Source organism: Arachis ipaensis, chromosome B10 (assembly GCF_059453495.1).
Source record: "Arachis ipaensis isolate K30076 ecotype BB chromosome B10, ASM5945349v1, whole genome shotgun sequence".
Classification (NCBI taxonomy): Eukaryota; Viridiplantae; Streptophyta; class Magnoliopsida; order Fabales; family Fabaceae; genus Arachis; species Arachis ipaensis.
In genome coordinates, this window is record NC_142435.1 from 8,006,104 (window position 1) to 8,150,282 (window position 144,179).

Below are 144,179 nucleotides of genomic sequence, written 5' to 3' on the forward strand. Positions count from 1 at the left end.
AACCTTACGTGAGTAAGGGTCGATCCCACGGAGATTGTCGGCTTGAAGCAAGCTATGGTCATCTTGTAAATCTCAGTCAGGCGGATTCAAATGGTTATGGAGTTTAAGGTGATGAAAATAAACATAAAATAAAGATAGAGATACTTATGTAATTCATTAGTGGATTTCAGATAAGCGTATGAAGATGCTTTGTTCCCCTTAAACCTCTGCTTTCCTATTTCCTTCTTCTAATCATTCATACTCCTTTCCATGGCGAGCTTTATGTTGGGCATCACCGTTGTCAATGGCTACATCCCATCCTCTCAGTGAAAATGGTCCTGATGCTCTGTCACAAATCGGCTAATCAGCTGTCGGTTCTCGATCATGTCGGAATAGGATCCATTGATCCTTTTGCGTCTGTCACACGCCCCACAATCCCGAGTTTGAAGCTCGTCACAGTCATCCCTTCTCAGATCCTACTCAGAATACCACAGACAAGGTTTAGACATTCCGGATCTCAGGAATGGCCGCCAATAATTCTAGCCTATACCACGAAGGTTCCAATCTTAGATTAGAAACCCAAGAGATACACACGCAATCGAAGGTAGAACGGAGGTGGTTGTCAGGCATACGTTCATAGGTGAGAATGATGATGAGTGTCACGAATCATCATATTCATCAAGTTGAAGAACAAGTGATATCTTAGAGAAGAAGTAGGCGTGAATTGAATAGAAAAATAGTAGTAATTGCATTAATTCATGAGGAACAGCAGAGCTCCACACCTTAATCTATGGTGTGTAGAAACTCCACCATTGAAAATACATAAGAACAAGGGTCAGGCATGGCCGTGAGGCCAGCCTCCAAATGTGCATAAGACTCTCAAAGATCAAAAGTATATGTAAAGTGTGTAAATACAATAGCAAAAGGTCCTTTTTATAGAGAACTAGTAGCCTAGGGTTACAGAAATCAGTAATTAATGCAGAAATCTTCTTCCGGGCCCACTTGGTGTGTGCTTGGGCTGAGCATTGAAACATTTTCGTGCAGAGACTTTTCTTGGAGTTAAACGCCAGCTTTTGTGCCAGTTTGGGCGTTTAACTCCAGCTTTTGTGCCAGTTTTGGAGTTAAACGCCAGAATTCTTGAGCTGACTTGGAACGCCTGTTTGGGCCATCAAATCTTGGACAAAGTATGGACTATTATATATTGCTGGAAAGCCCAGGATGTCTACTTTTCAACGCAATTAAAAGCGCGCCAGTTGGGCTTCTGTAGCTCCAGAAAATTCACTTTGAGTGCAGGGAGATCAGAATCCAACAACATCTGCAGTCCTTTTTCAGCCTCTGAATCAGATTTTTGCTCAGGTCCCTCAATTTCAGCCAGAAAATACCTGAAATCATAGAAAAACACACAAACTCATAGTAAAGTCTAGAAATATGATTTTTAAATAAAAAATAATAAAAATATAATAAAAACTAATTAGAATATACTAAAAACATACTAAAAATAATGCCAAAAAACGTATAAATTATCCGCTCATCACAACACCAAACTTAAATTGTTGCTTGTCCCCAAGCAACTGAAAATCAAATAGGATAAAAAAGAAGAGAATATACAATGAATTCCAAAAATATCTATGAAGATCAGTATTAATTAGATGAGCGGGGCCTTTAGCTTTTTGCCTCTGAACAGTTTTGGCATCTCACTTTATCCTTTGAAGTTCAGAATGATTGGCTTCTATAGGAACTCAGAATCCATATAGTGTTATTGATTCTCCTAGTTAAGTATGTTGATTCTTGAATACAGCTACTTTTATGAGTCTTGGCCGTGGCCCTAAGCACTTTGTTTTCCAGTATTACCACCGGATACATAAATGCCACAGACACATAACTGGGTGAACCTTTTCAGATTGTGACTCAGCTTTGCTAGAGTCCCCAATTAGAGGTGTCCAGGGTTCTTAAGCACACTCTTCTTTTTGCTTTGGACCTCGACTTTAACCGCTCAGTCTCAAGTTTTCACTTGACACCTTCACGCCACAAGCACATGGTTAGGGACAGCTTGGTTTAGCCGCTTAGGCCAGGATTTTATTCCTGTGGGCCCTCCTATCCACTGATGCTCAAAGCCTTGGATCCTTTTTATCACCCTTGCCTTTTGGTTTAAAGGGGTATTGGCTTTTTCTGCTTGCTTTTCTCTCTTTTTTTTTTTTCAAGCTTTTCACTGCTTTTTCTTGCTTCAAGAATCAATTTTATGATTTTTCATATCATCAGATAACATTTCTCCTTTTCCTTTCATTCTTTCAAGAGCCAACAATTTTAACATTCATGAATCAACAAATTCAAAAATATGCACTGTTCACGCATTCATTCAGAAAAATAATAGTATTGCCACCACATCAAAATAATTAAACTGTTTTAAAATTTGAAATTCATGCACTTCTTTTTCTTTTTCAATTAAAAACATTTTTCATTTAAGAAAGGTGATGGATTCATTTTCATAGCTTTAAGGCATAGACACTAATGATCATGTAATAAAGACACAAACATAGATAAACATAAAGCATAATTTTTGAAAAACAGGAAAATAAAGAACAAGGAAGTTAAAGAACGGGTCCACCTTAGTGATGGCGGCTTGTTCTTCCTCTTGAAGATCTTATGGAGTGCTTGAGCTCCTCAATGTCTCTTCCTTGCCTTTGTTGCTCCTCTCTCATGGTTCTTTGATCTTCTCTAATTTCATGGAGGAGGATGGAATGCTCTTGGTGCTCCACCCTTAGTTGTCCCATGTTGGAACTTAATTCTCCTAGGGAGGTGTTGATTTGCTCCCAATAATTTTGTGGAGGAAGATGCATCCTTTGAGGCATCTCAGGGATTTCATGATGAGGAATTTCCTCATGCTCTTGATGAGGTTCTCTTGTTTTCTCCATCCTTTTCTTAGTGATGGGTTTGTCCTCATCAATGAGAATGTCTCTCTCTATGTCAATTCCAACCGAATTGCAAAGGTGACAAATGAGATGAGGGAAGGCTAACCTTGCCAAAGGAGAGGACTTGTCCGCCACCTTGTAGAGTTCTTGGGATATAACCTCATGAACTTCCACTTCCTCTCCAATCATGATGCTATGTATCATGATAGTCCGATCTATAGTAGCTTCGGACCGGTTACTAGTGGGAATGATTGAGCGTTGGATGAACTCCAACCATCCCCTAGCCACGGGCTTGAGGTCATGCCTTCTTAGTTGAACCGGCTTCCCTCTTGAATCTCTCTTCCATTGAGCACCCTCTTCACATATGTCCATGAGGACTTGGTCCAACCTTTGATCAAAGTTGACCCTTCTTGTGTATGGGTGTGCATCTCCTTGCATCATAGGCAAGTTGAATGCCCACCTTACATTTTCCGGACTAAAATCCAAGTATTTCCCTCGGACCATTGTAAGCTAATTCTTAGGGTCCGAGTTCACACTTTGATCATGGTTCTTGGTGATCCATGCATTGGCATAGAACTCTTGAACCATTAAGATCCCGACTTGTTGAATGGGGTTGGTGAGAACTTCCCAACCTCTTCTTCGGATCTCATGTCGGATCTCCGGATATTCGCCCTTTTTGAGCTTAAAAGGGACCTCGGAGATCACCTTCTTTTTGGCCACAACTTCATAGAAGTGGTCTTGATGCACCCTTGAGAGGAATCTCTCCATCTCCCATGACTCGGAGGTGGAAGCTTTTGCCTTCCCTTTCCTCTTTCTAGAGCTTTCTCCGGCCTTTGGTGCCATTAATGGTTATGGAAAAATAAAAATCTTTAGCTTTTACCACACCAAACTTAGAAGGTTGCTCGTCCTTGAGCAAAAGAAGAAAGAAGAGAGTAGAAGAAGAAGAAATAGAGGAGATTGAGTGGGCTTTGTGTTTCGGCCAAGGGGTAGAAGTGGTGTTTAGGTTGTGTGAAAATGAAGGAGTGAAGATGGGTTTATATAGGAGTGAGAGGGGTGTGTATGGTTCGGCCATTATGGGTGGTTTGGGAGGGAAAGTGGTTTGAATTTGGATGGTGAGGTAGGTGGGGTTTTATGAAGGATGGATGTGAGTGGTGAAGAGAATGGTGGGATTTGATAGGTGAGGGGTTTTTGGGGAAGAGATATTGAGGTGATTGGTGAATGGGTGAAGAAGAAAGAGAGTGGTGGGGTAGGTGGGAATCCTGTGGGGTCCACAGATCCTGAGGTTTCAAGGATATCTCATCCCTGCACTAAGTGGCGTGCAAAACGCCCCTTTCTGCCAATCCTGGTGTTAAACGCCAGGCTGCTACCCATTTCTGGCATTTAACGCCATCTTCTTGCCCATTCCTGGCGTTAATCACCAGTCTGGTGCCCTTTTCTAGCGTTAAACGCCCAGAATGGTGCCAGACTGGGCGTTTAACGCCCATTCTGCTACCTTTACTGGCGTTTAAACGCCAGTAACTGTCTCCTCCAAGGTGTTCTATTTTTCATTCTGTTTTTCACTTTGTTTTTGCTTTTTCAATTATTTTTGTGACTTCACATGATCATCAACCTACAGAAAACATAAAATAACAATAGAAAATAGAAAATTATCATAGAATAGTAATGATTGGATTGCCTCCCAACAAGCGCTTCTTTAATGTCAATAGCTCGACAGTGGGCTCTCATGGAGCCTCACAGATGTTCAGATCAATGTTGGAACCTCCCAACACCAAACTTAGAGTTTGAATGTGGGGGTTCAACACCAAACTTAGAGTTTGGTTGTGGCCTCCCAACACCAAACTTAGAGTTTGACTGTGGGGGCTCTGTTTGACTCTGTATTGAGAGAAGCTTTTCATGCTTCCTCTCTATAGTGACAGAGGGATATCCTTGAGCTTTAAACACAAGGGAGTCTTCATTTACATGAATGATCAATTCTTCTCTGTCAACATCAATCACAGCTTTTGCTGTGGCTAGGAAGGGTCTGCCAAGGATGATAGATTCATCCATACACTTTCCAGTTTCTAGGATTATGAAATCAGTAGGGATGTAATGGTCTTCAACCTTTACCAAGACATCCTCTACAAGTCCATAAGCCTGTTTCTTTGAATTGTCTGCCATCTCCTGTGAGATTCTTACAGCTTGTACCTCAATGATCCCTAGCTTTTCCATTACAGAGAGGCATGAGGTTTATGCTTGATCCTAGGTCACACAGAGCCTTCTCAAAGATCATGGTGCCTATGGTACAAGGGATTGAGAACTTTCCAGGGTCCTGTCTCTTTTGAGGTAATCTCTGCCTAGTCAAGTCATCCAGTTCTTTGATGAGCAATGGAGGTTCATTCTCCCAAGTCTCATTACCAAATAACTTGTCATTTAGCTTCATGATTGCTCCAAGGTACTTAGTAACTTGCTCTTCAGTAACATCTTCATCCTCTTCAGAGGAAGAATATTCATCAGAGTTCATGAATGGCAGAAGTAGATTTAATGGAATCTCTATGGTCTCAGTATGAGCCTCAGATTCCCATGGTTCCTCATTAGGGAACTCCATGGAGGTCAGTGGACGTCCATTAAGGTCTTCCTCAGTGGAGATCACTGCCTCTTCCTCCTCCCCAGGTTCGGCCATGTGAGACATGTTTATGGCCTTGCACTCTCTCTTTGGATTCTCTTCTGTATTACTAGGGAGAGTGCTAGGAGGGAGTTCAGTAATTTTCTTACTCATCTGACCCAATTGTGCCTCCAAATTTCTAATGGAGGACCTTGTTTCATTCATGAAACTTTGAGTGGTTTTGATTAACTCAGAGACAATGGTTGCTAAGTCAGAGTGGCTCTGCTTAGAATTCTCTATTTGTTGCTGAGAAGATGATGGAAAAGGCTTGCCATTGCTGAACCTGTTTCTTCCACCATTATTGTTGTTGAAACCTTGTTGAGGTCTCTGTTGATCCTTCCATGAGAGATTTGGATGATTTCTCCATGAAAGATTATAGGTGTTTCCATAGGATTCTCCCATGTAATTCACCTCTTCCATTGCTGGGTTCTCAGGATCATAAGCTTCTTCTTCAGAGGAAGCTTCCTTAGTACTGCCCGTTGCTGCTTGCATTTCAGACAGACTCTGAGAAATCATATTGACTTGTTGGGTCAATATTTTATTCTGAGCCAATATGGCATTCAGAGTATCAATCTCAAGAACTCCTTTCTTCTGAGCTATCCCATTATTCACAGGATTCCTTTCAGAAGTGTACATGAATTGGTTATTTGCAACCATTTTAATGAGTTCTTGATCTTCTGCAAGCGTCTTCTTCAGATGAAGAGATCCTCCAGCAGAGCTATCCAATGACATCTTAGATAGTTCAGACATACCATCATAGAAGATTCCTATGATGATCCATTCTGAAAGCATGTCAGAAGGGCACCTTCTGATCAATTGCTTGTATCTCTCCCAAACTTCATAGAGGGACTCACCATCCTTCTGTCTAAAGGTTTGGACTTCCACTCTAAGCTTGCTCAATTTTTGAGGTGGAAAGAACTTTGCCAAGAAGGCATTGACTAGCTTTTCCCAAGAGTTCAGGCTTTCCTTAGGTTGTGAATCCAACCATGTTCTAGCTCTGTCTCTTATAGCAAAAGGAAAAAGCATAAGTCTGTAGACTTCAGGGTCAACCCCATTGGTCTTGACAGTGTCACAGATTTGCAAGAATTCAGCTAAGAACTGATGAGGATCTTCCAATGGAAGTCCATGAAACTTGCAATTCTGTTGCATTAGAGAAACTAATTGAGGCTTAAGCTCAAAGTTGTTTGCACCAATGGCAGGGATAGAGATGCTTCTCCCATAAAAATCAGGAATAGGTGCAGTAAAGTCACCAAGCACCTTCCTTGCATTGTTGGCATTGTTGTTGTTTTCGGCTGCCATGGTTTCTTCTTCTTTGAAGAGCTCTGTTAGGCCCTCTAAAGAGAATTGTTCTTTAGCTTCTCTTAGCTTTCTCTTCAAGGTCCTTTCAGGTTCAGGATCAGCTTGAACAAGTATGCCTTTATCTTTGTTCCTGCTCATATGAAAGAGAAGAGAACAAGAAAGTATGGAATCCTCTATGTCACAGTATAGAGATTCCTTGAAGTGTCAGAAGAAAAGAAGAATAGAAGGAGAAGGTGGAGAAGAATTCGAACATATAAAGAAGGAGGGAGTTCGAATTGTACCTTGAGGAGGAGTCTTAGTCCCTTAAATAGAAGGATGTGAAAAGAGGGGAAGAACTTTCGAAAATAAATTAAAAGATTTTGAAAATTTGGTAATTGGTTTTCAAAAACTAAGATTGAGAAAAAAATCAAGTGATTTTTGAAAAAGATTTTGAAATCAGAAATTAAAAAGATATGATTGAAAATTAATTTTGAAAAAGATGTGATTGAAAAGATATGATTGAAAAGATATGATTGAAAATCAATTTAGAAAAAGAAAGTTTTTAAAATTAAAGTTAATTACTTGACTAACAAGAAATTGAAAGATATGATTCTAAAAACTAAAGTTTGATCCTTTCTTAATAGGCAAGTAACAACTTAAAAATTTTGAAGTAAATCTCAAATTGAAGCAAGAATTTTTGAAAATAGTAAAAATATAAAATGGAAAGAAATTGATTTTGAAAGAGATATGATTGAAAAGATATGATTTGAAAAAGATTTGATTTTGAAAAATTATGAAAACTTGAAAAAAATGTGAATTAAAAACAAAATCTTCCCTCTAGTGTCATCCTGGCGTTAAATGCCCAGAATGGTGCCCATTCTGGCGTTTAACGCCCAAATCTCTACCTTTTTGGGCGTTAAACGCCCAGCCAGGTACCCTGGCTGGCGTTTAAACGCCAGTTTTCCTTCTTCACTGGGCGATTTGAACGCCCAGCTTTTTCTGTTTGATTCCTCTGCTGAATGTTCTGAATCTTCAATTCTCTGTATTATTGACTTCAAAAGACATAGTTTTAAAAATATTTTTTGAATTTTTGATGATGGGAATCAATAAAAATGCAACTAGGATCAAATAAACAATGCATGCAAGACACCAAACTTAAAAATTGATACTAGACTCAAACAAGAAACATAAAATATTTTTGGTTTTATGATTTTAAAAAAATTTTTTTGTATTTTTTCGAAAATTATATGGAAAAGAAAATAAAGAGAATCAAAACTTTCAATAAGAATTCCAGGAATCATGCAATGTTAGTCTAAAGCTTCAGTCTAAAAAGATTAGACATGTTTGGCCAAGCTTCAGCAGGACATTACATTCAATAGTTAAATTGATGAGAATCAATCAGCTTTTGTGATGGTGGGAACATCACCTTGAAACTCTAGAATTCATTCTTAAAAATTTTGAATAAAAAAATACCTAATCTAAGCAACAAGATGAACCGTCAGTTGTCCAAACTTGAACAATCCCCGGCAACGGCGCCAAAAACTTGGTGTTGTTGCCGGAAACAAATGCGAAATTATTGTTCGTTCATTCGTTCCTTCCCCGGCAACGGTGCCAAAAACTTGGTGCACGAAATTGTGATCATCAACAATGGCGCCAAAGGACTTGGAGCTCTCAAACGTGAATCACACTTTGTCACAATTCCGCACAACTAACCAGCAAGTGCACTGGGTCGTCCAAGTAATAAACCTTACGTGAGTAAGGGTCGATCCCACGGAGATTGTCGGCTTGAAGCAAGCTATGGTCATCTTGTAAATCTCAGTCAGGCGGATTCAAATGGTTACGGAGTTTAAGGTGATGAAAATAAACATAAAATAAAGATAGAGATACTTATGTAATTCATTAGTGGATTTCAGATAAGCGTATGAAGATGCTTTGTTCCCCTTGAACCTCTGCTTTCCTATTGCCTTCTTCCAATCATTCATACTCCTTTCCATAGCAAGCTTTATGTTGGGCATCACCGTTGTCAATGGCTACATCCCGTCCTCTCAGTGAAAATGGTCCTGATGCTCTGTCACAACATCGGCTAATCATCTGTCGGTTCTCAATCATGTCGGAATAGGATCCATTGATCCTTTTGCGTCTGTCACACGCCCCACAATCGCGAGTTTGAAGCTCGTCACAGTCATTCCATCTCAAATCCTACTCAGAATACCACAGACAAGGTTTAGACGTTCCGGATCTCAGGAATGGCTGCCAATAATTCTAGCCTATACCACGAAGGTTCCAATCTTAGATTAGAAACCCAAGAGATACACACTCAATCGAAGGTAGAACGGAGGTGGTTGTCAGGCACACGTTTATAGGTGAGAATGATGATGAGTGTCACGGATCATCACATTCATCAAGTTGAAGAACAAGTGATATCTTAGAGAAGAAGTAGGCGTGAGTTGAATAGAAAAACAGTAGTAATTGCATTAATTCATGAGGAACAGCAGAGCTCCACACCTTAATCTATGGTGTGTAGAAACTCCACCGTTGAAAATACATAAGAATAAGGGTCAGGCATGGCCGTGAGGCCAGCCTCCAAACGTGCATAAGACTCTCAAAGATCAAAAGTATATGTAAAGTATGTAAATACAATAGCAAAAGGTCCTATTTATAGAGAACTAATAGCCTAGGTTTACAGAAATCAGTAATTAATGCAGAAATCTTCTTCCGGGCCCACTTGGTGTGTGCTTGGGCTGAGCATTGAAGCATTTTCATGTAGAGACTTTTCTTGAAGTTAAACGCCAGATTTTGTGCCAGTTTGGGCGTTTAACTCCAGCTTTTGTGCCAGTTTTGGAGTTAAACGCCAGAATTCTTGAGCTGACTTAGAACGCCTGTTTGGGCCATCAAATCTTGGGCAAAGTATGGACTATTATATATTGCTGGAAAGCCCTGGATGTCTACTTTCCAACGCAATTGAGAGCGCTCCAATTGAGCTTTTGTAGCTCTAGAAAATCCACTTTGAGTGCAGGGAGGTCAGAATCCAACAGCATCTGCAGTCCTTTTTCAGCCTCTGAATCAGATTTTTGCTCAAGTCTCTCAATTTCAGCCAGAAAATACCTGAAATCACAGAAAAACACACAAACTCATAGTAAAGTCCAGAAATATGATTTTTAAATAAAAACTAATAAAAATATAATAAAAACTAATTAAAATATACTAAAAACATACTAAAAATAATGTCAAAAAGCGTATAAATTATCCACTCATCAAAGGGCAGAAGAAGGTTTAATGGAATCTCTATGGTCCCTAGGTGAGCCTCAGATTCCTTTGGTTCCTCAAAGGGGAACTCCTTATTGGTCAATGGACGTCCCAGGAGGTCTTCCTCACTAGGATTCACGTCCTCCTCCTCCTCTTTGGGTTCGGCCATTTTGGTTATATCAATGGCCTTGCACTCTCTCTTTGGATTCTCTTCTGTATTGCTTGGGAGAGTACTAGGAGGAGTTTCAGTGACTCTTTTACTCAGCTGGCCCACTTGTGCCTCCAAATTTCTAATGGAGGACCGTGTTTCATTCATGAAACTCAAAGTGGCCTTAGATAGATCAGAGACTATATTTGCTAAGCTAGATGGATTCTGCTCAGAATTCTGTCTGTTGCTGAGTGGATGATGGAAAAGGTTCGCTATTGTTAAACCTGTTTCTTCCACCATTATTAAAGCCTTGTTGAGGCTTTTGTTGATCCTTCCATGAGAAATTTGGATGATTTCTCCATGAGGGATTATAGGTGTTTCCATAGGGTTCCCCCATGTAATTCACCTATGCTATTGCAGGGTTCTCAGGATCATAAGCTTCTTCTTCAGAAGATGCCTCTTTAGTACTGTTGGATGATTCCTTCAATCCATTCAGACTCTGAGAGATCATATTGACTTGCTGAGTCAATATTTTGTTCTGAGCCAATATGGCATTCAGAGTATCAATTTCAAGAACTCCCTTCCTCTAAGGCGTCCCATTACTCACAGGATTCCTTTCAGAAGTGTACATGAACTGGTTATTTGCAACCATATCAATGAGTTCTTGAGCTTCTGCAGGCATTTTCTTTAGGTGAATGGATCCACCTGCAGAATGGTCCAATGACATCTTTGATAGCTCAGACAGACCATCATAGAATATATCCAAGATGATCCATTCTGAAAGCATGTCAGAAGGACACATTTTGGTCAGTTCCTTGATCTCTCCCAAGCTTCATAGAGGGATTCACCTTCCTTCTGTCTAAAGGTTTGGACATCCACTCTAAGCTTACTAAGCTTTTGAGGAGGAAAGAACTTGGCTAAGAAAGCCTTGACCAGCTTATCCCAAGAGTTCAGGCTATCTTTAGGTTGAGAGTCCAACCATACTCTAGCTCTGTCTCTTACAGCAAACGGGAAAAGCATAAGCCTGTAGACCTCGGGATCAACCCCATTGGTCTTTACAGTATCACAGATCTGCAAGAATTCAGTTAAGAACTGAAAAGGATCTTCTGATGGAAGTCCATGGAACTTGCAGTTCTATTACATCAGAGAAACTAATTGAGGTTTAAGCTTAAAATTGTTTGCTCCAATGGCAGGAATTGAGATGCTTCTTCCATGTAAATTGGAATTAGGTGCAGTAAAGTCACCAAGCATCTTCCTTGCATTGTTGTTGTTTTCGGCCATGTCTCCTTCTTTTTCGAAATTTTCAGTCATATTTTCTCCAGAGAGTTGTGCTTTAGCTTCCCTTAGCTTCCTCTTCAGAGTCCTTTCAGGTTCAGGATCAGCTTCAACAAGAATGTTCTTATCCTTGTTCCTGCTCATATGAAAAAGAAGAGAACAGAAAAGAAAATATAGAATCCTCTATGTCACAGTATAGAGATTCCTTTATGTGAGTAGAAGAAGAAAAGAATAGAAGAAGGAGAATCCAAACACAAGGGTGAGGGAGAAGAATAATTCGAAAATTAAACAGAATAAAATAAAAATATTTTAAAATTAAATTTAAAATTCTAAAATTAAAATTGAAATTAAATTAAATTGAAATTAAAACAATTAGTTAATTAAAGAGGAAATTTGAAAAAGAGGGAAGGGATTTTCGAAAATTAGAGAGAGAATTAGTTAGGTAGTTTTGAAAAAGATATGATTCAAACAAAAAGATGGGATTAGTTTGAAAAAGATTTGAAAATCAATGTTTGAAATTGAAAAGATAAGAGGTTAGAAAAGAAGTTAGAAAAGATTTTGAAATTGATTTTGAAAAGATGTGATTGAAACTTATTTTGAAAAAGATTTTGAAAAAGAAATTTAAAAAGATTTGATTTTGAAATTAAAGTTGATTACTTGACTACCAAGAAACTAAAAGATTTTATTTTAAAATTTAAAGATTGAACATTTCAAGTAACAAACTTAATATTTTTGAATCAATCACATTAATTGTTAATATTGAATTCGAAAATATGGACTAAAAATAAGAAAAAGATTTTGAAAATTAATTTGAAATTTTCGAAAATATGAAAGAAAAAATGAAAAAGATTTGATTTTTGAAAAAGATTTGAAAAAGATAGAATTTTTAAATTGAAAATTTGATTTGACTCATAAGAAACAATTAAATTTTAAAAAAATTTTGAAAAAGTCAACTCAAATATTCGAATTTTATGAGAAGAAAAAGGGGAAGATATTTTTTTGATTTTTGAATTTTTAATGAAGAAAAAGAAAAACAACAAAAAGACTCAATGCATGAAAATTTTGAATCAAAACACATGATGCATGCAAGAACACTTTGAATGTCAAGATGAACACCAAGAACACTTTGAATGTCAAGATGAACACCAAGAACTTATTTTTGAAAATTTTTAAGAAAAAAAAAACATGCAAGACACCAACACTACAACAATATAGATTATTTTTGAGGGTTATAATGTGTAAAAAAAATTAAAATTTGTCAAAAAAATAAATTTTGACACTATTTTAACTATGAAAATATGTTAATAAAAGTTTTGTCAAAAATAGTATTTTTAACATATAAGTGATTGTGAAAAAAAATTAAATCTTATTTTGATAAATGTTGACTGTCAAAAATAATTTGTTAGAAAATTTTGAGAACATATTTTCTGTGATACTTATTAATTGTCAAAAATACTATTTATTTTGACACTTATTGACTATAAAATATTCTCAACAAAAAATTTTAACAAAGAATGAGATGAGATCTTGAAACTAAAGAATAACTTGAGATTTTGAAGATAAAGAATGAGTAGTATAATCCTAAACTGAGAGCAGTGTGATGTCAAAATTAACAGAGCCAAAGAAGAAGAAAAATAGTGGAGTAAATTGAAAACAAACGAGTGTCAAAATTGATGAGTAATTTTCTACGGTCAAATTATTCATCAAGAAAACATAGAAAATTTGACATTTATGATATTTGTCAAAAATATATATTAATTTTGACATTTAATTATGGTGTTAAAAAATAAAGTGTTAAAATAACTCTATTTTCTTGTAGTGCAAACTTAGAAATTTTCAAAATTTAGACACTAATAATTCAAAAATGCATATGAAAAACAAGAAAAGACACAAAACAAGAAATTTTAAAGATCAAACAAGAAGACTTACCAAGAACAACTTGAAGATCATGAAGAACACCATGCATGAGTTTTTGAAAAAAAATTTTAGAGAAAAGTTAAAAATATGCAATTGACACCAAACTTAAAATTTGACACTAGACTCAAACAAGAAACACAAATTTTTTGTTTTATGATTTTATTAAAATTTTTTTTTTCGAAAATTATTTGGAAAAAGAAAAAGAAGAAAAAAAATTTTTGTATTTTTCGAAAATAAGAAAAACAAATTTAAAATTAAAATAAAATTACCTAATCTGAGCAACAAGATAAACCGTCAGTTGTCCAAACTCGAACAATCCCCGGCAACGGCGCCAAAAACTTGGTGCGCAGAAATTTTGATCATCAATGGCGCCAACAACTTGGTACGCACAATTGTAATCTCAACTCTTTATCACAACGTCGCACAACTAACCAGCAAGTGCACTGGGTCGTCCAAGTAATAAACCTTACGTGAGTAAGGGTCGATCCCACGGAGATTGTCGGCTTGAAGCAAGCTATGGTCACCTTGTAAATCTCAGTCAGGCGGGTTCAATTGATTATGGTGAATTGATAATAAGAACATAAATAAAGTATAAACTGGGATAGAGATACTTATGTAATTCATTGGTGAGAATTTCAGATAAGCGTATAGAGATGCTTTTGTTCCTCCTAACCCTCTGCTTTCCTGCTGTCATCATCCAATCATTCCTACTCCTTTCCATGGCAAGCTGTATGTTGGGCATCACCATTGTCAATGGCTACTTCCCGTCCTCTCAGTGAAAATGGTCTAAGATGCTCTATCACAGCACGGCTATTCATATGTCGGTTCTCGATCATACTGGAATAGGATCCATTGATCCTTTTGCGTCTGTCACTACGCCTAGCACTCGCGAGTTTGAAGCTCGTCACAGCCATCCCTTCCCAGATCCTACTCGGAATACCACATACAAGGTTTAGACTTTCCGGATCTCAGGAATGGCCATCCATGGGTTCTAACTTATACCACGAAGATTCTAATATCTCGGACTCGGTCCCCTGTATTAGATATCCAAGAGATACCCATTCAATCTAAGGTAGAACGGAAGTGGTTGTCAGGCACGCGTTCATAAGTTGGGAATGATGATGATTGTCACGATCATCAAATTCACATTGAAGTGCGAATGAATATCTTAGAAGCGGAATAAGTTTGTATTGAATAGAAAAACAGTAGTACTTTGCATTAATCTATGAGGAACAGCAGAGCTCCACACCTTAATCTATGGTGTGTAGAAACTCTACCGTTGAAAATACATAAGTGATGAAGGTTCAGGCATGGCCGAATGGCCAGCCCCCAACGTGATCTAAAGATGAAACTAAAGATGTTCCAAAGATGTAAATACAATAGTAAAAAGTCCTATTTATGCTAAACTAGTTACTAGGGTTTACAGGAATGAGTAAATGATGCAGAAATCCACTTATGGGGCCCACTTGGTGTGTGCTTGGGCTGAGCATTGAGCTTTACATGTGTAGAGGCTTCTCTTAGAGTTGAACGCCAGTTTGTAACCTGTTTCTGGTATTTAACTCCACTTTACAACCTGTTTCTGGCGTTTAACTCCAGAATGCAGCATGGAACTGGCGTTGAATGCCAATTTGCGTCATCTAAACTCTGGCAAAGTATAGACTATTATATATTGCTGAAAAGCCCTGGATGTCTACGTTCCAACGCATTTGAGAGAGCGCCATTTGGAGTTCTGTAGCTCCAGAAAATCTACTTTGAGTGCAGGGAGGTCAGAATCCAACAGCATCTGTAGTCCTTCTTCAACCTCTGAATCTGATTTTTGCTCAAGTCCCTCAATTTCAGCCAAAAAATACCTGAAATCATAGAAAAACACACAAACTCATAGTAAAGTCCAGAAATGTTACTTTTAATTAAAAACTAATAAAAATATACTAAAAACTAGCTAAATCATGCTGAAAACTATGTAAAAACAATGCCAAAAAGCGTATAAATTATCCGCTCATGAATAGCCAAGACAACAGAGGAAAAGTTACGTAAATTTGAGTTAGGATTCTCATGATGAAAGCCGACAAAAGAGATAGGTAGATCTAAGAAGAAGATTTCTCAAGTTGGAAGGAAAAAGATACCTATTTCTGAATATTACTTCAACTAGCTATAATCGGACGAGCAATCAAAAACTAAGAAGTTAAACCCTGCTAAGTTAGCCCATTTCAATTATTGGAGAGTATTGATGGTCAGTGGCGTGCCAAATAGTTTTTTTCCGTACCTTTCGAACCTATTCAACGTACACTCCACACTTCGTAACTACTAAAACACTCTTCTAAAACAAATGCATGTCTTACAACCTAAGTCAATTTAAATAAAAGGGGTTGGATACTTCGAGTGATGAGGTTAGCTTCAAGAAACTTGGAATATACCGAAAGACTACCCACACCTCTTTTTAGATAACTGAATCTGAATTTTGAGGGCAAAATTCCTAATTAGGTGGGTAGGATGTAAACCCCGCTAAAATCGGTAAATAATTAGTCAATAAATTGAATTTTAATTAGGAAAATTAAAAATGCAAAACTAATATCAAAATAGGATAGAGCTCTTCAAAATGAGAATTTCGATACCAATTTCAAAAAATTTGGTCCAAAATTGGCCGAACGGGCCGAATCGGTCAAACCGGACCCGACCCGAGCCCGTGGGACCAACTAGCTCATTAAATAAAATGAGCTGAATCACAATATTCATCATTTCAGCTGCTCCACGATGAAGAACACCAGGAAAGGTGAGGAAGGGTTTCAAAACCCTTGAATTTACTTCAATCTCATATAACTTCTCGCTCCGAGTTTCGATCGTCGCACTGTTTGCGGCCACACGTCTGCGGCGTCGAGCTCTACAAAGCCCGATACATTGTAAGATAAGGAATCCACATTTCCTTCTTCGAATTCCCCAGTTTAAGTTTTGAAAATCTATCAGCAATTATGTTAAAAATTGTTCAATTTGGTGTTCTAGGTTCGATTTAGCTTGTGGAGCTTATTGGGCTCGAGTTGTTACGCGTGTGGGCATGGTAAGGACAACCTAAACCTTAGCCCAATCTTGTATTTTTATGAGAAATCTGAAACTGGAACATATATATGAATTAGGTGTGAATTAAGTAGATACTTATGCATTAGAATTAAATTGGGAGCATTTAGAAGCTTGTTGGTGATTGGAGCCAAGACTTGGGTTGGTTTCTCAAGCTTGTGAGGGGCTGTGATTGTGTTTGTGTGGCTGCCTTGGTCCAAGTGCGGTGATCAGCCAAGGTATGGTTTAGGTTTCGCACGTTTAACATATAAGGTTTTGTGAAAATTTAGGCTAGCGCCATATAGGATAAGTTGAAATAGTTAAATATGTTAAATGATTAGTGTTTGTGATGTTGATTGATAAATTGATGTGGTGCTTGTGTGAGGTAGTTGTTAATGAGGGTTAAGTGTATGTATGTATATATGCTAATATGATAGTGATGAAGGAAGGGCTTATGATTATGGCAAAGTAATGGTATGGATAAGATAGTGGATGGTGTTTAATTGAGGGGTGTTGTTTGGAATTATTGGTTTTGTTATAATGAATAATGTTGTGCTAATGTTTGAAGAATTTTATGAAAATGATAATATGTGGAATTGGAATAAGATGTTGGTTCTAAGTAAAATATGTAAAGTTGGAGAAATGTGATATGCTTGAGCTAAGATTGCAAGAATGGTTATGTGATGGTGAAGAGTAAATTGTATTGATGATATGAGAATGTATAGTAATATGTTGGTTTGTGGTATATTAGGTTGGCTGGAAATGAGTTCTTGGAAGGAAAAATATGGTTTTGGCAAAAATAAGGTTTGGGGTGTTATTTGGTAAAAAAGTGAATTTTAATGAACTTTGAAAGTCCATAACTTGCTCCTCAAATTTTGAACGCAAATGAGGTTTGTTTAAAATTAAAGGGTGTTTGATAAGCTTGAAATCGGTATAAAGTTTGCGAAAAATCAAATTTTGTAGAGGAAGTTATGGACGCCGGAAATTTGGGGCAAAAAACTGAAGTTTTAAATGTTGCAGCAGAACCAACTTTCTGGTTTGTGCCCACGCACCGGTCTGTGCGCACACACCCAACAAAGGCAAAATTTAACTTGTGCGTACACACGCCTCTGTGCGCACGCACACCTAGCATTTTTCATAAAGTGTGCGTACGCACGCCCCTATACACACACACACGCTAGGATGAGCCTTCTGTTGGTGGCGCTAGCACATGTGAGGCGCATGCACACTAAGTGATGTGTGCGCACGCACGCATTCGTGCGCACACACACGTTCTGCTTTCTTGTGGAGTTGTGTGCACGCATAGGTGTGTGCGTACGCACACGCCCTGTTTTCCAGCACTTATGTTTTTCTGTTTTAAACATGATTATGAACCCTAAACCTCCTATTTTTGTCTTGTTAATCTTAGATCCTACTAGTAAGTTTGGTAGATAGCAGAAGTTAGGATTTTAAGGTAACTTAGGAATGAAGAAAAAGGTAAATGTGATGAGTTATGTGAAAGGGAAGTGGTTATTGAATGAAGTAATGATGCCATGGCTTGATAAATGACTAAACAAGGATTATGAATATTAAATGGTTTATGAATGACAATATCTAAGATACAAGTTTTCATGGGTAACAGAACCGTAGCTCGTCACCACGTGTTCCAGGTTGAATCTCAATACTCTGTTGACCCTACGTCGTAAGGGTGACCGGGCACGTATAAATTTTCGGGTATGGATAGCCCCCTTTGAGTAATTTATGAATGAATGTTTGAATGTTATATGAATGTGAAATCTATGCATAGACTCATGGGATGCACGACGGGGGATAGTCTAAGGCTTTCGGACTTGTCGGGTTGGCTGGATAACCGACAGATGAGCCTCATCGGCCATAGGACAGGCATGCATCATGTGCATTTGTTTGTGTGATTGCTATGCATTATCTGGGATTGCCTAATTGAACATATATGTCCCGTTACCTGCTATTCTTGCTATTTGCACTATCTACTTATTACTTGTGCGTGAATTTTTTTGGTTGCTTGTCTCTGCTGAATTTATGGAAGATAGAGGGACGGAGGAATGGTGAATGGGTTGAGTGTTAGGTGTTAGGTTTAAAACAAAGGATTATAGTGTACTTAGAACACCTACCCCTATTTATGGATTTTACTTAGAGGTTAAGTTCTGTAATTGTATGACGAAGTTCTAGGATTGCCTCTAGCGTTCCCAGGACCTTATTTATTATACGCGTGGCACCTTTACCATGCTGAGAACTCCCGGTTCTCATCCCATATTGTGTTGTTGTTTTTAGATGCAGGTCAAGAGGCTCCTCGCTAGACGTCTGGATCTTTGAAGCAGAGTAGTCCTTGGGATATTTTTTGTTCTCTGTTTGTATATATATGACTCATGTACTTAGCTTGCTCTCCAAGAAACTTGTTTATTTTGTTCCTCATAGAGGCTACAGGAGAGTTAGGGACTTGTTTCTGTATTTTGGATATTCGGGGTTCTTATGTATATATATGTAAATATTCTCCGGCCAGCCTTGGCTTCGCAGGCTGAGTCAGGAGCTAGTTCCTCTGTATTATTGGCACTCTTATAACTCTTTACTTATTCCTATCATTAGCTTTTAAGTTTCTTAGCACGCAAGTAATCCTTTCTCTTGAGCGTTGCGCATTTTATTTTGCGATTTTGTTTTACCCGTTTTTCAAGGCTCCTAGTTTATTATATTCTTTCTGCTATTATACGTACGTATTTTATTTTAGAGGTCGTAGCGCCTCGCCACCTTTGTTTTACATCCTAGGTGTAAAGCTCTGTGTGGTAGGGTGTTACAAATGGCCTACAATTTTATCAACAGTATTACCTATGGTAGATTATGTAATGAAAAAATTTGGAAATAAAATAAAGGCAAGAGTAACGAGTAAAGATGGTCTGTGAGTGCTATTGCAAGATCACAAATATTTGGAAGATAATTATACGATGAATGTGGTATATAGAAAAGTTTTTGAGAGCTTATAATGAAAAGGTAATAACAAAATCTCTTAATTAAATTTATTAATTTATTAAAATTTATTACTATCAATTTAAAAAATTGACAAATTCTAGGTGCTAATGAGTAATGCATTCTTATTGTATATTTATAGCTTGAGAATATTAGAATTATCATAAAATTTCGTATTATTTTATTCTCCTGATAAACAATTTTATAATTACGTTAATCGTATAATTTTGTATACTAACATTGATATAATATTGTTTCAGGTATATATTTTGCAGGCATAAGTGGATTTTTAAATTATTTATTGTTTATTGGAGAACTTTTTGCATTAAAATTCTCTAATAATTTGTTGTTCATTTTCAGCTAATTTTGATATGTTCTTACACATATAATAATTTGTTGGTAGATTTAGGTATTACTAGATTATTTATGGTCACATTCAGTATATATATGTCTGATTTATTAAAAAAAATAGATTACTAAAACCGGTTAATAACTATTTTAGAGTTAATACAATCAACACTAAATTAAAAAAAACAAACAATACATAACTCATTATATTTTTATTAGTCAAATTATTATAATTTAAATTAATTTTAATAAAATAACTTAAAATTATAATTATAATTTTAACACGGATAATTACACTTGTTTCTATATTAACACTAAATTAAAAAAAGTAAACAATGTATAACTCATTACTTTTTTATTAATCAAATTATTATAATTTAAATTAATTTTAATAAAATAACTTAAAATTATAATTACAATTATTACACTTGTTTATGATCAAATTTGGGTTTATCACTCACCCATTTAACGTTTTGGTGTTGTCATATAGCGCAGAACGCAGAAGTGGAATACTTAAAGATTAAATTTGGGTTTATCATTCACCCATTTAACGTTTTGGTGTTGTTATATAGCGCAGAACGGCAGAAGTGGAATACTTAAAAATAAATTCCGCAGCCAGGATTCGAACCTGGAAATTCAACTTCAGAATTTTCCAAAGTGCTACTGCGGACGTCGTGCTACTTGTTGCAAGCTAATAATTTCTAACAACTTATATTCCTTGAGTCAAAACTAATATGCTCCATACCTTTTGAAATTTTGACGAATGACTATGATATACGAAATAGTGTCCATTTGAATTGGTTTTGTTTAAGAAAGAAATGCTTTTTTTTTTATTTAAAAAGTACATTTTATTGATTAAAATTTTAAAAGGATATTTTTTTAAATAAGTAATATCTTGTTTTCTAAAGTATAAAATTTTAAGAAGATTTTATTAAATTTTCTTATAAAAACTATAACCCCTGCAATTAATAAATTTATTACATATTATTATTCAATGAAAATATAAAACACTAGTTAAATGTAATAAATATCTATAAAGGGTCACAATAATAATATTAATTATAGTAAATTTTAAATTGTAAATACTCAAATTCTATATTATTTAACCTATTTATATATCGTAGATAAGACTCTTACCACTATTTTACTTCATTTCACAAACTCTCACACCAATAGTTGAAGATTCCTATAAACAACTTCAAATTTAGCACAATAAAATATTTTTATTAGTTACATTCAAATATATTATGATTATATAGTTGATTTCTAATTTTATATTATATTATTCATATTTTTATTCTCAATCAATATTTTCTAACTCTAATTTTTTAATTATTTTTATACTATAAATTATAGAACATCTCAAAGTTACACAATGAAACATCAATTTTTAGATAATATCACCAAATTAAACAAATAAATAATTAGTTTATCAAAATTTATATGATTCATGTATGAAAAATATTTATATCAACAAATAAAAAAGAGCCTATTTACTTAAAAATGATCATATATATTAAACGATAAAATACGAAAGAAAAATACTTATTGCATTTTTAAAGAAAGAAACATTCTTATTACTTTTATTATTTATATTTTTTGTTATTTTATAATACTTACATATGTGAATGTGATTATATTTTAAGATCCTTATAGTTATACTTTTTATTTACTAATTTTTAATTATGATTACTAGTATAGGAAATACCTCTTTTTATGTAATTGTGAGGAAAAAATTTACACCATAAAAGATTTAAAAATAGAAGATGCAAATGATTTATATAGGCCAATTAATGGTACAATAAAAAATATTTTTTACTCACAACTGTTGTGAACAAAATTAAAGAATCGATTTTAAACATTTTCCAATACTATTTTGAGTTTGTATCACTTAAGAGATAGAGTGGGTCAAACAAAAATATTAATATGTATTTTGTTTTTGTATAATTTAAATTAATCTTATTAAAATAACTTATTCAATATTTATATATACACAAAATAAATATTCTAAAAATATTTATACTTACTATTGTAAAGGTCATTAAAAAATTGCATGCACTAAACAAAAAGAATAAATAAATGTCAAAAGAAAAACCACAATAAAATAGGAAGAATAAAGTTGATATTTAAAGAATAAAAAAAATAAATATACAATTTATTTTTAATTTATATATAGTAATGCAAATATCATATAACTAATGATAAGAAAAAATAAAATTTTAAATAAAAAAGATCTTTACAGTAATATATGATTACCACAAGATATTTGTCCTAACAATAAATACTAAAGTTCAACTCTTCTTACAACAAATAAAACAAATAATACTACAAAAATTTTAATTATTTAAAACAATTATTTATATTGCTCATTTATATATAAAGATGAAACAAAAAAGACAATAAAAATACATATAAGTCAACAATTTAAAAAAATATGTCTTCATAAAAACATATGACAAAAAAGAGATAAAAATAACTCAACATTAACAAAAAAAAAAATAGACAAATATCACAGAGAAAAAATTAAATTTATCAACTAAAATAAATACAAAAATAAAAATAAATAAAAATATAATTATATACAACTTTAATATCAAAATCTTTTATACTATTAAATATTTTAAATAAAAAATACAATCAAATTTATTTTAATTAATTTTTAAATAATATACTATTTATTAAAATATACTATATAATCATTATTTTGTTAGTTTATCATTCTGCGCATTATACGGATCTCACTCCAGTTTGAAATAATACTAGCTAATTCCTATTTTTTAACTTTCTCCCCTACACAAGGTGCTTGCAATCTTGGGCCTTAAGCTATGTTTGTTGAAAGCAACACTTATACTTTTAATTATATATATATATATACTGTAGGCCCCATAAATCCCCACTGCTCCATCTAATGACCTTTATTAGCATTATTTTTTAATTAATAATGAATTTTTTGGTGACTAATTAATAATGAATTTAATATCATTAGTAGATTATTTTTCAAGAAAAAATTATCATATTATTTATTTGTCATTAATTCTACCTATTAAAATATTATTCTATTCTTATATACTTTACATTATATATCAAATAATCTATATATTATATTTTTTAATAGATTTTTGAATTTTTAAAATTAAATTATAAGTTACAAAGTCAATTGATATTCAACGATATTTAAAAAAATTGTTACAAAAATACTTGAATTTATCAAAACTAAATAGGAAAAAGATTAATTCTTTTTTTTGTATACTTTATCAAAAAATTCTATTTAAACAAATACTTTAATATATATTCACTATAGATTGACATAATTATATTTTATTATATTATAGAATTTATTATGATATAATTTTTTGTCTTAAGACTAAAAAAGTATTTTTTTTTTTTTTTTACCAAAGATAGGAGACTCTTCTTAATTGAGTATGGAGAGGCTATGCCATTTGAACTATAACTCATTGGCTAAGACTAAAAAAGTATTACTTAAGTAAATACTTCAATGTATATAAGGTATAGATTGATCGAATTAGTTTTTATTATTATTATTATTATTATTATTATTATTATTATTATTATTATTATTATAAAATTTATTATATTTATTTTAAGATCTATATAGATTGTTTTATAACTAACTATAAAAATTTCTCTATTATCATTTTATTTATCTAAAAAATTTGCACAACGACTTTTATAGCATTAATGTTTTGCATATTGTGCAGGTCTAAATCTAGTTGATTGAAAGTGAATTACAAGTCTGTCTCTCTCATACACTAACACATATATATGCAAAGCAATACTACAGTACAAATACAACAAGCTAAGCTACCTACACTAACTAACAAAACAGCTCATAACAGAATTCTAACTACCCTGAATTCAATTTTGTTCCCCTAATTACATCCATATCCTTTCCTCTTTATTATTATACTTCACATGACTAACATTGTTTGTTCTAGAAAAAGTTTAGAGCCATGTCTGTTATTATGTATATATTTATTTTATTATGTTTCGATTTTAGCGTGTCTATTTTTTAATAATTTTCAGTTCTTTTTTTTTTTTCATTTTAATTTTTAAGCATTCAATTGATACTCACTTTTCAGAAAGATATATGTATAGACCTTACAACTTAAGGAGGCACAGCATAGAACTTACAAGCATGTCAGTGTTTATATTCATAGCTCACTTACTGATAAAATACAACTCAAGAAAACAAGGAAATTGCACACTGTGATTGATGAATGCAAATGAAACAAGGTAGAGGAAAAAAAATTTAAGGATTTCTTGGTTTTAGATAGTTCCAGCTTTGTTGAATGTAGACCACAGAAGCAAATAAGATCATAATGATGGGAATCATGATATCATAAATGTAAAACAAAATTGATCCCACTTGGTTGTAGATTAATGCATCACCACCATCATAATTGAATGGACATGGATCTCTGATGTAGTAATAGAAATGTATAACCAACCTCAGCAATGTGAGTCCAAAATAGTATGTTTTCCTCAAAGGCCTCACTTGACTACTACACGCCATGTTCTCAATGACTTGAGGCATCAAAAATAAATCTTGCATCTTCAGGGCCAGAGTCTTCATGATCACTGACATTGCAGGTACAAAGTAATAACCATTTGCCATGTTCTTAGCTTTCGACACCTTTTGATACTGTTTTATAGTAAGAAGCAAAGAAACCAACAGGAGAAGAATTCTTGGGGTTTGCAATTCATAAGGCAAATTTCTAATAGAATGTTGGTTTGATTCAAAGAGGATCTCAGTGGACATTATCAACTCTGCACCATAACCAAACATCAACAGAGCAAGCGTTCCATGAGAGATGTAAGGAATGCAGCTATCATTTGAATTCATGTAACGAAGTTGGTTCCAAATTATGGCTACTGCTGCTAGGGAAATCAGAAGCCTTAGAACACCTTCAAAGGTTTTCATCAAGGCATAGTCCTGTTCATGCTCATTGTATGAAATCCTTAGAGTTTTGAGCGTGATAGTCCTGAAATGCAGCGCATCTTCTTCGCTCCTTTGGCTAGTAATGGTCATTTCAACTGAGGGATACATCAGCCATCTTGTTGATTCAGATGGATACTGAACCTTAACTTCTACCATACAATCTAGCCCAGGCTGAAAACTGCTGTTATCATTTGGTGAAACCTTTCTGCAACCACTTAGATGCATATCACCCGCTAAGGGATCATAAACACCTTCCAAGAAGTAAGGGAAAAGAACTTCACTTTCAACCAAATATCCTTCAGAGAACGCCAGATGTAATGATATGTTAATGAGGTTCTTCTCTTCTGGTTCTGTTGTTTCATGTTGATATGAAGTATCAAGTGAAAGTACTTCCATCTGAATATCGACCCTTGACTTCTGATTGCTCATGGATTGATGATGAACTGCACACCCATGGAAATTGAGTTTATTGGAGAGGAAATTTAGCTGAGCATGCAAATCTAGTCCATCCACCAGAGTTGGATACTTCAAGAACTTCTTGATAAAGGTGAACAATTTGGAGGGTGGACTCTTCTTTTTGTTTGCTGCAGCTAGCTCAACCTTTGAGTAATTATAATATGGATTGTTATACAAACCAAGGCTCTTGAGATCTGAAGGGCCCCTTAGTGAATCAAACAACAAAGGCAAGAAGGATGTATTTGTTTCATTTTTGATGCTATATATGCTACCTAGCAATACACTCCTCTGCTTGATGGAGAACACATTTGGAAAGTGTAAAGATATCTGGTAGTTGCATTCCTCTGAGTCTAACACTGAATTAACACACCCAGTCATGCAAAGTTTTCTTGTTAAGGAATCCCATGTTCCTTCTGCAGATAGAGTCAGGCCTGAGAGACCCGTTCTACCTTGCCATGCAAATATAGGAAATGATGCAGGAAATGCTCTTAGAACTGCAGAAACTCTTGTAGTTTGGACAATATTGTTAGATGTTTCCTCCTCACAGATAAGATTCTGAAAGAGCAGCCTAAAGTTTTGGTGAGTCCAATTAGAACTAAATTCTTTTCCGAGTTGAAAAGGGCCTAGTTTGCCAGCAACATGTCTATCATTATAGTTTTGGAGAATATCAAAAGGTCGTTCTATAACTTGCCTGAGAAACCTGCAGAAACTAAAGCTGCTATCAAACGATTTTGCTCCATATGTTGTCAACTCTTGTTGATATGGATAAAGATCACAAGATCTGGACTTCAATTCAGAGCTGAATTGATAGCTGAAGTGGTGATTCAGCTGGGAAGAAATATGAACATTATCAAAGTATGCCAAGCTTCCTTCTTGGTTCAAGCTCCGCATTTCGCCTCTCATAACTCTACTTGTCAAATTGAACGTTGGAGGGTACCGAAGAACAAGTAAAATCTGATCATCTTGCAAAAGGGTGTAATCTAGAAGATGACCATTATAGTCATAGTTGAATGGTTCTGGTATTGGTACTGGTAAAGTTGTGTTTCCCAAGAGACACATCAAATGCTCATTCCCATTCTCATTGCTTTGTAAGTATACACCTTCAAATGCAATTTTGAGAACAGATAAGCCAGGCCTTTTTGTGAAAGAAAAATATTTGTGACTTGGGAAATATGAACCTTCATCAGATATGCCTATGGACATTATGCCTCCAAGACTAACTGTATTTTCAAAGTGAGGGACTGAACTAACATCCACCACTTTGAAAGAGACTAGTTTTAAGGTTAAACTGTCCTCAAAACTGTTGCGTCGGCTGAATGGCATCAAGGTTGCATTTCCATCCTCCTGCTCCCAATCTCCATAGGTGAAAGAAAGTTCTCTCTTGATTCTGCTACCTCTATTGGCATCAGGGCTTAACTTAGAAGCCAATGATAAGTATGAGCTGCAATGTTTTTCTATTTCAGCAATACGGCCATAGTAGGTGAAGATTTCTGAAGAAGCAGATAAACTTAGGATCACGAAGAGGTTTGCAACGGCAAGAAGATTTCCAACAGAAATTTCCATGTGCATTTCTTGAGAATGCAAGATTCCAAGACTATGCTCACCAAATTGGAAAGGTATAGATCTAAATCATACAAACAAAACAAGCCAATAATGCGAAATGAGAGATGAATTGAATCAGGGTAATGATTATACAAAGGTCATTTTTTTCCTAGTTACATGGAAATAAAAGCAAGAAACATTTGTACATAATAGTAGATTGACATATAAAATTGTTAAAGGAAGAGATTGAAAATAGCTTGATAATCAACTGATACTGACCTGAAAGAGCATGTTACCAGCGTGTGACTTTATCATAACATATATGAAGTGATTGGCTGATTGCTCTCTTCCTGTGAAATGGAGAACTAAGTGAAGAGTTTTCCTTCAACTTGAAAGGTTAGTGAACTTTGAAATTGAAAGTCAAAGGTTCTCTTATGGTTTGGCTGTCATATGTGTGTTGTGTGTCAATGATTGATTTAGTTAGCTTTGACTTTGACATTTGTATTTTATTTTCTACTCTATTAAGAATGAGATTATGAGAACTCCAAACAAAGATTCTTCGTCCTTATCATGCATTATTGTGACAAAAAAATTGAATCCGAAAAATAAGAGTAATACCCTAAATAGGTCTCCAAAAAATTCACGTTCAGACAAATTTATATGTGTGTTTGGATGCTTGTAAAAAGGGGTTTAGGGCTGGTTGTCGACTGTTGATCGGGTTAGACGGCTGCTTTCTGAAGGGTTATTACGCAGGACAACTGCTGTCGGCGGCAGCACAAGATGCCAACAATCACTTTTACGTGATTGCATACGTAGTGGTTGTTAGTGAGACTAAAGAAACCTGAAAATAGTTTCTAGACTTGTTGCAAAATGACTTAGGCCCTGCTGCAGTTGAAGGGTGGAACTTCATCAGTGATAAGCAAAAGGTAGATGCTAGCTTTGACTATTTTTTTGTTGACTGTTATATTAAATTTACTCTAAATTTTATTACACCCTTTAATTTAGTTATAACACACTTCAATGTTGTATAAGGTCTAATGCCGGCGATGAAGGAGGTTATGCCGAACGCCCATCACAAGAACTGTGTTAGGCATATATGGAAGAATTTCACCAATAAGTACAAGAGCAAGCAGTTGAAGAATGTCGTATGGACTTGTGCTAAAAGCAGTACGCATGCAGAGTTTAGAGAGCACATGAATAGACTAAAGAAGGTCAACCAGGATGCATGGGCTTACCTTGCAAAATTAGACCCAGCATGTTGGACGAAATCACATTTTAGCCACTGGCCGAAACTGGATAACATCACCAACAACATGACAGAGGTGTGGAATGCCAAGATAGTCCACTACAGAGGAAAACCCATTTTGACAATGCTGGAAGAGTTGAGATGCTACATCATGAGGAGGATGGCCCAGCATAAGAGAGTTTTGAGCACCTACACAGGCATTGTGGCACCAGTGCAACAGAAGAGGATGGATGACATCATGAAAGAATGTAAATGAAGGTTGTGGTAGGCTTAGAGAAGGGGGGTTGAATCTATGCCTTCCTTTTAGTTGCTGTTATTACCCTTTTTAAACAAACTTTCAATTCAGGTTCTGTTTGAACTAAGCAGCGAAAATTTATGAGACAATTTATTTTTGTCTCATGAATATCAGAAAACAGAACTCAGCAGAGAAGAGAAAAGCTAACACCAGCATGTATCCTGGTTCGGTTGCCTTGTGCTATGCAACCTACATCTAGTCTCCTCCACAACTATGGAAGAATTTCACTATAGTTAACAGTATTACATACACCAATTTCACAAGATTGACCCAATCCTTTCACACTCAAGTTATAACCTAACTTGACATTGGCTATGCTAATACCTAACTATTCACTCTTAGTGCGAACCCAACTAAGAAAGGGATACCTCACAGATACAAGACATAAACACACCTAAAGAAATCTGAAAATTACTCTAGGCTTTTCTCTCAAGTGTATCACTCAGCCTTTTTCCACTCATGGCTTTTACTTGAGCTTTCTCACAATATGCCTTTTCTCTCAAGAAATTACAGAAAGATACACATTGAAAAGTAAATTACAATCTGTAAAATATGAAGGAGATTGACTTCATCAACAGCCTCTGTGCTATGCGAAAAACCAGATTGGCAAGCCTCTGATTCAGTTCTTCATACTGGCGAAATGCACCTTTGATTAGGTTACACTGTCCAGTTAGTTGAACTTCTTCAAAGAGCTCTCTCAGAACAAAACCTCTATTCACTGGTTTTCTCTCCTTGCTTCTGAATGAGCAAAAAGTCTTCTTTTATCTCCTTGCATGTTGCTGGGTTCTCCTCCCTAGGTCAACTCCTTGAGCACTGTGCTTCACCAACTCACCACATCACCTTTTTCACAGTTAATCCCCAAATTGGAAGTTTGAGTCTGACCTTCTTTCTTGACCGAAAGTCTCAGGGAAGCAAAGAAAATTATTTTCAATAGTGAACCTAGATCTGAACCCTTGAGATACTTCTTGGTCCCTAAGAAACAATCTTGACCATTGATGTACAGCAGTGGTGAACAGAGATTGCTTTCTTCATTTGTCCCAAATTAGGGATTTCCAAGCTGTCTCCTTTTTGCTTGACCGAAGACATTTGAGCAGTATAAACAAACATTTTCAATGGTAATCCCAGATCTTGGCCATTGAAAAACAACTTGGTCCCCAAGACACATATATGACCGTAGATGCACAGCAGTGAAGATCAGAGAACACTTTTTCCATTTATCCAAAAATGGTAAACCAGAAGATTTGAGATGAAGTGAAGAAAGTAAGTTGCATGCAAATAGAAATAAATCACCTTTTAATTTCTAACTCAACTTGATGGGTGATTAGATCTTTGCTTTATGATTAAGCTTTCTCTTTCTTTCTTCTCTGATAAAAGTAGCAGAAGGAACACAGCTCTCTTTCTAATGTTTTGTTGTTGACCGAAGCAATAAGAGAGAGTGAAGACTTCAATCTTGTATGAGAAGCTTGGTGGGATCAACTTGGGTAAGCATCTCGGGCTTGGGTTTGCTTTCTTCATATTCAGTCCGTTAGTTTCTTTGGCTTTGTTTCTTTTGGGCTCCACTTGACTAACCAGCCCATTAGCCTTGATGTTTTATTTTTATTCCATTTTGGGCTGCTAGACAAAGTCTTGGCCTGCACTGTTTAATAAATAATTAGTAACATATCATTATTAACACTCAACACTAATTATTTATTTTACCCAAAAATAATGTTTGTCATCACTAATTAATTTAGTTAATTTCTTAACTCAACACTATATATTGGACTGCTCAATGGACTGGTGATGATGCTAGACACATTTTTTAGGTGCAATATGACATGAAGAAAACAGGGGTGCATCTACGGAACAACACATGTTCTTGTAACATGTGGCAACTTACAGGTAATGGTTAAGTTTTCCTTGGATTAATTTCTTAATTAGTGCTCGATGGAATTTTCTGAGTTGACTTAGAGGATAATTTCTATGGTGTGTTTAATAGGCTTGTTGGGTTTAACATTCTGACATAATTCATCATATATTAATCACAATTTCAATTTGATTGAGAGACCACAGACCCCTTATGTGCATGCAATGGCTGCAATAGACAGAAGAGAAGATAGACCAGAGGGGTATGTCCATCAATGGCAGAAGATGGATGCATTCAAGGCTACCTATGCTCACTCTATAAGCCCTGTCAACAGTAATGAATATTGGGATAAATCTGGACAAGTTCCATACCCCCCAAAATTAAGAGACCAATTGGACGTCCTGTGAAGCGAAGGAGACCTGATGCAGTGGAAGACGGCCCTGATGGGACAAAGGCCAAGAAGACATTTCAGAGTAACATGTGCCAAGTGTGGAGAAATTGGTCACAATTCCAAAACTTGCAAGGGTGCAGCAAAGCAAGGATCATCTTCAAAGGGCAAAGGAAAGAAGAATCAGTCCCAGACACAACATGAGATGGTTATTTCTCAATCGGCCCCCTTATCTTAGGTAACATGAATTGCATTAGTGGTATTCTGCAGAGTTTTAGTTTGCACAATATTGTGGTGCAGACCATTGCCCCTATACGCAGGGACCTATCTGCACCATAAATGTTATTCTACAGGGACTTAGTTGTCTTATAAATTATTTTTTAGGTATCTAATTGCCTGGTAATTGGTCACACAGAATGAAGGATCTGTACAAGGTAGCATGCAACATCCTAATCCTCTCTCTTATGAGACTCAAATTGAAAATCCTCCCTCACAAGCCACAATTAATGTCTCAAGCAAACCCAAGGTATGCTAGTTGTAATTAGGTTAATGTGTATGTTGAAATTTATAAGAAATATACTCATAACAATCTTGTAAATTCTAGGCTCAGCAACCTTTCAGATGTCCAAAGCAAACAATTAGGAGGCCCCAGGTACAGGGGAGTGTCGGTGCAGATATGACGGCAGCTGCCGCCTGTCAGACAGCATTTGGAATATTTAAATTCATCCCAACACCGGGATTGAACCAATCTAAGAAGAAATTACCCTTTTAAGAATCAGTGTGCAACTTATTATAAACACCATATTTTGTTATGTTTGAGAAAATAGAACCTCTTTGTTTGGCTTGTTTTGGTGTACTCTACGTTTAAGACAATAGACCTTTTGTTTAGTTTGGTTTCCTTTTGGTGTATGTTGAAGGAAACAGAACTTTGTTTTGTTTCATTTGATTTATGTTGCTACTGAATCAAATTACTTGTGTAGTTACAATGTTTTGAATATTAGTTAAGTCACCCTTTTGATATATGGCTACAATAACCCAAAAACAATATATTTCTTTTATCCTATTTGACCACAATTAATTTAATCAATATAATTCATGTCCATCTAATATCCATCTAACCATAAATATAGATTTCAATACAATAACTTGATTATTAACATAGAATCCAGTTTGCCTAAACAGCCACCACAAAGATACAAAATACAACCACACCTACCAATGCACCAATTATTACACCCCTAAGAAAATTAAAAACATTATGCTTCTTCACAAATTGGTTATCCTCATCTTTCTTCCACAACAAATCCTCCAACTGTTTCACTCTCTCATCTAGGCCATCGTTCAAGCTTACAACACCTTCATCAACCGCACCAGTGTCCACAAAAGCCAATCTCTGCCCTTCGACTACATCATCCATCCCATACCCAAAAATCTCATCAAACCATGCAAAAAAATCACAATAACCTTGCTTTTCCTGCAATCACAACAACAAAATGGCAAACAATTTTATAGACCCATTGCAATTATCACACATGTCACAACAAAAAACTCTCCAGTACCTTGAAATAGGGACAACCAAAGAACAACCTATTCGAGTTTTTTTGCGTGCGCGGCCTGCATATTACAACATATGTTCTGCACTTACACTTGGGATGTTCTCTTTTTCTCAGTCGACCCCTCCCGAATCCAGTCATCCCACTGTCAACACTCAACTCGCCACTAATACTTCTTCCACATCGTCTCCGACTTGCAATTGACGTCGTGCCTCCACTAGCCATCATCAACTCCAGTAGCCATCATCAACTACACAACCTAATTTTAAATTGGCCCCCCAAATAGAACGGCGTTGTTTGGTTGCACTGTCCTCCATTGCACTGCCCTCCATTGTGGGGATGTATTTGTCCTCTAAAAAATGATGTCGTTCTTTTGTACTCCAATACGACATCGTTTTGTCCAGCAACCACAGGGACCAAAGTGTCCTGGAAGTGACACGTCGCTCTTAACCGGACACGTCAGCCAGGTTACCTCCACGTAGGACGTCAACCTTAGACCTGACTGGGTCAACCTGGTGTGAGGATGTATTTGGTGTATAACTAAGAAAGTCAGGGACAAAATTTTAGTTAAATTTTTTTGGGGACAAATCTGTCCGAATGCGAATTCTTTGAGGACCTATTTGGGGTATTACTCCAAAAATAATAATTATGGATGTTGGCATGGGATCTTAGCATTGAAGGCATTGATGTGGGAAGATGATTGGGCAAAGCTTTCTTTGACGAACTTCACTGCAAAGAACCACCAGCCCTGTAAGGTCCCACATTGGTTGGGGAGGGGAATGAAGCATGCCTTATAAGGGTGTGGATACCTCTCCCTAGCATGACACGTTTTGACAAGTGAGTGTGGGGGCTTTGGCTATCATCCCTATCATTAAAGGCAAAATCGTGAGGCCTTGTGTGCCAAAACGGACAATATCGTGCTAGCGGATGGTTTGGGCTGTTACAGATGGTATCAGAGTTGGAGCTCGGATCGATGTGCCAGCGAGGGCGCTGGGCTCCCTTAGGGGGGTGGATTGTAAGGTCCCACATCGATTGGAGAGGGGGAACGAAGCATGCCTTATAAGGGTGTGGATACCTCTCCCTAACATGACACGTTTTGACGAGTGAGTGTGGGGGCTTTGGCTATCATCCCTATCATCAAAGGCAAAACCGTGAGACCTTGTGTACCAAAGCGGACAATATCGTGCTAGCGGGTAGTTTGGGCTGTTACAAATGTAACACCCTAACTTTTAGCACGTCATGATCATACCAAAAGTGAGGCGTTACTAGCCTGTTTTCCTTATTTACTATTTAATATTGAGCCTTTAGTTCGATTTCTTTCAATTTTTAAGAAAAGACAGAAAATTTTGTTTCTATTAACTAAAACCACATTTCAAAGATCTTCAAATAATAATAATCACATGATTATTAATAATAATACATATTATACAAAAGGATTCAAATGAAACTCATATACAATTCCTATCCCTCTGTATAAAATAAAAGCTTAATAATAAAGGTGAGAAAATTCTATGAAAGCAACTCAACGCATAAACTTAACTCAAATAAGACTAATAATCGCCCGCAGCTTCAAACTGAGTCTTCGAACCCGTGTCACTGAAAGCGGGGAGACTTTGGGGTGAGAACAAACCACACGTTCTCAGTAGGGAATGAAAATGCTGTAAAAGTAGTGAAATAAAATACAAATAATTAACTTTACCAAAAGAAAAATTGAAAATACTTTTGGTTTTACTTTAGCTAACTAATTACCTCTTTTGAAATCTCTAAACTCAAATCATATTTTAAATATAAAACTAGTCACATTACACATCTCTCAGTCACATAATTAATCCTCAATAATCACAACATCAATTCTTAAACACCTCAATACATTCGCAAACTAATAGCACAAGTAAGAAGTCTAAACCAACTTACAAACAAGTCAAACAGCACAATCACAGAGAAGTAATACAAGTAAACACAACCAAATGCAAATGTGCAAACAACATGATGCATGTCTATCCCTAGTGCAGGCCATGAGCTCATGTATCGGTTGCCTACCCGCTCCCGACATTACCTGGGCACAAGTCCCAGGTATAGCTTTCCAGATGCATACAGTGTGCTTATAAGTCGTACGGCTAGGCCGTATACAGTGTGACTTTCCAAATCAATAAGCGTACATCTGGAAAACAGTTCTCAGTGTGTGGGTGTCCCCACTTTACATTTGGCACTAAGGCCCAAACAATGTCACATCTGCTCTCCTGTGGCAGACAATCTCTTTAATTAATACATTCTTTTGATCTTTGTTCTCTGCTCTCCTGTAGCAAAGATTCCTTTTCTTAATAAACCGAACTCAAATCATTTTTCATTTAAAACAAATATCACTCTTTATAACCTTTTCCAAACCTCCAAAAATACTTTATTTACAAGAAGTTCTTCTTTCATACAAAAACCATTTCTTACTTAACCATGATTTTTCCAAACCAACTTCAAAACCATTTCAGATTTAAACCTCTTTCAAAAGACTAAAAAAATCATTTTTGATAAATCAATAAAACTCATTCCCACTATCTCAAATCGTTTCAAATTCAGATTTATTTTCAATATCAAAATAACCCTAAATCAAGAAAAGAAAATCATTTTACATAGTATTCAATCAAACCGACTTTCCAACTCAATAATCAGAATTTTCAGGCACAACCAACCAATTTAGCATAATCTCATAAATTAGAATTTTAAACAATTTCATCAAAATCAGAAAACCAACATCAGTCACAGCCTCAATTCAACCAGTCGTAATTCAATTTCATCAATTAACCACTCATAACAACAAAACTAGTCACGAGACATTTATAAATTATTTGTACTTATTCACGACTTTAATGGCATTCATAAATTAAAACGATTAATTTTGAAATAAAATCCCCTATTTCTGTACGAAATCAAAATAACAGAAGTTTTAAAGAAGTTTTTTGACCAAGCTGCTGAAGAAGAAAACGTCAGAAATTGTCTGTGTTTTCTAAAACTCCAATTGGCTGAATTTAAGAGAAAGATGAACTATGTCACTATCAACTTTTACCGAATAAAAGTAACACCAACGTGTAGAGAAAAAAAATACAAACACTTTTATTGAATTAGATTTTTTTTTGAGTTACGAAATCGAAGCCGAAAGTTTACGGTACCATTGTTCTCTCGTTCTCTCTCACTCACGACATTCTCTTTATTTTCCCAAAGAAAAATGGTTCAGTATTGCTTGGAGAAGGAATGGTTAATGAAAGAAGAATGGATAATTAGTGTTACGGTGACACATGGAGGACTTACGTGTCGTTGATTTTATATATATATACACATAAATATAAAGCTTAGCAAGTCACATTCCATTTTTTTTTCTTTTGTTCATTCCCTTAAAGGCTTTCGGCCGATAATAATAATAATAATAAGGGTAAAGTATATTTTTTATCTCTAAAATTTGATAAAAATTTTAAAAATATTTTTAAGTTTTATTTTATTTTAATTTTGTTTTAAAAGTTTTCGATTTGCATCAAATATATCCCTGACAGTTAATGTTTTAAAAAATTTAAGACCAATTCAACAATAATTTAATAAGAACAACTCTCAACACAAATAAATAAAGCATAATTTTCATGTATTATTGTTAAATTAGTCTTAAATTTTTTGAAAATTTAGCCATCAAAAATATATTTAATACAAATCGAAAACTTTTGAGACAAAATTGAAATAAAATAAAACTTAGGAATATTTTTAAAACTTTTGCCAAACTTCAAGAACAAAAAATATACTTTACCCTAATAATAATAATAATAATAATAATAATAATAATGATAATAGTTTAATATTAATAATAATAATAACGATAGTAATAATAATAATTATAACAATAATAATAATAATAGTAATAAGAAGAACAATAAAAATTAATTTTTATTTTTATTTTATCAAATTATTTTTTTGATAAATAATCAAATTTAATAGAATAAGTAATAATTAAAATAAACTTCAATACTCATAAAATTTTATTTAATTATTTTTATTAAAAATAATTTTTTTAAACACTACATTTCAATATAATATATTAGTTCATAAATAATTAATTATTTAATTTTTAAAAATCTGGGATATTACAAGCCAAGACAATTGCGCCGCGTATTTAAGCCGTGAAATTAAGGGTAATTACTAAAACAGTCCCTTGATTTTTAATGTATGACACTTTTACTCCTTTGAATTTTAAAATATATAAATAATTTATAATATTTATGACAGATTTATAGTTCTCTTTATTTGATCCGTTTAATTAAATTGACTATTGTAAAATTTTAAGTTTTTCAAAAACTTATTTAAGATTTTTAAAACTCTTCAATACTATTTTGTAAATTCTTCAAATCAAATTGAGTAAAATTTTATTGTTTAATATAAATAAATATAAGAGGCTGTTTTACATATTTTAAAATTTAAGAAAATAAAATATTCAATTTTAAAAACTCAGAAATTAATTTAAATAATTATTTTGGAGTAAATTTTCTTTGAAAGTGATTAAAAACTTGATAAATACTTAAGTATTGCATAATTTTAGAATATGTTTAAAAATATTATTTTTATTTAAATGTTAACTATAATTTATATTAATTAAATATATAATTGTTTCCTTTGTTAAAAGTGTGCAAAATAAATTTATTATATAATAATATATGAAAGAAGATAATTTATTTTCTAATTTCAGAAGAATACCAAAACAATGCCTAAAACATTGTACTCACTTGGTGGAAAAGAATTTGATTGCCTTATTATAATTCTAATTTTAAGAGGTTAATATTTCAAAACTAAGTCATATAAGAAATGTATTAGAATGGAACATACACAAATTTTTGTTTTTAAAATATTATCTATGTATAGATAAAAAAAACGTTATTTAAAATATTGTCTATTTATTATTTTAAGTTTTTAACTAATTTTAAATTTATTACCATTTTAGATATATAATAAATAAAAAATGTGAACTAAGAAGTTGTGGGTTCGAGTCTCCTATCTTTTCGTAAAAAAAAAAAAAAAAAAAAAAACTAACAGAGACGTCCGTATATATTCGTATCTAGTTACCCGTTATAGAGCGACTTGATGGAAAAAAAGTTAATATTATGTAACCAAGTTTTTTTATGAATCAAGTCTAACTAAATTAAATAATAAAATTTAGAATAATACTACTTATAATTAATTTTTACTAATATTAAATTAATTTAATTAAACTTAATTAACAAAAAAATTTAAATATATAATATTATTAAAAAACCATATTTTGTTAATTAACTAATTTCAGTTATTATAACTTCTCATATATTTCTTTTATTATTACTAGATTTCAGAGTGAGTTTATCCCAAAAAATACTTTACTTATTGTTTTCAATTCTTGTTCATATTGGGCATCAAATATTCAAATTGATACCTAATTCAATATTGAATTAACATCATTAAAAAAATAAAAAAATTAAACATAAAAATTTGATGTATTTCATTCATGGCTCACTTATTTATTTTTATTATATAATTAAAAGTTAACACTAACAAATTTTACATTAAATTTTAAGTCATATTTTTTAAAATTGTAGAAACTAGACTGGTCAATAAATTAATAAGGTGACTGATTTACTGGTTTAATGGTTCGATCGAAATTCAACCGATTTAATTAAATATTATATAAAATTATTAAAAATTCAACGTATAATTTCAAATATTTAAATTCAATAATTTTCGCTTAATAAAATTTAAAATTTCACAATTTCACCTAATAAATTATCAATAATTTATCAATAAAAATTTATAAACAACTTCAAATATCAAAGTTTATAACTAAATAATGACAAAATAATGTTCAACATACAGCCAAAAAAATTTATTCATCAGAAAAACAACAGCAAAAAAAATTTAACCATCAGAAAATTAGCAACAACATCATTCATTTTCCATAATCAGCGACAACATTTCAAGAAATTAGTAACTCAGAATAAGTAGACGTTAATAAAATCATTATTATTAACTTAGCAAATCAAACTTAAACCTTGCAACTTGTAAACTCCGGATAATTAGTAACTAATTAATTAATAAATTAATTATTATTTAAAAAATTAGAAAAATTAAATTTTATAGTTTAATGAGATAGAAATAATTAAAATATAAATTTTAACACTAATTTTAAAAATTTTGGCCCAAAAACAGGCTAACGGACCGAATCGATTGAACCAAATTCAAACCGAGACCAAATCGGGCCAAGACCCATTATATAAACGAGGCATTCAGCCTCCTTCCTTTCACAAAATGGGTTTTACGCTGAGGAAGAAGGAGAAAAGAAACGAAACCTTCCTCCACAAAATTCAATTCCATGTAACTTTCAATCCGGAGCTCCGATTGACGACCTGTTTATGGCCACGCGTTCGTCTCGGAATTCTCTTCAATTCTATCCGAACAAAGTGGTAAAAAATTTGCATTTTTTCCCTAGTTCTTTCTCTCCTCAATTTTGTGGGTTTTGAGTTTGGGTATTGAGGAATTGAATGATTTTGACAGTTTAGGTAAACTCTAGTAGCAGATAATCACTGAGTTTTGTCCAATTGATCTATGGTTAAGGTAAGGAACTGTTAAACCCTTGTGAATCATTGAATTAGTGAACCCTATGATGATTATAGTGATATTGTATGAATTAGATTGTGTTCTTGTTGATTTGGAGTTCAATTGGGCGGTTTGAAACGAAATCTGGGTGATTAAGCTTGTGGAATTGACGTTTGGAAGCTTGGAGCTTGTGAAAAGAGAGGTTTTTGAGGTGTTTCGAGTTTAGGGGGAATCGGCCAAGGTATGATTTTTATTTTTTGTAGTTAATGTTTAATGTCCCGTGAAAACTTAGGCTAAAAGGCCTTAAGATTACGATAAACTGAATGAATTATTGATGATTGTGTATATGGTATGTGATGTGTGATTCAATTTTGTAAACGATTTGCTATTGGAGTTGGTTAGTTTTTGGAAAAGATTTAATATTGGAATTGGTTTGATTCTGAAATAATTTGATACTGAAAATAATTTGAATGACCGAGAGGTGTTTAGTTTGGTGGTTGGGACCCTTAAGGAGTGGCAAAAGTCTAATTTTTAGAAGAGATGCAGCCGAAAATTTTATAAAAATAGGAGGCTTCATTTGAAGTAGTTATTTAGAAAGATATGGATTTTTAAGGATTTTATAATTTGATTTTTAGTTATTAAGAAAAGGATTATGTTTTGAGTTAGAATTGATTAGAAAAGAATGAATATAAAAATAAAATTGAATTTGATTAAGAGTTGAGACCTCGGGTAAGAGGCAGTGGCATTGTCCACTTGCTCCGGAAAGAGATGAGGAAGAAGAATGATGGAAACTGGGTTTGATTATGAAATTGAATGAATTGATGATTGATGACAAGTATGTCCGTGTTTTCTCTCTGATTGTAAGGGTGACAATGCATCTATTCCCTCTAATGGTGACAGGGCACATAATCCCTCTATTGGTGACAAGACACATAATCCCTCTAATGGTGACAGGACACATATTCCCTCTAATGGTATTAATGCACAACAGAAAAACAGTGTCCGGGTTAGCTACCGGACATCTCAGGTTTGGCTATATAACTGACAAATGAGCTCATTAGCCATATGGCAGGCATACATCATATGCATGTGTGTTTTGATGGATTGTGCATTAATTGGGCTTGCCTATGTGATTATTATACTTACCTGCTATATTTGCTACCTGCTGTATCTATATCATACTTGTGTTTTCTTTGTGTGTATTGCTTGTCTGTGCATCTGTGCTTCGGAGGGATGGAGGAAGCAGAAAGTGAAGGGTTAAATTAAAAATTGATTTAGGACTTGAGAACCTTAGACAGTTACCTACTTTCTGGTTTATTTTATTTTTCTTAAGTTTAATTTTGAGAGTCAGAGTTCTAGGAATGCCTCTGCCTTTTCCGAGACCTTATATATTATCTATGCGGTCACCTTTACCATACTGAGAACCCCCAGTTCTAATTCCATATTGTTGTTTTCAGATGCAGGATACGAGGCATCGCACTGAGCATTCTGGAGACTCTTGGAAGCGAAGAACTATCTTGAGACTTGGTGTTTGTATTTGGTTTATGTTTATATATGTGTATAAATTCTCCATCTTGTATATATTATGTTTTTCCCCTCTTAGAGATTGATTTGGAGAAACATGATTTATATTTATCTACTTGTTTATTTTTGGGGTTGTATATATATATATTTTCTAGCCGACCTTTGCTTCGCAAGTTGAGTTTAGAGCTTGCTTATATATCTATTTTTTGAAACTCCGTTTATATACTTGTCTCTTTGGTTCTCTGTATAAGCCTTCTATCCTATCGCCTTTCGAGTGTGACGCGTTCTCAGTCTTGTTTTGATCATCCTTTCTTCCAAGGCTCCTAGTTAAACTATTCTTCATATATATCTATTTACATATTTTTATTTTAGAAGTTGTAGTGTCTCACCACCTTTGATTTACGTTCTAGGCGTAAAGTTCTGTGTGGTAGGGTGTTACACAACTCATAATTAAATCTAACTCAGCAACTCAGAATTAAACAAGACCATTAGAAAATTAGCAACAACATCATTCATTTCCCATAATCAGCAACAACATTTCAGAAAATCAGCAACTCAGAGTAAACAAACATTAACAAAATCATTATTATTAACTTAGCAACTGAAACTTAAACCTAACAACTCACAATTAAACCTAACTCAACAACTCAGAATTAAATAAGACCATCAGAAAATCAGTAACAACATCATTCATTTTCCATAATCAACAACAACATTTTAAAAAATCAACAACTGACTAAGCAAACATTAACAAAATCATTATCAATTTATCATTAACTCAGCAACTCAAATTTAAACCCAGCAACTCACAATTAGATCTAACTCATCAACTCAAAATTAAACAAGACCATTAGAAAATTAGCAACGACATCATTCATTTCTCATAATCAGCAACAACATTTTAGAAAATTCAATAATCAACAATAATTAACCTAGAAGTCAGAACAAAATAACAACAATCCAGTCCTATTAACAACAATGGAAAATGAACAAAATTAACTCAAAAAACAACAATTAACCCAAAAAAATAACAATCAACAATCAACATAATTAAATCCAGAAAAACAGCAATTAACTCCCAAAAACAAAAATAAAAAAGCAGTGTAGGATGGAGGCTTACAAACTGAGAAATTAACAAACTCAGAACCAGAAAGTAGAAAATCAAACAAAAGTACAAAACAAGAAAAATTAAATTGAAGACCTGTGGTGAAGGAGGAAGCCAAGTGACAGCGACGAAAGAGGGGAAGTGAGCTCAGATAGAGAGCAACAGACAGCTCGAAGAGGGATGTTTGCCTCGGACACACACACACACAGAGCTCGAAGAGACGATGACCGGCAGAGCAACCTTTGCAATGGCGACGCCATTGAGTCAACGCATCCTTCGTGCAATGGCAACGAGAAAAGCGACGAGAACTGAGAAGAGTTTAGCGATGTGGTGAGAAGAGTGTGACGGAACCCACGCTTTGTCCCCGCCGGCAGCGACAGCACCCTTTACCGGAGGAGAAGAGTTCGGCAATGCGGGATGGTAATGGTGGCTAGCTGGGCTTAGGGTTAGTTTTCACCGTTTCAGAGAGTGAAAGAAAGGAGGGTGCTTGGGTCTTCTTCCTTCTGAATTTTTTCTTTTAAGCAATAGCAAAACGGCGTCATTTATAAGTGATGCACCGAACCAGAAATCATAAAAAAAATTTGCCGGTTTTGATGATTTATCGGTTAACCGTCGGTTTGGTCGATTTTTTGATTAGTTTTTTGTAGGACAGTTTTATACTTCAACTGAACCGATAAATAATCAGTTTTTGGTTAATCCGATTGAACTGATTAGTTCGGTTCAATTTTTAGAATTATGATATTTTTTTATCTAATGATGTCATGTAAGTAATTTTGATTACTTGACAAATTTAAAAATCAAATAATCAACTATTGTAAAATCATAACCCCTATAATTAATTAATTTATTACATATTATTATTCAATAAATGTTTAACTCAGAGAGCACGTCATATAAAGTCATCTTATATTGTTTGACTAAGAATTTAGACAAGTTGCATTCTCATCATAAACAAACATAAATCATCACCATAATCAATTGTATAAACTTGCCTACTACGTTGACGCTCCCAACTCCAAACATACATACAACAGTTCTATCTTTCTTTCTTTTCATGGCTCTGCATTCTCCCTTATCATATGATGTGTTTATTAGTTTCAGAGGCCAAGACACTCACTACAGTTTCACTGGCAATCTCTACAAAGCTCTTTATGACAAAAGAATCCACCATTTCTTTGATGATGACAAACTTCAAAGTGGAGAGGAAATCTGACCTTCACTTCTCAAGACAATTGAAGAGTCCAGGATTGCCATCGTTGTACTCTTTCCTAACTATGCTGCTGCTTCTTTTAGCTTAGATGAACTGGTCCATATACTTGACTGCATCAAGGGAAATAATCGCTTGGTTTTGCCTGTTTTCTATGAGGTAGATCCTTCAATATGCACCATCTAAAAAACAGTTTTGGAGAGGCAATGGCTAAGCATGAGAACGGATACAAGGATCATATGAACAACAAGGTGGACAAATGGAAGGAGGCTCTGCATCAACTGGCTAATTTGTCATGTTATCATTTGAAATTCAAGTACCTCACCTTCTTAAATTTGTTTCATTTGTCTAATATTTCAAATTGAAATGAGAGTCAAAACTTAGACATTTTTGTATGTATACAACCAAATGTATATTAAGTTATTAACTAGTCTAGATTGCGCAGGGATGGATATGAACACAAGTTTATTGGAAACATTGTGGAAAACATGTCAAAAAGGATTAGACGACATGCAGCTTTGCTGATCACCCAGCTGGACTAGAGTCTCTAGTGTTAGAGGTAGCTTTGCTTCTAGATATCAAATCTATTGATGGGGTTCACATGGTTGGTATTCATGGAATTGGTGGAATGGGAAAAACAACACTTGCTCTTGCCGTCTATAACTTGATTGCTGACACTTTTAAAGGCGTGTGCCTTCTTGAAAATGTAAGAGAAAATTCAAATAAAAAATGATTTAATACATATTAAAAAATCTTTTTTGTAAGATACTAGAGAAGAAAAGAGTCCACATAGTAGGTGTTAAAGAAAGAACCTCACAAATACAACATAGACTCTGCCAAAAAAAGTTCTCTTGTTCTAGATTGTTGAAAAAAATTGAGGTAAGAACCTGTCTAAAAACAAAATTACCAAAAATAATTTTTTCACAATTTATGTAATTAAATAGACAACATTAAAGATACTCCAAACAATAAATCTAATAGCAGAAATTAAAATATTAAACACCATAATTTTTATCGTGGAAAGACTCCTAAAAGAAGAATAAAAAACTCACGAGACTTAGTCCAGTAAAATATTCTACTATTAAAATAATGGGTACACAATCGTCTTCTTAGTAGCACTAAGTCATCTCAACAATCAACAAAATATATCATTAAAACTGATGAAATCAACATAAACTTTTTACAAAGTGGGTATTTCAAATCAGACAAAAGAGAAGGTAATACAACTAGCAAGTTATATCTTAATGTTCATCTCTACACCAAGAACAACATACTAACATTTCATAAAAAAATGAAGCAAGTTTACCAGTTCAATGAGATCAAAATGTAACTGTCCTTTTCTTTTTTTTTTCTTCTTCTTCTCTTTCCGTCGCCAATCCACTTTTCTCTTTGTTTCTTTTCTTTCTTTCTTTCTTTCAAGAAATGAGAGACTCAATTTCTCTCTCCCTTTTTCTTTTTCTTCACGTGGAGTATCACTTTTTTCTTTTATTATTTTTTTTGTTTTTGTTTAAACTGTTGGTCCCACTTGAGTTAGGGACCCAACAACAAATTTTTTATTCACCAACTCAAGTGAAGACAAGCTATTCTATTATTTTCGCTTTCTCTTTGCAAGAATCAAACTTCACTGTAGGTAAACTCTTAGTCATCATATTTGAGTCATTGTTGTCAGTATGAATCTTCTTAAGTGCATATGACTTCATCTTAAGCGTTTGACGTATCCAATGATACCTCACCTCTTTGTGCTTTGATCTAGAATGATACGTCGGATTTTTGCTGAGATGGATGACACTTTGGCTATCACAAAATAACACAAATTTCTCTTAATTGATGCCTAACTCTTGTAGAAATTTCTTCATCCACAAGAGTGCCTTAGAAGTTTCAACAACAATAAAGTATTCTGTCTCTGTACTAGTTAAAGCAATATATTTCTAAAGTTGGGATTGCCAGGACACAGCTCCCCCTGCAAAAGTCATCATATAACCAAAAGTAGACTTTTCTGAATCAAGATTTCCAGCCATATCTGCATCTGTGTAACCATCCAACATAGGTTGGCCACTTTCAAATCAAAAACAAACTCTGAAAGTACCCTTAAGGTATCTGAGAATCCACTTCACTGCTTGTCAATGTTCCTTGCCAGGATTAGAGAAAAGTAGACTAACAACTCCAACAGCATGAGCAATATCTGACCTCGTGCGAACCTTAGCATACATTAAACTATCAACTGCAGATGCATATGGAATCTTCTTCATTTCTTATTTTTCCTTTTCCCGTGTAGGACATTGCTGCAAACTCATCTTGAAATAACTAGCAAGTGGAATACTAACAGGTTTGGAGTTACTCATGCTAAACCTCTCTAAAATTTTTTCAATATACTTCTGCTGCGACAACCACAATTTTTCGTTCTTCCTGTCACAAGTAATTCTCATGCCAAGAATTTTCTTTGCAGGATCCAAATTTTTCATAGCAAAGAATTTGTTGAAGTCTTTCTTAAGACTTTCAATCTTCTTAGCATCATGAACAACAATCAACATGTAATCAACATAAAGCAAGAGCATTATAAAGTCACCATCAAAGAATTTCTTGACATACACACAATGATCAGAAGAAATCTTACTATACTCATGACCTTCCATAAGGAATTAAACTTTGTGTACCATTGTCTTGGCACTTGGTTTAGCCCATATAAGCTCTTCTTCAACTTGCATACAAGATGCTCCTTTTCTTTAATCTCAAAACCCTTTGGTTTTTCCATATAAATTTCTTTATCTGTCACCATGAAGAAATGTAGTCTTCACATCAAGCTGCTCAACATCTGAATTCAAGCTAGCTGCTAATCCAAGCACAACTCGAATAGAAGACATGTTCACAACTAGAGAGAAAATCTCTTCAAAATCAATATCTTTCTTCTACTTAAAGCCTTTTCACAACCATCCGAGCTTTGTACCTTGGTCATGAAGTATTTTCATCTGCTTTCAATTTGAACACCTATTTATTCTTGAATGCTCTCTCACCATTCGGTAACTTTACCAATTCGAACGTACGATTCTCATGCAAGAATTTTATTTCTTCTTGCATAGCCTTCAATTAATCTTCTTTATGCTCATCAGTCATCAGTATATAGCTTTCTAGTTGCTCTCTGGCTCCCCAGTCTCAGTGTTCATCACATAATCATGAGAAGAGTATCTTTGAAAAGGATGACGCTCTCTAGTAGATCTTCTCAATTCAATCTCAACTAGTGGCTCAGGTGAAATTCAACATCTGGTAAAATTTCTACATCTGGCAGCTTAGGTTGAGGTGTAGGTTCGTCATGCCAATCATCACAATTATTATCAATTTGTACATCTCCTCCATCAACAGGAGGTATAGTAGAAGGACTAGGTTCATTATCAGCAGAATGTCTAACAGTTGTTGTTGGCTTATCTGTCTTCTCAAGGTCTTTAATAGTTTGGTCTTCAAGAAAAATTACATCTCGACTTCTAATTATTTTTCTGTTTACCAGATTTCATAATCTATAACCAAAGTCTTCGTGACCATAACCCATGAAGATACACTACTTTGACTTCCCCTCAAGTTTGGACCTTTCATCTCTTGAAATGTGAACAAAAGCCATGCAACTGAACACTCGCAAGTGACTATAAAAGACATCTTTTCCTATTCAAACTTTCTCTAAAGCATCACCATTTAGTGAAATTGAAGGAGAAATGTTGATTGAATTTATTGCAGTCTTCATTGCTTCACTGATGAGCGGATAATTTATACCCTTTTTGACATTGTTTTTACATAGTTTTTAGTATGTTTTAGTTAATTTTTATTATATTTTTATTAGTTTTTATTCAAAAATCACATTTCTGGACTTTACTATGAGTTTATGTATTTTTCTGTGATTTCAGGTATTTTCTGGCTGAAATTGAGGGACCTAAGCAAAAATCTGATCCAGAGGCTGAAAAAGGACTGCAGATGATGTTGGATTCTGACTTCCTGCACTCGAAGTAGATTTTCTGGAGTTACAGAAGCCCAATTGGCGCGCTCTCAATTGCCTTGGAATGTAGACATCCTGGGCTTTCCAGCAATATATAATAGTCTATATTTTGCCCGAGATTTGATGGCCCAAATTGGCGTTCAAAGTCAGCCTAAAACATCTTAGCGTAAAACGCCCAAACTGGCACCAGAATTGGAGTTAAACGCCCAAACTGGCACCAAAGCTGGCATTTAACTCCAGGAACAGCCTAAGCATGAAAAAGCTTTAATGCTCAGCCCAAGCACACACCAAGTGGGCCCCGGAAGTAGATTTCTGCACTATCTGCACTTAGTTACTCATTTTCTGTAACCCTAGGTTACTAGTTTAGTATAAAAACTACTTTTAGAGATTTATTTTACGTCTCTTTTGTCTTTTAGACCATCTTTTCATCTTTGGATGTTTAGTCCTTAGACTTTATCATTGTACACGTTTGGAGGCTGGCCTCACGGCCATGCCTAGACCTCTTTTCACTTATGTATTTTCTACGGTGGAGTTTCTACACCCCATAGATTAAGGTGTGGAGCTCTGCTGTTCTTCATGAATTAATGTAATTACTACTATTTTTCTATTCAATTCACGCCTACTTCTTCTCTAAGATATACTCTCATACTTAATTCAGTTAAGTCAGAATGAAGGGGTGACCCGTGACAATCACCCAATCTTCGTTACTCGCTTAGCCAAGGTCGCATGCCTGACAACCACAAAGCGATTTACATGATGTTCAACATAGTCATTGGATGACAGATGGAGTATATTCTCTTGGATTTCTAATCTAAAATTAGAACCTTCATGGTATAGGCTAGAATTATTGGCAGCCATTCCTGGGATTCGGAAAGTCTAAACCTTGTCTGCGGTATTCCGAGTAGGATCCGGGAAGGGATGACTGTGACGAGCTTCAAACCTGCAATGTGGGGCACAAGTGACAGTGTGCAAAAGGACAATGGTCCTATTCCGATGCTAGCGAGAATCGACAGATGATTAGCCGTGCGGTGACAGCGCATATGGATTTATTTTCATCCGAGAGGATCATATAGCTTGCCATGGAAGGAGGTAACGCATGGTTGGAAGGAGGCAATAGGAAAGCAGAAGTTCAGAAGCAACAAAGCATCTCCAGACGATTTTCTAAAATTCTCACCAATGAATTACATAAGTATCTCTATCTTATTTTATATTTTATTTATATTTTAAATGATCAAAACCTCATAACCATTTGAATCTGCCTGACTGAGATTTACAAGGATGACCATAGCTTGCTTCAAGCCGACAATCTCCGTGGGATCGACCCTTACTCACGTAAGGTATTACTTGGACGACCCAGTGCACTTGCTGGTTAGTTGTGCGGAGTTGTAAAAAGAGTTGAGATTACGATCGTGCGTCCCAAGTTTTTGGCGCCGTTTCAGAGATCACAATTTCGTGCACCATTTACCTCAAAAGAATTTAGGTAATTTTGCATGAGAGAGCATACACCTAACTCTATCATTGATAGTGCGATTCATTCTCTCTGCAACTCCATTATGTTGAGGAGTCTTAGAAATTGTCTTCTCAAATTTGATCCCATGTCTTTTGTAATACTCTTCAAACGGACCCATGTATTCACCACCATTATCTGCTCGAACACATTTTAATTTTCTTCCTGTTTCTCTTTCAACACTTGCATGAAAGTGCTTGAAGATACCGAGCACCTGGTCTTTAGATTTCAAAACAAAAGCCTACACTTTTCGAGAATAATCATCAATAAAAGTAACAAAATATGATGCACCTCCTAGTATTTTAGCATCCAAGTGCAAACATCAATGTGAACTAACTCTAGAATATGTGATCTCCTATGAGGTCCATAATTATAAAATGATACTCTAGCATGCTTTCCAACAAAACAATGAGTACAAGTATTTAAAGTTGTACCTTTCACTGGAAATGAGTGCTTCTTGGCTAAGACGCTAATTCTTTTTTCGCTCAAGTGACCATGACAGATATGCCACAAATTAGCGAAGGAATCATTAGCTATATTCATGTCTTCTTTGCAGAACTTTGCTTGTAATCGGTAGAGAGTAGTAAGACTATTGTCTTCTTTAGCAACAATAAGAGCTCCTTTAGTAATCTTGTATTTTTCACTACCAAAAGAAGTAAAGCCCTCTTGATTTAATGTTTTTACTGAAATTAGACTGAACCACGCATATTTAGCGCTTGCCTAATATTCTTCAACTACAACTTGCGTCCCATGTTGGTTTCAAGTCACACATCACCCATACCAATGATGTCACATACCCTCACACACATCTTTATCTCCCAATTTGATCTTGTCAAAACTTTTAACAGTATAAGAAGTAAAAAATTCACGTCTCATAGTGATATGACATGAGACACTAGAGTTAATAATCCAAGTAGAATCATTACAGACAAGATTAACATAATTCTTATCATAGGTGATAAGAACATCTTCATAAATAATAGTAGCAGTTTCTTTATCACTATCTTTACCTTTGTCTTTGTTTCTTTTTCTTGATTGTTCTCTTTTCAAGAACCTACAATACCTCTTGATATGCCCTGACTTGCCACAATGGTGACAAATGAACTCCTTTTCTGGCTTGTACTTTCCTCTTGATTTGCTTCGACTCTCTGATTTGTTAGAATTGTGAGGTTTTTTACTTTGACTTCTCCCCCGTGACTCTGAAACAAGTGCTTCTGATTGGGAGGAGGTATTAATCAAACCTAGCTCTCTTCTGGTGACTTCTTCATTCAACATGCTCTCTTTAACCATTGCTAATGTCAACTTTCCTTTTGGAGTTGAGTTAGTCAATGTCACAACCAGAACTTTCCAAGTATCAAGCAAAGAACTCAGCAATAATAAGGCTTGTAACTCATCATTTAAAGTGATGTCATTATTTGTCAGTTGGTTCACAGTCTCCTAAAATATGCTCAAGTGCTCTAGCATTGATTTATTTTTAATATACTTCATATTGACTAGCTTCCGAATAAAAAATAAAATTTTTTGCATATTTTTCATCTCATATAACTCTTTCAATTTCTTCCACATCTTCTCGGCATTACTTTTAATGTCAACATGTGAATACACACTAAGATCGAGTCATTGCCTAATAAAAGCAATTGCCTTTTGATTCAACTTCTTCCATTCAATATCGGATTTGGTACCTTTGGAATTACTCTCCTCCACATGTTCATACAAGTCCTTACTATACGCACAACATATCTTCTATGAGGATCTTTTAAATCAAGTAATTTTTGAAATTTAATTTGACCGAATTTGGCCCATGAGTATTTTCTTCTATTTAATTAGCACAAAAATAAATAACCAAAATTCTGATACCACTTTGTTGAAAAAAAATTAAGGTTCAGATAAGAATCTATCTAACAGCAAAAGCACCAAAAATAATTTTTTCACAACCTTTGCAATTAAATAGGCAACACCAAAGATACTCTAAACAACAAATCCAATAGCAGAAATTAAAATATCAAACACCAGAATTTTTAACGTGAAAAACCTCCCAAAAAAGGGACAAAAACTCATGGGACCTAGTCCAGTAAAATCTTCTAGTATCAAAATAATGAATGCACAATCAGTCTTCCTATTAGCACTAGGACATCTCAACAATCAACAAAATACATTATTAAAACTGATGAAATCAACATAAACCCTCTACAAAGTGGATATCTCAAATCAGACAAAATAGGAGGCAATACAACTAGCAAGTTATATCCTAATGTTCAACTCTAAACCAAAAACAACATACTAAAATTTCATAAGAAATGGAGTAAATTTACCAATTCAATAAAATGAAAATAAAACTGCCATTTTCCCTTTTTTTTTTCTCTTTCCGTCGCCGATCCTCTTCTCTCTCTATTTCTTTTCTTTTAAAAAATGAGAGACTCAATCTCTTTCTTCCTTTTCTTTTTCTTCATGTGACTTAGCCACTTTATTTTATTTTATTTTATTTCTGTTTAAACTATGGACCCCACTTAAGTTGGAGATCTACCAACATCGAAGTGAATAGTATTTCTAACTCTCTCCTTTCTTCTCTTCCACGAATTCTCTCTTAAGTGTGGGTGAAAGTTGTAACACCCTACCACGCTGAGTCTTATGCTATAGTCATAAAACTGAGGTGGCAAGGTATTAAAACTCTAAAAGTAGAAATATATATAATAATAGTTGAAAGAAATTTATACCGACGAGCCTTTGAAAGAAGGTCTAAAACAAAAGTCGTAATGCTCACGTCAATGAAAAAATTGCGTACAAAGAAACGTAAGATATATGTATATGATTAATAAAAAGGAAGTGTCAAAGATACAAGTATTCAAGCTCCAGACTCAACCTGCGAAGCCAAGGTTGGCTGGAGAATATTTACATAAATATACATAACCCAAAATATCCCCAAACAGATAAAACAACAACCTGTTTCCTCCACATCGACCTCTAAAAGGGAAAAATAAAGTTAAATATACAGAGGAGAATCTAAATACAAAATAATAAACATATAAGCTCAAAATAAGGAGTCCCAAGATATAACACTTCGCTTGTAGAATGAACTCCAGACGCTTACCGAGGTGCCTCTCGACCTGTATCTGAGAAGTAACAATATCGTATGAGATGAGAACCGGGGGTTCTCAGTATAGTTAAGGTGCCCACATATATAATAAATAAGGTGCCAGGAAAGCCAAAGGCAATCCTAGAACTTCCGACAACAGATTCAAACTTAAAACTAACATTGAAAACCATAAACAAGATGAGGTATCTAAGAATTCTAGGTTCTAACTCAATTTCTAACTTAACCCCTAAGTGCATTGCCTTTCCTACAATCTTCTGAAACACCGATGCACAGACAAACAATACATACAAAGAAAACACATATAGTTTACAGTTACAGCACACAAAACATATAGCAGTTAAACATAGATTATCAATTACGCAATCCTAAGAAATGCAAACTCAAACAAAACAGACAAATGCATATGATGAATACATGTCCTATGGCTGATGAGTCTCATCTGTCGGTTATAAAGCCAATCCGACATGTCTGGTAGTTAATCTTAGACAAAACACCACAACATGGAATAGGTATTACTCGTCTTTCTATGCCGGTGTTTCACCCAATCCGGAATAGGTATTACTCCTCTACTCAGTTAGGTGCCTCAATCATAACCCGGGTAGGAATTACTCGTCTATCCTTGGATAGAAATTACTCGTCTATCCTCAAAATTACATCTCGGATAGAAATTACCCGTCTATCCTCAACATTGCATCATACATAGGAATTACTCATCTATTCTCAAAATTATATCTCGGATAGGAGTTACTCATCTATCCCTAAAGCCATTACTCAATATCTCATTTAATTAATCATGTACTCAGCGTTTTAGCACTTCTCAAGCTCATACTCCCCACTTTACACCCTTTCTTCACCTCCAATTATCACCATTTAACTTTAAATGTGTCCTAGGGATAACTTACTCACTTTTTCTTAGCTACGTTCATACATACTGCCAAATTTGGACATACCCTTTGGATCTAAATCAAAGTTTTATCGCATTTGGATTAGAATTGAATTTGATAACAAATTCAATAAAAATCTACTGCTGCAATTAAGAAGATTCAGAAAAATACAGCAGGCAGCTCTGTTTTTTAAAAAATCTATAATAAATTCAATTATAATCCCTTACTTCTAGATTTTGATGAGGATACACTCTACACTGCTAAGTTTTAGGACAAACAAGTTTCAGGTTCATAACAGTTCGTTTGGTTAATTAAATGTCAATTGGAAGTGCCGTCCTGTTTCTAGTCATTGTTGCTGAATTTCTCGTGGACGCGAGCGAGACGATACGGCTGATTTTAGGGTTGTTGCTATGCAAGCTATTGCTGAAAAGGACAGAGCGGGTAACCTAGGAATTGTGATGGAGGCGGTGATAGATTAGGTGGTGGAGAAAGCCAAGGATTAGAACTCATTAAGGTGGAGTAATGGACGATGACGTTTAGTTAGAAAGATAAAGAGATTCAAGGAGTGTTCTAGCAGAGTAGGAGCGTAATTAAGATCTTAGTGGCTTATAATCAGAGTAACGCTTCAGAAGCGCGGTGAATTTGGTGGCTTTAGAATTGTAATAACGTGAGAAAGGGGTATTGGGATGTGAAAATGAATTGAAGATTGACATAGGATCGAGTAATAGAGAGTACGTGTATATGGGTTTAGGTTAAAATGATTTGACTCAGACTAACAGATAGGGTAATTGTCTAGTTTTTGAAATAGTTGAGAAGAACTTGAGATTTAAATTGAATTAGATGGCATATATACAGGATAAGGAAATTTGTAGTCGTTGAAAAAGAACTAGACTAAGTTAAGAGTGAAACAAACGGGTATGACTTAGGCCTGGATTTGATTAAGTTTATGATCTTGTACATGAAAATAGAGAATATGAACTAGTTTTTGAATTGATATTGGTGAATAAAAGAATGAATGATATGAGGTCGATTGAATCTAAGAGAGCATATGTGAATATTTGAGAACGAATTTTCGAGGGCGAAAATTTTTGTTAGGGGGTAGGATGTAAAATCCGCAAAATTAGTAAATAATTAGCCAATAAATTAATTATTAATCTAAGAGATTAGAAAATAAAATTTTATAGTTTAATAAGATATAATTAATTAAAACATGAATTTTGACGCTAATTTTAAAGAATTTGGCCCATGATTAGACCGAACGAGCCGAACCGAGCAAACCAGGCCCATAATGGGCCCAAGGCCCAACTTAACAACATACGGACTTACCCGATGGGGTTGTTGTCAGTCAACCAATTTTTGAGAATATAAAAAACTACACTAGCTCTGATGAGGTATGGTAATAACCCGGTTTATTTTTTGTGTATTTTTTATGTGCATTTATACTTATACTGTACTATTTAGTAAATTGCCAATTTTAGCACTTTAGTTATATGCATAACATTCGTAAAGTTCATGCTTTATACAATTAATAAGTTCATATGAATAACATCCACAATTAGACGAAGTTAACATCCACGTTAACATCCATAATGGCACGAAATTAGCACCTAAAATTACAGTAGTGTGTTTTATTTGTTATACTCGATAGTGAAATTAGCACTTTTGTATAGTTAACTATTAGGTTGAGTTTCATTTGTTTTTTTCTTTTTTTTTTCAAGTCATAAACCAAGCTATTGGTGACGAGGAGCTAGAACCCAAGGATATGCGCGTGCATATTATTATCGATATGCGGTAAGGACTGGTTTTGTCATCAAAATAAGAACCACGGGCTGAGAGACTAAAAATGGTCAGAAAGTGGTTGTTAATCAGGCTTTGCATTGTAACAGAGATGGATACCGCACATCCCGTGTAAAGACACCCAAAAGAAGTAAAATAGTAGCCTCAACAAACTGCAAAGCTCGCTGCTATTTAGCATTAGATAAGATGACAGGGCAGTGGAGGATTTCTCGAGTAGAGGTATCCCACTCACACCCGCTTAATCCGAAGCTATCTGAAATGTTCTCAGAAAACCGTCAGCTAAGCATGCACGTGAAGGACCTGATACAGCAAAATGACCAAGCTGGCATTAGACCGAGTAAGACATACCAGGCACTAGCCAATGCCGCCGGTGTCCCTGCCAACCTCACCTTTACAGAGAAGGATGTTAGAAATTATATTAGTCGTTACTTACGCATTTTCGGGGATGAGACGGATCCAAAAGAGTTACTTAAGCACTTCTCACGGATGAATGAGCTCAATCCGAACTTTTTCTTTAAAATATATGTGGACAAAAACCATAGCCTTAGAAATGTGTTTTAGGCCGATGTTCAATGTAGAGCTGCATGGGAATATTTCGGTGGTGATGTGATGTTTGACACTACTTATAAGACTAATAGGTACCAAATTATTATTTTTTTCGACTTAATTAGATTTTTTTTTTCAGCTAAGACATTTGGATTTTACACCTACGTTACATGTTTTTATATTTCCATTATTTAGGTATGACATGCCGTTTAGGTCTTTCGTAGGTGTCAACCACCATGGGATGTCTACGCTTCTTGGGTGCACATTATTGTGGAATGAGGAGACTCGTACATTCCAATGGCTTTTTTGGACTTGGGTGAAGTGCATGGGAAAGGCCCCGTATGTGTTATAACAGATTAATGCCTGTAGATGCATTCTGCGTTAGAGACCACTTTACCAAACACACGCCATAGATGGTGCATATGGCATATCCTAAAGAAGATATAACATAAGCTGGTAGGTTACCATCGTTTCGATAAGCTCAACACATGTATGAAGAGGATTGTGTTTGAATCCAAATCTAAGGACTCATTTGAGAGAGATTGGCGCGATTTTATTGAAGAGTATGACCTCCACAATTCTAGGTGGCTAAACGGTAGTATAATCTCCCGATTTGTTGCTGCGCGTGTTTGGCTTCTTTATAGATGTTATTTTATAGTCAATATGGATGTTGCACTTGTGGGTTAACTTACGCTATTGTTTTTTGCATTTTTTGTTTTCTTTATTCATTGGCAGATATGTTTGCTGACTGACACATGTGGGTGCCAGTATTTTTCAAAGACGAATTCTGGAATAGCATGAGGAGTACACAGCGTAGTGAGAGCATGCATGCAGTTTTGATAAATATTTAAACAATAAGAGCTCTTTGTTGTAATTTGTTCGCCAATACTAAAACTTTCTTATAGACAAGGAGCAAAAGGAGCTTGAGTGTGACGCTACTAATTTAAGGGGAATTATCCCTTGTGTTTCCAGCTCACCAATAGAGAAGCAGTTCTAGAGAGAATATACAAACTCCATGTTTCGAGATGTTCAGGATCAATTTATAAAAAAGGCAGATTGCATCATCTCCTCAATTAACCATCATGGTTCAAGCATAGTTTGTGAAGTTGACCAACAAAGGATGGTGTTTGACATGTTAGTGTATAGCAGATACCAAGTCGTCTATTGCTTGCAGTCATCAGAAGTTCAATGTGATTACTTTATGTTCCAATCGGATGGTATTCTATGCTACCACATTCTTGCTATTCTTTTACATTTTTGTGTAATACCAGTGTCCTCACAATACATTCTATCCTGATGGAGTAAGAATGTTAGTCAGAGACACACATACATCAGGAGTATCTTGACATGGACCGTTCTGACGACAACATGACCATTTTTAGGGAATTGTGTTCTGAATTTTACAACGTCGCTTAGGATTTCATGGCTATTCCAGAAGTTGCTGCTATATTGCGTGATGTCATGGGCAGTGCTCGGCACAACCTCAAATAACACAAGGAATCCGAGCATCAAGCTGCACATGTACCAAGTGCAATTAACTCGCATACACGTGATGAGTGTCCCGTTAGCATGGATGAGATACATGGCCCACGTCGTGTTCCTACGCGAGGTTGTCCAACGTCCACCAGACTTAGGGCAGATCTAGACAAATCTATTAAAAAGAGGGCTCACAAACACAAGAACACTCACAATCACAATAAGGTAAATATGAGATCTACCCCTTTTTCACGTCATTTGTTTGTTTTTAGTATGTTGACTGGATGATAAGTTAAGATGTTATTTTTCAATATGATTTGTGTGTTCAGGGACCTAATAGTAATGCACAACTATCTCCTACCAATATGGCATCTTCCTACAAAGATACACAGTGAGCTTGTTCAGAAATGACAGACAATTTGGCTATGTACTTTGGTTCCTTCACATCACTATTGAATTTATTCCATAACGCCGAAGAATTGTGTATGTGTACCTTGTATTTTTTTTATAGCATTAATGTCATGTCCATTTATTTATTTTTTCTCTTTATTTTGTTTTTTAATTTTTTTTCACAGGAAGCATTTTTGGAGGATTCAAAGTTTAACAGCACTACATATCATAAGCTTTAGAGTTTAGCAACTATTTTGTACTTTGGTCATACTTCAACTTTATTTTACGCTATCATGATTTGGTGGTTTATTGGGTTGGTTTTATATATTTTTATGTACTCAACTTTATTTTACTTTGTTACAACTTCATATACCATTATTAAACAGAATATAATAATAGACTTAGGCCACTAATATACAACCTTTTAATTTTTTTAATCTTTTTTACCTTTATTATTTCTTACTAATATTTAAAATAATAAATGTTCAGCTGATAATTTGATCATTATGATAATTTGGTGCATTACATGAAGTTTAAACTTGAATTTTAAAAGTATCTCGTAAACAATACGGTCTTTATTTCATTATTTAAAAAATTAGCCACCAAAAAGGCATATCCAGGCATGTATTTTGTTTACATCCAATAACATCCTCTAGTTTTTCAGAATAACATCCACGATCGACAATTTATTATTTGGGCATAGATATTTTTAGCTGGCTATTAAGTATAGATAATTTTAAAGTTCAATTAAAAAATTTGTCATTACATATACAAAAGAAAATTCAAACTTCAATCAACGTATTTTCGATCTGAGCAAAAACAAGCCAAACACATATAAAAAAACTAAAAGAAAATAAAAACAATTTTTTTTCATATATAACTATTTTATTGTGATATTGAATTCTTGTGAATTTATTTTCCTATGCAAATCCAATAACATTCGCAAGTATTTTATGATAAAATCCAGAAAATCCTGCAACCATATCAATAGTAAATACACACAGCAACTCTAGTCCTAATTAATTGTTTGTTGATATATTTATCCTGTTATCCAATATAGGTAACTTTTTAAAAAGATGCACCCAATTTTTGTTTAAATCCAATAAATATCCATTTGTATTTCATGATAACATCCATAAAATTCTGAAATCAAATTAACGGAAAACACACACACACCAACTCTAATCCCAAGTTATGGCTTATAGTTCCGTTTAGCTTTCTTAGTCCTTTCTGCCCTTCGAACCAATGATCTTGTCCTTGGATTCGTCCAAAGGTTTTCAATCTTTTTCTTCTTTCCCCTATTCTCCATATAACGACATGGCACATTGAGTACACTCTCTACCATACTCCTCGAGATGTTGTCTTTGCAAATTAGTATGTCAGTTACAATTTTCTTCCGAATTTGTTGCAGCTGGACCTGTGATAACAAACAGATGTATATGTATTTGGTATAAAATACATGAAAGAAGTAAATATAAATCCAGCCATTATAAGTAGAATTTATTCAAAAAGAGTTATATATTAATTATTAAATAAGCAAATAAGCATCAGCATATGTTTTGGATTACACTAACCGTCGTCCAAATAGGTATGTTCAATTCATCCTCTGCCAAGCTCTTTGGATCCCACATTTCCATCCATTTTATGACATATATGCCACAGTCCCACCTATGCAACACAAACAACAAAAATTCGTGCTAATATATTAAAATTTTGCTTCGGTTGATTTTTTTAACCCTTTTTCGTTTTCATCTCTAGCCCACTTACCCATTTGGCTGTTTTGGGAGCACTGTTTCATAGCAACACTCGTAACCCTCAGCTGTGAATACTACACTCTGGTCTATAGTTGCAGCTAACTCTTGGAGAAGAAAGCCCTACGACAAGCCAGATAGAAAAATTAGGGAGGAAAATAAAAAAACATACAACAAAGGTAACAACTAACACCCGTAAAAATATGCATTATCAAATCTATTCTCACTTACTACATATTTATCTATTTTCTTTCGCCGCTCGGAATGTGGGTCATTGTGCAAGGAGTCTAACACCCATAGTTTATCAGTATGCCAGTGGAGCACATATAGCCACCGGTGATCTTCTTGACACACTGGAACAAACCACTTCATCGTTGAATAAAGCATGTTAGCATATATATATATATATATATATATTTTTTTTGCATTCTTGTAATGAAAAATAGATTTTGTGTATAGATGATAAGTAAGTACGTGAATTACTTACATATTTAACTTGTTTCGCCTTCCCCGCATAGAACCAGTGCTGCCCGCGGCCCATGAAGCCATTAAGAATAGGGACGAATCCAGTGTTCGTGCCCGCACATCGTTCAATATTATCATCAGTCAATATTAGGGCCTACAAACCCATTTTGGATTAGTTAAATACCTAAGGAAATAATTAAGAGTGATAACTCATAAGTATAAATTTCGTATATCTTCAAAAGTATCCTTCACCGAGGCAATTATGGGTATTAATTAATATTAAGTGGGTAAGGACAGATTGCACTAACCAATAGTCTCGGTGGAATACAGTAAAAATCTGTACAAAACCTTGCGTTGCTCGAAGCATTGAACATGGCACAACTGTAATCAACCACCTGAATAGAATAAACGCATTGCATTTCATAGAACTTTAATGCAGAATACATACTCACCAATTGATTACGATTTTTTGTTTAGTCTTACCGTATCGCTTACTCTTCTACGCCATCCCAGTGATTGCAGGTCCGCTCGCTGCAGCTGAACAACATCACCATTGCAAATCCATGCGAGCGTGACATTCTGTGCAGCCCTACGATTTGTCGCCCACTTGTATATCCTGTTCATGTCATCACCTATAGGCCTTGCAGTATCCCCATATGGCATTGGTGTGTTCACCACATCTTCTGATTTTCTTATATTTTCTGGTGCTTCAGGTTCCGGAGTCGCATTTCGTTTGTTTGTTACCGGAGATCCAGGCGATGAGTCTGGTATATGCATATGAGTAATGCCAAGCGAGAATGTTGGGATTGGAAAGTCAGCCTAAATTGGGTCCTCTGGCGCAACATACACTACCATTGCAAGTTTTCCAGAATCTCTGCACATTTAATAACAATTAAGTGCTCTTAAGTGAGTGCCTATTGCAAGTTCTCGTGCAATTCTTTAATACTTTAGTTTAGTAGGAAGCATGCATTTCCAAAAAGGGTGTTAGCGCGAACTAAAGTAAAGAAAGTCGTGTAACAGCATAAGATTAGATAGATAACATCTATTGTTGATTAAACATTCCACCTGAAAAGCAGGAAAGAATCAGAAATAAAAATTCATGCACCTACTATAATTATCAATACTTCGTATTATGGTTAAATTCAACTAACTTGCCTTTTCTCTGAAAGTCCTTCATCAACAGTATCATTTATTCCATTTTCAATAGGTGTGTCATGCATCTTCTCATCCCCCTGTGGGCGTTTCAGCACATGTCTTATTCATACACACGGTATTTCCCCCAATGCACCCGTTTTGGGACTCTTGACTGTAGTTTCTGTTTAAATAAATTGGAGGTTGAGCAACTATAAGTGATAATAACAAAAGACACCTTAGACAAATCTAATCCAATCAAGTAAATCTAGTGCACTTAAATGTATAAATGATTTTAATTCGAAAGTTTACCCAAAGCTTCTTCATGCAGAGTAAAGTAAAGAATGGATAGTAACATCTGTAATTCCAACCAATTAGCAACCATAAGGCCACACAGATAACATCAGGTGTTAGGCATACATAACATCCGAATTAAAATGACAAATATTAGCTATTCGAACTCCTATTCATGGTAAATCTACAAGTTACAACATTAATATCACACTTCTCAAATTAGACAAAAAATTAATTATAGTTTCTATCCTTCTCAACTAAGCTCAATATTATATGTAGGTAACGTATATTAAAATTACTTTATAGATGGTAAAACTTTATATACAAATGTAATAATTAATTATGTTAACGCAGATTCCTAAATTAAAAAAAATTATACTAGTATACTATTAAAAAGAGGCAGGTTAGAGCATTAAAATTTTATACTATAATTGAAAAATATTAACTTGCCTTTTCTCTGAAGGCCCTTCATTAACATTATCATCTGTTGCATTTCCAATAGGCGTTCGGCCATTGTCTTATCCCCTGTGGGAGTTTTCGTACATGTCTTGTTCATACACACTGTATCCCCTCCAATGCATCCATTTTGTGACTCTTGACTGCTTTTTGATTAAATAAATTGGAGGTTGAACAACTATAAGTGATAATAAAAAAGTCACCTAACAGAAATATAATCCGATCAAGTAAATCTAGTATGCTCAAATGTATAAATGAGTTTAATTCAAAAGTTTACCCAATTCTACTTCGTGCAGAGTAAAGTAAGAATGGACAATAACATTCGCAATTCTAATTAGTTAATGATGATTGGATATTTTATATGCTTTTTGACATCATTTTCATATAGCTTTTAGTAGTTTTTGTTTATTTTTTATTAAGTTTTTATAGGTTTTAGTGTTAAATTCACATTTTTAGATTCTACTATGAGTTTTTGTATTTTTGGACGATTTTAGGTATTTTCTGGCTGAAATTGAGGAGTTGGAGCAGAAGTCTGATTCAGAGACAGAGAAAGCACTGCAGATGTTGTCCAAATCTGACCTGCTTACATTCAGAAGAGCTTTTCTAGAGCTACAGAAGTTTAAATGGAGTGCTCTCAATGGCTATAGAAAGATGACTTCCAGAGCTTTCCATCAATATATAATAGTTTATGCTTTACTTTGGATTAGAAAGCCCAAAACTGGCGTCCAACGCCAGCTACCTGCCCCCTTCCAGGCGTCCAGCGCCCAAAGAGCAGAGCCCAATGTCCAAAGGCCCAGAGAGGACCCCCTAGCTAGTGTTCCACACCCCAGAGACCTCATAGCACATGGATCTCATCAAAACTCAGCCCAAACACTCACCAAGTGGGCTCCAGAAGTGGATTTTAGCACTAAATAGAGTGTTTTACCCTTACTAGGCATCTGTTTAGTATTTAGGGGATTTTATTTGTTATTCAAAACTTTCAGAGCTTCTTTGAACCATCTTTGCATCATACACATTTTACATTGTTTAGTATGAGTTTCTAAACCTCCTAGGTTGAGGGGAGGAGCCCTGCTGAGTCCTATGAATTAATACAAGTATTATTGTTTCTTCTTCGATCTGTGTTTGATCTATTTCTAAGATGTATATCCGATCTTCATCGTGGTGAATAGGATGATCTGACAAATTAGCTTTGTTCATCACATTAAGACGAACGTGCCTGACAAACACCTGTGTCTACTTGGGTTCGTGTGAATACTTGGAAGGAAAGCACGAGCCAACACACTATGTTTATACATCTCTCAGACGGTTAATCTACGACTTCGTTGGAGACTTCTCAAGACACCAGTTCAGCCAATTTCTGGGAAGATTATGGTCTCTGTGGTATAGGCTAGAATCCAAAGAAGCAGCATTCTCTGATCCAGAAGATTTGACCTTGTCTGTGGCATTTTGAGTAGGATCGCCAAGAGAATGACTTGCTAGAGCTTCACCCTCCGTCAGATTGAATAACCACGGGCAATGTCATTTGACCTGTAGCAGAGGAGATCAATGACCACGGGCAATAGCTTTGATCACTTACAGCCTTCCATAGAAGAAGATCATTCACAAGCAAGGAAGACAGTAATACCAGAGTTCATTCAGAAAGACAAAGTAACTCTGACTCTCAACCCTATTCTTATCATTTAATCTAATTGGTTTTACCCTTTTTGCACATTACTCTTACAACTCCATATATGACATATAATCATTCAAGGTTTACATAATATAATCCAACAACCTTCTGATTCTGCTTGACTAAGACCTGCAAGACAACCATTGCTTGCCAAGCCACAATCCTTGTGGGATCGACCCTGACTCGCTCAGGTATTACTTGGACAACCCAGTGCACTTGCTAGTACTGCTGCTGTACGAACAGTGTGGGATTTTCGTACACGCGCACCAGTTAACATCCATAAGGCCACACGGATAACATTAGGTGTCGGGCATACATAACATCCGAAATAAGAAGACAAATATTAGCTATTCGAACTCCTATTTAAGGTAACTAGTATTAGCATTAGTTAGATCTTTATTTAATTGGAATAACGCTTATCAAACTGTCATACATGTTACACATTAAAACCAAAGCAGCTTAGTAACAAGGTTTTTAACTATGCATATAAGGGAGAGTAGAAATGATGTTATACATATTAATCCGTCGATACTCACATAGTTTTCAAAGTTATTATTTTATGAAGTGAATGCTAAAACATAAAAAGATGTATCTAAATGTGTAAGGTCAATTGCCATGCTCAACATAAGTAGCTCCAACAGTTTTTTAAAGATAGATCTACAATTTACAGCATCAATATAACACTTCTAAAATTAGATAAATAATTAATTACTCTATAGATGGTAAAATTTTATATACAAATGTACTAATTAATTAATTTAACACAGATGCAAAAATTAAAAAAGATTTATACTAGCATACTATTAAAAAGAAGCAGGTTAGAGTAATAAATTTTATACTATAACTGAAAAATCATTGACTTGCCTTTTTTTGAAATGATGTTCATCAAATTTAGAAGCTGATGCATGTCCTGCCCGTATGTTGGTCTCAGTCTCATCTACCGTGGGAACTTCTTTACGAGTCTTTCTATTAGACTTTGTTTTTTTCCTAATGCATACTCTCTTTGATACGTGGTTGTGATTTTTCGTTAGCCCAGACATCTTCCCAATTAAATTTAGAAGACCCTACAGTGGACAAAGTATAAGTTTTATTTTCATTAGAGCTTAAAAGAAGTGATCCGATTAACATATCTTTCACACTTATCACTATTAAAAGATTATATATCTATCATATGCCTCACCGAATGAAATGTGCTTTCCTCTTCATCCATCGTCTTCAGATCAGCAAGTGACTAGTCTCTGATTCACGGTTCTCTCCCATTATATCTTTCTAAATCTCCATTCTTGTTAGCATGGAGATATATAATCTGAAAGTTATAGTAATTAGTATAAACAAGGTATACTATAGACTAACAAACAATAAATCAAAGGTTAGGGATATACGGCTCACCAGCAATGCGAACATACATCCATCCATTGTCTTCTTCCCTACATCCTGAAATCTCAGAACTCCCTCAATTAGAAAATCATAAATGTACCTCGCCTAATATATCTTCCTTGGGTTCGATACATCAATGGTAGCCCGTATATGTATGCCTGAAACGATGGCCTTCGGCGAGGGAAAAAAGAAACACTTCGCTATCACCATGATGAACTGTCTCCGAAAGTTGATTCTATCATCATCGGACTGCATCGAGCATGTGATAACATCTCTTTTCAAATTCGCTTGTGTCTTTTCTGTGAAGCTGTTAAAAAGTCGGTGCTCTGCTGGTGTTTCTGGATTTTTGAAACTATTCCCTGCCAAACACAAAATGAGTCAATGCAGTCCAAATCTTTGATGGCTAATTTTTCCGAAAACATATACTCAACAAGATTATTGTGAAAAAATTTCTTTTTTTTCCTTTTCTCCCTATTTTTTTGGGAGATTGCTTACCATGGTTCGGTAGTCCAAAACACCGCGCAATAGATTGAACCATTATGGGGATTTTTCTTGTTCCGACGATCAATGACTTCTCATCCTGACTATATGATAATGCTAATGCCACCATTATATCTTGGTTGACAGCCCATGTTTTCTACCTCCATCATTTTTTTCTCTACCCGCTTCTGAACTTAATTCCTTCACAACTGAAGCCACGCAACATGGCGAGCACCTAGATATCAGTGTTTTCTACACAAACAACCATAATTAGCACACAGTGGCAATGAAGTAGAATGTCAGTTTTAACATTTACTATTAAAATACAACAACCCGAGTTTTTAGTTAATTCACCGCTAACCATTCAACGTACCTTTTTAGGCTCACCAGATTTTTTTTGTCATCCTCTTTTGGGAGTGTTACTCTTATGTGTCTCTTTTTTGCTCCTGGTACAAGCCATTCCTACTTGTTTTTTGAACACTTGTTCACGAGCAACTGCGATATATACTTAAATAACCCACTTAAATTAAACATAACATCCCAACATGTTTATTAATAACATAGCTACAATAACATCTTTGCCTAATATAACATCCATGATTGAAACGTTTCTTACTCTAGCATTACAATATCACAATTGCCCCCCATACTACCATTTACATGCCCAACTTTTTGAGAGTTTACTATTAATCTCTAGAAAATTTCAAATTCGATATTCACTTGGACTAACAACTTTGCTTGCAAATAAACTTGAACAAAAGTATGATATCAAGAAATTGAATATGAAATTATGGTCCTCCCTCATATCCCATTCTCTATTCCTATCGTGATTGTTGTGATAACCACATTAATAAGGTTATTTCAATACCAAAATCATTATTATTTACTATGTATCCGTCATTCTCATTAATCATTTCACTCAAGTAACTAATCAAAATTTTGTGAATTAATTTGTTTAACTATATACCATTATTTAACAAGTTATATAAGTATGTATGTTCAGTTCTTAGTGAACACCAATTGTGTAGGAATGTGTACTAATCTATGCAAAATTCCAACTCAACATTTTATAAAGATAAAGTAATTCACACTAAAAAAATATGAAAGCATAACATCTCTATTGTATGCGTAACTAGAAGAATTTTTTGTTAAATGAATAAAAATAGAAAACTGAAAAAAATACTTTGTGGCTAATCTTAGGTACTCCTTATGTACTCCTACTATAATTAATTACCATTATCATTTAACTAATAAAAAATAAATAATCTAAGTGACAAACATGAAGTAAAAGGATTTGTTAGATTTTTGCTTTATGATTTTTGGGTCATAAATTTACAATGTTGTATAAGTGTATAGTGTAGTATTTAGATTCGTGAACGCTAAAAAGCTGAAATGAATACAGTTTATGCAGTGTGGCAGAGATGGTATTACTCATAAGTTATAATCACTATTCTGTTTTTCATCCTACACTTAATTAAAATTCTAAAATAAACAAAATCTCCTCTTCAAGTAACTAGCGATTCCCTAGATGCATGCATAATATAAAGAGATTTATTAGTTGAAGGTATTAGAACAACAATGAGAAAAAAAGCGTGGTTTCTCTTGTGCCTGCTTTTTATGAAATGTTATCTGTGTATATCTCTTCCTCATAAAACTTTATTCATATTTTTTATTTTTTCTTTCTCACAGTAGAATTGACAAAGAGAAAAAAAAAAGAGAAAGGTATCGGAAGCAGCAAGAGAGATGCCCTCAACAAGAATGACAAGACCAAAACCAAGTCAGGCTAGAATGAAAGCGCTTTTGTTCTTGCTCTGCTCCTTCGCCTCAGCTTTATCCTCTTGAGACACAAACGCCGACTTTTCCAATGGAGTCCTTCGAATTATGAAGGCAACTTGAACCCAATGGCTACTTTACAATTAACACATTATTAATCCCTTAAAACAAAGCACAACACGTAGCAAGCAAAATAGAAAATCAAACAACGGTTGAACGGATTAAAAAATAGGAGAACTGTAACACCCCATAAAAATTATTGCTGGTTATAAAAACAAAAAAAAAACCCTTTTGGAAGCCTTCCCTTCATCTCCACCCCCTAAAATGCCATCTTTGCAAGCTTTTTCCTTTCCCCAAACCCATCAACGCGAAATAAAGACTAAAACTTTCATCATTTACATCAAATCCAGACACATGCAACAACTGATAATGAAGCCCTAATATGCTAATTAATCGAAATATGAAACTAGATAACATACCTATAGGTGTAGGAGACAAGGCTATGCGATCCTCCGATGACAAAGCTGCTGGGTTTCCATCTCTCTATGTCTTTTCGTTCTTCTCGGTTGTGGGATTATGGTTCAAATGAAATTGGGGGAAAAGGTTTGATCTTTCACTTGGGTTAATGTGATAGTGTTTTCAGATGTTAATCTACTAGACAAAAATTACATTTTAATGGATATAAATGTAAATGAGAGATGTTAGGGATTTGATTTAGAAGAAATTGAAATGGATTTTGAGAATAAAATTAATTACTCCAGACATGCAGAAGAAGGTTGAGTGATAAGTGGGTAATTGATAAGCAGGTGTACTCCACTTGCTTATCATGAGAATGACATTTATTCTGTGTTATCTCTACATTATATACTATTGTTTGGCTACCTAGCATTACTCCCAGAAAAAAGGGTCACATTCTTCAACTGGAGAATCAATGCCTGCAAGTACTTGCAGATGTCATGTTTGACATACTTCAGCTGGAGAATCAGCGCCTGCAAGAAGTAGGAACTTGTAGAGGTTATGTCACTGGAATACCTTATCCGACTTGCGAGTTGGATTGCGTCGAGTGCGGGTCGAAACTGACAAATAAACTTATTACCTGCGATAGGAATAGACATGCATCATTCTTGTTTGCACATTTTACATTTGGTTCAGTGTTGTGAATTATTGCGATTGCTTGAGTGTGTTCGTGATTTCTATTGATTGTTAATCTAAATTTCTGTGATTGATTATTGTTCTGGTTCCTGTATTTGGTTTCAATTTACTGAAACTGTGATAATACTAACTTAATTATCTACCCGCAACCCTATTGAGAATTCCTCAGTTCTTACTCCTTCCTTCTTCCACTTTCAGATGGAGACATGAGTTCTGTTATATGAGTTAGAGCATCCATATATATATATATGAAGATTCTATATAGCATAGTTTTTATATAGTAGCCGCGGAGCCTAAGGTAGGTATGTACGTGTTGCATGATCACCCCTTCCGACATCCAATTAATACTCCGCTCTTTAACCCCGATATGCCTTACGAGTTTCCTCTAGCATGGCTTCACCCAGATGCCCCTCATCATCTGTTCTATGATGGACTTGGACTTCATCATCACCCTGTTCAGCCTGAGGATCATGTTGTTTCTGAGCCTGACACTGTGGAGGAGTATGTATCTGAGCCTGTAGGGGTATTCAGCTCCAAACCAGTCCAAAAAATATCGTGAAACAGCACCAATCCAAACTGAAAATCGAAACAAACCGCACAATTTTGGATCTTTTTTTATTTTGGATCAGTTTTATTGTGGTTCGGTTTGGTTTGCAATTCCACTCTGCACAACCGAACTGAACCACAAATAATAATAATAATAATAATAATAATAAGCCCTTCTCTTAGTCTCTTCGATCTTCACTCTTACCATCACTCACTCTCAGTCACTCTCACTGTCACACGCTAACGCCGTCCACTGCCTCCTCTCCTCAATGATGCCCTTCGCCGCCTCCTCTCCTCGGTGACGCCGCTGCCGCCTCTTCTTCAAGGTATGTTTTTACTTGTTTTTGTTTAATTTTGTTTGTTCTGTTGTTTTAAAATTTTGTTTAATTTTAATTTTTACTTGTTAAGCTGTGTTAAATTTTGTGTTGTACTGTTGTTCTTGTTATAACTAACAATCTGTTCTTGTCACTAAAATTTGTTAAACTTTATATTAAATTAAGTATTTTGTTCTTGTTGTACTGTTATTCTTGTTATTTTTGACAATATGATCTTGTTATTAAAATTTGTTAAATTTTGTATTAAATTAAGTATTTTGTTCTTGTTGATTGAATTCTATTTTTTTTTATCTTCTACAGATTTTATATTTATTCGGTTGATTTTAGCTTTTAATTTAAAGGTCAACAATGTCAGCTTCATATCCTGAGGTAATATTTTTATTTTTTAATATGTATGTTGGTAACAATTCAATATGTTGATTAATTGAGAAAAATATTAAAATAACATTAACTGATTAATTATTCTTTGTTATCACAAGATGTTCAAAGTAGTGAGTTAGGATTTACCAGTGCTACTTCGTCCACTTTTGAATCAGTCAGATCTTCGGGACAGTCAGAGTCAATGCTGCCTCCACAGCCACAGTCGCAGCCACAAACTCAGACGTAGACGCAGCCACCATCGCTGCCGTTACTGTCACCGCGCAGTGATCAGAATAATGAAGGAACTAGATCTAAGAGGAGGAGAGGCAAAGCAAATGTTGCTGATGAGTCACCTAATCCTGGCCAGTCTGGGAAACATGGTATAGGTAACACTAAAAAACCTGTTAGACCTATATCTTGGACTTGGAAGCACTTTAAAAAAGACGAAAGCGGTCCTAAACCTAGGGCTATATGTAAGTTTTGTAAAGCATTTTATGCGGCTGATTCACAATGGTACTAGAAATCTTAAAAGTCACTTGTTGAGTCAGTTGTTAAGCATGATAAACATTGGAGTAACTTGAGAAACATGAATATGATGATTTTTGTTGTTGTGGTACTTGACCCTAGATACAAGATTAAGTTTGTTGAATGGAGTTTTCAAATGTTGTTTGAGAAGGAGGATGCTGATTTCTTATGTGGTAAAGTGAAGGAAGTATTCAATGACTTGTTTAACAGCTATAGGGTTGCTCTTAATAGTAATCAAGCACACCAATCTGCACAACACAGCCAAGATGTGGATATGGATGATAGTGCCTTTGATGATGTTTGCTTTGCAGCAGCATTTGAAAATGATGTGCAAGCAAGTGAGAGTGTCAACACAAATGAAGTGGATTTATATCTCATGGAGTCCTTGGAGAAACCAGTTGATCCAAGTAGTTTTGATATTTTAACTTGGTGGAAAGTGAGCTCTAACAATTACAAATATCCTGTTCTAAGTCAAATTGCGAGGGATATTCTAGCTATGCCGGTGTCAACGGTTGCTTCTGAATTCGCTTTAGCACTGGAGGTAGAGTTTTTTATCAATATAGGAACTCTCTTATCCCAAAAACTATTGAAGCTTTGATTTGTGTACAAAATTGGTTTCAAGCCAATTCATTGCCAATTGACCTTAAAGAGTCTTTTGAAGAATTTGAAAAACTTAGAGAAAGGTAATGTTCTTTAATATTATGTTTTATTTTATCTTCACATAGTGATTAACTTTACTACTTGATAATATGTTTAAGTTACTAATATTTATTTTATTATATTTTATTGTAGAACTTAAGCTAATTCCTCAACTAATAGATGAAGTAGACTCTAGTGATGAATCTGATTAGTGATCAGTGCTTTACCTCTCAGTTTGGAGTTTTTTATGTCATGTTTTTATTAAGACTTTGTTATGTTATTTAATTTTGTATTATTGAGACTTGTTTAGTTATTTTTACGCTGAAAAATTATTATTTTATCAAGACTTGTTGAATATGTTGGATTGTTGGAGAATTGGACATGTTGCTTTATAATGTTTTATGGGATTTACGTTTTATTATTATGTTGGATTATGTATTTATTATTATGATGGATTGTTGGATAGGTTATTAACTTTATAAATTAAGTTATTATTTTTTATTTAAAAAACCGTAGATCAAAATCAATCTAAACTGCTTGTAATTGGATCGGATTGGATCGAATTTCCAAAAAAGTCCATCCAATCCAAACCACACCGCACATAAATTAAGCATTCGTATTGAATGACTTTTTCTCTTAAAACTGAACCAAACCGTACTGCAAACACCCCTACAAGCTTGTACCTGAGTGGAATCTTCCTTTAGAGCTGATTTCATCATTCTCATATAGACTTTCGGCAAAGGATTAGCATACGAGTTCAGTCAGTGGGCCTGTGTGTATGGATCAGAGTAGTGATACTAGTGCCAGGATTTTTTCTGAGATTATTGAGATCTCTGACGACGATAACGAGGATCCAGAGGAGTATCCTGATGTGATCGAGATTTCTTCCTCTGATAATGACAGTTGATGATTAGAGTTGACGGCATGATTTTGGGAGTTTCTTATGTTAGCCTAGATTTTGTATTTAGTCTCTCATTTTTGATTAGCCTCACCGAGAGAGTAAGCTATGAATAGTTTGACTAGGCTAGTTTCGGACGCCAGCTTAAGGGATTCCTATATGGACCAAAGCTTGGAATGTTGGTTGTATCTATAGTAATAAGTTGTGAAGAGTTGTACGCTAACTAATGTTTTGTATGACTATATATATATATATATCCTTGACGTTCATGTTATTATTTTTCGTATTTAATTTTACATCATCGTTTGTTTACGCGTAATTAGTTTTCTTGCGACTTTTTGTGTTAAAAAGAAAAAGTTTTTCTGAAACACGAATTCGTACTAATACGATTACAGGCTTAATAATAAATATTAGTTAAGTTTTTAGGTGACAAGTTCGTGACACTCAGTTTTTAGTATGATCATGATATACTGAAAATTGGGTCGTTACATAGGACAGGCTTACATCATACTGCATTTGTTTGTAATTGTTTGGGTGTGCATAATTATATTTTGGTTTGCCTATCTGCTAATCCTACCTAACTGCTAGTTGTACTATTTATTCTAATTGTGCTTATTTGTGATTACTTTGTATTTGATTTGTGTTTGTAATTGATACTACTGAACTGAGATTGAGGATAAATATGGTGATGCATTGGAAAAAATTGAGACTAGAGGTAGTTACAAAGTTGAGATTTTAGCGAATTAACTCTGATGGGATTAGTTAAAACCCTATGCTTGAACTTCTGTAAAGTTGGAGATTAGGACTGTCTAGTGGATTCGAATTTTTTTATGTAGTCTTTATTTGTAACTATTATCCTACTGGGAACCTTCGAGTTCTCACCCGTTGTTGATTTGCTATTTTTCAAATGCAGGGTGTGACGCATCTCGTTGAGAGTATCTGATTTCTTATGAAGAAGTGAAGAAGACCTTTTGAGATTTATTTTGGTTTTAGAATTCTCTCCGCTTTGGATACTTTATTGTATATTCTGTATATTCCTCTTAGAGGTTTTTTTTTTTTTTATTTGGAGAGACAGGATATCTACTGTGTATACCTTCTGGTGTTGTAATATTCTAGCCAGCCTTTTCTTCGCTGGTCAAGACTAGCAACTATTATGTATCCTATTCCGGAACTTGTGTATATAAGTACATATATCTGTTTCGCTCTAGTATACAACGCTTCTTACATTAACGTCTCATGTGTGAATAACGGCTGTCGATTTTGTTTACTTTCCTTCACAGGCTCCTAGTTATATTATCAATCTTCAATTATTATGTATGTATTTCTCTTTTAAGTGTCGTAATACCTCGCCACCATTGATTTACGACTTAAGCGTAAAGCTTTATATTATCAATCCTATTCCTAGAATGAATGATGCTCAATTTTAAACAGGAAAACATCAGAACAATTGAACAACATAATTTTATTTGAATTTAATCCTTTATTTTTGTTTCATGGGAAATTAAAATGCACACATGCTCCAGAGCAAGTAAAGAAACAAAGAAGCTGGCACAAAATGTGAATTAAAGGACACATACAAACACAAGGAAAGAATTCAAGCATTTCTTGGCTTGAGATAGTTCCAGCTCTGTTGAATGTAGACCACAAAAGCTAATCCAATCATAACAAGTGGACTGCTTAACATGATCAAACAAAAGGAAAGCAAATCTGAACCCACTTGGTTGTTGATTCCACCACCACCATCATTATAATTGTTGAATGGATCCCAAACAGGATCTCTGATGTAATCATAGAAGAATATAACCAGCCTCAGAAATGTGAGTCCAAAATAATATGTTTTCCTCAATGGCTTCACTTGATTACTCCACAGTTTGTTCTCAAATATTTGAGGCAACAAAAACAATTCTTGCATCTTCAGAGTCAACCATATATATTCTCTCACTATGGTTGCAGGTAGAATCACAAAAGCATACCTCAAGTTTAAGTCCCCTCCAAGACACGAAAGAATCAAACAGATACAAATGAAAATCCTCAAATACCTTCGACTGGCATCACTAATTCGTCGGAGGGGTTTTGACTTGTTAGTCCCATAAGCATTTGGCTTGTTCTTAGCATCTGACACCTTTCTGTATTGATTTATTGTAAGCAGCAAAGAAGCCAACACTAGAAGTTTTGTTAAGGTCTCCATCGATTCCATCAAGACTCTTTGATAGTTTTGAAGTTGATAAGGCCAAGTTCTAATGGAAGCAGATTCTTTTGATTCAAAGAAAATTTCACTGGCCCTTATCAACTCTGCACCATAACCAAATATCAATATATAGAGTGTGCCAAGAGACATATAAGGAGTCTGGTCTTCATCTGCATTCATGTAGATTAGTTGGCTCCAAATTATGCCTGCTCCTGCAAGGGAAATCAGAAGCCTTAGAACACCTTCAAGGATTTTCCTAAATTCATAGTCTTGTTGATGCTCATTGTATTGAATCATTTGAGTTCTGAGAGTGATAGGCTTGAAATGTTGCAGGTCTTCTTCACTCCTTTGGCTAGTGATGATCATTTCAACTGAAGGATTCTTCAGCCATCGTATCGATTCAGATGGATACTGAACCTTAACTTCCATCAAACAATCTATGCCCTGTGAAAACATTCTGCAACCAATTAGATGCATATCACCTTCTAAGGGATCATATACACCTTCCAAGAAAAAGGGGTAACTATCTGCATTTTCATCCCAATACCCTTCAGATAAAGTGAGATGCAATGAGATGTTAAGAAGAGGATTGCCAAAGAGGTTCTTTCTTTCATGTTGATGCGAAGTACCAAGTGAAAGAACTTCCATCTGCATATAGACCCTATCATGCTTGTTTGAGGATTGATGACGAATCGCATTCACATGGACATTGAGCTTATTGGAGAGGCGATTTATATCATCTCCATCTACAAGAGTTGGATACTTGAAGAACAATTTCTTGAAAAGGGTGAACAACTTTGAGTGTTGATTCTTGCTTTTGATTGCAGCAGCAAGCTCAACCTTTGAGTAATTATAGTATGGAGTGTTATGCAAGCCAAGGCCCTTGAGATAGGTGGGACGCCTTAGCGAATGCAAGAAAGGAAAGAAGATGTTTGATTCATCATTGTTGCTATTACTATGTATCGTACCAAGCATAAGACTCCTCTGCTTGATAGAGAGGATACTTGGGAAGTGAAAAGATATCTGATAGTTGCATTCCTTTGAGTTTAACCCTGGATCAACCACTCCATGACATCCAATCATGCAGAGTTTTCCTGTTAAGGAATTCCATGATCCTTCTGCAGATAGAGTTTGGTTTGAGAGGCCTGTTCTTGATTTCACTGTATCTAAAGACATGGATGCTGGAAATGCTCTTAGAACTGCAGAAACTCTTGCACTTTGGACATTGTTGCTATCTGTTTCTTCCTCACAGATAAGGTACTGAAAAAGTAGCCTAAAGTTTTCAACTCCAAAAAGGTAAAAAGGTCGTTGTGCAACTTTCTGAAGAAAACTGCAAAAATCAGAACCATTATTGAATGAATTAGCCCCATATGCTGCAAAGTCTAGCTCGTATGGATACGGATCACAAGATCTAGACTTTGATTCAGAGCTGAATTGATAGACAGCATGGCGATTCAATTGAGAAGAAATATGAACATTATCAAAGTATGCCAAGCTTCCTTCCTGGTGTAAACTTCGCATTTCGCCTCTTATGGACCTTCTTGTCAAGTTGAAGGTTTGAGGGTAGCGAAGAACAAGTAGAATCTGCTCATCTTGTAAGAGACTATAATCAAGAAACATGTCATTCCAATCATAATTGAATGGTTCTGGTATAGGTAAAGTTGTGTTTCCCAAGAGACACATCAAATGCTCTTTCCCATTCTCATGATCATTGCTTTGTAAGTATACACCTTCAAAAGCAATTCTGAGAAGAGATAAGCCAGGCCTCATTGTGAAAGAAGAAGAAGATTTAGTTGGAAAATATGAACCTTGACCAGATATTCCTATGGACATGATCCCTCCAAGACTAACTGTATTTTCAAAGTGCTGAATTGAACTTGTGTCCATCACTTTGAAAGAAACTAGTTTTAAGGCTAAACTGTGCTCGAAACCATTGCTTTGGTCGAAGGGCATCAAGGTTGTATGTCCATTCTCCTGCTCCCAATCTCCATAGGTGAATGAGAGTTCTCTCTTGATTCTGTTACCTCTATTGGCATCAGGGCTTAACTTAGATGCCAAAGATAGATATGAACTGCAATGTTTTTCTATTTCAGCAGCACGGTTATAGTTGGTGAAAATTTTTGAAGAGTCATCTAAGTTTTCTTTGTAGGAGGCACATAGAGTTAGGATCACAAAGAGGTGTGTGAGGGAAAGAAGATTTGGAACTGAAATTTGGATATGCATTTCTTGAAAATCTTGTAGAGCTAAACCATATGAAACAAGGCAAGAATGCAAAATGGGAAACAAATTGAATGAGGCTGAAAGAGGAGGTTGTTTGTTATGAATCACTGTCACTTTTTATTTGTCCTATGAAGTGGAGAATTTAAATGAGGAGTATTCCTTTCAGGTTCAAGGTTAGTTGACTTTTTTTTATCTCTCAGAAAACTAATTAAGAAGTTCATGGTTTTTCTGTCATATGTCTGTTTAATGTTAAAAAAAATTAGTGAGTAGCTTTGACTTTGACATTTGCATTTTGGATACTTGGGATGCAATAAACATTAAAGGTGGATACTACTATGAAAATTTTATAATTGTCTTCATATGAAGATGAGTTTTTTTTATCATTAGATGATGAATTGTAAAGTTTGATTTTGATATGTTATAAAAGTATTTTTTTTAAAAAGTGTGACTAAATAAATAAAATACACTTTTAATACAAATTTTTTTATAAAAAGATGTTTTTAGCATCTTAATTTGAGTAGATGCCAACATTAAATATTATATTATTGATACAAGCCTGGCAGGTACAAGGTAACCATTGAATATTATATTATCGTCCTTATTACACATTTTGATTTGTTTTATTGTATCTAGTTTGACTTCATAGCCATGTACTAAAAAATTAAAAGGAAGAAAGAGGAGGTGCAAGTGTTCTCGAAAAATGTTAAGTAATTAATATATTTTTTATATATTTGAGTTCTTTTTTTTTTTTTTTTGGTCATACAATACTCACACACACTATTAATAGTTCATCCACTGTCTCTAGTGTGACTTGAACTAAGGTACAGCATTTTAAGAAGCATGATGATGGATTACTAAGCTAAAGTCTCAGCTGTATATTTGAGTTCAAATTTTTTCCTTTTTTCGTATTTTGTATATTTGAGTTCATGTTAACAAACACTCGTTGTCCAAAACGCCAAAAAAAGGAAAAGAAACCTAAGACACGGTCCAGAAGAATGTATAATTTGAGCCGTAGACAAAGGCGGAACCTAGTGAGAACCAAAATAACCCACGATTAGCTAGTTTCGCCCAATTAGGTTCGACCAAAGGCTGCCCAACCCAAGTGAGTCAGACTACGTTGGGCTGGATTGGCCCAATGGGCCCAATTACATTTTTATATTTAAATTTGGGGTTGATTTTGATTGAGTGGCTAAATATCTTAGCTCTTAATATATTATACCAAGGGTTGAATTTTGGCTATGACCAAGTAATAAATAGAACCTTTAAATATGTGTGTGAGTGTGTGATGTGTGTGGTGTTTAAGATTGGGTCTGTTCAATTCATCCGATAAAAAAGGAAAAAAAATTTAGATTGATTTAATGATTAGCTTATTAGTTTGTTTAAACAAGTGTTGGAAGTTCGAATTCGCCTTACTCATGCAACAACTCATTCATGACCAACGACAAACTCTTCAATAAAGATTAGATCCGCGACAGATTCGAAAAGTTTTTTTGTTTTACCTAAAGTTAATAGGTAATTTGGTCTAATTAAATTTTTTACTGTATTAAATTACTAATCGTTTGTGAAATGATTAATACATTTGACTCCAAAAAATATTAAATGTGCTAAAAAAAATATCAAAGTGTGAACAATGTACTTAATAAACGCTCTAAAATTTTAAAAATAATTTAAAATTATTAGCCCCAATAATAACTTTAAAAAAATATTAAAAATATAAGCCTAAAAATTCTTATGCTAGGGTTGATATAGCTCCCTCCCCTATTATTTAATTTAGAGAGCATCAAATTCAATTTCATTGTCATTCATACTTTCCCATCATATTTATAAATAATAGAAATACGTTCCTATTTGGTTTTCTTAATACAATTCATCTTGCTATAGAAGGAAAAACTTTCACTAACCATGCATACTGATTTGCCGGCATAAAATGGTATATAAAAACTGATCTTATCTTATCATAATCTATCTTATTCATATTATTATTAGGGTAGGTAGAGTTTCACTCTAAAACATTGAAATATATATATATAGAAAGATAATACGTCGATATCGTTATATGCAGAAAAACGCAGAGATATAATCCGAAATAATTAAGATAGTTACATGCATGCATGAAACTTCCCCCACAAAACTCAGATGAATTGAATATTACTAACAATAATTTTAAGTGCCGAATTTTTGTTTTGACAACGATATTTGGTATGTAGAGCTATTAAGTCTCGCTTACTTTACATGTTGACACAAACAATAATTAATATTGGCGAGTCAACAATTTGTTTAACAAATTAAAACAATGTTCAAAATTCCATCAGTCTTCGCCACCAAGACTCTGAATAATAATAATAATAATAATAATAAGTGTTTGTTTTTTCTCTATCTTCCTTTGCCCTTTTCAACAAGTTCATTATACTTTTCAATAGAGGCCGACCAAAGTGATTCTATTCCATCCTCCACTCTCATCACTTATTATATATTCTTTCAGATGCTATATACACATTCATATGCACGTATATGTAATATTATTATTATATTCGTGTAATATATATCTATCTATATGGTCAAACTTAAGTATAGTAGTGCTTATCCTGTGTGGTACTATAAATGATACCCTGCTACTCTTGTGTCGCCATATTTGCCGTGTGATTGATCTGATATATAATATAATATAATATAAGATATGATGTGCAATATTCATAACCTAAGTTTTGTTTTGTGTATCTACCTTAATGTGTAAGTCACTTTTGCTACCACTTGATAAGCGTTAAATGTTCTCTCTGGATATCCTTATAGAAATTTTCATATATATAAACTTCTAGTTAGTTTTGTAATTTGTAATTGTTATACTAATTAATTAGTCGAAAACAATCTGAGAGTAGTGCTTCAACAGTAATGAACCAATTATTTGAAACAATGCGACAATATAATTTATTCCTACAATAATATCATTTTGTGCTTAAACTAAAGCAATGCTTTTATTTTTATTTTTCTTTTAACATAAAAAAGAAGGAATAATAAAAGAGCATTGAGGAGTGTTCGGTGGCTCAGGTGTGTGGTGGATCGGGTGAGGTTGATGACGCAGCCAATGAGTGAGATGATCTGGACCTGAGCGTGAGCTACTGGAGCGAAGCATTCGGTCTATTTGTCGACGAGTCGGTGGGTGGAGCCACCTGCAAGGACACTCTGATGCTAAAGTCAGTGTTCGTACAAAGAGGCGGCTAATTAGGGTAAGAAGGGTGACGTACCTCTCGGAAGGGGTAGGGGCTCCCAATTTATACTCTGTACTCGGGTGGATCCTCTGTGGTTAAGCCTACTCACTTGGAAGCTTCTGTTAGTTGTCCAGGTTTCTTCTGCGGTACGAGAGGTGACGCACGGGTCGCCTCTGAGTTCGGGTGGGTCGACCGGATGGTTTGGAGATTCGTAGTTGGACTTAGGGTCCGTAATGGGCTGGGTCGAAACAGTGCCCGGCCCCCAACGCTACTCGCGACCCCATTTTGTCGAATCTTCTTGAGCTCGAGAGTTTGTTAGTGGAGTCCACACATTCAGTGCGCATGAATCGCCACCTCCAGTGGCCTGGGGTGTCGCTTTGGTTTTTGTGTTGAGCATTAAATGCTCTTTACGTTTAATTTGAAAGCAGGAAAAAAGTCAAATTTACCCCTGTCTTTTTGCACTCCCCCAGGCGGTTATTATTCCATACTTTTTGGCCCTTTCTTTCGTAATTTCTTCACTTGCCTCACATTCCCTCCATCTCTTTCTGCTTCCTAAACATTGCTCCCTTGAGGTTTAATTCTCCTCTGCGAATCTCACCATATTTTTCCTTCTGTCGTACCTTCCATCCTGTATTTACTGGTAAGCGATCTTTTCTCTTTTTCTTAGGTACTGATTATCATACTTGCCTTTTCCATTCCCTTGCCGCATGTTTCTGTTGTTGCTTTTGGTGTGTTTGGCTTCTTTCTGGCTTTCTGTGATTGCTGCCTACCTAGGCTAGATTTGTAACCCCCTAACTATCAAAATGTCATGCTTCCAGCTGCGTCACTCTGATATCTCAGGTATTACGACGACTTTTAAAATATTTAATACTAGAATATAAGCATGTTTAAAACTTAAACCGTATTTTTCAAAAGACCGTTTAAAAACAAAACATAAGTCCATACTTACAACCATATATATACATATATATATTAATAACTTACAAGCTTTACATAAAACAAAATCCTAACCCTCTTACAAAAATATAATAGTGATAGCGAGGGATAAATAAATAATAACTAAAATAATAACATCGAATAAACAAAACGTAATAAAACTCTTCGTAAGCCTCGTCATCCATCTCCTGAAATGATAAAGCTATAGTGGGGTGAGAACCTAACCACACGGTCTCACCACAGAGTTTTTAGAATTGTCATAAGAAGATATTTAATAAGAAAACCATTTTCAAATTCAGTGATTATCGTTGTCCTATGAATCCTTTGAAAACTGATGGTCTAACCACCAAAAATTCAAAAGAATTTTAAAGAAAACCAGTTAATTATCCAAAAATTAGAAACTCACTTTTCAGATAAAAGAATCTTAAAAGTTTTCTAACAGTAAGAATGACCAACCTGTTCCAAACATAAATTCATTAAGTCTATACTGAACCAACTTGACATTTTTTGCTAGACCACAACACAAACCAAACATGGCTTCAAGCCCAAATAGCTCAATCAACATCCAATTCACCATAACCTAACCAATTTTCAGTCACAAACACAAGCAGGGATGTTCAAGCACAATCAAGCAGTTACATCAAGTAGAGAAATTAGAAATTAAACAGAATTATTCACATAGGCAAACCAAGTACAATATGCACATCCAAAAAATGTCACATAGATGCATATGATGAATGCCTGCCCTATGGCTGATGAGTCTCATCTGTCGGTTATCAAGCCAACCCGACAAGTCCGGTTTGCTAAACCCTTGGACTGTCCCCCAACGCGCATCCCCATGAGTCTATGCATAGCTTTTTCTCATATATATATCAAATCGCTCAATAGGGGTACCATTCCCGGGAATTTATACGTGCCCGATCATCCTTACGTCGTAGGGACAACAGAGTATCGAGTTTCAACCTGGAACACGTGGTGGCAAGCCACGGTACTTTACCCAGGGAAACTTGTATCTCAGATAAAAGAAGTACAAAAGCCACATATTCATTTATTCATCATCATTTCCGTACTTCATTAACAATTCATATCAAATCAATCATCATTCAAGCCATAAGTCACTTTTTCTCAAATCTCTTTACTTGGAAACCAAAATAAATCCATCTCAGACTTAACTTTAAAATCCTCATTTCTCAAATCATTTCAAGCTCACGAACCACTTTTCCTCAAACGTAAATTCTCTTGTTTAAAACATTGTCACCATTCACAACATCTTCCCAAAACATTTCAAAAACCACACCAAATTAAAAGTCTCCTCTAAAAGATTCAAAATCATTCATCTTTCTATTCCAATCATCAACAATCCCAATTTAAAACATAATTCTTTCTTTTCTAAATAAATCATACTTAAAACATATGATCTTTGAAATAAAATCCTTTTTAAATAATTATTTCAAATGAAGCTTTTTTATTTTTATAAAAATTTCGACAGCATCTTTTTTAAAGTCAGACTCTGTCACCCTTTTCGGGTCCCATCCAAACATTCCTCAAACCATTCTCAATCATTTCCAAATCTCAATCGTTTTCCAAAATTCAACCATTCTAATATCAAGTTATTTTCAAATCGGACCAATTCTAATATTAAATCATTTATAAAATCAAACTAATTCAAAACTAAATTTCCTTCAAAATCAATTCATTTTCATATCTCAAATCATTTCCAAAGCCAATGCATTTACGTTATCAAATTAACTTCATTATCAAATCAATTCTGAAACCAATAAAAACCATTTTTCATAATAATCAACTCAATAACCTTACAAACCAATTTCTTATCAACAACTGCATACCATTCAGGCAATTAGTAATTTAATCCAACAAACAAACACATTCACAAGACAAATATAATCACAGAAATATATTGTTTCACATCAATATCTATTTATAACAACTCTGTAATATAGAATAAATTTTAAGGAAAACCCCTACCTCGAAAAGTTGAACCCATAAACTAGATGCGTCACAAAAACCTTTTCTCTCAGCCTGAAATCAACTACAGCTTCAACCACAGGTCTGTTCACTTCTGCAATAGCAGAAACGGATTTAATCGCAACGGGCAATCACGATAACTCAATCCTAAGACATAAATATCACGGAGATCTTAATAATATATAACAAAAAACTAACAGCGAGGGTTCGAAATAAAATATACTTACGGTAACAGCAAAACGGAGCAGCCGCAATCCCGAGCTGACCCGGCGGCAGCTTCGACAGCGGCCAGAAACTCCGGTGGTCCAACGGCAACCTTAATTTTGATATGAAATCATCGGAACTCAACCTACAATACCAACAGCTCAGAGCCTCTGATAACTTATATTAGAATATTGATTTCAAAAGTTCTAGAAATAAAAACACTTACCAAGAAGGCAAAGGCTCGGCGGTGGCTTCCGGCAGCCAGAACGGCGGCGGTTCGCGACGGTGACATGGCTCTGGCAGCGAGATAGTGGCGGAAGGTGTCTCCCTTTCCCGTTGCATTCTGACCCTTCATCCATAGTTCAGTTTGGCGATGGAGCATATCCACGGCACTGATGGAAGCACGGCGGTGACGAGCTCCCTCAACGGCGGCACGACAGATCTGACGGCGACGGGATCCTCGACGACATCTTCTCTCTTCCCGCAAGCGTTCTCCCTCAATGCGACTACGCGGTGACTTGCAGGCAAGGCTGGGCGCGACGATGGCGCAAGAAACGACGACGACAATGGGCTCTACGGCGGCGACGCGAAGGTGACAGCAGCAGGGCCTCCCTCTTCTCCTCTTCCCTTGCTCATGTCCTCCTCTCTCTCTTCGGCTAAGTTTCCCCGCGCGGTTCCCTCCTTCCTTCGATGGTGACACAACAGCATGGCGGCAGTGATGCGTCTTCCTCTCCTCCCTCTTCCCCCTTTCCCCTTCTTCCTCGACGCCCTCTGCTCTCTGTTCTTCCCTTTACTTTTTTTTCTTTCTTTCTTCTGTTGGTGGGGTATGAAGGGGGTGAGTGGCGGTTTGCATTGGCGGCTAGGGTTTGGGAAAATTAGGGTTAGGGTTATATTTTGGGGATTTAGAGTTTTGGTAAAAATTACGTATAAGGATAGTTTGGTAATTTTAATAAAATTAAGGGTAATAGATTAATTGAAAACTAATTTTGAATCCAATAGTAATATCTATAAAATTATCATTTAATTATTGATTTACAATTTATTTTCAACTCAATAATGTAATTCAATAATTAGATATTATCCGATTAATTTCCTTTAAATTATAAAATAGAGCTAAAAATCTAATTATTCAAATTAAAGCATATAAGATACTCATTATTTTTAAATTACTAAAACTTTAAATCATAAATAAGAAAATATCCAATTGGTATAAAAGTCTCAGAAAATATATTCTTGAATAAATAAATAAAATAAATTATGAACAATTTTATTATCTAATTTTCGAAAATTTGGGGTCTTACAAGATTCACTTCCGTTAGCTAGTTTTTTAGTGGGGTACCATAGACGTCTTTTTCCATGATTTAGGCCTTGAATTAGTGCAAATAGTGTAGAGTAGTAACGTAGTAGAGCATAGTTCCATCCTTTGGTTTTATTCCGAGTTTCCAACCTCCCGGGTTGACTTAAGTGGTGCCCCCACTGTAGGTATGGCGCAGCAATCTGCAGTACGCGTTGTGGATCGCTACATTTGGGTGACCTCCGACGTGAAGGACACGGCTTCCCTGGTTACTCGAGAGGAGCTACAGGAACTTCGTGATTCTGGGACCTTGTGTGGAGGGGCTCCGGAGGAGGCGAACTATCAAGTCTTCATCCAGGTGAACGGGAGCGCATTTGTCACTTGAGCATGGCGAATCCCCATGTAGATGACTAGATGTGGGTGTACCAACCAATGTTCACTACGTTAGATCTCTGTCTTCCTTTTTCTCCTTTCATTATCTCTCTGTTAAACTGTTGTGACGTCGTCCCGTCACAACTTCATCCAAACAGCTAGGCGGTCATCTGTACTTTCGAGATGGTTTGTGAATATCTAGACATCCCAACCTCTGTGAATGTATTTTTATACCTTTTCTTACTCACTAACCCTTCTTGGGAAGGGAAGCACAAGAAAGGCTACCTTTCCTTCCAGGCTGTACAAAATAGACGTATCTTTGGCCTTTTTGAAGACTCTTTTCATGGTTTTAAAACCAAATATTTTAAAGTCAGACCAACTCCGGGTTGCCATCCTTTCTGAATTACCCTATAGGGGGAAAGACGGATACCAACCTATTGGAGTTTTGGTGCCGGGACTGACTACTTAATGAAAGTGTCCTATGAAGGACTAAGTCCGGGGGACCGCCAGATTGCGAACGTCCTATTGGCAATCTTTGGCACCAAAAACCTTAACCCCCACTTATTAATGGGCGATCGGGAGGCCGGTCGTGAGTGTGTAGGTAAAGCTTGCACTTATTTGACTTCTCGTTCTCACGATTAATTTGTTTATGCTGCTTGCTTTAAAACTTCTGATTTCCTGACTTGATAAATTTTCGCTTCGTTTTTTGTAGTTGCAATGGCTGCTGGGAAGACCACGATGGTGGAGTTGATGACTCACTTCTTCCCCGTGGAAGATAGTGATGACGACAGCTCGGTAACTCCTTTACTGGAGCCCGGGCCTGAGGCCACTGGAAGGGGTGCTCAGGTTGTCAGCGAAGGCCATGTATAGAACACTTCTGCCAAAGCACCACCCTAGAACCTGTTGGAGAACCTCGCTGCAGGTGAGCTAGTGCACGAATTCTCACACTTCGTACAACTGAACTAGCAAGTGCACTGGGTCGTCCAAGTAATACCTGAGGAGAGTCAGGGTCCACGAGGATTGTGGTTTGAAGCAAGCTATAGTTATCTTGTAGATCTTAGTCAGGCGGATAGAAGAGTTGTTGGATTTGTTTAAACACAAAAAGAAAATACGATGGAATTACTATGTTCGATTATTACCAGTGATAAGAAGATGGTTAAGGCTTGGAGATGCTTTGTTCTTTTGGATTAATCGGGTCTTACTGTCTTCTTCAACTGTGAGTGATTTCTTCTAGGGCAGGCTGTATGTGATCAACGCCGGTTGAGAGGTCGCCAATGCTCCTCCAGATCTGAACCCCGGGGTTAGTGTGGATCCATTCTGATTGAGGGTGAAGCTCCTGCAGTTCATTACCCTTAATAATCCTACTCAAAACGCCACAGACAAGGTCGAATCTTCCGGATCAGAGAATGTTGCACCTTTGGTTCTAGCCTCTACCACAAAGACTCTAATCTCCCCATACCTTGGCAGAACTGGTGTCTCAAAAAGTCTCCAACAAAGTCGTGGATTAGCTGTCTAAGAGATGTATAATCAAGCTAGTGGTTCAACGTTGTTCGATGAAAGACTCACTCTGAACCCATGTAGAATGAGATAACCTTGTGCCGGTTCAACACATTTATAATTATGAAAAATGAAGATAATCCTAGAATAGAGAATTGGTGCACGAAATTGTAAATCACACTTTTTACAGCTCGTACCACTAACCAGCAAGCGCACTGGGTCGTCCAAGTAATACCTTACGTGAGTAAGGGTCGAATCCCACGGAGATTGTCGGCTTGAAGCAAGCTATGGTTATCTTGTAACTCTTAGTCAGGATATCAATTATGATTATCAGTTTGAATTGCGAAGAATAAAAGAGCATGAAATAAATACTTGTTATGCAGTAATGGAGAATAAGTTGGAGTTTTGGAGATGCTTTGTCTTCTGAATCTCTGCTTTCCTACTGTCATCTTCTTCACGCACGCAAGGCTCCTTCCATGGCAAGCTGTATGTTGGTGGATCACCGTTGTCAATGGCTGCCATCCGTCCTCTCAGTGAAAAAGATCCATGTACATGGCTAATCATCTGTCGGTTCTCACTTGTGATGGAATAGGATCCATTGATCCTTTTGCGTATGTCACTACACCCAGCACTCGCGAGTTTGAAGCTCGTTGCAGTCATCCCTTCCCGAATCCTACTCAGAATACCACAGACAAGGTTTAGACTTTTCGGATCTCAAGGATGCTGCCAATGGATTCTATCTTATACCACGAAGACTCTGGTCTCACGGATCTGAAAGTTCTATTGTCAGGAGAGGCGATCAGACTCATGAGCCAGGAACCTAAGAGATACTCATTCAATCTAAGGTAGAACGGAGGTGGTTGTCAGGCACGCGTTCATAAGTTGAGAATGGTGATGAGTGTCACGGATCATCACATTCATCATATTGAAGTGCGAATGAATATCTTAGATAGAAACAAACGTGTTTGAATAGAAAACAGAAATAGTTGCATTAATTCATCGAGACACAGCAGAGCTCTTCACCCCCAACAATGGATTTTAGATACTCATACCATCAAAGATATAAAGTTCAGATCTAAAAATGTCATGAGCCGCAAAATAAATCTCTAAAAGTTGTTTAAATACTAAACTAGTAACCTAGGTTTACAGAAAATGAGTAAACTACGATAGATAGTGCAGAAATCCACTTCCGGGGCCCACTTGGTGTGTGCTGGGGCTGAGACTTGAGCTTTACACGTGCCTAGGCTGTTTCTGGAGTTAAACGCCATGTTGTAACCTGTTTTGGGCATTTAACTCCAACTTCTAACCTGTTTCTGGCGTTTAACGCCAGAATGGAACATGGAACTGGCGTTAAACGCCAGTTTACGTCGTTTATCTTTGAGAAAAGTATGGACTATTATATATTTCTAGAAAGCCCTGGATGTCTACTTTACAACACAATTGAGAGCGCGCCAGTTGGACTCCTATAGCTCCAGAAAATCCATTTTGAGTGTAAGCAGGTCAGAATCCAACAGCATCAGCAGTCTTTTTTTCAGCCTGAATCAGATTTTTGCTCAGATCCCTCAATTTCAGCCAGAAAATACCTGAAATCACAGAAAAGCACACAAACTCCTAGTAAAGTCTAGAAATATAAAATTTTGCCTAAAAACTTATAAAAATATACTAAAAACTAACTAAAACATACTAAAAACTACATGAAATCACCCCCAAAAAGCGTATAAAATATCCGCTCATCACAACACCAAACTTAAACTGTTGCTTGTCCTCAGACAACTAGATAAATAACATAGGATAGAAAGAAAATCAAGAGGCAAAATCATCTCAGAGTTTCTGTATGAAGCTTAAATTCTAATTAGATGAGTGGGACTAGTAGCTTTTTGCTTCTGAACAGTTTTGGCATCTCAATTTATCCTTTGAACTTTAGAATGATTGGCATCCATAGGAACTTAGAATTCGAATAGTGTTATTGATTCTCCTAGTTTAGTATGTTGATTCTTGAACACAACTGCTTTCTGAGTCTTGGCTGTGGCCCTAAGCACTTTCTTTTCCAGTATTACCACCGGATACATAAATGCCACAGACACATAACTGGGTGAACCTTTTCAGATTGTGACTCAGCTTTGCTAAAGTCCCCAATTAGAGGTGTCCAGAGTTCTTAAGCACACTCTTTTTTCTTTGGATCACGACTTTAACCACTCAGTCTTCAAGCTTTTCACTTGGACATGCATGCCACAAGCACATGGTTAATGACAGCTTGGTTTAGCCGCTTAGACCAGGATTTTATTCCTTTGGCCCTCCTATCCATTAATGCTCAAAGCCTTGGATCCTTTTTTTTTCCTTTGCCTTTTGGTTTAAAGGGCTATTGGCTTTTTCTGCTTGCTTTTTCTTTTTCTTTCTATATATAAATTTTTTTTGCTGCTTTTTCTTGCTTCAAGAATTAATTTTATGATATTTCAGATTATCAATAACATTTTCCCTCTTTCGTCATTCTTTCAAGAGCCAACAGATTTAACATTCATAAACTCCACTATCAAAATTATGCACTGTTCAAGCATTCATTCAGAACACAAAGAGTATTGCCACCACATATAAATAATTTGAATTTTTCTTATTAAAGACTTGAAAAAATTATTGCCTCCTTATTCTAAAATTCTGCTATTTTATTCATGTTTAATGATGATGAGAAAAATAAATTATAGCTTAATTGGAGATAAAATTAAAAATAAAGATACTAATTACTACTACTCATATATAACTTCTAAGGTAGATTTCTAATAAGAACAATTATCACAGAGTTAAGGTTAAGATTAGGACTCAACAACCTTTATTTTGGGAGGTAGATGCCTCTTTAGTCTGTGGGGTGCTTGGCCCTTCAAAAGATAGCTTCTGGCGCTTCAGTTCCTTCAGTTCACGCCCTTGCTCTTCTTGTTCCCTAAGCAGTTTGCAGAGCATGCTATTTTGATTTTGCTGTTCTTCCTTCAGTTGATCCATAACTTCTTGCAACTTGGTGATAGATGCTTCTAGGAGCCCCCAGTATTTAATTTGAGGGATTTTCGGGAGGAACTCCTGTGCTCTCCTCTTGATGGAGTCGTCCTGCACTTGTTGTCCTTCTATTGACTTTTTGGTGATTGGTTGCTCAACTGAGATATACTCATCTACTCCCATCTTTACCCCAGCATCTTTACATAGCAGAGAGATTAAGCTTGGATAAGCCAATTTGGCATCTTTGGAGTTCTTGTTTGCAATTGTGTAAAGCTCACAAGAAATCAGCTGATGAACTTTCACTTCTTTTCCTAACATAATGCAATGAATCATCACTGCTCTTTTGATGGTGACTTCAGAGCGGTTGCTAGTGGGCAGTATAGAACGCCCAATGAAATCCAGCCAGCCTCTAGCGACTGGGTTGAGATCTCCTCTCTTGAGTTGGTTTGGGACACCCTTTTCGTTGGTTGTCCATTTGGCTCCAGGGAGGCATATGTCCTCTAGAATTTTGTCCAAGCTCTTATTTGGTCTCATCATTCTCCTATTAAAGGAGTCCGAGTCATCTTGCAATTGAGGCAGCTTGAAGATCTCTCTTATTTTGTCAAGGTGGAGGTGAACAATCTTCCCTCTGACCGGAGTTTGATAGTCATAGAATGCGGTTCTAGCTATTCTCTGCCTGTCTGTCTGCCACAGATTAGAGTAGAATTTCTGAACCATGTTTCTTCCCACCTTTGTCTCAGGATTAGCTAGGATTTCCCAGCTCCTGTTTCGAATTTGCTCTTGGATCTCCAGATATTCGTCTTCTTTCAGATCGAATTTAACTTCTGGGATCACTGACCTTAGACCCATTATTTTGTAGTAATGGTCTGAATATTCTTTGGTTAAGAACTTCCCTTGATTCCAAAGTGATTTTGGAATATTCTCTTTCTTGCCTCTTGAGGTGGTTTGTTTTCCCTTAGGAGCCATGATCTTGGTGAGTATTGGCTTAGTGATCACGGATAAACACACCAAACTTAGAGGTTTGCTTGTCCTCAAGCAAAAGAAAGGAAAGGAGAGGGATATAGGGAGAGCCAAGTTCGAATTGTGGAGGAGAGGAGGGAGGCCAAACAAGGATTTAAAGGGAAGGGGTGGTGGTTTTTTCGAAAATTTTTTTGAAAAAGATATGATAGAAAATGTGATTTGTAAAAGATAAGTATAATAGGAAAAAGATGTAATTTAAAATTGAAAAGATATGAAAGATATTTGAAAAAGATAGATTTATTTTAAAAAAGATAGTGTGAAGATTTGAAAAAGATATTGATGAGTTGAAAAGATTTGAAAAAGATAGATTTGTTTTGAAAAAGATTTGAAAAGAAGTTGAAGAATTGAGAAAGATTTAATTTTAGGATTAAGATATTTTTAATATTTTTGGAAAAGAGTTTGAAAAATGAAAGTATGGGAACATGTTTATGCAAGAAAGTATGGATGGAAATATGAAAATTTGAAAAAAATCAAGTTGGGAACAAAACTTCCTCCCCTCCATAATCCTGGCGTTAAACGCCCAACTGCTGCTTGTTTTGGGCGTTTAACGCCCATCTGTAGCCTCTTTTGGGCGTTTAACGCCCAGCTGTTGCTTCTGGATGGCGTTAAACGCCAGAAATCTTTTGTCACTGGGCGTTTTTCTGAACGCCCAGGATGCTGCAAGTTTGGCATTAAACGCCCAGAATGGTACCCATTCTGGCGTTTAACGCCCAGAAAGGTATCATTACTGGCGTTAAACGCCCAGTAGAAGCTTCTTTTGGGCGTTTAACGCCCAATTGTACCTCTTACTGGCGTTTTCTTGCTAGTGAGCTCCTTTTCCCTATTTTGTACTCTGAATCCTTCTGTAACTCTGTGAACTTAGGCAATTGATACTTTACCTTGAAAATTATTTATATTAAACTTTTATAATTATTATTTGAATAACAAATAAGCTCTACAAATGGCTGGGTTGCCTCCCAGCAAGCGCTTCTTTATTGTCTTTAGCTGGACCTTGCTGAGCTTTTAATCTAGCCTCAGCTTTGAGCATTCTTGCTCAACATTGCCTTCAAGATAATGCTTGATTCTTTGTCCATTAATAATGAATTTCTTATTAGAATCAATGTCTTGAAGCTCCACATATCCATATGGTGACACACTTGTAATCACATATGGTCCCTTCCACCGGGATTTCAGTTTTCCGGGGAATAATCTGAGTATAGAGTTGAACAGCAGAACCTTTTGTCCTGGTTCAAAGACTCTGGGTGACAGTTTCTTATCATGCCACCTTTTTGCTTTCTCTTTGTAAATCTTAGCATTTTTGAAAGCATTGAGTCTGAATTCCTCTAGCTCATTCAGTTGGAGCAATCTTTTCTCTCCAGCTAACTTGGCATCAAGGTTTAGGAATCTGGTTGCCCAGTAGGCCTTATGTTCCAGTTCCACGGGCAAATGACAGGCCTTACTATACACAAGCTGGTATGGAGAGGTCCCTATAGGAGTCTTGAATGCTGTTCTGTATGCCCACAGAACCTAATCCAAGCTTCTTGTCCAATCCCTTCTACGGGTAATTACAGTCCGTTCCAAGATTCTTTTTAGTTCTCTATTAGAGACTTCAGCCTGCCCATTTGTTTGTGGATGATATGGAGTTGCTACTTTATGGCTAATTCCATATCGGACCATAGCAGAGTAGAGCTGTTTATTGCAGAAGTGAGTGCCCCCATCACTGATTAGTGCTCTAGGGACACCAAACCTGCTAAAGATATATTTCTGGAGGAACTCAGCACTGTCTTAGTATCATTAGTGGGTGTTGCAATTGCCTCTACCCATTTAGATACATAGTCTACTGCCACCAGAATATATGTGTTTGAGTATGATGGTGGGAAAGGCCCCATGAAGTCAATACCCCATACATCAAACAACTCAATCTCCAAGATTCCTTTTTGAGGCATGGCGTAACCATGAGGCAGATTACCAGCCCTCTGGCAACTGTCATAGTTACGTACAAACTCTCAGAAATCTCTAAAGAGGGTAGGCCAGTAGAAGCCACATTGGAGGACCTTGGTGGCTGTTCGCTCACCTCCAAAATGGCCTCCATATTGTGACCCATGGCAATGCCATAAGATCTTCTGTGCTTCTTCTCTAGGCATACACCTATGAATTATTCCGTCTGCACATCTCTTAAAGAGATAGGGTTCATCCCACAAGTAGTACTTTGCATCAGTAATTAATTTTTTCTTTTGTTGCCTGCTGTACTCCTTGGGTATGAATCTTGCAGCTTTATAGTTTGCAATGTCTGCAAACCATGGTGTTTCCTGAATGGCAAACAATTGCTCATCCGGAAAGGTTTCAGAGATCTCAATAGAGGGAAAGGACGCCCCTTCTACTGGTTCTATCCGGGACAGATGATCAGCCAATTGGTTTTCTATCCCTTTTCTGTCTCTTATTTCTATATCAAACTCTTGCAGAAGCAACACCCATCTTATGAGCCTGGGTTTTGAATCTTGCTTTGTAAGTAGATATTTAAGAGCAGCATGGTCAGTGTACACAATCACTTTTGATCCTACTAAGTATGATCTAAACTTGTCAATGGCATAAATCACTGCAATCAATTCTTTTTCTGTGGTTGTGTAATTTTTCTGGGCATCATTTAAAATACGACTAGCATAATAAATGACATGCAGAAGCTTGTTATGCCTCTGTCCCAATACTGCACCAATGGCATGGTCACTGGCATCACACATTAGTTCGAATGGTAATGTCCAGTCTGGTACAGAAATAACTGGTGCTGTGACCAGCTTAGCTTTCAAAGTTTCAAACGCCTGCAGACACTCTGTGTCAAACACAAATGGCGTGTCAGCAGCTAGCAGGTTGATCAGAGATTTTGCGATTTTTGAAAAATTCTTTATAAACCTCCTATAGAATCTTGCATGCCCCAGAAAGCTTCTAATTGCCTTAACATTGGCAAGTGGTGGTAGTTTTTTAATTACTTCCACTTTAGCTTGATCCACTTCTATTCCCTTGTTTGAAATCTTATGCCCAAGGACAATTCCTTCAGTCACCATAAAGTGACATTTTTCCCAGTTTAAAACCAGGTTGGTCTCTTGGCATCTTTTCAGAACAAGTGCTAAATGGTCAAGGCAGGAACTGAATGAGTCTCCAAATACTAAAAAGTCATCCATGAAGACTTCCAAGAATTTTTCTACCATATCAGAGAAGATAGAGAGCATGCACCTCTGAAAGGTTGCAGGTGCATTGCACAGACCAAAAGGCATCCTTCTGTAGGCAAACACTCCAGAAGGACATGTGAATGTTGTTTTCTCTTGGTCCTGAGGATCTACTGCAATTTGGTTGTAGCCTGAATAGCCATCCAAAAAGCAGTAATATTCATGACCTGCTAGTCTCTCTAGCAGCTGGTCTATGAATGGTAAAGGAAAGTGATCCTTCCTGGTGGCTGTATTGAGCCTTCTGTAGTCAATACACATACGCCACCCTGTAACTGTTCTTGTAGGAACCAGTTTATTTTTTTCATTATGAACCACTGTCATGCCTCCCTTCTTGGGAACAACTTGGACAGGGCTCACCCATGGGGCTATCAGAAATAGGATAAATAATCCCAGCCTCCAGTAACTTGGTGACCTCTTTCTGCACCACTTCCTTTATGGCTGGATTTAGCCGCCTCTGTGGTTGAACCACTGGCTTAGCATTGTCCTCTAATAGGATCTTGTGCATGCATCTTGCTGGACTGATGCCCTTAAGATCACTTATGGACCACCCAAGAGCTGTCTTGTGTGTCCTTAGCACTTGAAGTAGTGCTTCCTCTTCCTGTGGATTTAAAGTAGAGCTTATGATCACCGGAAAAGTGTCACCTTCTACCAGAAATGCATATTTCAGGGATGGTGGTAGTGGTTTGAGCTTGGGTTTAAGAGGTTTTTCCTCTTCCTGAGGAATTTTCAGAGGCTCTTTTGTTTTCTCTGAATCCTCCAGATCAGGCTGAACATCTTTAAAGATGTTTTCTAGCTCTTATTCAAGACTCTCAGCCATGTTGATCTCCTCTACCAAAGAGTCAATAAGATCAACTTTCATGCAGTCTTTTGGTGTGTCTGGATGCTGCATGGCTTTGACAGCATTTAACTTAAACTCATCCTCATTGACTCTTAGGGTTACTTCCCCCTTTTGGACATCAATGAGAGTTCGTCCAGTTGCTAGGAAAGGTCTTCCTAGAATGAGAGTAGCACTCTTGTGCTCCTCCATTTCCAGCACTACAAAGTCAGTGAGAAAGGCGAATGGCCCAACCCTGACAATCATGTCTTCAATCACGCCTGATGGGTATTTAATGGAGCCATCAGCAAGTTGGAGACATATCCGGGTTGGTTTGACTTCTTCAGTTAAACCAAGCTTTCTGATAGTGGATGCAGGTATTAGGTTGATACTTTCCCCAAGATCACATAAAGCTGTCTTGGTGCAATTACCCTCTAATATGCATGGTATCATAAAGCTCCCGGGATCTTTAAGCTTTTTCGGGAAGCTTTTCAGAATGACTACACTGCATTCTTCAATGAGGAGAACTCTTTCAGTTTCTCTCCAATCCTTCTTATGACTCAAGATCTCTTTCATGAACTTGGCATAAGAGGGTATTTGCTCAAGTGCCTCTGCAAACAAAATCTTTATTTCAAGAGTCCTGAGATAGTCTGCGAAGCGGGCAAATTGCTTATCCTGCTCCTCTTGGCGGAGTTTTTGAGGATAAGGCATCTTGGCTTTGTATTCCTCAACCTTAGTTGCTGCAGGTTTATTTCCTACAGAGGTGGTTGGAGAAGCCTTTTTAGGGGGGTTGCTATCAGCACTTGTGTGTGTCTGATCCTTTTCTGGCGTTTGAACGCCAGAGTTATTCCTCTCTAGGCTCTTACTGTCCTCAGAGGGATTTTGGATAATATTTTGCTCATCCTCTGTCAGTTGTTCTTTTCTTGGCTTTCTGCTGTTCTGAAGTGAGGTATTTAATGTTTTCCCACTTCTTAATTGAATTGCCTGGCACTCTTCTGTTATCTGCTTTGATAACTACTGTTTTGTCTGATTCAATTGTGCTTCCATATTTTTATTAGCATTTTTAGTGTCTTGTAGCATCTCCTTGAATTCTGCTAGCTGTTTTGTTAGAAAACACAATTGTTGATTGAGTTCAGCAACCTGTTCTGGAGGACTAAAGTCAGTTGATACTGCCTTAGCTTCTTCTTTCATGGAGGACTCATTACTTATGTACAGATGCTGATTTCTAGCAACTATATCAATAAGTTCTTGCGCCTCTTCAATAGTCTTTCTCATGTGTATAGATCCACCAGCTGAGTGGTCTAGAGATATCTGAGCTTTTTCTGTAAGCCCATAGTATAAGATGTCTAATTGCACTCACTCTGAAAACATTTCAGAGGGGCATTTCCTTAGCATCCCTTTGTACCTCTCCCAGGCGTTATAAAGGGATTCATCATCCTCTTGTTTAAAGCCTTCGATGTCCAGCCTTAGCTGTGTCATCCTTTTTGGAGGGAAATATTGATTCAGGAATTTGTCTGATAACTGTTTCTATGTTCTTATACTTGCTGTGGGTTGGTTATTTAACCACCTCTTAGCTTGATCTTTTACAGTAAACAGAAACAGTAACAGTCTGTATACATCCTGATCTACCTCCTTGTCACGCACTGTGTCAGCAATTTGCAAGAACTGTGCCAGAAACTCAGTAGGTTCTTCCTGTGGAAGACTAGAATACTTGCAATTTTGCTGCACCATGACAATGAGCTGAGGATTTAGCTCAAAACTGCTTGCTTTGATGGGAGGTATACAGATGCTACTCCCATATGCAGCAGTAATGGGGTTAGCATATGACCCCAGAGTCCTTCTGGACTGTTCATTTCCACTTAGATCCATGATGGAGAAAGGGAGATGATGTGAATTGTAAAATATAAAATTTTTTTTTTGAATACCGAAAATTAAAAGGAAAATAAAATAAAATAAAAATAAAAATAAAAAAATTAACTATAATTTCAAAAATTAAAAAAATAGTTAAAAAGGAAATTGAAAATTAAATTAAGAAATAAATTAAAAAGATTTGAGAAAGGTATGATTTTAAAATTTGAGATTGGAAAAGATAAGATAAGATTTTGAAAAATATATGATTTTAAAAATTTTGATCAAATCAACCTAATGAATTCGAAAATTATGAGCAATTAAAGGAAAGGATATTTTTTTTTGTTTTGATTTTTGAATTTTATGAGGAAAGAGAAGAACACATAAAAGACACAAGACTTAAAATTTTTAGATCTAATGCTCCTTGTTTTTCAAAAATTTTGGAGGAAAAACACTAGGGAACACCAAACTTAAAAATTTTAAGATCAAAATACAAAGAAAACTCAAGAACACCTTGAAGACTGACAAGAATAAAATTCAAAGACTCAAAAACATAAAAAGAACACCAAACTTAAAATTTTTAGAAAACTAAAAATAAATTTTCGAAAATTAAATAAAAATAACAAGAGAACACCAAACTTAAAAGTTTGACACAAGATTTAATCAAAGAAAAATTATTTTTGAAAAAGTTTTAAAAGGAAGATACCCAAATACCAAGAACATAAGCACAGCGCTCTAGCCAACTGAGCTACAAATTTAACGTGTTTTAAAAAAGGTATTTAATATATATAAAAAATTTTTGAATACTGATAATTTGAAAATGCACAAGAAAAATAAGAAGAGACACAGAACAGGAAAAACTAAAGATCAAACAAGAAAAATAGCAAGAACAATGAACACAAATTTGAAAATTTAAAAGAAAATAAAAACATGCAATTGACACCAAACTTAAAATATGAAACTAAACTCAAACAGAAAAACTCAATTATTAGTTTATAAAAATTTTCGAAAAATTTAAAAAGAGAAAATAAGGATTTAAAAAAATTTCAACCAAAAACAATAATAGAAGACGCAATTTTAGTGACTCTAAACTAAAAAGATAAATTTTTCCTAATCTAAGCAACAAAATAAACCGTCAGTTGTCCAAACTCAAACAATCCCCGGCAACGGCGCCAAAAACTTGGTGCACGAAATTGTAAATCACACTTTTTACAGCTCGTACCACTAACCAGCAAGTGCACTGGGTCGTCCAAGTAATACCTTACGTGAGTAAGGGTCGAATCCCACGGAGATTGTCGGCTTGAAGCAAGCTATGGTTATCTTGTAACTCTTAGTCAGGATATCAATTATGATTATCAGTTTGAATTGCGAAGAATAAAAGAGCATGAAATAAATACTTGTTATGCAGTAATGGAGAATATGTTGGAGTTTTGGAGATGCTTTGTCTTCTGAATCTCTGCTTTCCTACTGTCATCTTCTTCACGCACGCAAGGCTCCTTCCATGGCAAGCTGTATGTTGGTGGATCATCGTTGTCAATGGCTACCATCCGTCCTCTCAGTGAAAAAGGTCCATGTACATGGCTAATCATCTGCCGGTTCTCACTTGTGATGGAATAGGATCCATTGATCCTTTTGCGTCTGTCACTACGCCTAGCACTCGCGAGTTTGAAGCTCGTTGCAGTCATCCCTTCCCGAATCCTACTCAGAATACCACAGACAAGGTTTAGACTTTTCGGATCTCAAGGATGCTGCCAATGGATTCTAGCTTATACCACGAAGACTCTAGTCTCACGGATCTGAAAGTTCTGTTGTCAGGAGAGGTGATCAGACTCATGAGCCAGGAACCCAAGAGATACTCATTCAATCTAAGGTAGAATGGAGATGGTTGTCAGGCACGCGTTCATAGGTTAAGAATGGTGATGAGTGTCACGGATCATCACATTCATCATATTGAAGTGCGAATGAATATCTTAGATAGAAACAAGCGTGTTTGAATAGAAAACAGAAATAGTTGTATTAATTCATCGAGACACAGCAGAGCTCCTTACCCCCAACAATGGAGTTTAGAGACTCATACAGTTAAAGATACAAAGTTCAGATCTAAAAATGTCATGAGCCACAAAATAAATCTCTAAAAGTTATTTAAATACTAAACTAGTAACCTAGGTTTACAGAAAATAAGTAAACTACGATAGATAGTGCAGAAATCCACTTCCGGGGCCCACTTGGTGTGTACTGGGGCTGAGACTTGAGCTTTACACGTGCCTAGGCTGTTTCTGGAGTTAAACGCCAGGTTGTAACCTATTTTGGGCGTTTAACTCCAACTTGTAACCTGTTTCTAGCGTTTAACGCCAGAATGGAACATGGAACTGGCGTTAAACGCCAATTTATGTCATTTATCTTTGAGCAAAGTATGGACTATTATATATTGCTGGAAAGCCCTGGACGTCTACTTTCCAACTCAATTGAGAGCATGCCAGTTAGACTTCTGTAGCTCCAGAAAATCCATTTCGAGTGTAAGCAGGTCAGAATCCAATAGCATCAGCAGTCTTTTTTTCAGCCTGAATCAGATTTTTGCTCAGATCCCTCAATTTCACCCAGAAAATATCTGAAATCATAGAAAAGCACACAAACTTCTAGTAAAGTCCAGAAATATGAATTTTTTCCTAAAAACTAATAAAAATATACTAAAAACTAACTAAAACATACTAAAAACTACATGAAATCACCCCCAAAAAGTGTATAAAATATCCGCTCATCAAGAATCAAACACGAATTGAGAAAGAACAGTGGTACTTTATTAATCCATAAAACTCAGCAGAGCTCCTCCTCTCAACCTAGGAGGTTTAGAAACTCATACTAACAGAAAATACAATGATAAACGTGTAAAAGTAGTGGAAGATCAAAAACAATCTTTAAACAAGAGTGATCTTCTACTTTAAATATTAAACTAATGACTAAGGATTACATAAGAAGGGTAAAACAGTCTTTTAGTGCAAAAATCCACTTTTGGGGCCCACTTGGTGAGTGTTTGGGCTGAGCTTGATTGGGATCCACGTGCTAGGAGGCCTCTAGAGCGTTGAACGCTGGCTAGGAGATCCTTCTTGGGCGTTGGATGCTGGTCTCTTCTCCTTTGGGCGTTGGACGCCTGGACTAGGGTAGATGGCTGGCGTTGAACGCCAGTTTTGGGCCTTCAATTTTAAAGCAAAGTATTGACTATTATATATTTCTGGAAAGCCCTGGATGTTAACTTTTCATAGCCATTGAGAACGCTCCATTTGGACTTTTGTAACTCCAGAAAAGCTCTTTCGCATGCAAGGAGGTCAGATCCAAGCAGCATCTGCAGCACTTTCTCTGCTTCTGAATCAGACTTTTGCTCGAGCTCCTCAATTTCAGCTAGAAAATACCTGAAATTGCATAAAAACACACAAACTCATAGTAGAATCCAAAAATGTGAATTTTACACTAAAACCTATGAAAAATTAATAAAACTTAAATAAAACATACTAAAAACTATATGAAAATGATGCCAAAAAGCGTATAAATATTCGCTCATCAGAATACCAAACTTAAATTGTTGCTTGTCCCCAAGCAACTAAAAACAAAGTAGGATAAAAAGAAGAGTAAGATACAATAAAGATGAGCGAGACTTAGTAGCTTTTTGCTTCTAAATAGTTTTGGCATCTCACTATCCATTGAAACTCAGAAGTGTTTGGCATCTTTAGGAACTTAGAATCCAGATGATATTATTGACTCTCCTAGTTTAGCTCTTTTTTTATTCTTGAACACAGCTTTTAGAGTCTTGGCCGTGGCCCTAAGCACTTTATTTTCCAGTATTACCACCGAATACATAAATGCCACAGACACTTAACTGGGTGAACCCTTTCGGATTGTGATTCAGCTTTGCTAGAATCCCCAGATAGAGGTGTCCAGAGTTCTTAAGTACACTCTTTTTGCTTTGGATCATGACTTTAACTGCTCAGTCTCAAGCTTTTCATTTGACACCTTCACACCATAAGCACATGGTTAGGGATAGTTTGGTTGAGCTGCTTAGGCCAGGATTTTGTTTCCTTTAGGCCCTCATAACCATTGATGCTCAAAGCCTTAGATCCTTTTACCCTTGCCATTTGGTTTAAAGGGTTATTGGCTTTTTACTCTTGCCTTTTGGTTTAAAGAGCTATTGGCTTTTTCTGCTTTTTATTTTTTTGCTTGCTCTTTTTCTTTTTTCTTTTTTTTTTGCATGCATACTTTTTTTTTCTTTTATTGCAACATGCATTTTTTTCTTTTTCTTTTTTTGTTACTTTTTCTTGCTTCAAGAATCAATTTTTGGATTTTTTCAGATTATCAATAATATTTTACTTTCATCATCATTCTTTCAAGAACCAACATTCTTAATTTAAACTTCAACTATGCACTGTTCATTCATACATTCAGAAAACAAAAGCAATGCCACCACATCAAAATAATTGAACTATTCTTATTATCGAACTCGAAATTCATGTATCTCTCAATTCTTGTCAAATAAAATTTTCTTTTAAGCAAGGTGCGAGATATATGGGATATTTTATAACTTTAAGACATAGATAGAAATGATCATGCAATAAGAACAAGAGATCAGACAATAAAACATGATAGAAAACAGAAAAATAATATAAAGAAAGGGGATTAAGAGAATGAATCCACCTTAATGACGGCGACTAGTACTCGTCCTTGAGGATCCAATGTAGTGCTTGATCTCTTCAATGTCACACCCTTGTCTCTGTTGTTCTTCCCTCATAACTCCTTGTTCTTCCTACATGACTCTTTGATCTTCCCTTATTTGATGGAGGGTAGTGGAATGATCCTGATGTTCCATCCTCAACTGATCCATGTTAGTGCTTAGTTCTCCAAGAGAAGTGTGCCATTGATCCCAATAGCTTTGAGGAGGAAAATACATCCCTTAAGGCATCTCTGGGATCTCGTGTTGAGGCGGCTCCACATGCTCATGTTGTGGTTCATGTGCCGGCTCTCTAGTGTGCTCCATCCTACTTTTAGTGATGGGCTTGTCCTCCTCAATAGGAATGTCGCCTTCTATGACAATTCCAGCTGAATTGCATAGGTGACATGTAAGATGAGGAAAAGCTAACCTTGCCTTGGTGGAGGGCTTGTCCGCCATTTTGTACAACTCTTGAGGTATCACCTCATGTACTTCCACCTCCTCTCTGAGCATGATGCAATGGATCATGATGGCTCGGTCTATGGTCACTTCGGACCGGTTGCTAGTAGGGATGATAGAGCGCTGAATAAACTTCAACCATTCTCTAGCTATGGGCTTGAGGTCAGGCCTCCTCAGTTGGATATTCTTGCCTTGAGAATCCCTTTTTCACCGTACTCCTTCCACACAGATGTCTAAGAGCACTTGATCTAGTCTTTGATCAAAGTTGACTCTTCTAGCGTAAGGATGTGGATCTCCTTGCATCAAGAGCAAGTTGAACGCCAACCTCACACTTTTCGGACTGAAGTCCAAGATTTTCCCTCGAACCATGGTGCTCCAATTCTTGGGATTTGGGCTCACACTAATGTCATGGTTTTTCGTGACCCATGCATTAGCATAGAACTCTTGTACCATTAGAATCCTAACCTCTTGGATGGGGTTGGTTAGGACTTCCTAACCTCTTCTCCGGATCTCTCTTCGGATCTCTGGATACTTATTCTTCTTAAGCCTAAAAGGGATCTCAGGGATCACCTTCTTCTCTGCCACTACTTCATAGAAATGGTCTTGGTGGGCTTTGGTGATGAATCTCTCAATCTCCCAAGATTCGGAGGTGGCGGCTATGGCCTTTTCTTTCCTCTTTCTAGAGGATTCTTCAACTTTGGGTGCCATAAGTGGTAACAGAAAGCAAAAAGCAACACTTTTCCCATACCAAACTTAAAAGCTTTGCTCGTCCTCGAGCAAAAATAAATAAAAGAAAAGAATGGAGTAGAAGAAGAAGAAAATAGAAGGAGAATGAGGAAGAAAGTAATTCAGCCAAAGGGGCTTTGATGTGTATGAAAGGTGTGTGTATGAAGGGCTAGAATGAAGGGTATTTATAGGAGTGGGCTAGGGTTGGGTTCGGTCATGGGTGGGGTAAATGGGAAGGAAATTTGATTTTGAAGTGGGTGGGGGTTGGTGGGAGTTATGATGGTTTTAGGAAAGTAATATGGAAGTGATTGGGCTAGGGTTTATAGGAAAGAGTGTATGGGGAAGTGTGAAAGTAATAGAGGAAAGAAGTGGGGTAGGTAAAGATGCTGTAGGACCCACTGGTCTTGAGAGGCTTGGGAATTCAGAATCCCTGACCTCTTCATGAGCGCTGAACGCCCAGCACTTGCCCATGGCTGGCGTTCAACGCCAGTAAGGCTGCCATTATGGGCATTGAATGCCCAGTCAGTGCTCCCTGGCTGGCGTTTAACGCCAGTAAGACACTCCATCTAGAGTGTTTTATTTTCATTGCTGAACCTTTCTATCTTTGTTCTGACTGCTGTACATGATCATGAACCTAGAAAAACAAATTAAAAGAAATAGAAATAACTAATTAGGGTTGGATTTCCTCCCAACAAGCGCTTCTTTAACATCATTAGCTTGACGGTTAGCTCCTTATGGAAGTGAGTATGGGTTTAAAATTTTGCCCTTTACAGTGAACTTTCTACCTATTTTCTCATGAATGAGCTCCACATGCTCTAGAGACAGGACACGACTCACTGTATATGGTATGACTGGTTTCTTGGTGAAAATAACTCTCATGCCAGGTGAGAGGCCTTCAGTGGGGACTTTCTTATCCATTCAGCCTTTAGGTACTTTCTTCCTAGTACCTTTGTTCTCAGTACTTGTTAATGGCTGCCCAACACCAAACTTAGAATTGATGTTTGGGGGCTTAGTAAAGTTTTACACTGAAAGAAATGGTTGGAACACTAAGTGTTGCACAGTTATCTCTCTTTTCTCAGAGGGAGAGTTGGGGTGAGGCATCTTGAACAAGATGTGATCCTCCCCTAGTTGTAGAATCAGTTTTTCCTTAGCTACATCAATGATAGCATTGGCAGTGGCTAGGAAAGGTCTTCCAAGGATGATGGATTCATCCTCATCTTCCCCAGTATCTAAGATTATGAAGTTTGTAGGGATGTAAAGGTCTTCAACCTTTACCAATACATCCTCTACTAAGCCATATGATTTCTTCATTGATTTGTCTACCATCTCTAGTGAGATGTTTGCAGCTTGTACTTTAAAGATTCCAAGCTTCTCCATTACAAAGAGTGGCATGAGTTTTATGCTTGACCCTAGGTCACATAAAGCCTTCTCAAAGGTCATGGTGCCTATGGTGCAAGGAATTAGGAAGCATCTGGGATCCGGAAGCTTCTGAGGTAGCTTCTGCTGAACCAAAGCATTTAGTTCTTTGGTAAGCACTGGAAGTTCTTCCTCCAAAGGTTTTGTACCTAATAACTTGGCATTTAGATTCATGAGAGCTCCTAGGTACCAAGCAACTTGCTCTTCTCTAGTGTCCACATCCTCATCAAAGGATGAGTATTCATCAGAACTCATGCACTGCAAGAGTGTATGCAAAGGAACCTCTATGGTCTCTACATGAGTCTTAGCTTCCTTTAATTCTTGGATAGGAATTTCTTTAGTGGGTGCTGAACATTTAGTAGGTATACCATCACTGGCATTCAACGCTAGTTCTGATGGTTCTTTGGGCGTTGAATGATGGGTGGAAATCAGATTCCAACACCTAAACTCACCGGAAAGTGTACCGGGTCGCATCAAGTAGTAATTACTCACATGAGTGAGGTCGATCCCACAGGGATTGAAGGATTGAGCAATTTTAGTTAGGTGGTTAGTTTAGTTAAGCAAATAGTTGATGATTTTGAGTGAATTTTGATAAACAGAAGCTAAATTGCATGAAATTAAAAGGGAGAGGGGAATTGACAGTAAATTGAAGAGCAAAAGAAGTAAAATAGCTGAATCTTAAAGTGCAAGTAATGTAAATGACTGAAACTTAGATTGCAAGAAAAGTAAATTTACAGAAACTTAAAGTGGAAGAAATGTAAATTGCTTGAACAATAAAGGGGTATGGGATGCTGGGATTCAGAATTTAACAATAGAAAGTAGAGAAGATGAAGTAAGTGCAGTAAATCTAAACAGAATTGGAAAATTTCAGTGAAGAACAAAACAGAAAGTAAATTCAACTCAATTGTAAAAGCTAGGAAAGAAATTCAAGATCTCAGGGATCAATGAGACTAGAAAACAAGTCTAGATCTTAATTCCTTCCTTGATCCAACAGAGAGCAATTTGCAGAAGAAAAGAAGATGAAAGCAGTAAAGAAAACTCAGATTAAATTCTTGGAACAATTGAGAAGAGAGGTAAAAGATGATTCTCAAACTTAGAATCAATAAAGCTCTTCAATCTTAATTCAAATTCCAAAACAGAAAGCAAAAGTAGCAGAAGAAATGAAAATGAAGACAGAAAGCTAAATTCAATTCCTAATCCTTAGAATTATACAAAACAAAGATGAATTGTAGATCAATGATTGAAACAGAATTTATTCAATCTCAATCCAAAATTCAGAAACAGAAAGCAAAAAATGTAGAAGTCAGAACTAGGAAGAAGAGAACTCCGCTCTCAATCCCAATTCAAAGCTAAAAATGTAAAAGTGAGCTCCAAATAAAACTAAAAAATAAAAGAAAATTCAAAAGTGAAGGTAAAGTTGCTCTCTAACTCAAACTAAGTCTTATTTATACACTTTCTATTTTTGATCTTCAGAATTTAGAGTGGGCTTTTCAATTTGGTGAAGAATTGGATCCAATTTGGCTTTTTAATTAAAATTGAGCCATGGTGCACCTCCAGGGAAGCGCTCGGTTAACTAAACCAACTAAGCGCTCAATTTCTTCTTGCTTGGGCTCATGTCAAGCTCCAGGGGAATGCTCAGTTAAGTGAGATAACTGAGCGCCATTGCCTTGTACCAGCTTGTTTTGGTTCGTGCCAAAGTCTTAGCATAGTGCTCATAGCGCTCAGTTCAAACACTTCACGCAGCGCTCCATTGTGTGCAATGTGGCTCCACTTTCGAGCCCTTGGTGAAGCAATTCAGCGCCAACAATTCATGAGGAGTGGTGCTCAGTTAAGTGAAGGAACTGAGCGCCCTTTGTGTGCTTGGAAGAGCTCCCTCTTCGAACCATGGCCTTGCCACTTTGGTGCCAATGTTGCAATGTGTGGCACTCAGTTATGTATGTTAACTCAGCGTCCCTTTGTGTTGACAGAAACTCCCTTGTTCGAGCCTTGAGGGATGCAATTCGGCCAATTTTGTTGCACAAGGTAGCGCTCAGTGAAGTAAATTAACTGAGCGCCCCTTTTGCTTGTAAGGTGAGGTTCCAAGTTCGAACCTTGGCTTGCTTCCTTGTGATCAATTCCTTGCCAATTGCCTTGCATTCTAGCGCTCCTCTTATGCCTCATGTGCAAGGTTCGATCCTTGGCTCCACCTTCCCTTGCTTGTAGCGCTTCTTTTATTCCCTCAAGTGCTTGGTTCGAAACTTGGTGGCTTCCTTTGGTGTAGCGTGCCTTGAATTTCTTTGAGGAAGACCCATGAAAAAGTTAACTTAGTTAACTGAGCGCTATTGATTTTGCTTGCTTCCTTGGGCGCTCAGTTAAGTACACCAACTTAACGCTATGCTTTCTTTGGTTCTTGTGGCGCTAAGTTAAGTGAGTTCACTTAGCGCCATAGGCCTTGCTCCCTTGGTGCTTCCTTGGCCTTGTTTAGTTTGGTGCCAAGCTTCTGTTTCCTTAATGCGTGACGCTTTTGTGCCTTGGGTCACGCTTTCCAAAGCGTGGCCTAAGGTCCAAAGTGTGCTTTAACTTTAAAAGCGTGCCAAAAATTCCTTTTGTCGCCATTTTTTTCACCTACAAGTAATCAAAACAACCAATCAAAGCATCACCAAGTTCACAAGGTTTATATATCATTCAAAAACCAACTAATTCTAGCTTAAACCTCATGATTTAGTGTCAAATAAAGGATGGTTGATTGATTCAACAAAACCATGCAAATCCACTCCAAATTACTTACTTCTAATGCAAGAAAGTGCATAAAACCTAATGAAACAAGTGAAAAATGCTTGAAAAGCTAGCATAAGATGACTTGTCATCATTGAACGCCCAGTGAGGACTTCCTCACTGGCGTTTAGCGCCAGCTTTGGTGCCAAGTTGGGCGTTGAACGCCCAATGATATGCTCTTTACTGGCGTTCAACGTGATCCCAGTCTCTCCAGATTTGACCTCAGCCTCTGTGGAGATGGCCTTGCACTCTTCTCTTGGGTTTACTTCAGTGTTACTAGGAAGAGTGTTAGGAGGAGTCTTAGGGATTCTCTTACTCAGTTGACCAACTTGTACTTCCAAGTTTCTGATGGATGACCTTGTTTCAGTTATGAAACTATGAGTGGTCTTAGAGAGGTTGGAGACTATAGTAACTAAGTCAGAAAGGCTCTGCTTAGGAGTCTCCATATTCCCTTGAGAAGATGGGAATGGTGGTCTGTTGTTGAACCTATTTTAGTTTCTTCCACCTTGGCTGTTGTTGAAGCCTTACAGAGGTTTCTGTTAATCCTTCCATGAAAGGTTAGGATGATTCCTCCATGAGAGCTTGTAGGTGTTTCCATAGGGTTCTCCCATGTAATTCACCTCTTCCATGGTGGGTTGGTTAGGATCATAAGCTTTAGAAGAAGCTTCTTGAGTGTTGTTGATGTGTGAGCATCTTTTCTATCTTTTCCTAGTGAATTTGCATTTGAATCATTAAGTTTAATCAAGATTTAAATATCTTTTAGCCACTATGAATGCTACTTTGAGTTGGATACAATTATGTTTATTTCAGCTAGTATTTTGGACGAATTTGACAGACTTTGTATGAAGAAACGAAGTCGCCGCAAAACCAAGAGGTGGCGACAAACTTGGAGAAGCCAAGTTTGGCGCCAGGAGCACTACACAAGCCCTATTACTTTCGGACAGGTTGAAGCCAAACTTGAGATACCTTAAGTTTGGCGCCACACACTCATTCTCTATGGAAAGCATGTTGGCTTGATGAAGCCAAACTTGAGATACCTCAAGTTTGATGCCAGCTAAGAAGAGTTGGAAAAAACACACGGACTTGATAAAGTCAAACTTGAGATACCTCAAGTTTGGCGCCAACAAAGAAACTCCAAGGAATGCATGCGGATCACTTGAAGTTTGGCGCCAGCAATGGAGACTTGAAGAATGCATTCTAATGTGTTGAAGCCAAACTTGGATTCCCCAAGTTTGGCACCACACATAGCAAAATTGGTGGTCCTCATTCGTCATACAAGGCTGCACGAGATGTATTGAATTAATTTTGATTTAAACTTTATTTTATTTTGAAATAGGAAAATATATTATTTAGTTCTAGAAAATATAATTTACATTAATTAGGATTAGATATAAAAGGAAAAAGAATCAGCCCTTCGAGCTCTTCTCCTCTCTTTTACCTCATTCCGCACTTTACAGTTTTTCAGAATCCTTGCTTTCTCTCTGAACCATGAGCAACTAAACCTCTATTGTTAAGGTTAGAAGCTCTATCTATTGTATGGATTGATACTATTATTTTTATATTTTAATTCATGTACTGATTTTTATTTCAAGAATTATTTTCGTTCTTTATCTTATGAATCTGGGTGGAACGGAAGTATGACCGTTGTTCTAATTGAGTTCTTGTATAACTTGGAAAAGCTCTTTATTTAAACAATAGCTTGAAAAAAATTTCTCCTAAATTTCTAATTATCTGGACTTAACGGGATACGTGATATATAACCCTCTTATATTTGGGTAATTAGAGTTTTTGGCATATAAACTAGCATTGAACTTTACCCTCTAATTGGAATTAAGTGACCAAGGAATTGGTGGTTGATAAAGGTTAGAGGAGACTAAAAAGGTCAAAGGAATTAGGATTTAGTCACGTATAATTTGCCATGAATTGAATCTTGCATGATTAAAATAGTTAGTAAGAAAAGTCAATCCGGAAGATAGATATCTCTGAAGCCTTAACTATTTTCTCCATATATATTTCACCTCAATTTACTGCTTTTTTTCTGATTTGTTGAATTACTATTTGATGCATTTGAACTCTCAACACTCTTTTCTGTTTGTCTAACTAAGTAAATCATTCAATTATTGTTGCTTAGTCCATCAATCCTCGTGGGATCGACCCTCACTCACCTGAGGTATTACTTGGTACGACCCAGTGCACTTGCCGGTTAGTTTGTGGGTTATAAATTTTGCACCAAATTTTTAGCGCCGTTACTGGGGATTAACTGTGATTGACAACTACTGGTTGTTTGATTTCTTAGATTAGGCGTTTTTGCTTTAATTTCATTTAATTTATTTCTTTAAATTTTCAAAAAAAATTTGATTTATTTTATTTAAAAAAAATTCTCTTAATTTCTGAAATTAAGTTTGGTGTCCCCTTAGTTGTTTTATTCTTCCTAGTTATTTTACTTATTGAGTTTAAATTTTATACTCCTTTCTGCTTATTAGTTATTTTATTTTCTTAATTATTCAGTTTATTTTCTTTATTTTATTTTTTTATATTTTATTTTATTTTTCTTTATGTTCTTTCTTCTTTGCTTGTCTATTTACCACATGGTGCATTTAATTCTGTTTGGTGCTTTGTGCTAAGGAAACATAATGGAGAGAGATCACATGGGTTATTACTCACACCCAAGGAGTGATTCTTATTATTGTGGATGGAGGAACTACCCGAATTTTGGTTGGCAAAGTCAAAACCAAAGAAACTTCAATGCTCTATATTCATACCAAGAACCACCACCTCTCTATCCATATCAAGAACCATCATCTTTCTTTGTATTCCAGTCAAATATTGAGAGATCATATTGACCTGCTAGGTCAAGATCTTATTCTGAGCCAATATGGCATTTAGAGTGTCAACTTCAAGAACTCCTTTCTTCTGAAGTACCCAATTACTTACAGGGTTTCTTTCAGAAATGTACATAAATTAGTTGTTTGTAACCATGTCAATGAGTTCTCTTGCCTCTTCAGGCATTTTCTTCCAGTGGAGTGATCCACCAGCAGAGTTATCCAGTGACATCTTGGATATCTCAGAAAGGCCATCATAGAAGATGTCTAGTGTGGTCTAGTCTGAGATCATGTTGGGAGGACATCTTCTGATAAGTTGCTTGTATCTCTCCCAAGCTTCATAGAGGGATTCATCCTCTTTTTGTCTGAAGGTTTGAACTTCCACCCTAAGTCTGCTTAACTTTTGAGGTGGGAAAAACTTGGTCAAGAATACATTGACCACCTTCTCCCATGTGTCAAGACTCTCTTTAGGTTGAGAATCTAACCACACTCTAGCTCTGTCTCTTACAACAAAAGGAAAGAGCATAAGTTTATAGACCTCAAGACTCACTCCATTGGTCTTGACTGTGTCACATATCTGCAAGAAGTCAGATAAGAATTTATTTGGATCTTCTTGTAGAAGTCTATGGTACTGGCAGTTCTATTAAACTAAGGTCACCAGTTGAGGTTTCAGCTCAAAGTTGGTGGCATTGATAGCAGGGATGGATATGCTGCGCCCATAGAAATCAGAATTGGGTGCAGTATAGGCTCCAAGAATCTTTCTTGCTTTTCCTCCACCATTAGCATTGTCTGCCATGTCTATATTTCTTGTTTCTCGTTCGAATAGATCTATGAGGTTCCCTCCAGAGTGTTGTGCTCTAACTTGTTGTAGGCGCCTCCTTAGGGTCTTCTCAGGTTCAGGATCAGGATCAAAGAGATGTCCTTTGTCTCTGTTTCTGGTCATAAACAAGAAAACACAAATACAACAAGAAAGGAAGCTTCTATGCCAGAGGACAGAGAACTCCCAGTGAGATGTGAGGGATAAAAGAAAGAAGAATGAAAATAGAAGAAGTGAGAGAAGAAGAATTCGAATAAGAAAGAGGAAGAATTCAAAAATTAGAAGTAAAAAGAGAAACAAGAATTAAAATATTTTTGTTTTTATTTTATTTATTTATTAAATTCGAAATTAAAGTTAATTAACTAAAAAGATTTAAAAATTAATTGATGAATTTCAAAAAAGAAGAGAGAGAAATAGAAGAAGAAATTTTGAAAATTAGAAGAGATAAGAAGTAGTTAGGAAGTTTTGAAAAAGAAAAAAGAGAAAACAAGTAACTAATTAAGAAAGATTTAAAAACAGGATAAGATAGAAGATTAGAAAATATTTGAATTTAAAATTTCAAATTAGAAAAGATAAGATAGAAATTGAAAATATTTTAAAAAGATTTGATTTTGAATTTTGAAATTAGAAAAGATAAGATAAGAATTTGAAAAGATTTGAAAAAAGATTTGAAAAAGATAATATTTGAAATTTGATTTTTGAAAAAGATTTGATTTTGAAATTTGAATTTTGAAATTTTAATTTTGAATTTTGAATTTGAATTTTAAAATTTGAAATTGAAATAAGATAAAATAAGATTTTTGAATTTTAAAGAAAGATAAAAAGATAAGATAGTAATTTGAAAAAGATATGATTTTGAAAAGATTTGATTTTGAAATTTAAAACTAAGACAAGACAAGATGATGATTTTGAAATTAAAATTTGAAAAATTTGTTAAGATTTTCGAAAATTGAGATAAAGATAAGAAAATATATATATTTTTTAATTTAATGAAGAAAGAGAAAAACAACAAAATGACACCAAATTTAAAATTTTTAGATCTAAGACACTAAATTTTCGAAAATTGAAAGGAAAAATACCAAAAGACACCAAACTTAAAACTTTTAAGATCAAAACAAGAAGAAAAACAAGAACACTTTAATGATCAAGAAGAACACCAAGAACAAAACTCAAGGAATTCAAAGAAAACAAGAACATGCAAAAGACATCAAACTTAAAATTTTTGAAAACCAAAGACACAAATTTTGAAATTTTTTAAAAGAAAAGACACAAGACTCAAACAAAAGATACTAATTTTGAAACTTTTTAGAAAAAGAGTCAAGAAAATTCGAAAATTCAATAAGAACACCAACAAAAGACTCGAACCAAAAACAAAGATTAAATAAAGAAAAGAAAAGGTTCTTGAAAAATTTTTGATAAAGAAAACAAGAAACATGTAAGACTCAAAGTAAGAAACTCAAAAGAAAATACATAGCCAAAAACAGAAAAGGTTTTGAAAGATTTTTTTGCAAAATTTTTTATTTTTGGAAAAAAAAGAAAATAAAATAAAAGACTCTAACAAAATTAAAGACAATACCTAATCTAAGCAACAAGATAATCTGTTAGTTGTCCAAACTTGAACAATCCCTGACAACGGTGCCAAAAACTTGGTGCATGAATTCTCACACTTCGTACAACTGAACCAGCAAGTGCACTAGGTCGTTCAAGTAATACCTGAGGTGAGTCAGGGTCGATCTCACGAGAACTGTGGTTTGAAGCAAGCTATGGTTATCTTGTAGATGTTAGTCAGTCGGATAGAAGAGTTGTTAGATTTGTTTAAACGCATAAAAAGAAAATAAGATGGAATTACTATGTTTGATTATAACCAGTGATAAGAAGATGGTTAAGGCTTGGAGATGCCTTGTTCTTCTAGATTAATCCGGTCTTACTGTCTTCTTCAACTGTGAGTGATTACTTCTATGGCAAGCTGTATGTGATCAACGCCGGTTGAGAGGTCGCCAATGCTCCTCCAGATCTAAACTCCAGGGTTAGTGTGGATCCATTCTGATTGAGGGTGAAGCTCCTGCAGTTCATTCCCCTTAGTGATCATACTCAAAATGCCACAGACAAGGTCGAATCTTCCGGATCAGAGAATGTTGTGCCTTTGGTTCTAGCCTCTACCATAAAGACTCTAATCTCCCCATACCTCGGCTAAATTGGTGTCTCGAGAAGTCCCCAACAAAGTCGTGGATTAGCTGTCTAAGAGATGTATAATCAAGCTAGCGGTTCATCATTGTCCGATGAAAGACTCACTCTGAACCCATGTAAAATGAGATAACCGTGTGCCGGTTCAACGCATTCATAATGATGAAGAACGAATATACATCTTAGAATAGAGAATTAAACACGAATTGAGAAAGAACAGTGGTACTTTATTAATCCATAAAACTCAGTAGAGCTACTCCCCTCAACCTAGGAGATTTAGAAACTCATACTGACAGAAAATACAATGATAAATGTGTAAAAGTGGTGGAAGATCAAAAAAATCCTTAAACAAGAGTGATCTTCTGCTTTAAATATTAAACTAATGACTAAGGATTATATAAGAAGGGTAAAACAGTCTTTTAGTGCAAAAATCCACTTCTGGAGCCCACTAGATGAGTGTTTGGGTTGATCTTGATTGAGATCCACGTGCTAGGAGGCCTCTAGGGCGTTGAACGCTGGCTAGAGGGTCCTTCTTGGGCGTTGGACGCTGGTTTCTTCTCCTTTGGGCATTGGACGCCTGGACTGGGGTAGATGGCTGGCGTTGAATGCCAGTTTTGGACCTTCAATTCTGAAGCAAAGTATGGACTATTATATATTTCTGGAAAGCCCTAGATGTGAGCTCTTTCGAGTGCAAGGAGGTCAGATCCGAACAGCATATGCAGCACCTTCTCTACTTCTGAATCAGACTTTTGCTCCAGCTCCTCAATTTCAGCCAGAAAATACCTGAAATTGCATAAAAACACTCAAACTCATAGTAGAATCCAAAAATGTGAATTTTACACTAAAACCTACGAAAACTTAATAAAACTTAAATAAAACATACTAAAAAGTATATGAAAATGATGCCAAAAAGCGTATAAAATATCCGCTCATCATGAGCCTGGCCAGGGTCAGGTGGGGGTTGAGAATGAGGGAGATGATCATGAGCTGATCATCGTCTCTACTCCCAAGAAAAGAAAAACAAACTCTGGCTCCAGCAAGACCCTGACCGTCATGGAGAGAAATTTCGACGCTGGTCGTTTCATCGACATCCAGCTTCTCCCCAACACGGATGAGTTCTTCCAGAATGAGGACCTCGCCGCCCAGGCGAGATGGACCTACCATAGCCTTCTTTAGGCATCCGCTATCACAAGAAAGGTGGAACCCGTGCTGGCCCAAAGCCAACTGGCAGAGGGTAAACTTAGGGCTGCCCAAAGAGATATTGCCCAGCTGAAGGCTCAGGAGGAGTCGCTCAAGACCCGCCTTGCTGAGGTAGAGAAAATAGTCGAGGAAAGCACTGTTGAGATCAATCGTCTAGTGGAGTGCGACCTCTCTCTTTCGAGCCAGCTGAACAGCGCCCGTGGTGAGGCCATGGCTGCGGAGGCAAAGGTGAAGGAGTTAGAAGGGAAAGTTAAAGAGCTGGAAAAGAAGGCTGCCAACGCTGCGAGGTTAAATGAGGTAGCCAAACAAGAGGCCCTAGCTTTGAAGAAGAAAAACAAGGAAGTTATGAAAGATGCTCAGAAGGTCGTTAAGGACACCAAGGAGGGAATCAAAGCTCAGGTCTTTGTCCTTGCTCCCGACTTTGACACTTCACTGATTGGAGCCTTCAAAATGGTGCAAGATTGGAAGATCGTGGACATCCCCAGTTTGCTTTCTGCTTGTTTTAACTTATCGGGCCGATGTGGTGCCTTGACTTGTAATTTTGAACAATCTTGTCTTTAAATTGTTGTCGTGACTTGACCCTAGATTATTAATAGGCTGACGTGATGCCTTTTTTAGCTATCGTTTTCATTCGTATTATTTATCCATTGCTTTTCTACTTGGCCGTCGTGTCGTAAGTCACTATCCATTGGATATCCGTTAATTGTAACCATTTTGGCTCCCGGGGTGATCAATCCTGGGCTGCCGCTAAAACAACGATAAGCTTGGAACAACTTTTTTAAAAAGAAAAGTTGGTGTTATTTCATTTCTCAACGGTAGGCCTTATCACACCCCTTTACCGTAACCTCGAGAAGAAGGTAGGGAGAAAGGTACCTCTCACATTGAAAACTTTAAACATTTCAGAATCCTATAGAGAATACTATTCGAAATAAAAAAGAAATGCATTTTTTATCCAAATTTTAGGTAAGGATGATTTTGATTTGAGTGCTGCGCGCTTCCTTAATAGGAGTTATACACTGACTAGAGCTACAAAAGAAAAGAGCTAACCCAGAGCAACAAAAGAGGCCAGGCGTTCACTTCCCTTCCTAATGCGAAAGAGCGTATTCTTTTATTGCATTTATTGCAGCTAATTATGGCCCAGATGGAAGACTCGATCAAAGATTGCTTGTGAGGTAGGTGAAATTCCAACCTTTATCCCCTATCCAATTTCGGGGTCCAAGGACTCAAAAGATTTTTTGATAGATAAACAGAAGTACATACATGTTTGAAAGAGAAGGTATTCAATCACAGGAATGGTAGAGTAAAAAGAAAATGACAATTGAAATAAAAGGTAAAGGAAACAAAACCGTCAAACCGGGAACTCGCCTATCAGGAGTAGAACCTCTTCAAGTTTGCCATATTCCACGTTCTCGGGATATCGCTCCCATCCAATCGTTCTAGCTTGTAAGCTCCCTTCCCGAGGACTTCCTTTACTCTGTACGGGCCTTCCCAATTAGCTATTAGCTTACCTTCTCCTGGGGTCGGCGACTGATGTCATTACGCCGAAACACCAAATCCCCTTCCTCAAAGTTCCTGTTCAGCACTTTGCTGTTATAGCGCAAGGCTATCCTCTGTTTTAGTGAAGCTTCCGATAAGTGGGTCATTTCCCTCGTTTTATCGATTAGATATTTTTCGATTGCTTCAGTGCCCCCACCGAGGAGTAGCCTAGGGCTTGGTTCTCCGATTTCCATAAGGATAACCACATCGACCCTGTATGTAAGCCGGAAGGGTGTCTCTCTGGTGGAAGATTGCGGCGTTGCCCTATAAGAACATAGGACTGATGCTAGCTCGTCTACCCAAGAGCCCTTTCTCTGATCCAGGCACTTTTTCAACCCATTGAGTATGATCTTGTTCGCCGCCTCGACTTGACTGTTGCCCTGTGGATGTTCCACTGAGAAAAACTTTTGTTTGATTCCCATCCCAGATAAGAATTCTCAAAACTTTTTGTTAGCGAACTGTGTCCCATTATCTAAGATCACGGTCTTTGGGATTCCAAACCTGGAGATCACCTGCCTCCACAAGAACTTCCGACAATTTACCGATGATATGCTGACTAACGGCTCTGCTTCCACCCACTTGGTGTAGTAATCGATGGCCACTCTGAGATATTTTAATTTCCTTGGGGATACTGGGAATGGACCCAAGAGGTCAACTCCCCACCAGGAAAAGGGTTGGGAGGCCAACATGGAACTCAGCTCCTCCGCTGGAGCCTTATGAAAGTTCGCATTCTCTTGACACTTCTTGCATTTTCTCACGAGTTTTTGGGCACCTATCATCATAGAAGGCCAATAATACCCGGCTCTCACGAGCTTTCTTACTAGTGTCTTCCCTCCGATGTGATAGCCACAACACCTCTCATGGACTTCGCTTAGAACGTAGTCCGTTTGGTCGGGGTGTAGGCACTTCAGCAGGGGTTGGTTGAGTCCCCATTTGTACAGTTGTCCCTGTATTACTGCATACCTGGCAGATTCGCTCTTATGACTTTGGCTTCTTTTTCGTCTTCAGGAAGCACCCCATCTTCCAGGAAATGGTGAATTAGGTCCATCCATGAGGGAAGGTTTGGCACTTGGGTCACGCAAGGGACACCGATGGCTCCTTTACTAATCCTTGGATTAAGGATTGGTTTCCCGTGCCAGGTTTCGTGCTCACTTAGACAGGAGGTCGGCTCTGGCGTTCCTCTCTCTGGGTACATGCTGAATCGCCACATCTTTAAAATCCTCACATAACTTTTTTTACTCTTTCCAAGTACTTTTGCAGCAAAGGGTCTCTAACTTGGTAAGTTCCGTTAACTTGAAAAGTTATAATCTGCGAGTCGCTGTTGACTTCGAACCTTGTTGTTCCAACCTCTTTAGCTAAGGTCAATCCCCTTATCAGGGCCTCGTACTCAGCCTGATTATTGGAGACCGGAAACTCGAATTTAATTGACTGCTCGTAGGTCACACCTTCCGAACTTTCCAAAATGATCTCGGCTCCCTCGGACGCCTGGTTGGATGCTCTGTCTACATGGAGCTTCCATGTATGCTCGAATTTTCGGAAGAATTCCCAGTTACTTCTACCAAGACCATTGCTTGATCCTTGATTGCATGTCGAGGCTCGTATTAGATGTCGTACTGGGATAACTTTATCGCCCAAGCCATCATACGGCCCGCTAGGTTAGGTTTCTGCAGGATCTGGCGGATGGCTTGGTCAGTTCTCAACTTGATTGGGTGACCTTGGAAGTATTGTCTTAACCTCTGAGAGGAGATTAATAAAGCATAGGCTAGCTTTTCCAACTTAGTGTACCTAAGCTCCGCCCCTAGAGCACCTTGCTGATGAAGTACACAGGTTACTGGAATTTGTCTTCTTCCCGAATCAGGACAGCTGCCATGGCCTCCTCCTTTACGGCTAGATAAAGGTATAGGGTCTCTCCTACTTTCGGCTTCCCGAGAATAGGTGGTTCCGACAGAATCTTCTTGAAATAGTTGAAGGCTTCCTCGTAAGCTGGGGTCCATTCAAAGGCTATTCCTTTTCCGTTAGATTGAAGAACGGGATGGCCTTTGCTGTCGATGCTCCAAGGAAACGAGACAAAGCCGTAAGCCTACTGGCCAATCTTTTCACATCCTTAACACAGCTTGGGCTTGTCATTCGAAGGATGGCTTCGTATTTTTCTGGGTTGGCTTCAACCCCCTCCCCCCCCTGTGTGATCATAAAGCCCAAAAACTTTCCTGCCTCCATAGTGAACGCATATTTCAAAGGTTCAACCTCATGTTATGCTTTCAGAGCGACTTTAAGATGGCTTCGAGGTCGGCCACTAGGTCGCCTGACTCAGCTGTCTTAGCCAAGACATCGTCAATGTACACTTTGACCGTTTTGCCGATAAGATTCTTGAAGACCTTACTCACCATCCTTTGGTAGGTGGCTCCTGCATTCTTCAGCCCGAACGGCATGACTCTGTAGCAATAGGTTCCAGTCGATGTTATGAACGCCATTTTTTTCTCATCAGGATGGTGCATCGGGATCTGATTGTATCTGGAGTACGTGTCTATGAAGTTTAGAAATCGGTACCCCACAACTGCGTCTACCAGGGCATCAATATGAGAGAGAGAGAGAGAGAGAGAGAGAGTCTTTTGGGCATGCTTTATTAAGATTTGAGTAATCCACACACATTTTCCACTTCCCCAAGGACCACATTGGAGAGCCACGTCGAGTATTCCAATTCCCTTATGAAGCCGACTTCTAACAGGCTGGCCGTTTGTTTAGCCACCGCGTTAGCTCTCTCCATCGACATTTTTCTTCGTCGTTGCGCTACTGGCTTGGCGTCTGGTTTCATGGCCAGGTAGTGCGACATGAAATCGGGGTCGACCCCTGGCATGTCGGCTGGGATCCAGGCAAACAAGTCACTGTTTGCTCCGACGGCCTCGATGAGAGGTTCCTTTAATTCGTGGGGGAGGTTTTGATTCAGGAAAGTGAACTTGTCCTCTGTGTCTCCCACTTGGAACTTTCCCAGATCTCCCTGAGGCTCTGGCCTCGGCTTATCATCAATCCTCGCATCCAAATCCACCAGGAACACACCGGCTGCCTCTTTTGGCTTCTTCCCTAATGAGAGACTGGCGTTGTCGCAAGCGATCGCCATTTCCAGGTCTCCTTGGATGGAACCTATGGTTCCGCTATCCATCACAAACTTCATTGTCAGTAACTTCATATATATGATAGCTGAGAACTCGTTGATAGTTCTCCTTTCCAAGATGATATTATAGGGCAGTAGAGTCCCTCAGGACCACAAACTCTGCCATTACTGACCTTTTGCTCTCCCCAGTTCCACACAGATAGAGAGTGCAATTAACCCGTCAGGCCTTATGTAGTTATCACCCAAGCCAACAACCCCGTGTTGGTGGGTTCTAAGGTCGGTTTCTTTGAGCCCTAGGGCGTCGAACACATTCCTGAATATAATGTTCGAGTCAGCTCTGGTGTCCACTAGGATTCGTTTGACCAGGCCTATCCCAATTATTTCCGTGATCACCATGGGTGGGTTCTCGGGGAGTTCGTGGCACCATCAATCTTCCGGGCCAAAAGATATCTCGAGAAGCTCTGTAGGTTTGGCCTTGGGATTTCCCAAGGAGGCGGCTAGGACTTTAGCATCCTTTTTTGTTGCTGATTTTCACTTGGGTGGTGCGTCTATCCGCACCACCACATTAATGACTATGGTTGGAGCGTTGTCAGTGTTCTCAGAGGGCCCTTGCCTTGGCTTTACAACTTGACTGCGATCCTCCTCGGACCATTCCCCCTCTCTCCTTCTGGGTTCTCGTATGAACTGTGAAAACTCGGTCAGCTTGCCCTCCCGAATGGCTTGCTCGAGAGCATCCTTTAGATTAAAGCAGTCCTGAGTTTTATGGCCAAAACCCTTATGATAGTCGCCGTATAGGATTTTGTTTCCTTCTGTTCTATCTTTCAACTGCCAAGGTTTCGACAGGATGCCTTTGTCTGCAATTTGCTGGTAAACTTCCACGATAGGTGCCGTAAGAGGGGTATAATTAGTGAACTTGCCTACTCGGGGAAACGGCTTGTACGGCTTTCCCGATGTTCCTTCCTTTGGCGTCTCCTTTGGCTTTTTCGCATACCCGGGGTGACGAGCTAGCAGGTTGGGTGGCTGTCGTTTATTGGCTGCCACCACATGACTAACCTCCTCATCGTTGATATACTCCCTTGCCACATTTTGGATTTCTTGCATGGTCCAAACAGGCTTGGTGGTGAGGTGTTTTCTAAAGTCTTCGTTCAACAGGCCATTTGTCAGGAATAGGCTCGCTACGGAGTCCATCAAGTCGTCGACATTCATCATTGAATCGGTCGAGAAATTTCTTCGTCGACTCGCCTGTACATTGGGTGACCCCCAACAGATTGATCGGATGCTTAGCTTTAACTATGCCCGTGGGGAACTGCGCCAAGAAACTACGAGAAATATCCGCATAGGCCGTAATGGACTCTTTCGGGAGCGCGTTAAACCACCGTATCACGGGACCTGCCAGAGTTACCGGGAAAGCTCAGCACCTGACGGCGTCACCAACACCTTCCAGGTTCATCCTGGCCTCGAAGGTCGTCAGATGTTCTTAGGGGTCCTTCGTCCCGTCATACATGTTCGTGGGCTTGTTGAAGTTTTTCGGCAGCCGGACCTTGAGGATCGAGGGGTGGAAAGGAGTTGTGCCCATAATGATGGGGTCCCGTCGCTTCTTTCCTCTATCTCTCCTGGTCTCCCCGCGGCCTTCTGAACTATCATGGGTGGAATGAGATCGAGCATCAGTATGTTGTCATTCGTTGTCCCTCCTAGGGCTTTTCCCCTGGTCTTCCGATCTCTTTGTAGGAGATCGGGTGCGGGACAGGCTAGGGCAAGAGTCTTTGCTGTATTCGGGACGGTAACGGTCCTTCGCCGCTAGCTCCCTTTTCATATTTTGCATTCGGTGTCGAGTTCCCGCATGATCTTTGAGTTGTCATCCCCCGTACCGCCAAACGGGCATCTCTCGGAAGATCTGGAGGGGGGCTCGCTCCGATGGGATTGTGGTCTCGAGTGCTCTTGAGAGGAGGCTACAGAGCCAACCCTGTTTCTCAAGTGGGATCCCCCCTCCTCTCGTACTTCTTCCACGTGAGGAAAGAGTTTCATCCTTGCGCCAGATTTCCACAGACGGCGCCAATGTTCGGTGGCTCGGATGTTTGATGGATCGGGTGAGGTTGATGATGGAGCCAAGGGGTGAGATGATCTGGACCTGAGCATGAGCTACTGGAGCGAAGCGTTCGGCCTATTTGTCGGCGAGTCGGTGTGTGGGGCCACCTGCAAGGACACTTCGATACTAAAGTCAGTGTCCGTACAAAGAGGTGGCCAATTAGGGTAAGAAGGGTGACATACCTCTAAAGAGAAGTAGAGTCCTCCCCATTTATACTCTATATTCCGGTGGACCCTCTGCAATTAGGCACACTCATATTTTTGCTAACTGTCCATATTTCTTCTGTGGTAACATATGGATCACTTCTAAATTCAAATGGGTCGACCGGATGAGTCGAAAATTCGTAGTTAGACCTAAGATCCGTAATGGTCTAGGCCAGAACAAGGAGCAACCATGGAGAAAGTTATTAAACGTTAACATGAAAGCGTAAAATGAAATATGATGCGGACAGCTAGCAATGATGATTATAAAATTAAAATTTCGTTTTGGTGTTTTATTTGGATGCCTAAAACTAAAAGTGATGAAGGAGAATATATACTCAAATGAAAGAGAATGGAATTTATTAGGACAATCATGTTTATAATTTTTATTTTTAAAATAAACATATCATAATGTAATGTAATGTAATGTCCAGTACTTATAGATTCTTATGCAAAATACTTGGACCCGTAGATGTACCTTTCATTGGCTTTCCGCAAAGCCCTATATATGAATGAATGAGAGAAAGAGAATACCTTTCTTTATATAATGCAACTTCAAAAGTCCATTCATATTCCTTATCTCTTTTCTACCTCTTACATAATACCATTCTAAATCTCTTTTTATCCAAGTTGAATAGAATTTTGAATTTGAATTTGCATTTGTGATAATAATGTAAGTTCTTGATGCTCATCGATGACTAATTCATATTGCATGAACTAGCTGGCTAGAGAGAGAAGAGCTTTTAATTAGTTTTTATCATATAATTGGATTCATCAAAAGAATAGAATCTCTAATTTCTCATATTCAAGCTTCTTGATTGATTAATCAAGCTCTACATATTATTTCATAATGTAATAAGTATCCTAGATTGCACTATATATATATATATATATATATACTACAATATCGATCTTTTAACTTAAAATTTTAAGTATTAATTCGTTATAAATTGATTTTTTTTTTTAAGATTTACTATTAGTTAATAAATTGCTTCATGCCTAAAATAGAATTTAAACTCTCAATACTTACTCAAACAAACAAATAAACTAATTACTCTATCAATTTAAATTAGTTAGACCGCCTTATATATTAGATCCAACTAATTAATTAATTGTTCTTATTGCGTTATATTTTTTGGTCGCATACTCTATCATTATGGCATTTTCTTTGGGACCGGATATGCTCATTTTTATTATTATTTTACAGTAGTGTATATGAATGATTAATGGTTAAGAATCCTGAAATCATCATCTTTTAGGAGGTATACACACATATATAATTAAACACTCAATTAGAAAACCAAATAAAATAGAAATAGAATATTGGAAGTGATTATTTAACATATATATGGTCTTGTATCTAAATATTTTCACCATCTGAACCGTAAACGAAAAGTAAAATTCACACCTCAAAAGTAATGTGCAGAGATAGATCTAGATTCCAAAGCAATTTATTAGGTAGGGGGGTATCTCGACAACTATATATACACTATGGTGACCAACTTATAATAATGTGGTGTTTAATTTATATAAACCAAGTTACACTTTGTAGTTTGTACCCTTGCCTTCATAGTGGGTGTAGAAAGGAAAAAAACATTTTTATATTCGGTAATGCAATGCAACTTCGTCCATTATATATGCTTACTACTTTCAGTTATCTTTTTCGTTAGCAAATATTCTTATTAGAACGTTAATTAAGGAAACAAAATGGTGTGCGTTTTAATTTTTTTTTTTTCTTATAAAGCATTTAATTTATTGCACTAAAAATTAAAAAAGATTAATTTTTTTAAATATTATGTATACAAATAAATATTGAAATTTGTGGTATAAATCAAAACCCTCATTTAAAATTGAGATACTCCAAATCAGTTTTAAGGAATTTTTAGCTAGAAATTTTAATTTCCAATAAAATTTAATCACTAAAATTTTCATATCAAATTTTAATAAAAAAATTAATCTCTATCATTAAGTATACAAATATATATAACAATTTTTAAAATCTTTTAAAATTTTTATATCAATTCTTTTTTTATATATATAAACAAATAATCTAATATAAAAATTAATTTATCTAACGAAATAAAATATTAAAAAAGAATTTAGTGATGATTAAAATTTGGTGTAGGCTAAACATTTCTTATGACCTATCTATCGATGTATTATTCTTTCAAAACTTTAGAGAATGGAGATGCAATAATGTTGGTTAAAAAGTTAGCATCCCTTCCTTCAGTAGTAATGAAGAACCTCCATAATTCCATTGGTTAGTTATGGCTTTTGCTTTTGTTTTGTGAAAGATATAAAAAATCGTATCTGATAGTATTAGTAGCTGCATACTGCGAACTGCAAATACCGTTAGAGAAGGACAATATGGGCCCATTATCAACTTGGCTAATGGCTGATAACAGATGAATTATTTTTTATATTGAATTGAAAATAGTGTTTTTTAGAATTATAAATGGTTGAAATGCTACACTCTTTACCTTTTTGGAGTGTAGTATTAGCATCCCATATATATATGAGATTATTGTAAAATAAATTTGTATATGTATATGTATATATTTAGGTTTACCATTTCAACTTTTGACATGAATTAAGGAATGGGGTTCATAAAATGTATTTATAATTAATAAAAAAATTGATATAAATAAGGTTATATTGTTTTATCTATGATTCTAAGTTGTTGTAGTTCAAACTTTACTTGTTGATACAGTTAAAATTCTTTTAAAAAAACGGGTCTAATTTAGACAGTTTAGATGCTTTTAACATTTTTCCGTGTATTTTTGAGATAATAATTAAAAATACCTACAAAGAATAAATTCTGATAACAAAATTAACATATATTTAAATAGAATTTAGTAAAAATTAGATTAAAATAACTTGAAGTATGGAAGAATTCATAGAATGGAGTAATTAACTTGACTTATAAGTCACACAAAATTTCACTCATTTCTTCAATTAAATATTATTATATAAAAAAAATAATTATTTTTCTTATTAAATAGGTGAATAATTATACAAACAAATATAGTTAATTGAATATGTCAAATAATCCATACATCTAGTATGAAAAATAAATCTAAACTTAAAACCTTAAAAGTATACATCTTAGGTGAAAATGTGAAATTTACATCTTCCTAATGTGCAGATTTACTATTGTGATTAAAGAATAAATGTACTACTATTATGGAATAAAAGATATAAAAGAAAAAAGTATGCAGGAAGAGGAGAAAGGGGAGAAGGGAAGAATATTCGAAATGGCACTGTAAAATGGGCCACACAAAAGGGATATTCAGAAGAAGGACGATAGTGAGGAATATTACAGACACGCGTCTCGAGGATAATCTCTTCTACTATCTTTTTTTTTATTATTTTATTTTATTTTTAACTCTTTTGTTTTGTTTTTTTCTTTTCCTTTTCAAGAGGAGGAAAAAGATAAAAAAGAAATAAAATTGGGAAACAGAATCCGAAGAAAAGGTGTGTGTTGGAGTATAGCTTGTACGAGAAGACTGAAGTTGGAAAGCAACCAACCATTTTTATTGCATGCTCAGGGAATTCGATGCACTCTCCCTTTCTCTTTCTCTTTCACGCACTACTCGCAACCTTTTCCTTTTTCATTTTAAATTGAAAATCACACTCTCTTTTTATTTCATTTCTATATTTCTACTTAGAATTATTGGAGGTCGTGTCATTTAAACTTCAAATTAATTAATTGAAGAAGAAAATACTATTTAAGTAAACAAACACATGATTATGTATACATCTAATACTTAATAATAATAATAACATCTCTGTATATATATTATAAGACACCAAAATATCACATAAAGTTTACAAAACATTTGCAATGGTACTAGATTATTGGTTGGGTCAATCTAATTTAATTTATTCATATAATAAGCTTAGCCTTACTTATTGGCCGATGACAGAAGGATTACGATAATTCAATTAAGTTCAATCAAGATTCATTATACTTTCGATATGCTTGTAACTTGTAAGTTGTAACCATAGATGAGAGTGGCCCATAGGTGTATTATTTATTTCATTTTCATTACAACGGTTTGATTTAATTCTAACACACATGAGTACATGACTAATATATACCGCAACTATAAGATATTTTATGCCCATAAGCCGAAGAAAAAATACACCTTATTTGAAGTAGTAACTTGCTGTGCATAATATGAGAATCTGGTTGATTTAACTTATGTAGCTCCTATCAGCTCATTTTATGATCATTAAAATAAATTATTTTAGTAAAACATTTTATTATTATTATTATCAGCTCAGTTTATGAGAATCTGGTTAATTTATGTAATGTTAACTGTTCATAGTTGTCTATGTATATTCATATATATAACATATAATATAATATAATTGCAAATATTTTAAAAACAATTTTTAGAATATACAGAAAATAAATTACAGTATAAAAAAGATGGTTAACCTTGCTTGTGTGAAACCCGAAAGGAATCAAGTAAACCAGACGTGATTGAATCAGTAAACTTGATGGATGGAGATAAAAAATTTGCAAAGACTATTATTGGACCCTACATTGGTACAGTAATAGAAGTTCTGTACCTTGATTATTCCTAACCAAAATTACAAAAAAGAGAATCTTCTTAGCTTCCTACCCACTTCACTAAAGATAGTAGCAGATGAAGATTCTCCTCTTTTTCACTCTTTTGAGAGGGTGTAATTTTAAATTTTTTTTTTTTTTTGGCGCCTTTAAGCTTCATGGATTAATGTTCCCTTAATTTAGAGTCCGCAGAATTGAAACTAAGATATTCCTTCCTTGGAGGCAAATATTTTATTCTCTACATGGTGAATGTCTCGTTTCTCACATTAGATATTCCCTTAGCTCCCCTTCTCTTATTAGTGCACTCAAATTCATGCCAATTATGCATACTTTTAGACTTAAAAGACAAAGTTGCATTGCAAGGTGGATTGATACTATAACCTATTTGAATATGTGCTTTTTCCTTCTCTCCCCTCTCTTTATTCACTATGGTCCTAACAATTAATTAGTATAGTATATGTTTATTTATATGCTATATAGATTAATCATGACAGAATCATTAATCCCCTTCATTCTCAAACTCCAATTGAAGCAATACTACTTATTAACATATATAATCGTGTAACTAAATTTTTTAAGAATTGATTTATTATTAATTTAATTTTTTATCGATTTTGAGTACGATACAATATCCCTATTTTAAAATTTGGTAATGCAAAGGAGACAATAGAATAACTCAGTATACAAACATTTTTCATTAACGTAAAAGAGATAATAATTTAAAATTATTTTATTTAACTTAATATTTATACTTCTATATATATATATATATATATATATATATATATATATATATAATTACATATTTATTACCTCTAATATTATTCAATTATTTCAATAATAATTAATAAATATATAATAATTAAAAAATTAAAATAAAATAATCTTAAACTGTTTTGAACTGATTTTTTATTAAGTACTAATTAAAAATTTTGGTTTAGAATTTGTTGTGCAAGTACATTCACCCTTAGCATGATAAGATGATTCTTCTGGTCACTCCTTAAGCATGAGCTATATCATGCATGTGCTAGCTTATAGAAACCACAGCTATACAATAGTACTTAGCTTATGTGTATATTAAGAACGTAACCAACATTATTACCCTACATATTGTTATGTGTATATCCATTTTCGTCTAACTAACTAGCTAGCTAATGGTCCAAAACCGTAAATTAAAGTGACTGAGACATTTACATGTATGTATATTATAAGATGCGGTAAGAGCATTATTGGGCATGCACATGACACCTATATAGTTATGCATCCTTATCCTCGTGCTTAATCCCTGAAAGACAACTTTGAAAAAGCAGATTGAATAAATATGAAAAGAAAAAGGATATGAAATTAATGATATATATTGTGGGTTTGTTTTGAAATTGTAATAGGGAGAGAGAATCTGAGTGTGATTTGGAAAGGAAGGCAAACAATAAAAGGAGGGGAAGTTTATATATAGATACACAAGGGGGTGAGGGATAATCAAAAGAGAGAAAGGAGTAAAGTTGGAAAAAGGTTAGGGGCGTATGTATGTTGTTGGTTAACACAGTCGCTTTTTATTTATTTATTTTTTTTTTTTTTGATCAGCTGGTGTTTCCTAATAATGTGAATTATTTGATTTTTTTTTTTTGTATAAATACTACAAATTTAAGGGTCAAAGATTAATGTTTTATATTTTTTGTATTGAAATTTAAGTGGTATTTTCTAATAATGTGAATACTTAATTTTTTTATATGAATATTATAAATTTGAGGGTCAAATTTTTAATTATTTTTTTAATTTATAAATCCGAGAGTTAAATTTAGTTTTTTTATTTTAAATTTTTTTAAATATATAAATTGAGGGTCATATTTGTACTTTAACATTAAAAATTTTTTAAAATATGCAAATCCGACTGCATTATATCAAAAAAAAAAATTTCATCATAAATTGAATCTTTTAATTTGTATACTATGAAAATCTGATCTTCAATTTTAAAAAATTTAAGCATCTAATTTATTTTTTTTAAATAAATAAATAAAATTTATATAAAAAAATACAATTAACCATAATATAAAATTACACACATTTTTTTTCTATTACTAAAAAAATTAGCCTAAGAAAGTAAGAGAAGAAGAATCGTCTCTCTAATCTAATGTCAGAATCTTTCTGTCTTTAATTGTAGGAAGTTACTTGTTGGTCCTCCTAGTTATACTTTATTTTTCTATCTCTGTCTGCTTTATTCCATTGTGTTAAGTTGAAGCCCTCAGCCCTAAAAGGAAGACCATCCTCCCCTCCCTCCCTCTCTTGTGTGTGACAAGACGCCAAACACCCTCTTTTCTTTCCTCTTGTTTCTTTCTTCTCTTCAACTAACTGACACTAGTATTAGCAGTGTTTTGGTTATATATATGGCATCACCATCGGAACTAAGCCTTGATTGCAAGCCACACAGCTACTCCATGTTGCTGAAATCCTTTGGAGATCATAATAATAGTAACAGTAATGATCAAGAGCAGAATCAGAGCTACAAGATTGAGGAGTTCCTCTCCCGTCTTGAGGAAGAACGTCTCAAGATCGATGCCTTCAAGCGCGAGCTTCCTCTCTGCATGCAGCTACTCACCAACGGTATGTAACTAATAATGCATTCATTCATTCGTTGCGTTCTTGAATTGTTCAATTATTGATTACTGGAACATACATACAGCTATGGAGGCGTCAAGGCAGCAACTGCAGGCCTTCAACCAAGGAACAACAAGGCCGGTGCTGGAAGAATTCATTCCCATAAAGCACTCGGAAATCTCCGAGAAGGAGGCGCCGTCTTCCATGAACATGATGATGAGTGATAACAAGGCTAATTGGATGACATCTGCTCAACTATGGAGCCAATCAAGCCAAGAAGGAACGACAAGCGCTGCCACTCCTCCTCCTTCAAAAGATGCTGATAATAACAATAATATTGGATTCATGAGCATGAGCCCCAACAAGCACAGGAACGGGGGCAGTGGAGGAGCCTTCCTGCCGTTCTCCAAGGAACGGAGGAACAACAACTCTTGTACATTGGGAGGTGAGCTGGCACTTGCTTCCCCTGACAAGGAAATGCTCATCATGGATGATGATAATAATAATAATAATAAGAGAGACCATTCCTCATCAAATGATCAGGGAAAAGGAACTACTACTAGTAGTGCTACTCCACCTCCATCTACCACCACCACCTCTCAAACACACAGGAAAGCAAGAAGGTGCTGGTCACCCGACCTGCACCGTAGATTTGTTAATGCTCTTCAAATGCTAGGCGGATCTCAAGGTATGTATATGTATGTATAACTCTGTGTAACAATATTAATTAATTAATTAAGTATTATTCAATAATTATGATTTATTATGAATGATAGTGGCGACACCAAAACAGATAAGGGAGTTGATGAAGGTTGACGGTTTGACCAATGATGAAGTGAAAAGCCATCTCCAGGTACACACCACCACTCTGCAGTCTGCACAATGCATATTCTACTCTTGTATCTTGTTTCTTCTTTTCTCGTTTTTCGATAAAGATTTTAAAAAGAACAAATTTCGTTTGTTTTTGCTACACAGAAATATAGGCTCCACACGAGAAGACCAAGCCCAAGCCCACAACCAGGTGCACCAGCACCGCAGCTTGTGGTCCTAGGAGGAATCTGGGTCCCACCAGAGTACGCCACAGCTGCCGGAGCCCCTGCCGCCATCTACGGTGCTCACCACCCCGCCTCCCACGCCCCGCCACCGCACTACTGCGCGGCCACCCCAATGCCTCAGGAGTTCTACACGGCGGCTCCACCTCAGCCTCTGCTTCCGCCTCCGCCTCCTCCGCACCACCTGCACATGTACAAGGCGGCTGGACAGAATAGCTCCCCTGAGTCGGAGGTAGGAGGATGCGGAGAGCGGTCGGAGAGCATCGAGGATGGGAAATCGGAGAGTAGTAGCTGGAAGGGTGAGAGTGAAGGAGAGAGGAAAGGGTTGAATGAGGAGAGTAATTGCAGTGACATCACTCTCAAATTCTAGCTTCATTAAATTAATTAGGGGTTATGCACAAATTAGGGTTATCTTTTTGCATGCTCCTATCCCATTCCCATCCCATGCATAATCTTGCTCTCGCTTCATCATATCATTCATCATCATCATCATCATCATCATCATCATTATTATTATTATTATTATTATTATTAGTACTGAGTAGGTATACGTTTTGTGTAGTAGCTAGAGAGTAGAGAGGGGAGGAAAGGGCATAAAAGTGAGCATTTGTTTTGTTTCGGTATGTATAATTTGAATGCAATGCATTTCATGCTGTTATTGGCATGCTAGAGAATGAAGAATTGGATTCTGAATTCTGATCTTACCCTTGTCGTTTTGTTCTTTTTCCGAAATTACATATATGCCCTCATGCTTTCTACATAATCAATAACAATGTTCGTACAAATACTCTATAAAATATTTTTTTTTTCAACTTCAAGCTGTTAGAAGTTGGAACTTACAAGTCCCACTTGCTTTCGGGGTTTTAAAGTACTAGTTTAACGTTTTTATCACAATCAAATTACTTTATGTTAGCATAATAAACTTATTTGAATTAATTAAGGTACTTTTTTTAACTTTTTCCTTTTCTTTTTGAATCCCATGAATTCATCATTGCGTTAATGAGGATCATAGTAAGATTGGAGAAACAAACTTGGAACATTATATTCTCATACATTAACGGATAACTTGAATCAATTTTATAATTTTATTTGTTATACACGGTTAACAGTGGAGGGAGTGGTTGATACTTTGAGATACCTGCATCTACATGTTTGTCTCAGCAAACAACCAAACTCACTGTACCATGGCGAAAGTATAATAATAATAATAATAATAATAATAATAATAATAATAATAATAATAATAGTTCTTGCCTGATCAGCCAATGTATAGCCCGTCTTCTGGTAGGTGTTTATTCACTTTCTGGTTGGATCACGATATACGTCAGCTACAGATGGAACAGGGGGAGAGTACCTGCAAAAAGTACTCCAACGTTTAAGTCAGCAAATTAGAATATTAATAAAAGCTTAATCTTGGAAAGATAGCATACCTTCAAAACTCTGATCATTTTCCTTTATAAATAGGAGACGAAGACGATCGTTTTCTCCTGAATTAATGACGTTCAGAAGAGATTAATTGCCTTTCCAACGTTACCGAATAAAGGTCATTTATAATCATAAATCGGCAGAGTTAGTGCGTCAGTTACAATAAAGCCTGCCGAGCTATAATTCATAAATGATATATAACGGTCATATCACAACCCCCAAGCTTAGCCTGGTCTTAATGAGGCAGGTTGAACTTTCGAACTTGTATAACTGAGTTATAGCTCGGCATGGGGAGCCCCAGATCAACTTGGCTCATTGATATTAAGTAAAATGGTTTGTTGTTGTTTTGTTTTTTTTTTTTTTTTTTTTTTTGCATTAGAAATTGGGAAGGTCATGATAACTGAAAATTAATTGTTGTAGTTGTTTTTGAAATAGGGTGAAGTTCCTAAGTGGTATTATAACCGTTGGGAGTGGGCTTTTATTGAAGGGTTGTGATTTATCGTGGAACTGAAGGGTTTATTAAATGAATGGTCTAAAATTTATTTCGAGTTACACTCACTCAGGGGAGAGACTGTTGCTTTAACTGGTGTTGCTTCCAGAAACACGAAGAGAATGAGTAAAAGAGGTTAATAAGAACACTCCTTTACACTTTACTTTAGCTACTTCCTGCTATCTGAAAAAATGGTTGAGAAAAAGGCGAAGGCTTTGCCTAAGGTTGAGGATGATGAATCTTATGACTGGGTTAATGGGGACGTAAAGATAAGGGCATCTCTGTTCATTGATAAAGAAAGTGTTAGTGAGGTTAATCTTTCGAGAGTAGTGAGGCCTGGGTTCCGCATTGAACTGTTGACATACAATCGCGTGGATCACATTTTCCATAGAAAGAAAGATTTTGAGAACTTTTACAGGTACAGTTGTGTTCTTGAGGAACTGTTTGTCAAATTGTCTTTCACAAATTTTGAATGTGATGTGCTAAAACAGATGAACTGCGCACCCTCCCAGGTCCATCCCAATGGATGGACATTTTTGAAATGTTTTCAAGTCTTGATGCAATTTCTCGAAATTGAACCTGAATTAGAACTTTTATTTTCTCTTTTTAAAGCCAAAGGAGTCTGGAAGGATCTTTGGGTTAATTTGAATAGCATCCCTGGGTTTTCTGTTTTTAAGTTGTACAAATCTTCTTTCAAAGATTTCAAGGAAATATTTCTTAAGGTGAAAACGGTAGATGAGGAATTTTCATTTTATTTAGATGAACATCTAGGAAAAACTTTTTTGATTTATTGGTGCTGTCAGCCTCATCACATACTAGGTCTTGAGCTCATAACTCCTCGGAACAAGTGCATAATAAGTTTTCTCATGGAAATGGTGGACAAGGGTAGTCTAATATATGTTTTAGAGTTGCTTCCATGAGAGGAAGATAGGGCGTCTGTTATGAATTATTTTGGTGAGGTGTTATGAGCTACTTCTATCTAGTTCAATAGCATATTAGTTTTAGGATGCTCACTCATTTTTGTTCTTTCCAGCTGGTAAATATCCTGGAGTTTCAGCATCAAGTCTAAGAGCCCGCTTTTGGGCTAAGAACTTTGAAGGGTCTTCTTCGACCCCAGAGAAGATGGAGGGTAGGGCCGAGGTCAACCAACCACCACCGAGGAAAAAGGGTATTGTTTTCAAAAAGAAAAAGTCTGATGTAGTCACTGTTGATGAAGAAGAAAAAGGGATTCAGCTTGACGAACTGTTGAACTTTACTGTTAAACAAGAAAGACTTCATTCATTTGAGGATGAGGGGGATGGTTCATCAGTATGGGGCAGAAAGTTCCCTTTTAATGTTGTGGCAGACGAGGTTGTTCAATCTGCCTCGGATGTGTCTCGTATTGATGAGGTCGGGGACGTGGGTATTGATCAGTTTTTGCAGGTGAATCTTTGTTATATATCTTCCTAGAGACGCCCCAAAAATAAAAGACTGACTGTGACTGTATTTGTTGTATCAGGTGTTGGGGTTTCGGTTGGTCAGCATAGGCCGGAGCTAAGAGAAAAAGAATAGGAAGTTGCTACAGATTACTGCAGAGAGTGCTGGCCTAAAAGAGCAGCTGGAATCAAAAGAGACTGTCTTATCCGAGTTAAAGAAAGAGCTTTCCGATGTGAAAGAGGAATTAAGATTGGAGAAAGAAAGTCATGAAAAAGCTACTGAAACATTAAGGAAGAAAGAGAATGACCTTTCTAGCATGAGTGAGCAGGTAGTTGAGGTCACACTAAAGATAAAAAAGATGGAAACTAGCCGAGAAGCTGAGATCCTTGATGCGTTTGCTGAGGGTTTCGAACGTGCTATCACCCAGGCAAAATTCCTTGCCCCTGATGGAGATTTCACCGCTATGGACCCGAGCAAGATAGTTCGGGATGGACACTTAGTGGACGACGAAGAAGTCGCAGAAGAGGGGGGTTATAATTTAGCTTATTAGAAATTCTATTTAAAATGTTGTCCTTGTGTTTACCTTTTGATGGTGTGTTATGAATAGGGCATGTAAAAGCCCTGTAAGAACTGTTATTTTAAACCGTTTGCTTTTTGAAATTTATATCTGTCAAATTAGGGTATGTTTGCTCCTAATTGTTTGTGTGTTTTCCTGATCAAAGAGGGTCTGATTACTATACTGTTTAAGCAATGCTTAGCTTAAGTTTTGCGCATTTGGCTGTAATGTGACTTTTGGTCAGAGGAATAACCTTTTGTTAAATAATAACGTGATGGTAGTCGGACAATAATGGGATTAGTTGGTTAAGCCTCTGAGTCGAACAAGCAACCTGTTATGTAAGATTTCATAAAAACAGGAAAATAAATGGTTTTTATTCAATGCAGTACCTTTACAAATTGAATCAGGTAAGCTAGCCTTATTAAAACCTCTCCGAGCAAAACCCATTTTTGGAAAAAATCTCGGGGTAGGAAAAAGAGTACTAGCATGCTGATGTTGTTAACTGTAGTATTACTTTAAGGAAGTAACATTCCAAGTGTTAGGTAGTTTTGTGCCGTTCAATCGTTCTAGTTGATAAGCTCCTCTGCCAAGTACTCGATTTACTCTATAAGGTCCGTCCCATGTCGTGGCGAGCTTTCCATGAGAGGGGGGTCTACGCGCCTCTTCAATTTTTCTCAATACCAAGTCGCCCACATGAAAAGATCTTGGGTGCACCTTTTTGTCATGGCGATGGCCTATTCGTTGCTGTAAAGCTCGGTGACGAACTGCCGCTGTGTTTCGCACTTCCTCCATTAAATCAAGCTTGGCCTGACGAGCCTTGTCATTATCTTCGGCCTGTGTTCTCAGGGAACATTGTGAAATCTCGATTGGAATCATGGCGTCTGATCCGTACACCAAACGAAATGGTGTTTCCTTGGTTGTCGAGTGTACCGTGGAGTTATATCCCCATTTCCGAGATAAGCTCAGCCCATAGGCCTTTGGCATCGTCGAGCTTTTTCCTCAAAGCTTGTAAGAGGATCTTATTTGCAGCTTCTGCTAATCCATTGGATTGGGGGTGCTCTACTGATGAAAAGTGTTGCTTTACCTGTAAATTCTGCAAAAAAGCTTTGAAATTATGGTCGGTAAACTGGCGACCATTGTCAGTTATGATATGACGAGGTATACTGAATCTACAGATTATGTTTTGCCAAACAAAAGATATCATTTGTGTTGAAGTAATTTTTGCTAAAGGCTGAGCCTCAATCCACTTAGAAAAATAATCAATTGCCACAAACAAATATTTCACTTTTCTCGGAGCAGTGAGAAAAGGTTCGAGAATATCAATTCCCCACTGATTAAATGGCCAGCTTACCACTGAATGGTGCAGGTTTTCGGCTGGGATGTTGATGATCGGAGCATGCTTTTGACAGTGATCACAAGTTCGGACCTTTTTTCGGCTGTCTTCCCATATTGTGGGCCAGTAGAAGCCAGCTCGGAGTATCTTTTGTGCCAGGCTTCTTGCTCCCGAGTGTATTTCGCAAATGCCCTCGTGAGACTCGGAAAAAGCTAAGTCGGCCTCCGACCTGTCTAAACATTTCAACAGCGGTCGAGAATAACCTCGCATATACAAAGCATTATTCAACAGCGTAAAGAAAGATGCTTGTTGTTTAAACTTTTTCAGATCTTAGACTCCTTCTGGAAGGTTCCCATTTTTGAGGTAGTAAATGTATGGTTGTTGCCAACTACTTTCATCGATGATATTAAAAATGCCGGCTATATCTATACTCAGTTTGTCTAATGTTGACTGCAAAAGTGTTGCACTATGTGATTGTGTAGTTGCTAGTTTTGATAAAATATCTGCTCAGTGATTTTGCTCCCTAGATATGTGATTAATTTCAATCTTAGAAAAGTTGTTTACGAGGTGTTTAACGATATCCAGATATTTTAACAGGATTGGATCTTTCGTTTGAAAACATTCATTTACTTGTTGAATAACTAGCAAGGAATCACAGTAAACTTTTAAGGCAATAATATGCAAGTCAATAGCTAACCTGAGCCCAACAATGAGGGCTTCATATTCGGCCTGGTTGTTACTTACTTTAAAGGAAAACCGAAGTGAATGTTCCAGGATAATTCCTTCCTGGTTTTCAAGGAGTATGCATGTTCCTGATCCTTGGGGGTTTGAAGCTCCATCAACAAACAGAACCCAGTCCAGGTTTCCTGCATCCGAGTTTGCTCCCGTGAATTCAGCAATAAAGTTAGCCAAGTATTGTGATTTAATAGACCCTCTAGGTTGGTAGTGAATATCGAACTCTGAAAGCTCGATAGACCACTTGATCAGCCTTCCTGCTAGTTCGGGCTTGGTGAGTATTTGACGAAGGGGTTGCCCAGTTCTGACATCGATTGTGTGGCTCTGAAAATAAGGTCTGAGTCGTCTTGCAGAGAAGACTAACGCAAAGGCGAGCTTTTCTAACCTCGGGTAGCGAAGCTCGGCATTCTGCAATGACTTGCTCACAAAATAAACTGGTTGTTGAATTTTGTTATTTTCAGCAACAAGAACAGAGTTGATCGCCATGTCAGTAATAGATAAATACATATATAATGGCTCTCCGAGTTGATGCTTTTGTAAGACAGGTGGTTTTGAAAGAAATTGTTTTAAAGTTGTGAAAGCAGCCTCACAATTTTCATCCCACTGAAAATTTATATTTTTTCGTAAACATTGAAAAAAGTGTGAAGACTTAGATGCTAAACACGGCAGAAATCTGGATAACGCCGCTAATCTCCCTATTAGTCGCTGAACTTCTTTGATTATTGTGGGACTGTGCATGTCGAGTATTGCTTGACATTTTTCAGGGTTTGCATCAATACCTCAGCTAGTCAGGATAAACCCGAGGAATTTTCCTCCACAAACGCCAAAGGCGCATTTTTCAGGATTCAGCCTCATGTTATATGCTCGGATCTATCCAAAAATCTCAGCAAGGTCGTTGATGTCAGATTTGCCGATTTTTGTCTTAGTGACCATGTCGTTGACGTAAACCTCAATATTCTAACCTATTTGTCGGTAAAAAATCTTGTTCATGAGTCTTTGGTACGTTGCCCCTTCATTTTTTAAACTAAAAGACATAATATTATAGCAATAATTACCATATTCAGTTATAAAGGCTGTTTTGTCTTGGTCTGATGGATGCATAAGGATCTGGTTATAACCAGAGTATGCATCCATGAAACTCAAAGTGCCATAACCACAAGAGTTATCAACTAAAGTGTCAATGCAAGGTAAGGGGTAAGCATCTTTAGGGGAAGCCTTGTTTAGGTCAGTAAAGTCGACGCACATGCACCATTTACCATTATTTTTTTTACCATGACCACATTGGCTAACCATGTTGTGAACCTGATCTCTCGGATGAAATTTGCATTGATGAGCTTCTTAGCTTCTGTCATGGATTCTAAGCGCTTCTCAGTGCCGAGGTTTTGTTTCTTCTAAGATATTGGTCGGGCTCCTGGACTAATTGCCAGCTTATGAGTGATCATAGACGAGTCTATGCCTGGTATATCACCTGAAGTCCAGGCAAATAGGTCGGCGTTCTGGCGTAAGAAACTGAGGAACTGCTCCTTTTCTTCATCTTTGGTGGACGTTCCTACAAAGTTAAACTTCGTCGGATCATCAGTCAAGAGGACCTTTGTCAGTTCTTCATTTGGCATAGGGCGTTCTTAAAAGTCAGCTCTGGGATCTAGCTCGGCTAATGTTGGTTGTTCGGCATGTATGGAATTAACTCGTGCTTCTCTGTTTCTCTTGATGGGCTTTAAGCTTGTGTTATAGCATTGCCGAGCATCTTGAAGATCACCGTGAACTGTGGCCACTACATTATCCTGTACAGAAAACTTGACACAAAGGTGAATGGTGGAGACAATTGCAGCAAATTTATTTAAAAAAGGTCTACCTAATATCAGGTTATAAGGACTAAAACAGTCGACTACAAGATATTAAATATCTTGTGTCCTAGATAAAGGCTGCTCACCGAGTGTGGTTTGCAACCACACTGAACCCAAAACGGGAACCCGTTCTCCTAAAAATCCGACTAAGTCTCTAACAGATGGTTGTAGAATGTTAGTGCTCAACTTCATTTTCTCAAATGTAGCGAAGAATAGGACATCGACGCTACTTCCCGGGTCAAGCAAAACTTTCCGGACTATTAAGTCGCCCAACTGGATGGAGATGACTACAGGGTCATCTAGGTTGGTGTCAATGCAATTGAAGTCAGACGGATGAAATGTCATTTCCAGAATGTTCTGAACAGATTTAGTATTGGAAGTGGTGTCCCCAACTGCCAGCATAGCCCTGTAAGTATGCTTTCTAGCCGAGCTTGTATGTCCACCCCCAGCGTAACCTCTCGAGATACAGTTGATCATGCCTCTGGGTTGAGCAGGAGCCTTGTCCTTCTCCTTTGATGAGGGACCTGCTGTAGATAGGTCGGAGCTAGGGATTGTCCTCTTCTGGATATGTCCCGCAATGAATTTGTCGAGATGCCCTTATCTTGCTAGGCGTTACAGGAGATCTTTAGCAATCACACATTCATCGGTTGTGTGGCCATGTTTCTGATGAAAAGTGCAATACTTGGATTTATCAGTGTTCTTTGGTTCAGGAGGGCCTTACGGGGGAGGGTTGATCAGCTTGAAATTGAGAATTTCCTTAATAATGTCATCCTTTTTTGTGTTGAACTGGGTGTATGACTCGTAACGTGGAACTGGTTTAAAGGTATTCTTGGTGTCCCGAGGTTTATCGTCGTCCTTGCTTGTTGACGACTTATCTGCCTTTCGTACCTGGCGAAGTTCTTCAATGTCTATCTGGCCTTTGGCCTTCTCACAAAACTCGGCCAAAGTCTTCGGCTTAGCCATAGCGATGGTCTCCTGGAATTTACCTAAAGGCCACTTTTGATGGCGTGCAAGTGGACTTCAGGGTGAAGATCGGGAATTCTCATAGCCACCTTCGTGAAACGGGTGATGTAATCCTTCAGGCTCTCTTGGGGACCTTGCTTGATGGTAGTCAAATAATCGGAATCATGCAAGTATATTGCAGATGCTGCAAAGTGGTCCTCGAATTGCTTTGCCAACTCCTAAAAGCGTGAGATAGAATCTGCAGGCAAAGAGCAAAACCAGTCAAGTGCAGGACCATCTAAAAAAGACGGAAAACAACGACACAAAATAGGGTCAGATGCACCATTGACGATCATTATAGATCGGAATTTTCTGATGTGTTGCTTTGGATCCCCTAACCCATCATATGGGGTTAGAGTCATCGGAAGGGTGAACTGCCGAGGAAGTTGGAAATTCATAATGTCAGTCGTAAACGGTCTTGCAGAGTTGTCGGGTTCTGCTTCCTCGGCTTCAGGTCAGGCTCCATCATTCTGAGGACCCTTGTTGTCATCATTCCGAGGTGTCTTGGAGACATGGGTTGGCTCCGATTGATGCTCGTCATTCACTGGTCGTTCCTGATGGTCATTATTGTGTTCAAGGCGAGCGTTAGCTAATTGCGCAATTTGGTGCTGCATCCTTTGGTTCTCCTCCGCCATGCGTTGGTTTGCCTCAGCAATGCACTGGTTTGCCTCAGCAATGCGCTGGTTTGCCTGCTGAAGCTCGGTTACCATCCGAAGGAGCTCGGGCAGAGTGGGAGGAGGTGCATCAGCCATGGGCGAACACAGGGGTATTTGGGGTCTATAAAGAGAGGTATCTCAAGTTTCGAGCCCCACGGTGGGCGCCAAATGTTCTTGCCTGATCAGCCGATGTATAGCTCGTTCTCTGGTAGGTGTTTATTAACTTCCTGGTTGGATCACGATATACGTCGGGCACAGATGGAACAAGGGGGAGAGTACCTACAAAGAGTACTCTAACGCTCAAGTCAGCAAATTAGAATATTAATAAAAGCTTAATCTTGGAAAGATAGCATACCTTCAAAACTCTGATTGTTTCCCTTTACAACCAGGAGACGAGGACGACCGTTTTCTCCTGAGTTAATGACGTTCAGAAGAGATTAATTACCTTTCTGACATTACCGAATAAAGGTCATTTATAACCATAAATCGACAGAATTAGTACGTCGGTTACAATAAAGCCTGCCGAACTATAATTCGTAACTGACATATAACGGTCATATCAATAATAATAATATATCTGCAAAAGTGAAATACTAAGATAGCTTCAAAAAATTAGTTTCTTCACAAATTTACATATTCTTTGAATGTAAAAGTGAAAACATCAAAAATAAAAAATTATGAAGCATATGGATATATCGTTAAATTACTATATCCGTGGGTTTAATATATTTTGAATGCATTTTAATAAAAGGAAAAGTCTAGGCCAGCAACTTTATTAAATTTTGGCCAACATGTAACCAGTAAAAAAAAATGAGTAATCTCACACTATTGGATAAAATCTCACACCATTAAAAACATTATTGATGGTTACTTGATATCTTTTTATACACGTATTTGGATAAACCTAATTACTTGATGTGTATATGTTCAACCTTATGTTTCACTTATATTTTTAACATAAATTTAGAAATGGTATATTTATTAAAATAAAAAATATTTTAAATATTTTATATAATTAAAAAATATTTAAAAAGTTTAGAAAAATTTGTTTTACTTGAATTAAAATATTAAAATATTATTATAATTCTCTAAAAAATATTTTATGTTATATGTATATACGATATGATATCGCGTGTGTATCCATGCTTTATAGAAGGGAAAAAAAAAAAAAAAGAAAAGTACTTATTGTTACAACTCAATAACCCATTAAAGGTACTTTTATATTAACTACAAAAATTGAAGTCATATTCTTATAGAAATTAAAATAAGATTGTTGCATACTAAATTACTAATTGTGTTTAGCCATCTTGCAACCACATTTGCCAGAAATTAAAACGTTTAAAATTGAGTAAATTATTTTCTGGTGGTCGGTATATGGAAGCATGTGCTAAATTTACCAAAATGACACACATAATAGATTAAATAAAGTTGTTATATAGGAATTAGTAAATTTTTAGGCAGAAGGAGTCCTCACTTTTTTCTTTTCCCAATAAGTGGAGGATATATAGGAATGGAGGCAATAACGAGTCATGGAAAGTGTTATGTAAAATGCAATTACAGTAAAACAAGGATGAATAAACCTCTCTCTACTTGGCACTTGCACATGAATCTGAAAAGATAAAAACGAAGGAAAATGTATAGCTTAGCTTGTTCACGAAGACACATATACTAGTGCTTGAATAATTTTGGGACTTTATGGAGTCTAAAAATATATACTTTGGAGAGCTACTTAATTTTACTTTATTCTGTTTCTTTTGTGTTGGCCAACATGCTCATTAACATGAACCAGTCTCGGATTCCAATCTTATAAGTCACACAGATCTATTTACTTCAAGCCGTTTACATGAACATACACTACCTACATCTCGTACCTAGCGACCTTTTAGCTTTCGGTTGTTCTACTATGGAGTTTGTTATGAGAATTTGATTCATTGAGATGCATATTTTCTTGTACATACTTACACTTTTTTCGTATGTAGTTTCATAACTAGAAAATAAGATGGGATTATTTACTTTTTACAAAAAGGAAAAAAAGATATTACTTGACACCATTGATAAACATAAATTTACAAAACTCCTAGTGTTTCTTTGGAGTAGTCACGAAAACAGGGTTAATAGTGAAAGAAATTTGTCTCGAAAGATTATTCATTTTTTAAATTAGTCCTCTAATAAATTTTTAGTCATATTAGTTTCTAAAAGATAAAACATAAGTCAAATTAGTTCTTCTGTTAATTAAATGATAACGTGTCACGTTAAGTACTGCATAGCATGATGATATGATAGGTTAATATCACGTGTTATAAGATAATTGGTTGATATGTCAAGTCAGTGACATTTGGTATGTCACGTATCATTTGACATGTCATAAATTTATTTATAATTAAATTAGTTCTTGAAAGTACACATATAAATCATTTTTATCTCTAAAATTTTAAAAATTGATCAAATTAATTCTTATATAAATTTTTCTTATTTTTTTATAATATTAAATTTTTAATATTTTTTAATCCTACCCATTTTAAGCTTAATTATTTTTACACCATAATAAACAAAATTCTTTTCAAATAAAATAATAAAAATAATTAAATTGTTACAAAATTATTTTCTCATATGTATTTTTATTTTCAAATTCTAATTTTTTTGTAGTAAATTTTTTTATATAAATAATTTTATCAAACTATTATTAATTATATACTAAAAATTTTAATCTTTTGGATCTCATTAAATAAATATAGTAGTTATTTTAAATATTTTAATATTTTAGATTTCACTAAATAAATATAATAATTATTTTTAAAAAAACTATATTAAAATATTAAGATTCAATGAGTGATCCCACAAATAGATTTTTCAATTATTGAGTTTTACCATATAAATTAAATAATAATAAAAATTATAATTTTAAAAAATCTAAAAATTTTAAATTTTAAAATAACTATTATATTATTTAGTGAGATTCAAAATATTAAATTTTTAAATATATAATTAATAATAATTTGATAAACTCATTTAAATAAAAAAATTTATTATAAAAAAAACTACAATTTAAAAATATAAAATTTTAAAATACAAATGACACAATAATTTTTTAATAATTTAATTATTTATATAATTTTTATATAGATAGAATTTTATTTATTAAGGGCTAAAAAGTAATATTATAATTAGTAATATCAAAAAATATTTTAAATTTAATATTATGAAGAAAAATAAAAGAAATTCATATAAGGACTAATTTGATTAATTTTTAAGATTTTAGGAATAAAAATGATTTACGTGTGTATTTTTAGAGACTATTTTAAGTATAAATAAATTTTTTACATATCAAATGATACGTAACATGTCAAGTATTACTGACTTAACATGTCAATCAATCATTTTGTGACACGTGGCATTAACATATTATGTTATCATGCCATGTGACACTAAACTAACACGTCATCATCTAATTAACAGAATGATCAATTTAATTTATGTTTTATCTTTTAAAAACTAATATGACTAAAAAAATTATTTGATAATCATTTTAAAGAATGAATAATCATTCGGGACGAATTTGACGACTACGAAAACAATTGATAAAACACCACAGCATGTTAACATGCATATCTTTTGAAATTTTCAACTTAATAAAAACAATTAACATGATGCTTAATAGTTGAATTGAAATTTTATCAAGTACCACCATCACCAACACCGTAAAAGAGTTATCTACTTATTTACTTTTATTGGATTTTCCTTTTTCTGTTTTTGGTTTAATAGTTGTCCATTAGTTAAGCAGGTTTTATACGAATTATGTTTAAACCATCTAATTATAAATAATATAGTTATGTTAAATGCAACAAATTGAAATATATGATGACAAGAAGCAATATATCAGTATTTAACCTATTTCATGAGAAGTAAAGAAAATAAATTAACAGAGACGAAATAGACTATTCACAAATTTTATTGGAAGAAAATGAAAAGAAAAATTTTACAAGTAATAAGATATTTTATAAGAAACAAAAATTTATTTAAACCAAAATAGTAAAGAGGCTTTCCAAACTTCATATTAACAAGCTTTAATTGTAAGCCATGAATGAATGAATTTATTTTTTCGATTTTTTACGATATTTTCTAATTTGATAGAGACTAATTTGTCGTAAATTAGAGTTTTATTTAAAGATTTGTTATTAGCAAATAAATTGTTGCATATATAAGTTTAGTTTTAAATTATTAGTGTTTAAACGAATTAGTAAGCTAATTCCTAACCCCTAAACCAACTCAAGTATAGACAAAATAAAGAACAAAGATATACCAAAAAAAGTTGAAATAGCGCTAATGGTAGAAAAAATGGTAGAATCTCATCTTTGATACTTTGAACATGTATAAAAAAATGGTAGATGAGATAAAAAGTACACAGATAACATATAATAGAAGAGCCAAAAACACCATACATGAGATGGTAAAAAAATATCTGTGTCAACAATTTCACTGTAATCATAATACATGATAGAATGCAATGATTTTTTTTTTTTTTTGTCAAGGACTGGGTCGGAATAGTCCGACCCGACCGGGAACAAACCCAGAAGAAAGCAAATTGAAAACGACAACCACCATCATCTCCCATATAATTTGACCTTTCCCCCCTAATCCTAATACAGGTGACGCGCAAGAGAAGACCCTCTGCGGCGCGACGCTTGCTTCTGCCAACTTGGGAAGAGATGACACCGCTAGAGGATGCCAGAGAGAAGACCGATGTTGGACCGTTCTCACATGAGCTCTGATTCTGAGCTAATCGAAGAACGCTGAAACACGAGGATAACTTCCTGAAACAGAGGTGCCGCCTAACTCTAACGCCGCTTCATGGCACACGGGCTTCGAGGGATCCATTTTCGATAATCAAATTGAGCTTTTACACCTTGGAATCACCTACAGCCTCTCTTCACCGTGGCGCAATGATGTCGTTTCATCCATGTAACCCATCTCACATAGATAGATAAGGCTTTTTTGTTGTTGTTGTTGATATTTTTCTTCGATTTTTAGTTATGTTTTTGGATCAATCCAATCCACTAGAGCAGACAGGCCCAGTCCAATAACAGCTCACATTGCATCCGACCCATTTAACAATACCATGCGACCAAGAAATGAAAAACACCAAGCCCAAAAAAAAAATGAAAAACACACAAAAAAAAAGAACAAAGTATACTATTTGGTAAAGACAGTAGAGTTACAAATGAAAACTGCTCCATTTTTTCAATTAAATACGAGAAAACTGTAATCTATCTCGAGTCCTGATGACCCCCAATTTTTTTCCCTCTATATCCACTATAAATAAATTCATAATAAAGGGATGCATTGTTATGAGCTATATCAATCCCAAACTGAACCTCAAATGATAAATTACAATTTAGTATCTGCCATTTGCGAGTTGTCCATCCTGAAAGCCAACACCATCACCATCATTCTCTAACATTGATGATGCATCCACTATAGCCTGAAAAACAAAAGAATTTACTCAACATTATATTGTTGTAAACGTGAGATAGTGTGTGCTAGGCTTATTCCCTAACATTAACCAGAAAATGTCATATTTCATTAAAGCACATGCAGAAAACACAGGATATAATTTGCAGTTCATATATAGTTCGGAATCTATGGTGCTACAACACAAACCTTAAGTTCTTTTTCGCTGGTTTTAAGCCTTTCGGTGCACTCTTTTACTTGTACAAAACATTTATGCAGCTGAAATCATTTGCCCAAACCCAACATTAGAGACAGTATTCATAGATTTTGTTAGAAATGAGATTCCAAGTATTCTAAGATAAACTAGTTATTACATTGGTCAACTGCTTTTGACGATATGAAGTGTGTTTCTTTGCGTTAGTCAGTGCCTCCTCCAATTTCTGTAGGAAAATATCGTGTCAAAACATACAACAGATTTTATGATCAAAGACAGACAATTAGAAGAGATGTACCCTAGACTTCTTCTGTAAGTCCATAACAAGAAGTCTTTTCTCTTCCAATCTCTCTCCCATTTGCGACACCTGAAAACCAAGCAATTCCATTTTCCAGCATCATCAATCAATGGCATGTAAAACGGAGAAAAAGCTTTGTTGGAAGACTTTTAAAGTATATGATATCCTAACTCAGTATATAGTGATCTATGGAGTGCCCTTGTATGCATAAGCATGCACCTCCAGAAATGCAATAGTTCACAAAACAAGATTTGACTTTATCATTAGACAAATTTCAATGATCCCCCCCCCCCCTTCTTCTCTTTACTTTTTGTTCTAACAAGATTACAAACCTCCTTTTTCAGTTGATCGAGTTGTTCAGTTGATTGCTTTAATTCATCTTCTACCTGAAGTCCACATAAACAAGAAAAAGTTGGATAACAGAAACACGTATCGCAACAGGGCATCAGTCTATCTAAACAATTTATAGAATGCTCAAGTTACCTGATCACTATGATTGCCATTTGAATCTGATGAAAGATGCATGTGATGATGGTTATTAACATTCAAACTGCAGGAAAACCATCAATAAGTCAGGAGACAGGAAGGTGCATACAACATAAATAAATTAAGGCTATCTCTCATCAATCTGTCGACCACTAGATTAGTAAAAAAATCAAATGATGTCACTGGAAAAGGGTGGAGAACATCATACTCGTTGTTTCTCCTTGACTGTTCATTTTTATCTTCGTCAAAAATCTTATCACGATCACTGGTATCCATCCTCCTGTCTGTATTCAAATCAAAGCTGTGGTCTCCATCCATATCTTCACTATATGCCCTGCCATTATCTTGTCCGTTTCCTGCACGGTCATCCCCTCGACTCCAACCTTTATCTAAGGAAGGTTCTCCGGCATGATCATCATGATGACGATCATGCATATGCTCAACTCTTCTATCCCTATCCTGGTCAGGGTCTCGAGACCTATCACGTTCTCGAGGCCAATGGCCGTTCCTATTCCTGTATCCATCCCTATCATGATCATAGCCTCGGTCTCTATCTCTATCCCAGTCGACATCCCTCTCAGCAGCATGATGATATCGCTCTCTACTACCGAAATTTGATCTCCCACCACGAGTCCTCACCCCATTCACTTTAATGACACGCCCATCAATGGTCTGATACAGAGCATCACAGTATCAAAGGTCTACAACTCTAGAACACAACAATATAACCAGTACTGCTGCAGTTTCCTTTCACATTGGTACACTAGAAAACACTGAGAACGAAACATAGAAGGTGCATTTATTTAAGAGAAAGTGCATACCCTGCCATTCATGTCGTTGATGGCATTAATTGCTGACCTAGTATTCGTGAAAGTAACAAAGCAATAGCACTTGCCCCTAGTGCGATGCTCGTTGATAATCTGGTGAAAGGAAAAAAAAAATAACTTGAGCGTGAAAACGGGAACCGAATTGGCGCAATTTGCTACTGGTGAATGGAATCAGAAAAATATGAAGGTGAAAGAAACCCTAAAAATTGAGGGAGAGAGACCTTAACATCAAGGATGGCGCCATATAAATGAAAGACAGAGCGGATAGTTTGTTCGGAAGCGTCGTAGGGAAGACCCCCAACGTAGATGGAACTATCATCGTCCAGCGTCATCTTCCTCTTCCTCTTTCTCTTAATGGGTTCGCCTTTTTTGGAACCGGCTCTTAGCTGGGAAAAGATTGGGAGAAAGAATTCAAGAATAAGACTCGAGAGTAATCCTGGAAATTCACCTGTTTAAAGTTGGACACTTTATTGTTTTAAATTTTAAAATATAACAAATAATTCTTAATACAATTTGAATAAAATAAGAAATCTATTATATTCTATTATCTATTTAGTTAATATACTAAAATTAAATTTTCTCTCAACTAATAATGAAAAGGTGTCATTTTTTTTATGAATCTATTTTTTTTTTTAAATGATTGTACTATTTTTCTCTTTTAAATTTATTTTTAAAAAATATCTTTAAGTGATATAATTATATTATAATTAGTATTTAATGAATGATACATAATCTCTTTTAAATTAATTAATAATTAATATATTATTAACCTAATTATCAATCAAAAATATTTTTAACTATTTTAATTATATTGATTTCAATTATATTGATATAATTTTATTTCTTATTTATTATTTTATAATTTTATTAGTGACAAGTTATTATCTTAATGGTGACCTATATAATAATAATAATAATAATAATAATAATAATAATAATAATTGATAAAAAATTATATTTTAGAGAAATATAAATTGGTTAATAACCGATTATTAATAATGATAATTATATGATTAATTTTTAATAATTATTAAATATATTTAATATAAATAACCAAGTTTAATTAGCTAACAAATGAAAGGAAAGATTATTGCACGATTGTATAAGCAACAATATATATATATATATATATATATATATATATAGAATTATCATTAATATTAATAATGATAATTATCGTTATTATTCAATAATAATAATAATAATAATAATAATAATAATCTTTTCTTTTATTAAAACACTTATCCAACTGAATTAATATAAATATTTAATGAAAATAAAGGATAGATTTTTGGCTTGTAAGAGAATATAATTGAATACTTTTGAAGATTTTAAAGTTATGAGTAAATAAGTGATATAATAGAGAAATGCTTCTCAGCATATATTCTTCTTATATTAATATACGCATGCATGTTATCTCATTTTTTCTATAAATGAAAAATAACGTTTACCCGT

General features: G+C 36.0%; 8 protein-coding genes, 3 non-coding genes and 1 pseudogene across 11 annotated transcripts; 7 read left to right on the forward strand and 5 right to left on the reverse strand.

The window, feature by feature from the left end:
* Positions 1-6,315: 6,315 nt before the first annotated feature.
* LOC148579090 (small nucleolar RNA R71) lies at positions 6,316-6,423 on the forward strand. The gene has a single exon (XR_015895604.1). It is a non-coding gene; the product is annotated as a small nucleolar RNA R71 (small nucleolar RNA).
* A 4,559-nt stretch (positions 6,424-10,982) lies between these two features.
* Positions 10,983-11,089, forward strand: LOC148579091 (small nucleolar RNA R71). Its single transcript, XR_015894860.1, has one exon. It is a non-coding gene; the product is annotated as a small nucleolar RNA R71 (small nucleolar RNA).
* A 12,769-nt stretch (positions 11,090-23,858) lies between these two features.
* LOC107620050 (uncharacterized) lies at positions 23,859-27,129 on the reverse strand. Its single transcript, XM_016322273.3, has 2 exons — positions 27,003-27,129; positions 23,859-26,805 (listed from the first exon to the last, which is right to left on the reverse strand). Exon 2 carries the CDS (start codon positions 26,748-26,750, stop codon positions 24,036-24,038), a length of 2,715 nt encoding a protein of 904 aa, XP_016177759.2. The 5' UTR covers positions 26,751-26,805; positions 27,003-27,129; the 3' UTR covers positions 23,859-24,035.
* A 15,355-nt stretch (positions 27,130-42,484) lies between these two features.
* Positions 42,485-43,211, forward strand: LOC148579092 (disease resistance protein RPV1-like; annotated as a pseudogene).
* A 10,714-nt stretch (positions 43,212-53,925) lies between these two features.
* LOC148579093 (protein FAR1-RELATED SEQUENCE 5-like) lies at positions 53,926-55,033 on the forward strand. The gene is made up of 4 exons (XM_088488449.1): positions 53,926-54,203; positions 54,318-54,377; positions 54,481-54,624; positions 55,021-55,033. The coding sequence occupies exons 1-4, from the start codon at positions 53,926-53,928 to the stop codon at positions 55,031-55,033; spliced, it is 495 nt and encodes a 164-aa protein (XP_088344575.1).
* Positions 55,034-68,526: 13,493 nt separating this feature from the next.
* On the forward strand, positions 68,527-70,011 carry LOC148579094 (zinc finger BED domain-containing protein DAYSLEEPER-like). The gene is made up of 2 exons (XM_088488455.1): positions 68,527-69,006; positions 69,892-70,011. The coding sequence occupies exons 1-2, from the start codon at positions 68,527-68,529 to the stop codon at positions 70,009-70,011; spliced, it is 600 nt and encodes a 199-aa protein (XP_088344581.1).
* A 1,585-nt stretch (positions 70,012-71,596) lies between these two features.
* On the reverse strand, positions 71,597-74,432 carry LOC107620051 (uncharacterized). Its single transcript, XM_088503541.1, has 2 exons — positions 72,097-74,432; positions 71,597-71,976 (listed from the first exon to the last, which is right to left on the reverse strand). The coding sequence occupies exons 1-2, from the start codon at positions 74,411-74,413 to the stop codon at positions 71,597-71,599; spliced, it is 2,697 nt and encodes an 898-aa protein (XP_088359667.1). The 5' UTR covers positions 74,414-74,432.
* Positions 74,433-106,927: 32,495 nt separating this feature from the next.
* LOC148579095 (small nucleolar RNA R71) lies at positions 106,928-107,036 on the forward strand. The gene has a single exon (XR_015894557.1). It is a non-coding gene; the product is annotated as a small nucleolar RNA R71 (small nucleolar RNA).
* Positions 107,037-112,342: 5,306 nt separating this feature from the next.
* LOC148579096 (uncharacterized) lies at positions 112,343-112,801 on the reverse strand. The gene has a single exon (XM_088488465.1). It carries the CDS (start codon positions 112,799-112,801, stop codon positions 112,343-112,345), a length of 459 nt encoding a protein of 152 aa, XP_088344591.1.
* Positions 112,802-112,816: 15 nt separating this feature from the next.
* LOC110268332 (uncharacterized) lies at positions 112,817-114,373 on the reverse strand. Its single transcript, XM_021114411.1, has 3 exons — positions 114,025-114,373; positions 113,632-113,956; positions 112,817-113,381 (listed from the first exon to the last, which is right to left on the reverse strand). Exons 1-3 carry the CDS (start codon positions 114,371-114,373, stop codon positions 112,817-112,819), a joined length of 1,239 nt encoding a protein of 412 aa, XP_020970070.1.
* A 10,212-nt stretch (positions 114,374-124,585) lies between these two features.
* LOC107624273 (Homeodomain-like superfamily protein) lies at positions 124,586-126,687 on the forward strand. The gene is made up of 4 exons (XM_016326762.3): positions 124,586-124,948; positions 125,028-125,630; positions 125,719-125,795; positions 125,918-126,687. The coding sequence occupies exons 1-4, from the start codon at positions 124,732-124,734 to the stop codon at positions 126,362-126,364; spliced, it is 1,344 nt and encodes a 447-aa protein (XP_016182248.1). The 5' UTR covers positions 124,586-124,731; the 3' UTR covers positions 126,365-126,687.
* A 13,929-nt stretch (positions 126,688-140,616) lies between these two features.
* LOC107623845 (RNA-binding (RRM/RBD/RNP motifs) family protein) lies at positions 140,617-143,167 on the reverse strand. The gene is made up of 9 exons (XM_016326236.3): positions 142,946-143,167; positions 142,719-142,817; positions 142,106-142,569; positions 141,895-141,961; positions 141,744-141,797; positions 141,412-141,480; positions 141,274-141,339; positions 141,110-141,178; positions 140,617-140,930 (listed from the first exon to the last, which is right to left on the reverse strand). The coding sequence occupies exons 1-9, from the start codon at positions 143,054-143,056 to the stop codon at positions 140,844-140,846; spliced, it is 1,086 nt and encodes a 361-aa protein (XP_016181722.1). The 5' UTR covers positions 143,057-143,167; the 3' UTR covers positions 140,617-140,843.
* Positions 143,168-144,179: the final 1,012 nt, after the last annotated feature.

Excerpts from the sequence above, each read along its gene's own strand:
- LOC107620050 (XM_016322273.3), bottom strand. The coding sequence starts at position 26,750 with ATGCACATGGAAATTTCTGTTGGAAATCTTCTTGCCGTTGCAAACCTC.
- LOC148579093 (XM_088488449.1), top strand. The coding sequence starts at position 53,926 with ATGACAGGGCAGTGGAGGATTTCTCGAGTAGAGGTATCCCACTCACAC. Across the intron at positions 54,204-54,317 it reads GATGAGACGGATCCAAAAGA|AGCTGCATGGGAATATTTCG; the intron begins GTTACTTAAGCA and ends TGTTCAATGTAG. Across the intron at positions 54,378-54,480 it reads ACTACTTATAAGACTAATAG|GTATGACATGCCGTTTAGGT; the intron begins GTACCAAATTAT and ends TCCATTATTTAG.
- LOC148579094 (XM_088488455.1), top strand. The coding sequence starts at position 68,527 with ATGAATATGATGATTTTTGTTGTTGTGGTACTTGACCCTAGATACAAG. Across the intron at positions 69,007-69,891 it reads AATTCGCTTTAGCACTGGAG|AGTAGTGATACTAGTGCCAG; the intron begins GTAGAGTTTTTT and ends TGTATGGATCAG.
- LOC107620051 (XM_088503541.1), bottom strand. The coding sequence starts at position 74,413 with ATGCATATCCAAATTTCAGTTCCAAATCTTCTTTCCCTCACACACCTC. Across the intron at positions 71,977-72,096 it reads TGCTAAGAACAAGCCAAATG|GGTATGCTTTTGTGATTCTA; the intron begins CTTATGGGACTA and ends ACTTAAACTTGA.
- LOC148579096 (XM_088488465.1), bottom strand. The coding sequence starts at position 112,801 with ATGGGAATCAAACAAAAGTTTTTCTCAGTGGAACATCCACAGGGCAAC.
- LOC110268332 (XM_021114411.1), bottom strand. The coding sequence starts at position 114,373 with ATGGACCCCAGCTTACGAGGAAGCCTTCAACTATTTCAAGAAGATTCT. Across the intron at positions 113,957-114,024 it reads GAAACCTAACCTAGCGGGCC|GATCAAGCAATGGTCTTGGT; the intron begins GTATGATGGCTT and ends CATGCAATCAAG. Across the intron at positions 113,382-113,631 it reads AGAGACCCTTTGCTGCAAAA|ACGAAAAAGAAGCCAAAGTC; the intron begins GTACTTGGAAAG and ends TGCTTCCTGAAG.
- LOC107624273 (XM_016326762.3), top strand. The coding sequence starts at position 124,732 with ATGGCATCACCATCGGAACTAAGCCTTGATTGCAAGCCACACAGCTAC. Across the intron at positions 124,949-125,027 it reads CATGCAGCTACTCACCAACG|CTATGGAGGCGTCAAGGCAG; the intron begins GTATGTAACTAA and ends ACATACATACAG. Across the intron at positions 125,631-125,718 it reads AATGCTAGGCGGATCTCAAG|TGGCGACACCAAAACAGATA; the intron begins GTATGTATATGT and ends TATGAATGATAG.
- LOC107623845 (XM_016326236.3), bottom strand. The coding sequence starts at position 143,056 with ATGACGCTGGACGATGATAGTTCCATCTACGTTGGGGGTCTTCCCTAC. Across the intron at positions 142,570-142,718 it reads TCAACGACATGAATGGCAGG|ACCATTGATGGGCGTGTCAT; the intron begins GTATGCACTTTC and ends GCTCTGTATCAG. Across the intron at positions 141,962-142,105 it reads CAGTCAAGGAGAAACAACGA|TTTGAATGTTAATAACCATC; the intron begins GTATGATGTTCT and ends GTTTTCCTGCAG.